At 38.6% G+C, this 144,179-nt stretch overlaps 1 protein-coding gene across 3 annotated transcripts; it reads left to right on the forward strand.

The window, feature by feature from the left end:
- Nucleotides 1–33,513: 33,513 nt before the first annotated feature.
- On the forward strand, nt 33,514–67,651 carry trim29 (tripartite motif containing 29). 3 transcript variants are annotated; one of them, XM_018096075.2, is made up of 9 exons: nt 33,514–33,576; nt 48,058–48,153; nt 52,252–52,485; nt 55,130–55,316; nt 57,595–57,684; nt 58,916–59,008; nt 60,444–60,536; nt 65,101–65,177; nt 65,982–67,651. In XM_018096075.2, exons 1-9 carry the CDS (start codon nt 33,529–33,531, stop codon nt 66,039–66,041), a joined length of 978 nt encoding a protein of 325 aa, XP_017951564.1. In that variant the 5' UTR covers nt 33,514–33,528; the 3' UTR covers nt 66,042–67,651. The 3 variants fall into 3 exon arrangements, with proteins under 3 accessions (XP_017951564.1, XP_031761539.1, XP_004916176.1); XM_031905679.1 differs by lacking the exon at nt 33,514–33,576 and adding an exon at nt 36,357–37,125 and having other exon boundaries at nt 58,919–59,008; XM_004916119.4 differs by lacking the exon at nt 33,514–33,576 and adding an exon at nt 36,358–37,125.
- The last annotated feature ends 76,528 nt before the right edge of the window (nt 67,652–144,179 follow it).

Here is a 144,179-nt window from a genome sequence, read left to right on the forward strand (position 1 = left end):
CCAAGATAAAACACCCTGAATTTGAACGCCAGGGGTCCAGTGAACAGTTTGATGCCCAATATGTTTAGGTTTACCTAAGTATGTGGCATGTAGGGGCCCCAATGTGAACATACCCCCATATGATCTATCATTTCTGTCATTTCAGCTTCTGCAAAATCAACACATTTACATAATTGTATGCAGGATAAAGCTAGTAAAAAGTACGCTCACCCCAGAAAGTCATACATTTTTGGAAAGTACTCATTTCCCGAAATCTGAAATGGGTACCCATATCTTTCTACTCCAAAGTACCAAGCCACAAAGGTTACCTAAGTTTGCCGATTTTTATGACATTTCCAAAAATCACCTCAAAACTTCCAATATGCAGCATCTTATTTTCTACAGGTCATTAGGTACCAAGATAAAACACCCTAAATATGAACCCCAGAGGTCTACTGAACAGTTTGATGCCCACTGTACATAGGTTTATCAAAGCACATGGCACTTGGAGACCCCAAAATATACCTTGTGCACACAAATTTCATGGCTTACCTTACCTTACCTAATTCATAACCACAGGGCAGTTTTATGTGGGATAGAAATTGCAGAAATGTAGGGTAACCCCTGAAAACCATATATTTCTGGAAAGTACACAATCTGACAAATCCAACATGGGTAAAGAGTCCTTTCTACACCACTAAATTTAGGAAAGCTTTGCAGATTGAGTTTCTATGACATTTCAGAAAATCGCCTAAAAATGTTGCAATTTGCCGCATTTATCTCACACAATTTCTTGCATACAAAGGCAAATCACCCCAAATAGTAACACCAGAGGTCCACTGAACAGTTTGATGCCCTATATGCATAGATTTAACAAACTATGTGGTGTACAGGGGCACCCAAATAAAAATAGTACATATGAATTTTTACATTTGACGCTCTGGCTTGTGCAATTTTTGCACCTGGTATGTGTATTATGTGCCATAAGACCCCCTAACAGTATGGAGACCCTAGAAAACCATACATTTTCCGAAAGTACACATTCTGACAGAACAAAAATGGGTAAATACATCTTTCTACTGCAAACTACCAAACTACAAAGCTATGCTAAACCGAACGGTTTTTATGACATTTCTGAATATGATCACAAAGCTTGCATTTTATCTCATTATGTACCCCCACAATTTGTAAGGTATCAACATAAAACACTCTAAATATGAATGCCAGGGGTCTTCTGAACAGTTTGATGCCCTATATGCATAGAGTTACCAAACTATGTGGCGTACAGGGGCACCCAAATAAAAATAGTGCATATGAATTTTCACAAATGACGCTCCGGCTCGTGCAGTTTTTGCACCCGGTATGTGTATTATGTGCCATAAGACCCCCTAACAGTATGGAGACCCTAGAAAACCATATATTTTCCAAAAATACACATTTTGACAAAACAAAAATGGGTAAATACATCTTTCTACTGCAAACTACCAAACTTCAAAGCTATGCTAAACAGAACGGTTTTTATAACATTTCTGAAAATCGTCACAAAGCTTGCATTTTGCCCCATTATGTAGCCCACATTTCATAACGTACCAACATAAAACACTCTAAATATGAACACCATGGGTCTACTGAACAGTTTGATGCCCTATACGCATAGATTTACCAAACTATGCGGTGTATAGAGGCACCCAAATTGAAATACAGCAGACAAAATGTCCATGTGCAAAAACAAGAAACAAAGAACAATGTAAAATGCAATAAAATTGCTAAAATCCCCCCCAAAAAACCCCTAAAATCAATAATGACATTAATACAGCAATGCTGAACTTGGAAACACAAGTCCTTGCATCCCAGAATGACCATAGCCAAAGGTACTGATGGCAGGGTGCAAGTAACATGGTTACTTGTGCCAATAAATGACCCCATTGATTCTTAACAGCAGGAAATCTTAAATATAAAAAGCACTTTACGTAATACAAAAAAATATGTACTAATACTTTGTGTATTGTTCAGTTATTCAGGTTATTGGCATAACAGTTTGGCAGATCAAAATCTGCTCTGAATGGCATGCATGGCTACTATGCCAATCTTCTTGCAATATCAAAAATAAATATTAGGAAGAAGTGTACTTGATCCTGTTGGAGCCATTAATAGATATTTATGTTATTATGTTATACTTCAAAACTTGACAGGTTGCAGTGAATATGTAAGAACAGTGCTCTATGCAACTAGAAAGCAAACCATTACTTAGCACTCCACCCTTTCTGCGTATTTCTGAATCATCTGTATTTCACCACATGGCAGTGAACAAGAACACCTGCTTCACCCCACTGATGAAAAATACGCAGTTAAACATTTTTGCTTTTATCTGGCACAGCAGTTATGAACAGGTTTGAACAGTATATGTAATCAATAGATGTCAGCTTCAATCTACATCATACATTGAACCTGTCATTTTAGGTAAAGGTTTAGCATGAAATGCAACAGAATTCTAATTTTCTACCTCATAGTACATTTGTATTTTGTAGATGGTCAGCAAAATGATGGGTGAACTATTTATCCATCAAATGCTCATCTGACCACTGTATTAGAGATCTCTATGGTAATATGTTAGCTTTGAATTCAGCTCTTATTATTGGCACAAAGGGGCAAAATAAATGTCTCAGTGAGGAACAGAATAAATGGTAGGTCATGCAACAATCGGTAAGGGCCAAAGGGAAGCCCTGCAAATGGTTTGTGTCACTGGGTTATTGTGTGATTACATTTTTGACACAATGTTGTGTCTTGATGATTTCAGCATTGTGAGATTGCCCTGGTAACAATGAGCTGATGGGTATTGACTATGTTGCTGGCTAAACTTTCTTACAATGACTACTTGCTATTCAAGAATGAAGTTCTAATTGAAAAATGAAAAAATTAAGTATTTTTTTCTGTTTTTGTTTAGTTTGGTTGTCTCTTTGATTTATGTACATTTTTGGTTTCTAAGCGTTTGTAATACGCATGGTGTCCCTGATGAAAGTTCCAAATAGGAACTGAAACGTTGGACTGAATAAACCTCAAATTTTATTTTCACTTGATCATTTTGTGTGCAAATTCCTGAGAGTGCTGTCATTACTTGTGAAAATGTCTACTATATTTTTGCACTGGCACTCAGGAATTTTCTTATGGTAATGGTGTGCTGCTTATTGGTTGTTTTTATATATATATATATATATATATATATATATATATATATATATATATATATATATTTATATATATTATATATATAAATATATCCCAAAAATACAGGTCATCCCATGAATCAATCAAAACTAATTGGGTGCACGTAGGTGAGTGGCTTGTATTATATACTATACACATTACCCCATCACTCTATTATATAGCTTCAAGAGAAAATTAAAAACCAATTTTGCACACACTGAAAGAAAAATGTCTGCATTTAAGTGAAAAGAGACACGTTTAGTTACACGGTTTGTACAAAGTATGCATAAGCTAAGAAGGTATTTATTCGCTTAATCACTGAATGGTTTCTTTGGAATAGGTCATGCCATATAAAGAGAAAAGCAGGTATGGTCTTTCTCCCCCCAAAGAAAATATATTCTCTTTTTTTGCTAGGTTAGGACTGATGCAAGGACACTGCCTCGACGGGGCGCGTCAGCTTATGCATACTTTGTACAAACCGTGTAACTAAACGTGTCTCTTTTCACTAAAATGCAGACATTTTTCCTTCAGTGTGTGCAAAATTGTTTTTTAATTTTCTCGTGAAGCTATATAATGGAGTGCTGGGGTAATGTGTATAGTATATATATATATATATATATATATATATATATATATTGTATGTGTGTGTGTGTAGGGACCCATAGGGTTAAGCTCCCCTATGGCTTTAAACCCTACCTCTTCACATATCTACAGTTACTAGGCAAAGCCCTTTGTATCAGTTTTCAGTTATGTCACTATACCCTATTGGTTTGGTCTGGTTGTTTACACCCCTTGCAGCCTCATGTAGTGTCTAGCAAGGAGGTGTGGCTTCCTCTTTGGCTACCTCTGCATTTCAGGTGAAGGTCCACTGAACCTGGGGGCAGAACTAGGCCCCAGTAAAGCCATTTGCCCCAGAGTGTTACCATCCTCGTTACTTATCCCCGTGAACGAGGATAAGTAAGCATAGCAGACTTGTAATAGCAATCTCTAGGAGTGTGAGATAGTAAGACTTAGCAAGCAAGGGCATATTAAAAGCCCCACCAAGGATAATAGTTCTGGAAGTACCTTTCCATCCGGCAATGTTGCCTCAGCATAGGGCCACGGAGTAGACATAGGAGACAGGTTAGAACAAACCCTGATCCCTAGTCACACGGAGGCAGTACTGCCGCTCCCTATACGCAGAGTACGCACTCTGCGTAGGGCACCAACTCCCAGGGGGGCACCCAGACAGTACCGCCGCTCCCTACGCAACAACATACCAAGTCTTCGCCAGCGCCTCCTTCTCTCTTATGCCGCGGCAACAGGCCCTTTTATAAGGTTGCGCCCGTGCGTATGACATCACACGTCAGCGACGAGGCGCAACCTTATAGTAGTGCCTGTTGCCGCGGCATAAGAGAGAAGGAGGCGCCGACGATCACTGGTCTGTTGGGGGTACTTTCTGTGGGGGCAATTGGGGGCACTGTGCGGGCTGGCTACTGTCTATGGGGGGTACAGTGTATGAGGCAATTGGGGGTACTGTTTTTGGGGGCACTGTTTATGGGGGCAATTGGGGGTACTTTGTATGGGGGCACTGTGTGTGGGGGCTACTGTCTATGGGGGGTACTGTGTATGAGGCAATTGGGGGCACAATGTGCTGTCATTACTTGTGAAAATGTCTACTATATTTTTGCACTGGCACTCAGGAATTTTCTTATGGTAATGGTGTGCTGCTTATTGGTTGTTTTTATATATATATATATATATATTGAAGAAAAGACCAGCAACACCGGATCTATTGTAAACAATCAATAATATATTGAAAAATTATATATATATATATATATATAAATATATCCCAAAAATACAGGTCATCCCATGAATCAATCAAAACTAATTGGGTGCACGTAGGTGAGTGGCTTGTATTATATACTATACACATTACCCCATCACTCTATTATATAGCTTCAAGAGAAAATTAAAAACCAATTTTGCACACACTGAAGGAAAAATGTCTGCATTTAAGTGAAAAGAGACACGTTTAGTTACACGGTTTGTACAAAGTATGCATAAGCTAAGAAGGTATTTATTCGCTTAATCACTGAATGGTTTCTTTGGAATAGGTCATGCCATATAAAGAGAAAAGCAGGTATGGTCTTTCTCCCCCCAAAGAAAATATATTCTCTTTTTTTGCTAGGTTAGGACTGACGCAAGGACACTGCCTCGACGGGGCGCGTCAGCTTATGCATACTTTGTACAAACCGTGTAACTAAACGTGTCTCTTTTCACTAAAATGCAGACATTTTTCCTTCAGTGTGTGCAAAATTGTTTTTTAATTTTCTCGTGAAGCTATATAATGGAGTGCTGGGGTAATGTGTATAGTATATATATATATATATATATATATATATATACTGTATGTGTGTGTGTGTAGGGACCCATAGGGTTAAGCTCCCCTATGGCTTTAAACCCTACCTCTTCACATATCTACAGTTACTAGGCAAAGCCCTTTGTATCAGTTTTCAGTTATGTCACTATACCCTATTGGTTTGGTCTGGTTGTTTACACCCCTTGCAGCCTCATGTAGTGTCTAGCAAGGAGGTGTGGCTTCCTCTTTGGCTACCTCTGCATTTCAGGTGAAGGTCCACTGAACCTGGGGGCAGAACTAGGCCCCAGTAAAGCCATTTGCCCCAGAGTGTTACCATCCTCGTTACTTATCCCCGTGAACGAGGATAAGTAAGCATAGCAGACTTGTAATAGCAATCTCTAGGAGTGTGAGATAGTAAGACTTAGCAAGCAAGGGCATATTAAAAGCCCCACCAAGGATAATAGTTCTGGAAGTACCTTTCCATCCGGCAATGTTGCCTCAGCATAGGGCCACGGAGTAGACATAGGAGACAGGTTAGAACAAACCCTGATCCCTAGTCACACGGAGGCAGTACTGCCGCTCCCTATACGCAGAGTACGCACTCTGCGTAGGGCACCAACTCCCAGGGGGGCACCCAGACAGTACCGCCGCTCCCTACGCAACAACATACCAAGTCTTCGCCAGTGCCTCCTTCTCTCTTATGCCGCGGCAACAGGCCCTTTTATAAGGTTGCGCCCGTGCGTATGACATCACACGTCAGCGACGAGGCGCAACCTTATAGTAGTGCCTGTTGCCGCGGCATAAGAGAGAAGGAGGCGCCGACGATCACTGGTCTGTTGGGGGTACTTTCTGTGGGGGCAATTGGGGGCACTGTGCGGGCTGGCTACTGTCTATGGGGGGTACAGTGTATGAGGCAATTGGGGGTACTGTTTTTGGGGGCACTGTTTATGGGGGCAATTGGGGGTACTTTGTATGGGGGCACTGTGTGTGGGGGCTACTGTCTATGGGGGGTACTGTGTATGAGGCAATTGGGGGCACTTTGTGTGGGGGCTACTGTCTATGGGGGGTACTGTTTATGGGGGCAATTGGGGGCACTGTTTATGGGGGCAATTGGGGGTACTTTCTATGGGGGCAATTGGGGGCACTGTGTATGGGGGCTACTGTCTATGGGGGGTACTGTGTATGAGGCAATTGGGGACACTGTGTGTGGGGGCTACTGCCTATGGGGGGGTACTGTGTATGAGGCAATTGGGGGCACTGTGTGTGGGGGCTACTGTCTATGGAGGGTACTGTTTATGGGGCCATTGGGGGCACTTTTTATGGGGGCAATTGGGGGTACTTTCTATGGGGGCACTGTGTGTGGGGTCTACTGTCTAAGGGGGGTACTGTGTATGAGGCAATTGGGGGCACTTTGTGTGGGGGCTACTGTCTATGGCAATTGGTTCTATTTTTTTTATTATTTTATTTTTACCTCGGTAATATTTGGGGGAGGGGGCACCAAAGTAAATTTCTGCTTAGGGCACCCATTTGGCCAGCAGCGGCCCTGCACGGAGGACTCTTCAGCTAGGGGTTATCAACCTGAGGACTGACGTATCTATCTAGACTGTTCCAAAAGGGGTACCAAGCATTTACCCTACCCAGACTCCAAAAGAGGTGGGATAAACCAGTGTGCATTCTCCCTTGTTTGTCCTCAGTGAGCACAATCATTTAACATCTACTTCTACTTGAATTGTGAGTATAACCCTGCATTTCAATTGTCTTGAACAATAAACTTGTACTATAGTTCAACTGCAAGAACCTTCTGGTGTCCATCTTTACTAAATCTGCACTACACAGCTACAGTAAGTTGTTGTTCCACTACACTCTTGCTCTGTCTGGTCTCTTCCACTTAGCGAAGGCCCATCCTGTTTAAGAGAGTTGAATGTAACCCATGCTCTAACCTTAACACTAGCCTGGGTTTTGTCTAAATATAGCCAAACAAGCGTTACATTTTGGCGCCCAACGTGTTTGGAACCATTTTACAAAGGAATGGAGCCATTACCTTGAGGACGCTGAGCTGTTGTGCATATATCTTTAAATTTTACTGACAGGCTGCTACCTCCTAAGTCTGCATTTGTTTCTTCTATTCAGCACCACAGCCTTTTACCTGTGGCTGCGGAAGAGGACAAGTGGGCTGACCTGTGGCTGCGGCCTGGCCTATAGTGTGCATAAGGAACCTTGACTGTGAGTACCCACGGCTGTGGGAAAGTTACTCCGCTACTCAGTCTGCCCTGCCGGAAGGCTACCACTAACCGGATAAACTGGCAACTGAGCTCCTACCCCCAAACTCTGTTACCAGGATTAGCGGGTGGGAGAAATAATTGCGGGTGAGATGCTGCTGTTACATCTACTATTCACATCATCAAGTGGATCGCAATACTACAGATATCCTCCTTGGTGTTGAGATCCTGCATTAAAATGACCGACCACGCCAAACCCCGCCAGCTTACTCTGGAGGCCCCGGAAAGCATGGTCCCTCACAATGATACATGTGGTTGGGTATGTTTGGGGAGAGGTACCTGGAGGAAGGAACCAAAGTGATTGAGGCCTATTGTGGTTGTTGTGGGCAGGAGATCTCCCAAGCCTGGCGAGACCTGGAGGCCAGATGCCCATACTGTAAGACCCGTTGTTGGACCGAGCCTATGGTCAGGGAGCAAGGGCCTTCATCTGTAAAGGGTACCAGTGCCCCTCCAGGAACACCGAGGCCTGCAACACCAGCACTTGTGTTGGCACCTCCACCGCATACTCAAATTTCCCCAGAGGAATCATCAGGGGACATTTTATTATCTTCCTCGCAATCCTCTGAGAGTGAGGAACTTTACACAGCACCGGAGTCTGTCAAAGAGGAAGAGGAGATAATTACTGCTACTGAGCAAACTTCCCAGAAAGGTATTTTGCTTGGAGCTGCAAATTCGGAACCTGAAATTTCAGAAGCTGAGGCCAAGTGCCAATTGCTTTGTCTGATTGTTGGCCGAGGTAGGGCCAGGTCATCAACCCCGGAGGGGGCCAGCACCGGACGCCGGTATCCCTAACCAAATTGGGGTGAGTTGGACTTTGGACCCTTGCCAAAAAGTTCTCTACCTGAAGGGGAGAGATTATTTGAACCTCCTAAGACTGAAGGAAGATTACAAAGTCTTCCCCCGGAGTGACCATGTACTCCCCCACCACCATACGCCTTCAGTAAGGACAATTCCTGTTGGGTGGCGCCTGGAAAAGCCGACCCAGAAAGGTACAGGGCTGTTTCGCAAGTGCAACGACTAATCAACACCCAGGTCTTTGAAAAGTGGGGGTTTTACATGCTGTATGCCCCCGAATGGGTGTATGATGAGGTAACCAACCATCTCGATGAGTGGCTCTACGGAGAATTGAACGGCCACGAGAAGTTGGGATTTGGAGGAGTCCTGCAACCAAACCCTACCAAACGGAAGCAAGACGTTGATTACCTCTACGGTCTTTTCAAAGAGTGGTGGTTTGGGCGGACCATCCTTAAGCACAGTGTCCGTAGTTGTGGGAAGTACCAAGAAGATAGGGAATTCTCACTCAGCTTAGATCTCCCCAATGGGGGCAGGATTGACAAACTGCATCCTGCCTACTATATTTCATATGCGGCTACAAAGGCAAAATTTGACAGCAATATGCACTGAGAAAACCCCATGCCAGCTTTACATCTTCTGTGATGAGGTTTTTCCCCCGGGTGGGAGGTGGGATTGTTGCTATACATAGGGTATTACACCTGCTCATTTGTCAAGTTACTCACAAGATGGGCTTGTTCTTTGAGTTAAAAGTTTGGACACTCTCTACTGTAAAGTTGTATTTAGCTGGGTTACAGAAAAGACTGCTGGGCCCCTCACTCCAACTTCTACCTCAACCTGCCTTTAGGCGGACCCATTGCCTTATCTTGACCCTACAGAGTGTGTGCAGGGTAGTCACAAACACTGGGTTAGGGTGGGAAAGAATAGACTTAATAAAGTTGATGGGTGGGGATGTTTCAACAGTTATATAAACCCACCAACTTTCTTTACAGCCAAGCATGTGCCTGGGAACCTGAGAGCAGCAGGAGTATTTCCCAAGTGTTTGCCACAAGACACTCAAGGTGTATATGAGTTTTGGTAACACTTAATATTTGTGCTTTAACTTTTCCTTTCAAAGAAAACCATTGTATCCGGTATTCTTCAGGAGAGGATACCTGAAACGGATGTATGGTACTGTGTTTATGTTTGCACTAATTCATGCACTATAATGATTGCTTAACGTGTGTATTTAGTTACCATTGCCAGGTCGGAATGGATTTTTCCCCCGGGTGAATGTATAGACAAACAAGCATTACATATATATACTGTATATTGTAAGTCTGTTCCTAAGCTCAAGTAAGTGACAGAAGCACAGAGCATGTGCAGTCAATCAGCAGAAAAGAAAATCGGGAGTCACTTGGACATCTTTGAAGGCACAGATCTTCCCTGCTAAAGTGATGCGGTTGCCTTGGGCTTGTACAAAACCCCAAAACATAATGTACAACATTTCAGCCCTACTTCTTTAATTAAGCCTTAGCATAATTGTTCATATCCAACTGATAAGTTTATTGTAATAAATGGGAGTATGTTTTGGGCCTAGAGTTTGCACACACATTAATAAATAACTAATGTTACCTTTCACCTTTGTAATTGTTCTGTAGCCACACACTAGTCAAACTAAATTATGGAGCATTCAGTAATTCAAAAATATTCAGAAAAAATCACACTGGCAATTAAAATCTGACACAATTTGCTCCTAAATGATTCTGATCAAGTAAGATTTACAATTCAGTACCATGTAGGCCCAGCCTCGGTATTGCCCTAAACATTGCTGGATGATTCTAAAACATTGCGCAGAAGGAGGGCTAGAGGAAACATGCCACTATTCTGGTATTAGGGTATCTTTAGGCTGTATCCAGATGGACAACGTAACTGGGTGAGAAAGATGCTGAATATATAGAGCAGGGTTCCCCGTGGCTATGGCTGGCCTGCAGGCACATGAGAGCCCATAAGCTCAGACTGGTCTACTGAACACTGCATGGCACCTAAATGTTACACCAATTTATATTTTTCTTATTTTAGATTTTAGCTTAGCGGCTGCACATGAAGCATTTTCAGATCAATTCATTTGTTTTCCTATTGTTTAAAATATTCTTAATACAGGTATGGGATCTGGAAACCTATTATCCACAACTAAAGCTCACCCTGCCAGCCTCTGAAGGATTTGTATACTAGGAAAAGACCTGAAGATACAGGAAGACCTGAAAAAGTGTTGCGAAACTTTAAGGTATTGCATAGATGATTATTCATACTTAAAAAAAATTTCCCCCTCAAGGTTTACAGATATTATGTATGCTGTAAAGAATATGATTAGCATTTATTGCATTAAACTCATGCGTCTAGAGAAATAAGCATTCGCTCTACTATACCTAAATGACTCATATCCCCAAACAAACGTTAGCAGGTTTCCAATAGTAACATGAACCTAAGATGTTTTCTATACACAAAATAGATTGTTCATATTTCAGATGAATATATGAATACATTTTCTTTCTCATGAATGCTAAAATGCTACATGTTGCACTCTGCTTATTCTCTGAGCACTTAGGGAACAGACAAATCAAACCTATATCGGGTGCAGCCTGTACACTAGGGTCATATGGAAAAGATTCTTATAGCTTTGAAATTATGCATCTGCTGCTTCTGTTGGAACATCAAACTGGTAATTGCTGTCAGTCATACACTGATGTAGCTTACATTTAAAAAGAACAAAAAGGCCTAAAGATAGATAAGGTGGGAGTGACTCTTCTTGCAGTGAGTGACAAGAGAATGTTATTTAGTCACCTCCACTTCTGCCTAAGGAATACGTCTTTGTTCTCAGAAAGCTTCAAAAGTAATTTTAGGGCTCTGGCACACGGGGAGATTAGTTGCTCGCAACAAATCTCCCTGTTCGCTGGCAACTAATCTCCCCGATATGCCATCCCACCGGCGAAAAAGTAAATTGCCAGTGGGATGGCATATGCGGCAAGATTTTAGTGAAATCGCAGAAGTTGCCATCCCAACGGTGATTGACATTTTCGTCGGTTGGATGGCATTTCGTGGAGATTAGTCGCCTGCGAACAGGGAGATTTAGTCCTTTAGACCAATACGGCAGCATATTAGCCCATGTATGGGCACCCCTGACAGGCCTACCCGACTGACCTCTGGTCTAAAATTGGGCAGATCTCAATTGGGCAGGTTTGATTTTCTGTCGGATTGGGGGCTGCATCAGATCATTCTTGGTCCGGCAGCACCTATGCCCACCAGTTTAATTTGATTAGCCGAATTAGCCTGATATCTCCTACCTTATCGGGAGAAGATCCTCTTGTTTGGCAACTACGCCAAATGAGTGGATCTTACAGTGTATGGCCACCTTAAAGAATGAAGTGCCGCAGATGCCATTTTGATGCAGGAGGTGACTACATCTAAACTTTGCAGCACAATTGCGTCTGATTTGCATCATGCGCAAGTATGATTATTTTAATGCATCAGCTGTATTAACATGTTGGGCCTACTTATGCTATCTGATTGCACCTAATAAATCTCCTGCTAAAGGCATTTGTCACACAGAGCATTGCTGCAATAGAAATACACAATTTGCAACCCTAGTGGCAGTACTGTACCAGGAAAGAAATGTGCTTGTGATTTCCCAATGGTGAGATTAGAGTTCACCACAGAAAATTTCACCCCACTTTCTAGTCATTCCTATGGCATTTATAGAAGTGTATTTATCATATGGTGAACTTTCACACATTGATTAATATGCTTTGAAAAATCCCATAGGGACAAATAGAAAGTGAGTACATTTTTCTGTGGTGAGCTCTACTCTCACATTTGGATAAATCTGCCTCATATATTTTGCAACAAGGGCTGTGATTTAGGTGAATGCTGACAAATTATGGCCTTGGGTGCAAAGAGAATAAAGTGCTCCAATCCACCCTATGGTCTGCCTATTTAGCATAATTAAAAAAAAACCCAGCATAATATTAGTTAAATTCAATATGCAATGCAGACTCATAAACTGTGTTAGTACTGCCTCATACCTTAGTAGTGTAGTGACCACCAAGGGAGCAACTATCATTAAAAGTCTGTTTACTAACATTCAGAAAAATCATTTTTTCAAGCCCCCGTGTTCTCTGTAATCATAAATGTGAGTGTAATTTTCTAAAGCCTAACTTTTTTTCCTAACTCAGTAAGAAGTGAACATGGATAATGGCTTATGCCACCTTATGGCAGATAAACACATGCAGTTAAAAAAAAGGGAAAATTAAAAAAAAATAAAACTCTTAGATTAAAAAATTCACAACAGAGGAAAATGTTTTACTCAGATTTGTTGAAAAAAGCTATCTGAATGTTTCTCCTCTTTGTATATATTATTTGGACTAGTGCTATGCTTTTGTTACAGAAGAGATCTGATTGTAATACAGTTGTGTTTTATAAGTGTGCTTTTTTTTTGGCTCTACTTGCTAAGGCTCTTGACACATGGGCATTTTGAACAGCTCAATCCTCAGGGAGAACTGTGGCAATCAAACCAGTATTCTCATCAGCAGCTGCCTCCCATTTATTTGAAAGGGAAAAGTGTTGCCTATGACAGAGGCTAGTGTTATCAGATAAGTATCACTCAAAATCACTCACTTTGGCCTTCCAGCCTGACAGTACCAACATCTGTCATAGGAACTGCACTTACCTTTTAAATGAAACTGAGAAGCACAAGGATGGTTTAATTAGTATTATTATTATTGCAGCACTTCAGAGATAAAGGCTAAAAAATACAAGAGATAACGTTTTCTAAATACTGATGAGTGTCTATGTTTTAATTGCTGTGGTTTTTCCTTATTGATCAAAGTGCCCCATGTGCCATGACCCTAACTTTTTTTTGGATCCCTTTGACTTTTTTATTGCCTTAAGATCTTTCCATTGCATATTGCAGCAAAGGGAAAATCTTAAGGCTTACCTTAGTTTAAAAAAAAAACAAAAAACTGTGATGGATCAATCAATTCCAGCCAGATGGGTCGATCCATCAAAAGTGGAATGACCTGCAGGATCTTTAGATCAAACTTGATAAATCTGCCATAGGAAACTATTGAATTCAGCTGCTTTAACCTGGCAAACACTTTGTGATAAAATAGCCAGTGTGGGAAGGGGGAATTGAATTAATAACTAAAATGATTCTGGAGTAAAGTCTCAAAACTCAAAAAGCTGCAGAAATGTTCCAGGGTGTTAGGAAAAGGTTTATATAAAAATCGTTTTGAGATTCACACTACTGGGAAAAATGCCAGGGAACAGTTAGGAATCCCAATTTGCCCTTTAATAAAACTCCCAATACTCTACTCATGATTACACATTATACAGCATCCAATGTATCTCATTTATAACCCTAACCAGCAACAAACAACATGTCCAGTCCAGTCCAATAGATTTTGTGTCCAGGGAGGACAGAATGCACATGTCAGCTGTATTTCCCATTAAAGGTATGGGACCTGTTATCCAGAATGCTCGGGACCTGGGGTTTTTTCGGATAAGGGATCTTTATGTAATCTGTAATTGGATCTCCATAACTTAAGTCTGCTAAAAATCATTTAAACATTAAATAAACCTAATAGAATTGTTTTTCCTCCAATGAGGATTAATTATATCTTAGCTGGGATCAAGTACAAGGTACGGTTTTATTATTACAGAGAGAAAATAAATAATTTTATAAAATTATTTCTGGATAACGGGTTTCTGGATAAGGAATCCCATACTGGTATAATTAAATAATGTCATTAATAACAAAAAACACAGTTTACATAGTTAAATGTTTTCCCACATTCAGTAAGGGCACTGAAACAATATGACAGTCTCAACTTACAGTTTAAGGAAATGCAATTTGCAGAGAATAGACAGAATAAATAACATGATACATGTATTTGTCTCAAAGAGCAATATCTACTGTAGGACATTATAGTGTTGGTAGCGCTACACGCTGCATAACATTACCAGTTTCTGCCCGCTTTGCACTCTGCCTCTATACAAACTGTTTGTTATTTTACAAATGCCAGTATGGCAATAGAAATGCCAATATGCCAGCAGGGCTGAATTTACCTACAGCACTACCCTAAGCAATCGATGCCAACACAATGACACTTGGCCTTCTATCATCTTCTAAAAGATAAACATACATTATTTAACGACATTCACCACAAGACTCCTGTCAGCCACCAGTTGTTATAGACAAAAGCCTTTCTATACATTTGCGATTGTATATGAAGTATGGAAACATGAATTACAGTTGGGTGCACATTACATAGAAAATTGCTGTATATGAAACTTAATTTCTCCCTCAAATAGATTTTCTGATATAAATAATACAATTATTACAATACCTGATTTATACAAGCGATGATATGTCTATCTGTCTATGTCTATCTATTTATAACTGTTTTCATTGCAGCTGTTGATGTAGGTAACTGAATCTGCATTCCTATTGTATTTTCCAGTATGTGCCCAGGATGACGATATCCGAGGTTAAGACTGTTCAATAGTGATGAGCGAATCTGTCCCATTGTAGGGATCCCCAGATTTGGGCCCCTTAGGTGGGTTCCCCTTAGACAGGCACTAGAGGGTGGCCTTTTTGAGTTGGACACCTAAAGGTGGTCCTAGATGTTTATGTGCTAAAAGGGAGTTTCCCTGCAAGTTAACAGCAACCACTAGATGGCGCTGTGCTAAAAGTATTAAAGGGCATGACTCCCATGTTCAGCAGGTCTTAGTCCTGGAACTGCCTCTTGTCAAGAGGTGATCAACAGGCTTGTGTTCTAGTTATGAGAGTCTGGTTATAGGTCGCTCTAGGAGTGACAGGCAGGATAATAAGAACGGGCAGAAGTAGGCCCACCAGGAGTCAGAGGAGTTAAGACTCCCCAGCATTCATGGCTGGAGTTCAGGACATGTAGTGTCTAGTCAGGGGGACCAAGTCACCACCAGGGACAATCAAGGGTACTTAGGCGTGAGTACCAGGGTGAGTCCTTTTGGAGGGTCAGCCTGGCGAGAGTACTGGGGAGAGCCCTAAGAGAGGGTATCCTGGGTGGAGGCACGCCATTCAGTAATATTGTACTTGTTCCCCCATAGTAAGCGGGGGCTCAGGGCTCCTGTAGTGCCAACAGCATCAGCAGTAGCAGCACTGTCACAAAAGTGGGCTACACCATTTTGCAAAAGTACTGAAAAATGTGTGAAACAGTGTAAAATTAGCAAAAAGTGCCATGCGACCATTTGTCGCTCACAACTTTTTTTTGATGCGGCTGCACCCATATTCACATGACCGTGTCCATTTTTACACAACTGCACCCATTTTACCGTGACTATTTTGACACGACTGTGACTTTTTTTGACGCTTGAAATTTTTTTGCAGCAAATTTTAGCTGAAGTTTAGCAAAACAATTTGTCAATGGCAAAATGCGGAAATTTGCTGCAAATCCATGCCTGGAAAAAAATTCGCTCAACACTACTAACTATTTGAAGATTACAGTTGGTTAGATGGAATTGCATTTGCAATTTTAGAAACAGATATAAGCAATGGAATGAAAATGGACTGGACCCAAGCAGATATTAGCAATTTAGTGCCTGGGCCTTAACAGACGAGAGTGAAGAAAAAATGCTCAAAAGAGGGAGGGTAAGAAGTTTGGAACAACATTAGCAGTTTCCATACAAAGATCAGATGAAGGATAAAAGAAGCACAGTGCAGAAGGTAAGGAGGAGTAACAAGGAAACAAATGGCTTAAAGACTTGTCTTCCCTAATGTTCCAATTAGTAGCAGAAAGATGAGTGGCCCACAAATACTCTGTGCTAGAAATTGGTTTGTGCTGTTTTACTTTATTAGAGATATTAATCCCAGAAATTTTTTTTCGTATTGCTGAAATACTATGTGTTCATGAATATGAATAAGCAAATGACTTGGGTTGACTAGGGCATGGCTGGGAATACCTAGGTGTGTTCTTTCTGAATCAGGGGCTTAGTCACAGTTTTCTATTTTGGGATGTTAGGAAATATGATAAAGTATGTGTTGTATGTGTGTTTGCATGCTCGGGAGTGCAACGTGTTCTTTCATTACCTTTTTAATATTAAATTATGGTTAAATCAGAAATATAAACTAAAAATGTCTTTCTATCTGGTCATCCCATAAAAATGCCCCTAATGAGGTCTTATTAAAAGGCATGTGAATAGAATCTCTTAGGGGTATATTTATCATGCTGCGTAAAAAGTGGAGTGAAGCAGTACCGGTGATGTTGCCCAGGGCAACCAATCAGCAATTAGATTTCAACAGAAAACCAAAGCAAAGCTTCTGATTTGCTGCTATAAGCAACATCACCGGTAATGTTTTACTCCTCTTTTTACACAGCATGATAAATATGCCTTTAGAGTCTTAGAATTCAAAGAAATGTCATTACTCAGACATAATACTCTCATCTTATTTTCTGACATTTTGGACCGTCATGTTTTTCAAGAACTAACATGTTAAATTCTTTAATACAATTTTCCCCATAAAAATGGAATTGCATTTGTGTTTGAAGTTCTGTTCTCTCTTTCCACCTTTCCCCCACCTGTGCTGCTGGTGTTAAGTGTCATTATACCTTTATTTTATATTTGTCTAAGGCAAACATTAATAGGTGACTGTATACTTTAATTGTCTAGTTTAAACATTTTCCATAACTTCTATGGTGTTAGTTCTTGTAGAAGCATCTAACTTATTATTTATCAGCTTTGCGGTGACAACATGCCATTAACAAGTCTGACACCAACTGGGACAGCTTAAAGTAGACATGTGGAAAACTAAGTAAGAATGGGAATAACTACCAGGGACCAAGTATGGCCACTACTGTATTAAAGGGGACATATTGTGTAAAAAAACAAGAATGTGCCAGTCCATTATACTCTTTTAAATGTGCTTAAAAAATGTGTGTTTTGTGCTGCTTCATTGAAAATTTCCCCCAAAACCCTACTAGTCCCACCTATTTGTTCCATTTTTCTGCTGGCTGCATTTCCAGGCGTTGCAGGGGAGCCTGAATTACTCAGGACTTTCTTCTGCAGTATAGGAACCAATCAGCAACTAGGCAGACCTGAGAGGGAACTGCAGCAAATCTTTTCCTGAGTGAATGCCAAGTTGTGATTGGCTATCTACCTCCTACTGTGTTTCTTGCAGGGACTGCTAGGACTTGCCTACCACTCAAACATGGACAGGGACCTGAGAGGGAGCTGAAATAAAGAGGTCAGGTGGCACATATTATTTATCATGGCTTACAAGATTAGGGGGATTTTCAGTTATGGTCTATGTCTATTTTAAAAAAACTATTGGGGTTATGTAATAGATGCACTGAATCCACTATTTTTAGATTCGTCTGAACCTCAAATCCTTCGTAAAAGATTCTGTTGAATAACGAACTGAACCCGAATCCTAATTTGCATACGCAAATCATGATACCGAAGGGCTATAGAGAGCTGCACATGATGGGGCTAAAAATGTTCAACTTCCGTGTTTATGTGACAAAAAGTCACATGATTTTAAGGATTCAGTCGACCAGGAGGGTGGATTGGGCAAATTCGAATCCTGCTGAAAAAGCCCGAATCTTGCCAAATTCCTGAATCGTGGTGCTTCCCCAGTAATAAAGACACTAAAGGGCAGCTTTATCAAAGCACGAAGACCAAGATTACTAAAAATTTGTATTTTTTCTAAACTTTAGAACTGTTCTTACTGTTAACAATATTATCGTTAAAAAAGTGAAACAACTTCATGGTACGTTCATTATTCCAGGAAAAAGTTGTACTTTTTGTACTTTGCGCAACGATAACGAAAATATCGGAATTCATTCAAGCTTGGGTATCGTGACTATCTTTTGGGCAGGTTGGAGCTACAGAGTGGCATTGAGTCCTATGGAAAAACTTCTAAAATCATGCATTGAAGTTTCAAAGTCAGAAAGGTTTTCATGCCATTTACGATCGTTCGGATAAAAATTTTTTGTAACTTTCGGATCGCTACCACGATTTTTTAACATTTTCAAACATCACGAATTATCGTTAATAATATGAATTTTTTGCGAGTCGTACTTAGAAACATCCAAAAAATCTGCCCCCAAGTTTGGGGTTATGTCATAGAAGACACTGGTTAGTGGAGTACCTCAGGGGTCAGTCCTTGGTACTTTGCTTTTTAACTTGTTTATTAATGACCTGGAGGTGGGCATAGACAGTACTGTTTCTATTTTTGCTGATGACACTAAATTGTGCAAAACTATAAGTTCCATGCAGGATGCTGCCGCTTTGCAGATTTGACAAAATTGGAAAACTGGGCAGCAAACTGGAAAATGAGATTCAATGTGGACAACTGCAAAGTTATGCACTTTGGTCGAAATAATATAAACGCGAACTATCTACTGAATGGTAGTGTGTTGGGGGTATCCTTAATGGAGAAGGATCTAGGGGTTTTTGTTGATAACAAGTTGTCTAATTCCAGGCAGTGTCATTCTGTGGCTACTAAAGCAAATAAAGTGCTGTCTTGTATAAAAAAAGGGCATTGACTCAAGGGGTGAGAACATAATTTTGCCCCTTTTATAGGTCCCTGGTAAGGCCTCACCTTGAGTATGCAGTGCAGTTTTGGGCTCCAGTCCTTAAGAGGGATATTAATGAGCTGGAGAGAGTGCAGAGACGTGCAACTAAACTGGTAAAGGGGATGGAAGATTTAAACTATGAGGTTACTGTCGAGGTTGTTTTCTCTGGAAAAGAGGCGCTTGTGAGGGGACATGATTACTCTGTACAAGTACATTAGAGGGGATTATAGGCAGATGGGGGATGTTCTTTTTTCCCATAAAAACGATCAACGCACCAGAGGCCACCCATTTAGATTAGACGAATAGAGCTTCAATTTAAAGCAGCGTAGGTGATTTTTCACGGTGAGGGCAGTGAGGTTGGGGAATGCCCTTCCTAGAGATGTGGTAATGGCAGATTCTGTTAATGCCTTTAAGAGGGGCCTGGATAAGTTCTTGAACAAGCAGAATATCCAAGGCTATTGTGATACTAATATCTACAGTTAGTATTGACTGTACAGAATGGGAGTTTGGGAGGACTTAAAGACATTACTGGAACATTACATTTCTGTGTAACAACAGTGTACAGTAAAAATATGGAAATACTTTAATGGGCTACGTCAGTAACAAGCATTTACTATTATGCTGTTTGCAAAAGTTGGGTTTTATATACCTGGGAAATATATTTTATTGGTGCTTAGAAGTGCATTTTAAATACCTTTGGCAGTGTTCACAATACTAAATCCAAGATCATAGAGATTTTAATCATTTCATTACAATGTAGTGTACAATAAACTGAAATGAACTGAAAATAGTTGGAATTTCACAGTGCTCAAATTACCAGGGGGTTATGTTATAATAGTGATAATCCCCTGCAATGTCCTGTTTTGATGTACTTGTTATACCTTGTTATGATTGACTGGATAATGGTACATGGAGTGTCTCACCCTGCTCTCCCCTCTATTAAAAGATGTAGACTGGAACCAGAACTAACTGGAAGATATAGCTGGAGTCTACCAATATCCTTTGTCAGCCAGGCATATTATTCAAGGAAATTTAAGACCTATCATAAATGTGTCCAAACATTTATTCCTTGTATTAGAACAGCACCTTGAGATACAGTGAGAAACAACTTCTTCCCTGTCCACAGTTCTATTTTAGTGACTTGCATTTGGCCACATATGTTGTAGATCCCACATCTCAGAGGAACTAGTAAAGGAAATGGACAGCATGAAGGGTCAGGGTGCAGCGAAGGATTTGGTGGAAAGCAGACTGACCCCTATTTTTATGTTATTAACTATTACTACCTATCTGGGAGATAATAAAGCTGCAGCCATGGGCTGATCCCATTTTGTAGTCATTAAGACACAAAAGGGCATATTTATTACGTGGTCTATAAAACAGTGACAAAATTCACCACGCTCCGCTGCATAAAAAAACAGCATCATTTTTTACATGTTTTTTCTGATAGGAACTTCCGCTGGAAATAACGCTGTCAGTTTTCCATTTTACAGCTTTTTACACCTTTGTTCAGCAAATTTTGTTTTACACAGCATAATTAATAGGCCCCATAATTGTGTTTTCATATGATAAAAAAGTGTGATCCTTGGTTACTGTTCTCTCTTGCTCTCTGTTTTCTGCAAAAACATTGAATGCTTGCCTATTTATTAAGATGGGAAACATTAAAAAAAAAATCTCGAATTGAACGCGCAAGCTTTTAGATGCCGAAGTTTTAAATTTGAGTTTTTGTTATTTTTCCATTTATATTCAGACATTATATTCAGAGTTTTAGAATGACATTAAAGTGAAAAAAATTCAAATGTTGATAAATCACCCCTTTAGTGTTATATTTTTAGATATTGGCCAGTTCTAATTTTACTGAATCTGTCATACCGGTATGCATTGACCTCATTTCTACCTTGTTAGGAAAGTGTTGTACAGTGTTAGTCATAGTAGTAAAAGAAACAAAGCCTTGGTAACATGGAAATTCCTGACGCAGATCTCTTTTTTTCTTGAAAGCTTGCATTTTTCCACATATTAGTTAGCCAATAAACAGTATCACATCACCTAAAAAAAAAAAATCTCAAGCTTATTCTAAAGAATGTGACTTGTCTATGAAAAATGTACATGTTGCTCACCAACCCCTTAGAATACCTGACTTGAAGGCAAGTTTTGGTTTAAAAAAAACCAAAAAACTGTGTAATGTTAAGCAGATCTTCTGTAGGCTGCCAGTCCACATAGGGCCAATCATTGCTCTTATTTGGCACCACCAGGAACTTTTTTTTACCTCTTGTGTTGCCCTCCAACACTTTTTCCATTTGAATGTGGCTGACAGGTATAAAAGATTGGGGCTTTAGGCAATGGTGCACATACTAATCCTGTTCTTGGTGATAGTAGCCTGCCCCACTAGGGTACCATTAGGATCGTAGGAATTAACATGCAAGTCAGTAAAGGGACCATATGCTGATCTGGAATTCACATGGGGGCAAAATTTGGGTAATTGTATTCTTTTTTATACCATGCAACCTTTTCTAATATAGTGCACTATGGTAATATCAGTGGTTGGTTCATGGGCAGTGCCACTGCAATCATGGAATTACCAAATGAATGGATCTTTCCCTGATATTTCCACTTGACTTGAGGGCTGAATGATGGGATCACATTGATGGGATGCAGGCTGTCGGGATGAGGACTGCATCAACATGCAGACATGCTCCTCCTTGCCCCAACAGCATTTTTAAACCTGCCTCATCTACATCTGACTGATTTCTGCCCAGATATTGGTCAGACAGGCCCGTCTCAGCGCCCCATACATGGGCCAATAAAATGCTGACACTGTCAGCTTTATCACCCCGTGTGTGACCACCTTTAGACCAGTGTTTCATGGGCAACTAAATCACAATGACTGATGCAACTATCTAATCTTCAGGTCTTTCTTACTGTTGTGTGGCTTCTGGGTATGGCAGGTGGAATTAGTGGCAGGTGGGCTAATAAGCTTACAAGTATCACAGTAACATCAGCAGCTTATCCGCTTGATGGCCATCTTTGGTCATGGGATCAGTACATCTGTGTCCCTCAACTTCTTGTAGATGCCATTTTGGGAAACCTGCCAGCAGTGTCTTGTAGTGTGTCCTGCCTGACACCCATTCATCTTGTCAAGTTTAATATTTAAGTTTTAATATTCTCTAGAGCCTAGTATGTTGTTTGCTGTGAGGGATTTGAGAGTTTTATTTACCTTTCAGCTTCTAACCATTTTGAAGATTTGGCTGTACCTCTGATGGATGGTTTATGACCCCTTGCCATAAAAGCTACAATTTACAGCCTTATTAAGTAGATAAAACTCATAGCAAACTGGATTTATTATTATTTTATTGCAATGTGATCCATTGTCCCAAATGAGTGAATCTGGATGAAGGTTTGGCTTGGATCTGCCTTAGAAGGGACATGAGCAAATAAAAGTTTCATACAATAATTGCAATCTCAAGCTTGGCCAATTTTGAAAAAAACTAGATTTATTCATAACAAAATTTGATTGCTTTGTAGGGATAATGCAGTGTCGTGCCATTTGGCACAATCACTTAGGGTTTTCAGTATGCAGGGACAAACTTCAGTGGCACTAAATCATACTGCAGTCTCTCGGGATGGTGGCCCAGTGATACCAAACAACAGAATGACCATCTGATCCCTGGCTATCTAGGAAAGACTTTATATGCAGTATTACAGCACATGCAATTAATAAGTGGGCATACTCTGTCACTGTCTCTAAAGAGATTGCACTTGGTGTCACCAGAAGCTGTTATGGGATGAGCATTACTTTTCATTCAGTCTGGGTACCATACACATTGGCACATAAGTTATCATATATATAGTGCTGCAGTGCACAGCTGTTTTGGTGAATACATACAGGATTTATTTCTTTCCTGTGTTAAAGTAGTGTGCTTTCAACTCAGAAACTAGACTGCTAAAAGGTTTCCTTTTCTCTGTATAAAAAAAAAAAAATCTCCCAAATCTATCACACAGGTGCCATTAAAATTCATTCACAGTTAATTAGTATATTTCACCAAAGACCGGTATGATCAAGTGAACCTCCATCTGTTACCCGTAAATGAAATTTTATAATATATGGTCCTGCGGTAAGGAGCCAGACATATTCAGTAGGGGATGCTCAAGGTTGAACAGAAGCAAGGGAACTCATAAATTCCTGCAGAAGCTGCTTAATGGCTGACATGTATTGCTGTGTGCGGGGGTAAAGTGCTTAGAAAGATTCTGAGTAAACTTTATTTTGAACCAGTTTTAACTGTATATTTTGACAAATGAAGGTTCAAATAATTCAAATTCAGAAAATGACTTCAAATTATTTGGGAACTTTTGCAGCTATATAGGTAACACTATAAGCTGATTGTCCATGTATGATACCCCTATAATCATACAAGGCACCCAAAGCTGGAGGGGACCCTGTATAAGGTAGTGTGTCCCCAGGCGGCACTGATTAGTCATTGTGTTGGAACATCTTTCTATTATGCATATAGAGGAGGGGTAGAACTTGAAGCTTTGTATACAGTATATGTCATTAAAGGGTTTTCAGCTGAGTTTGGCCAATTTTGACCACACCAAATGAGCAGGTATTTCAGCTTGGGGGTGAGTTTCAACAGACAACACTGCTGTATTGTTAGATTGAAGGTATTTGGCCCAAATTTTGATTTCATATGCCAATATACATTGTACCCAGTGGCGTAATTATTAAAAGTTGACATAGAGCTTGTCAGAGGTCACCAAAGGGAGTTTTACTGTTATCTATTCACTTGTATGGCATATCAATTGGTAAACTCTCACTTTGACCCTTTGATTAATATTTTCCTAAATCCCATACATGTTGAGAGGAAGCCTGTATACAAGCTTTATTTTAACCTTTGATAAATATGGCCCTATGCCAGTGGGTGCATGATGTATTGGTAAAAGAGGAAGATAAAGTATGTGCGGCTCTAATTCACTTCCTGCTATCATCAGAATGAAAGATGAATAGGAGAAGGCCTAACTAGCCAGATAAACAATAACAAGTAACACAAGAATAAAAAATGAAGCCTCATAGAGTACTAGGTTTTGTGCTTTGGGGTCAGTGGCCCCAACAACCAAATAGTATTTTACATCGCATTGTTGAAAAAGGCAGGCAAATAATTTAATAGCAACAAGGAAATTGCTAAGAACAGGTTAAATTCCCTTGTAATTATTTCTGTTTGGCACAATAAAGCTGTTTGCTGAAACAGTTTTGCTTTAAAATTTTCATCACTACTTTCATTATGGCTTCTGAGGCAAAGATAAATCTAGCTATTTTATGTTCCATTGTGTACAAGGTGTGATTATTTGCATGATTTTTATATTAAGGCTAATAAGAAATAATTGCTGCTCGAGATCTGTATCCATTTGCTTTGATTAGAAATTGCTTTATGCTTGTAAAGTTCCACCAGCAGGAATATTGTTTCTTTCTCTTGTATTATTCAAAGCACCCTCCTGCCAAGCCAAACAGGTATTTAAATAGGAAAATGAATGGAGGAGGCTGGGGGTTTGACATTTCTGTTCCAGGTTTATCCTGTTTTCACAGCACTGTGTGTGTATATGATTTGTACAATCATAGGATCCTGTGATTGCAATGAATACAAACAAAATATGTATTTACTAGAAACTCTATAATGTACTTGGCAAAGCCCCTCTGCAATTCAGTCTGGGTTAAAGTATTTTTATTTTAAGGGCAATGTTATAAGTAGCACGAGCCATGTGAATAGCTTTTGTTTCAGAAGGCTTTTACTGTATTGTGGAGGGCTTTACCAGCTCCTATTAGCCCCTCTCAAGCTAACCTAGATGTTTTTTCCTTTAGTTAGTACTTGGAAACAGGCAGTCAGAGAATGAGGCCTGCTGATTGGTTGCTATGGTCATTGCAACTGGCCCAATGTAGTACCTTTTATTACAAAACACCCTTACGTTTGCCCAGGAGTAGTAACCCATATCAGCCAATAAGTGGCCGGAGCATGCAATCTGCTAATTGGTTGCTATGGTTTCTGCATCTGGGAAAACTAACCCTCATAAATAATAAAAACATTAAGTTTGCCCAGAAGCATAAAATATAATATTTGTTTTAAAACAGGTGACCATTAAATGCTTCCTGCTGATTGGTTGCTAAGGGTTACTGCTCCTGGGTGTACTTTATAATATATGGGGGTTAGGTTTCACAGGTGCAATAACCATAGCAACCAGTCAATCAGCAGGTAGCATTTTCCGGCCACCTGTTTAAAAGCAAACTTCTTATTGACTGAGATAGTTAACTGCTACAGGGCAAACTTAAGGTGGTTTGTAATTGTATTGATTGCTATTGGTTACTGCTTTCAAACTTAGTGCCTTTTAATACATATGGGGGGGGGGTGTCTTTTACTTTTTTTTACATAATCCTACTTGTGACAACCAGGAGATGTGTATATTTTTCTGAACTCACTGGGCCCGATTCACTAAAGTGGGATAAAAATTATCACACGCTTTTTTGCGTTAAATAAGTCGCGACAATTAGCGCGCAATTCACTACAGCATTACCGCATGCGATAAGTCGCCATATCGCATGCGTAAATTTTCACGCGACCGCATGCGCTAGTTTAACGCTTGCGTTAATTTCCACGCTGAAAAGAATACGATCGCATGATTCACTATAACTTAGGCGCGCTAAATATCGCATTCGGCTATGTGAAAATTAACTCCTACTACAGGCAGGCGAAAAATTATAGAAAAGTACAGTAAATGAGTTTTTGCCAATAAAATATGGACTTACAGTGTTATTTATTCAAGTATGTGTCTTTTTACTCAATTTTACTAAAGTCTTGGCATGTATGGAATTTCGCTACTAATATTCAATACTATAGTGGTAAAAATTTAGTCACCAAAATATACAATACAATAGTGGTAAAAATTTAGTCGCGATATTATACAGTACTATATAGCGGTAAATATTTAGTCGCGATATTATACAGTACTATATAGCGGTAAATATTTAGTCGCACAAAATACATTACTAGGTATATATTGGTGATTTGTCGCGACTTTGTAATCTCGCGACTTGTGGCCATTTTGTGGCGATTTTTGCATCTCGTGACATGTGCGACTTGCGGCCATTTTGTGTCATTGAGCCTGCTGTCACCATACTGAGAGCACCATGCCTGGGGTTTCAGAGCTGCTAATGGAGGAGAGGTGCTATATTATAGAGTTCCTCCTGCTCTCAGGGTATGACAGGCTGCTGCTGGGGCCAATAGGGGTCCATGAGAGGAAGAGGGCTATCCTGGGCAACCTAATAACTGGGTTGCGCAGGGGCTTTCCCTCGAAATGGACCTCCGCCTGCTCCAGCTGATTTGGTCAGACCTGAAGCGCAGGAGCTTTCAGGAGATTGCTGAAATAGCTGAAGGTAATTATTCTACTTTAATATGGTTTTACACAATACGTTTCTTAAAAGATTTAGCAAGTAATTTGAGAGTAATCTCTCTCTCTCTATATATAAATGTGTGTATATATGCATGTTTTTTTATAAAATACACAATAAAGTTGACAATAAAGAGGGAATTTTAAATATGTTGTGGCATTTTGAAAAACAAATACATATACACACACACATATATATATATATATATATATATATATACTGTATATACAGCCAGAATGCTTGGGACCAAGGGTATTCCGGATAAGGGGTCTTTCCGTTATTTGGATCTCCATCCCTTAAGTCTAATAAAAAATCAATAAAACATGAATTAAACCCAATACGATGGTTTTGCCTCCAATAATGATGATTTACATCTTAGTTGGGATCAATTGCAAGGTGCTGTTTAATTACTACAGAGAAAAAGGAAATTAGTTTTTAAATTATGAATTACTTGATTTAAATGGTGTCTATGGGAGACGGGCTTTCCGTAGTTTGGGGTTTTATGGATAACGGGTTTCCGGATAAGGGATCCCATACCTGTGTATATATATATACACACACACATTTTCAAATACATATGCATAAATGAGTTTAAAGCAGGGGGGAAGCAGCAGGGAGCGGCCCATTTGGGGGAAGGGCCACAAATGTTTTAGGGGGCCCTGGCTAACAATGTCTGTGTTTCCTTTGGATTGATGTGAGGGTTCACAGGGGGAGGGGCCAGTGGGGGTGTGGGAGGAGTGGGGCCCAAAAAATGTTGTTGTGAGGGGCCCCGTTATTTAGGATGGTGGCCCTCTGTGTATGAATATATATATATATGTATAATAGGTTTAAATAACATCTTGCAATACTGTCTCACAGAACTCAACATCAACATTGCGCCTCTCCTCCCTCCGGCACAACCCCAGGCAGACCAGGCTCAACAGGCCCCAGGACCTGCCCAGGCCCCCGAGGCCCCAGGAGATGAACAGGCCCCAGGAGCTGACCAGGCCCCAGGACCAAGCCAGGCCCCAGGACCAAGCCAGGCCCCAGGACCCAGCAAGGCCCCAGGACCAAGCCAGGCCCCAGGACCCAGCAAGGCCCCTGAGGCCCCAGGACTGAGCCAGGCCCCCGAGGCCCCAGAGGCGGAGGAGGCGGAGGGGGCCATGGAGGCCGAGAAGACCATGGAGGCCATGGAGGCCGAGGAGGTCACCCCCCCTTTACTCCTCTCCCAGTTTGACCCCAGTTTCCCCGGCCCTTGGGTTCCCCCCAGCCCCCCGGATCCCAGCCACCAGGTTCTCCTGCCGACGAAGGCCCATCACATCGGTCCATGCAGGAGGACCTGGAGAAGATGAAGGCCGAGCTGGCCCAGCTCCGGGGGGAAGTGGCCCAACTAAGGAGGGACATGGAGGAACTCAAGGGCAGCAAGCCCTAAGTTTTTTTCCCCCCCTTTTTTCTTTATTTTATTATTATAGTAAAATTTGATATTTATCTACTTTTAAACTGAGTAATGTCTACTTATTTTGCCTTCCTTGATATGGTATTCTATACTTTCATGTAGTTTCCCCTACACTCTTACATTTATCAGTAACAGCATCAATATGCTATATGGGTTAAATGTTTGCAAATATTCTGCCAACAATTTTGTCTTTTTTTGCTGAATAGTAAAACTTGCGTTAATTAGTACGTAGCGTATTTTCTTGCGAGTATGATAACTGCCAATCAAATGTTTTGTTGCCAGAATAATTGCAATATTATATTTGTCCCCGTTTAATAAAGTGCCCATAACATATTTGCCATTTATTCTGTGTCTAAAATCTCCCACTTAATTTAAGTCACTTTAGCAAACAGACCCCTAAGTATTTGGCTAAATATTCTTAAATGCCCCCCCCCCCCCCATTTTATTATCTCTAGCACTCCCAGGGCAAAATGTCGCCAGTTTTATGCAGCCGATTGTCGCGTGCGTAATGTCGCGACAATTAGCGCATGCGATAAATAGCGTGCATGCGGAAAATACCGCGCACGCTATTTATCGCGACAAGAATATTGCACGAAATACTGTGCGTAAAATAGCACGAGTATGCTTATAGTGAATCGTGCGAAAAGTCGCGAAAATTAAGACGCGATAAAATTTTTAGCGCACGCTATAAATAGCGCACGTTAAATCGCACTTTCGTGAATCAGGCCCACTGTGTGATATAGGAACAGTGGCATCAGGAATGATAATTGTTTAGTTAGGCTTTAACTATAGTTTTCTTAAGTGGCAGGTATGTGACTGGCTATACCTTATAGCAGGCACCCAAGAAATATTACAAGGCCACTCCTTTGGCATGATGATAAGCATCACAGATATTTCCCATATGGGAATAATACTTCATTAAACTGTTACACATAATGAGAAAACTCAACACTCACGTATGCTGCAAATTTCCACATAAATGCCAGGATTATTGACAAGTACTACAGTATTATACATGCCAAAGGCATCTGTGCCATGCATGTTAATGTTTGCATTCTGTTCATAGTAAGAATTTTTTGTGAGACTTTTTGGCTCAGGGCAAAGAATTAGAAGAACTCTCTTCTGTTATTTACACAAATTTGCTTTAACTCAGAAACCTAAATATAATTCATAAAGGATGAAGCTTATCACTAAAACATGCTTGGCAATATAAAGCTGCTTAGTTTGCATTTTCAAAAGCCAGGTTTCCAACTCTTTAAAGAAGGAAAGGCTAATAAAGAGTTAATCTCAAGCTGCTGTCATACCTTCAGTTCTCTCAATAGTGCCCTTAAGTCTCCCCATATTTCTCCCGTTCAGATGATCAGAAGCCTCACAGGAAAGAAAAACACTGAGCTCTGTAAACAAAATTCCCATAATGCCACACTCCTGCACCAAGACCAAGACCAGTGTACATGCTCAGTTTGTAAGACTATGAGGGAGCTTCCTGCTGATTGGCTCAGATAACACATTCCTAAGGGGGTGGGAGGGAGTTCTTAGCATTCTTGAGGGAGGGGGGAGCAGGAGAGGGTAGAGAGGAGTGAACTGTGCAGACTCTGCCACAGGAATTACAGAGACAAGGAAGGAGACAAGAAAACCTGTTTCTTTTGATATAGGAGCGTTTCTGTGAGTGCTTATGACTGTATTTACATCTTAACCTTTCTGATAAAGCTTACTTAGCTTTTACCTTTCCTTCTCCTTTAAACTGTTCTGACTTGATACATCAGTTGCTTTTGTTGGCCATCGGCTTCAGCTTCAGTCACTGCTGTTGTATCACATTGTAACAGGTGCCCTTGCCCCCTAACAGTCTGAAGTAAAGTAAAGCAAAATGAATGAAATGTATTAAATTGTGAAAGAGATTTAGTGGACAGACTTTCTGAGCTGAATCATGAAAAAGCACACACATTTATTTCTAAAAGAAATCGTATAAAGAATTGAAAAATGTCATCATTGTGACTCAAGGAGAAGGGTACCTGCCTGTGTTGTTGGAGCTGCTAAACATTTTGACATCTCTTTATCCTCTAGTCTGTAGATGTTCCATCTCCAGAGTCTTGTTGTCAGTGAAGCTTGTACTTACAGCTGTCACTCACTGTTTATTGCAGAAGGTATATTTGTTCAGGTGTTCAAATCCTGTGCAGATCCCTGTTTCTGTTATGCTTTGGAAAGAAGTGCCTATAGTTGTGGTGCTATATAAATAAATACATAAATACATACATACATACAAACCTTGGGTGTCTCCTAACTGGAAGACCTGCAGCCATCCCCATGTAGGGTCCTTATTCTGTTTGTATCTGAATAATGTTCAGTGCTGCGGAAATCAGGCAGCTCAGAATACATGAGGAAAGCTGCAAGTCTTCCAGTTAAGAGACGACCAAGACTCCTGTACAAGATTTACAACACCTGTACTCAAATGACCTCTTCTGTATTAGAAAATAGGAAATACAACCCTAATTTTTTAAGGCCAGCTCTTATGTCCCCATGATGATGATAAGAAAGTAATTCTGGGATTTCTAAGGAGTAAGAGGTAAGTGTGGTAGTAAACAATATGACTATATTGTCATTAAAAAATATCAAAAACAATAGCAAATTTGATTTTTAACATTGCCTACTAGCTTTTTAAATTTGATTGTTAAAAGAGCAGTAACACCATAAATGAAAGTGTTTTAAAGTATTTAAGATATGATGTGCTGCTGCCCTGCACTGGTAAAAGCTGTGTGTTTGCTTTAAAAACACTACTATAGTTTATATAAACAAAGCTGCTGTGTAGCTACAGGGGTGGCTATTTAAATTGAAATATGGCTAAATGACACAGGTTACATAGTTACATAGTTACATAGGGTTGAAAAAAGACCAGTGTCCATCAAGTTCAACCCATCCAAGTAAACCCAGCACACCTAACCCACACCTACCAATCTATACACTCACATACATAAACTATAAATACAACCACTAATACCAACTGTAGATATTAGTATCACAATAGCCTTGGATATTCTGCTTGTTCAAGAACTCATCCAGGCCCCTCTTAAAGGCATTAACAGAATCTGCCATTACCACATCACTAGGAAGGGCATTCCACAGCCTCACTGCCCTCACTGTGAAAAACCACCTACGCTGCTTCAAATGGAAGCTCCTTTCCTCTAATCTAAAGTGGTGGCCTCTGGTGCGTTGATTGTTTTTATGGGAAAAAAGAACACCCCCCATCTGCCTATAATCCCCTCTAATGTACTTGTACAGAGTAATCATGTCCCCTCGCAAGCGCCTCTTTTCCAGAGAAAACAACCTCAACCTCGACAGTCTCACCTCATAGTTTAAACCTTCCATCCCCTTTACCAGTTGCTGATAACAGATAAGCTTTGTACAATGATGTCTTCTGTGATTTCAAATTGAATGGCTGCCCACATGGCTACACAGCATCTTTGTTTATATACATTATTGTGGTGTTTCTGAAGCAAACACACAACTTTTACCTGTATAGGGCAGCAGTACATAATATTTTCAATACTTTGATACAGTTTTATTTTTGGTGTTACTCTTACTTTAAGCTTTTGCTTCTTCTAATGTCTTTATGCATGTCTTTTATGCAACTTCATCTTGTGTCTCATCCTCCTTTTTATCCTCTCCTTTCTTTGTTTTTGAAGGTGCAATGAGCATGGCCTTCTTTCCTATCTGTATGTATATATATATATATATACCAGGTATATATATTTGATATATACAAATGTCCTACTGTACAGAACATGCTTTATACTCCTATATATATATATATATTTGAGCTTTTCATATGGGGAAGTTTACTTAAAGTTTGCACTCATTAGAATAGTATCCTGGGCTGGCTCATTTTTCAACAAAGAGAAGAGCCAGCCCAGGGTCCAAGTATAAACGTTCGGGGGATTGGGGTGCCTTGCAAATTGGGCACCCCTGTATTTTGAAGCACATATCCTGTTGCAAGGTGCTAGTAAGATTGGAAAAATCAAAACATAATAAATTGTGATGATAATAATACAATAGTATCACATCCAAGAAAGATGACAGGCTAGTTATTTGTTTAATTAATATACTTTCATTTATAACTTGTTAAATAGATTTGAATGAGGAACAGAGATAAGATTTCTTTGTATGTTTTCTCCTGTACTTGAGAAATCTAGCCATACAAGTTTTTGCCGACAGAGTAGAAGGAGGATGGGCAGGTGTGAAGCACAGGATTTACTTGTCCCCTGATCTTATCTTACAGTTTGGAATTCTTAAAATAATTGACTATATTTACATAGTTTCAGGCAAATTCTGCTCTAGTCAGTTTTTTCCCCAGAATTGTACTGAATTATGCCTTGTAGCCTGTTTGTCTACACTCTACGTCCAATCACAGAGAGATGGGGCAAACTACTGTCTCTGGATAAATAAGGTGTCACTCCTTAAAAAAAAGAAGTTATGTTATACTGAAGAATACACCAAGATACAGAAAATAATTAAAACCACCACATCCTTTCTTACTCTTTTTCAGACTCCCTTGCTCTAATGCAATGTCAAAACTGCTCAGCAAGTTTGCATTTATATATTTTACTCAGATCTTTGGTGACTGCACTATTTGTTGCAAACTGCAACTATAGATCTGTAGAACAGAATTCATCCTATTCAGGCACTTTCTTGTGCTGAATATAGCTGGATTTGTATTCTGCATTCTTGTTGGAAGATGTCTTTAATTGTCACTTAAACCTCACTGACACTCTCAGACATACCATTCATTACTCTGAATGGAGTTGCGCAAAGTTCTTACTGTACTTAACCCACAGTTCCTTTACCTTGTGGTGGAATGTGAGTGACATAAATAATTAAAAGTTATTAACAGACTTGGAGCAGAGTTGGTTATGGAATAAATATATATATAAATATCTCAGGGTGACATACCCTTGAACATACTTTTCTCTGCCACTGTGTAAAAAGGGGACCCCAACTGAGGAGCATAGAGGGCAGGAGCACTAAAAAGGCACAAACTAGGCAAGAAGGGCAACGTTTATTTGGGGGGGGGGCAGTCAGAAAAGGGTTAATGAAGACAGTGTGATTTATGGCAAGTAGGAGTTGGGATTCGTTAAGTCATGAGGATGGCTAGGTGGGGAGCTACAGTGGAATAAGAAGTGGGGCAGCAGGAAGGAGTGCCTCTTTCTATTTTGCTGGTTTTGCAATCATCCTGCCCACCAGCCCTTGTAATTTTTATTCAGGATGGGGGGGGGGGGGGTGGAAACAGTTAGGTATTGGTTATATTCTGGGAAATCAGTGTCATAGCTTGAGGGGGAACTTGCTAGGGGTGGGGGCCTATGCCTCATTTTTATGCAAAAGGGAGCTAATGGTGATTTGTGTTGTCCTGGGGCAATGGTCCTAAGAGGGAGATATCATGGTTGCCCACTCTCACTTGCCCAGCCATTGCTTTGGCAGAAGTGGCCGGCATGGTGGTTAGTCTGGTTGGCAGCCTTTGGTCTTGGCAAGGATTTCTGGTATGGATTTGATACAATTCAAATGAACTATTATATGTAATGTTGCACTAGTTATGTTAACTTTCTGTTATATCTTTATGTGTATCTTTATAAGCATATGCATATCACTTGTACTTGCTTTTAGGGAAACCACAACCTGGGGTACAAAAAACTTAATTTGTTAGAAGCAATGAATAATGGTTAATACATAATATCCCCATAATAACCCCACCATGACAAATGAGCAACCTAGTATTTTAGCATATGGTGATTTATCAATCAGTCCTGTCGCTTCACCAAAAATTTAGCAAATCAGCAGAAGTTCGCAAAACGTATTAAAGTCAATGGGCATTTTTTCGCAGCCATTGCAGCCATTAGGTTAACTTAGAGGTGAACTGCTCCTTTAAGTCATCCTTGCATCAATATTAAGTCCAAGATTTTTTACAGTCCTGCTTGGGCTGTCTAAGACATTTGTTATATGCTTATATTTTGCATTTTCAAGGCAAAATGAATTAATTGTAGTCCTTTCTGGCCAAAATCTGTGATTATCGGTCCATGTAAGGGCCCTCCTATCATTTGGCTGATCAAACTATGGTATGATTACACAGCAGGTTACTGACCGTAAGGGGAATGTGGGCAGAATGATGAATTAGCTCATTTAGAACTGCAAAAGTCACACTACAATCAGTGGGATTGGACTATGTTAGATTGTTATTGAAATTTAAATCATTTACTTCAGGTTGCCTCCTACGCCACAAAATATACATTTGAACTGTGAGGCTGAGACTTTCCACAGTCCTACCTACTGCTGTTGTATATTGCACTTATAAACAGGAAGGCTTACAAGGAGAAATGAAGACATTTGTCCAACACAGGTCAGTTAAGGTCATACATGCAAATAGGGAAAATAAAAATTAAAACACAACGGAAAAAGACCATGACAGTTTAATGACTAGCAATGAATCAGTAGCAGTGGTGTGTATATGCACCTCCTACAGTCTCATTATTGCTTTGTGTGTCAGTTAGCCTGCAGCAGTTTGAGGCATTGCTTAGCCACAGACAACTCATTATCTCAGTGCAGGTTGTTGTCTGATCAGCTGCTTCGTCAGTAAAAGAGTAAGGAGACACACCTTAATATAGGTCAGAAGCTTGATGATTGGTAATCCAGAGCAATTTTCACACAAAATGACATATTCTCACGATACCCTCACTTCTTGCTTTTAAAACATTTCCTTGAAGAAAATGCAAGTTTAATGGAAAACTATACCCCAAGAATGAATACTTAACCAACAGATAGTTTATATCAAATTAAGTGGCTCATTAAAGAATCTTACAAAACTGGAAAATATATTTCAGCTTTTATTGTCCTTTTACTTCTATTCCCTTGAGCCACCATTTTGTGATGGTTTGTGTGCTCCCTCAGCGATCACCTGACAGGAAATAAGGCTGTTAACTATTACAGGAAGAAGTTTGGGAGACAAAAGACAGAACTTTGTCCATTAATTGGCTCATGTGACCTAAGGCTGATGCCACATGTGGCGTAGGGCTGATTTTTTCGGCAAGCGGAAAAACGCTTGCCGAAAATTCAGCCATACTCCTGCTACTTGTGCCTGCACCCGAATGAATGGAATACGCTCGGGTGCAGGCACATGTAGCCGATATACGCATGAAAACACGAGACTTTGCATTCTCTTGCGTTTTCATGCGTATATCGGCTACATGTGCCTGCACCCGAGTGTATTCCATTCACCACTAAAGACTTTTATACAGTTAAAGTATTTACAAAAGACCAAGAATGCAATTCTGCACAGGAATCTGGAGCATGAACATCATCTGGAGCACTTTTAATGTTGTGTATTACAATTATTCAGTGCCGAGCAATGATTGTTTCTTCATTGCCTGATTCCGCTTGCCTGGGGAGAGTGTGATGTTGTGAGTCAGTGGGCAGGGCAATAGTGGCTGATACATCCTAAGAGTGCATCTGCCATTTTGATAACACTTAACAACAATAAATGATTGTAGCTATTACAGTGCGATAGAACATTTTCTAAAGCTTACATCAAGTGAAGGAGGCACATTGAGAGGAAATAATTTAGCAACTACGTAGGCCCATTGAGAGGAAATAATATAGCAACTAAGTAGAATTATGGATAGATGTCATGTGGAAAGAATGAAATACAGGCTTTCCTTGTCGTTTAAATTTGGCAAATATTCCCATTCTATTCAGAGATGAATACTGATATTGCAGTGACTAAGCAATAACTGCTGAGCTACAGAGAACTTTGTATGAAACGTTGATCGGATGGCAATGTTAAAATAAAGATTGCATTTTTATGAAAAGCCCATGGAGTGCGCTAACAACATTTTTTTTATTTTTTGAATATATACATGTATATATACACATATACAAAAACCATGAATATCCTGTAAATTTTATCCTTATAAACAGTTACATCAGTTGTAACCGGTGCACTTGGCTTTCAGCTGTATACATTTATCTGGTAATGAAAAATAAATCTATATATATATATACTGTATACATATATAAATATATACATATAAATACTGTATATATATATTAGCAAAATTGTTTTGTACTAAATATTCATTTGCAAAGTTTTAGATGAAAAACTTTAGTACTTTTACCCTTCAGGATATGTTGAAAAAAAATATAATTGTCCACAAGCACAAGCTGAAGAACAGGTTACAGCCACTATGATAAATAATTAAAAAAGAGGTCTCTTTCTGTTAAAGAGGGCAGGGCAAGAATGTTCCTAAGGCTTCCTGGGTGTGGATCAGATTGTGTAACCTTACCTGAAGCTGCAACATCTCTGTTTGTCACATCTACTTTGCTTAGCATTTCCAATAGGAATCGAGTGTCTTCTGCAGAAAGGTGTGAGTCAGACAAGTAGCTATTTAGCACATTTGCTTTCGTTCTCTATTCTTTCATTTAAAAGAATCTCAAGAGGGTTACACGCATCAGAGAATTAGAAGAGAAGATCTAAACTTCAAAGACCAGACAACGTAATAATGGAAGAACAAGACACTAAAAAATCCAATGGTTCATTTTCTGAAGATGCCAATGACACAAGTATTACTGATGAGAAGGACATTCAGAATGGACCTGGCTTTGATCAAGGAGGCACAAAAACAATCCTGAAAACCAACATTAGCTCTGGAGGGGTAAAGGGTGGCAGAGTGAGTTTTGGCTCTGAGAGCCCTGAAATCCGGCGCTCTGGCCGTACAAGTACTAGCTCTAACATAGAACCTGATGATGTTCTGTGTGATTCATGCATTGATGACAAGAAAAAGGCTGTTAGGTCTTGTCTGGTCTGTCAGACATCCTTCTGTGAAACCCATCTTAAGCCCCATCTGGAGGGGGCTGCTTTTCGTGACCATAAGCTATTGGAGCCCATTAGAGACTTTGAGGCCAGAAAATGTCAGCTCCACAGCAAAACAATGGAGCTGTTCTGTCAAACTGACCAAAGTTGCATATGCTACCTTTGTATGTTCCAGGAGCATAAGAATCATAACACAGTGACTGTAGAGGCTGAGAAGTACGTTAAGGAGGTGAGTATTGTTTGTACTGCATATGTACTGCATATGTGCAATCCATGTTATGGAAAAGTAGTCATGTAAAGTAAACTATTACAGGTTAGGAAGCATCTACCATGAAAACTGTTAATTACTAATACTGTAAAGAAATGGCCACCTTTTATCTTTTGTGTGTGGATGCAAGATGTTTGGGCTAAGAATTATAAGAAGAGTTTACTAGGCAATGTCCTATATAGCCCCTTGACATCAAACTGGTAAGCAGGATAGGGGTCCTAAAGTTATCAGATGACATAAGTATAAAGGTACTTGTGCTAGAGAAAAGACTGGATATAAATAATACCATTAGATATTACATTTTCTTCAGTCAAATAGATGATGGTATAACAAAATGCTACAAAATGTTGGTTTGTTTCTGAATGCAAAGCAGGTTTTTAAGGAGAAATAAGAGAAGTAGAAAAGAGACTCTCCTTATTATTTCTTTTTATATAATAATTACAAAATAAAGGTATAAGCATGTTTAAGCATGCTGGGACTTGTAGTCCAACATAAGGTCAACTAAATACATTAAAAAAAAGCTAAAACTAAGTAAATATGGATAAGCACCATGCATAGATTTATGGTTCACAAAGAAAATATTCCTTTCACTCTTTGTTGTCTTCTGCACAGAAATATTGTTACCCGCAGCTTGCTGAAAACATTCATGCTCTTTTATGCATGACCAGTGTTATTTTTAAGAAGGATAAACATGTACTAGGTATATTTATTATGTCCAAGTTCCCTTAAGTTATAATAAAGTGTCCCGTTATCAATAAATAACAATGATAATGATTACTTAGGGGATTTATATGAGGATTGAAAAACTTTGAAATTGAATACAAATAGTCCTGTGGATAGAATCTGCAGATTAGTAATTAGGTTCCTGATAATCTCCATATTTAATGCTAACTTGAATGCTAAAATAACTTGATGAAAACTGTCAGGCTACATCAAACTGAAAAAATATTTTCAGTCAGTTATTCACTGGAACTTTTATAAGGTATGGAATCTATTTTCTGGAAGTCCCTTATCCAGAAAGCTCTAAAAAAGGGGATGCCATTTGCTTATTTCGACTGATTTCTTTTTGTTCTGTATCAATAAAACTTGATGTTTCACTTGACGGGGCCTAAGATGCACTAATTTTAATGTCTACATTTTTAGGAGCTGTAAATGCTGGTGCACAAAATTATATTAGGATCCCGTATCCAGATAATGGATCCCATACCAGTATGAATGTGCGAAATATCAGAATACAAACTGCCTGTACTTAAAAATGTTTTCCCTTTAAGTGGAAGTATCAAATAACCAAACAGTTACTGAGCAAGCTGAGCAGGAAAATCCTCTTACAATTCATTTGCTGATGTTTAGTGCTCTAAAAGGGTTAAAGTGAAAGGCTGAAATTCTGGAGAAGTCTTGTCTGAACACGACAACTATGGGCGTCTTCTTAATTACAACATTTCTTGCATGCCTCTATAATGTCTTTAAATCTATGGCTGGTTTGCTGTCCCGCCTTGGGTGTGCCTAAGCATCTTTTAGACAGGGGAATTGCCTGCAGCTAATACTGCATATTGGATAGACTGACGTCACCTCAGCCACGCCTGGGCAGGTTTGGGAACAGTGTGCAACAAGCATGAAAAGGAAGTCATTGACAGTGTGTTAATGAGTCTCTTCTCAGGTCTTTTAGGTTTCTGCTAGATTTCTGGAATGTAATATCTGACAAAAATTAAAACATTTACCTTAAATGTAAACTTTTGTCCTGTCCTGGTTCGGTAGTTAAAACTTGCTTATGCTAGGACCTGTCAACAAAAACACCCTGTCTATTGATAGTAGTCATTTTAAGTATTAAACCTTTGGGTGACTATTCATCTATTCTCATATAAAACAGGCACGAGGCACTGTTGGTAGGCACTTATTAGTGCTTGGAAAGAATTTACATAAAAGAATGATTGTTAAGGCTAAATTGAAACTTAAAGCCTCTGCAAAGGTCTTCAGTACAGTGAAAGTGTTCAAAAAGTTGTGTTTTTTCAACTGCTCTTTCAGACTAACACGTTTGCAGGCTTATTTGAAGTAGTTGGATCTACCTGCTTCAGATCCCTCTTGCACCTATTGTTAGGTTAGTACAATAAGGCCATACTCTACCAGGTATAATAAGTATTCCACCAGGTAGGTATGAGAGCAATCCAAGTCAGGCAAATGCAATAAAAGTATGGAATGTTCCAAATTAGCGGGAGGTCATCCAATTTAATCAAATAATTCACATTTTTTTTAAATGATTTTCTTTTTTCTGTTATTATAAAACAGTACCTTGTACTTGATGCCAGCTAAGCTAAAATGAATCCTTATTGGATGCAGAACAATCCTATTGAGTTTATTTTATTTCTTATTAGACTTAAGGTTTCTAGATCCAAATTCGATACCTGTAAAACCCCGGGTTCTGAGCATTCTGGATAACAGAAAACCTGTATTGATCCATCCAAATCAAATTCACATAGAAATACTTAAAGAACCGTTATATCTGAGAAAAAATGCCAGTGTAGGGGCCCGTCCTGTTTTTTCCAGTATTTTTTTTTGTCCTCTTTTTTAACTCTATCCCCTATATATAAGAAAAGGCACTTGGTTTGCACAGAAGCAGAAACCCATAGCAACCAATAAGATGTTTGCTTTTAAACAGGTGACCAATAAATGCTTCCTGCTGATTGGTTGCTACGGGTTACTGATCCTGGGCAAACTTTGTGTTTTTTACCATACTCTATGGTTTCCCAACACTTTGCTGTTGGGACATTAATTTTCCAGCTTTACTGGAAGTGTCCTGTTAAAAATCCAAACATTACATATGTAATTGGTGACAATGGATGTGGACTTTTAAGAATGTATACAGCTGTAGAGATGTGCCTTGAAGGATATTTGTGTTACTGTTTTAGCACGATTACTAAACCATAGCTCAAATTTGGTGGACTATATTACCAAGAGGATCATTCTCTGGCTAAGTTGGGTCAGTTTATGCTGGAGAAGAGGTGCTGAATGGGGGATATGATCACTATGTATAACTATACAAGGGGATCATATAATAATCTCCCTAATGCTTTATTTACCAGTAGATTCTTCCAGCAGACTCCAGGGCATCCGTTCTGATTAGAAGAAAGGAGGTCATCTAAATATTCGCAAAGGGTTTTTTTTGTACAGTGAGAGCTGTGAAGTTGTTGAATTCTCTCCCTGTATTGCACTGGCCGATACATTAAATAGCCTTCCTCTGGATCAACTAGCAGTTAGGCAGGCTTTTATTTAGACATATAAAGTTGGTTGAACTTGATGGCTTTTTAAAAGCTTAGTTGTTATGTTACATTCTCCAAATTCCTTCAGTGGAATGAATGCTACCTTCATTTCCTACATTCGAACAATGAGTTAGGGGGGCAAAATTCCATATATGAGAGGCAGGGACTTTTACAGTAATGAATAAAAGGGACTTTCACTTGATAGGCAATGTAGAATTTTATACAAATACTTTATATAACCTATAAAATTGAATACCGCAGATTGCTATTCAGTTCTGATTTTGCTTGTTGTAAGGCTATAACTCCATAGCCAGGGAAGTAATTGGGCCTAATAGCAGATGGCATTAAATCAACCTTTACCAGGAAAAGGAAAATAATACTCAAGTATTAAATATTTTAAAAATAGTATTTATATGATAAAATGCAAATTTTGCAGCACTTTTACACAAATCTGTTTTGGCTGTACTTTGTATAAGGGGAGCTCTGAATTACTGTAAACTGTGTGGGTCTTGTTTCCATGGGAGACAAATATTCCTTGCATGGAAACTTTGGGCTACTTTGGAAAGCTGAGGCACTGCATGTGTTTTCCCACCGTCTTTTTACATTTTAGCTGGTGAGAAATTGAGGATTTATTGTGAGCAACAAAATGTCCAATGTGCCATTACCCTTACAGATATAAAGTGTATACAGAACACCTGAGGTTTTATGGATAAGGGGTCTTTCTGTTACAAGGAGCATAATGCCTTACAGCTAATACATTTAAAAAGTATGAAACATATAAAAAGTAAAGAACCAAATGGGGTAGTTTTGGATTTATGCTAGTCTAGTTAACAGCAAGTACTTTCATGCAGGGTACAGCAAGGCAACATCTAGTCAGATTATCGTTTATTAAAGCAGCAACATATTCTACAAAGGGAATTGATACACAGTGGATTACAAATGGGAAGGTAGAGTGAGTTGCTTGTCATTCTGTTTTATAGAATTTCTAGAGATGGTTTTCTGGGGAGCAATCCTACAGTGACATAGCACATCTATTCTAAACTAAATGGAACAGGAGTGTGACACTGAATATTCTTCAGCCAAATAGCTATTGCCATTTATACTGCACAAACCTGACTGCTGAGTTCCATGTGCCTGAATTTGTTCGTACTAAGGTCCATTATTTCAGCTAATTTAAAGGGGTAGTTCACATTAACTTATAGTATGGCATAGATATTGATAGTATCAGACAACTTGCAATTGGTTCTCATTTATTATTTTTTGTAATTTTTTTGTAATCCATATACCTGGCTGAACCAAATCTGAATTCTTTATGGATTGTATTTCCTATTGGGTACTAGTGCAAGTCCAGTTGAATGTAATTTTGTGCTGCAGCATTTTAGCCAGTAGTGATAAGTGAATCTGATACTCATCACTAGCCAGTACCCATACTAAAAAAGCTTTTATTCATGTGATTCATTTTAACCCCTAGTGACTCCAAACTTGACTGCCCTGACATAACTGATTGTACTGCTTTTCCACTGATATCAAGAGTTTCACAATATAATGGCATTTTTAGGTAAAAGGGAAAGCAGAAAGGTCTGCAGGGTGTGGATACTGGATAGACAAGTAGAACTGGGAAGATTTAAACAAAACATCACATGATTTTCCTGTCTTCAAGGTTTTCTTTATATTCATGAGAATAGTAAGCAGTTATGCATATACATAGTACATACTTTATAGTGAGGGGTGAGTGGCATACATAAAGAATTTCTTTCCTTTCATTAATTTGGATTGACGGCTTCTTACTTCTGTGAAACATATATTATAAGAGTATAGAGTGAAGCATATAGTGGACCACAGTGAAGGAAGAGAGGCCCTAAATTAGGAATTCCCCACAGTGCAATCCCCAAGGTTTGATAGAAATATAATGGAAAATATGTTATTTGAAGTTTCACCATTGATTTTTTCATGCCTAGTGAGTCAATGTTATGGTGGGTGTTCCAGGATAAATTTTTGCCCATAAGAAATAAAAAGATAACCCTGTAGATGTAGAAGGTCTAAATACTCACCAGTAGGGATGTTTGGGTGCAAAGCCCCAAAACTACAGCCATGGGGAGCAGATTACACCATAAATACAAAGATGAGCAATAATTCCATATATTTATAATTTGACAGTTCAGTTAAAATAATAAATCTATTTTTATTAAAGTTACATGTGCATAAAAAAGCCTTACATGTTTTGTGCCTCAAGGCTCTTCATCATAAGCCCTAAAAGTGTACCTATGTATGTAATGGATGGACCTATAAATGTGTGCCAATACAGATTTATTTATGTTAATTGCAAACCTATTCATTACACAGCTACTGGTTACATATTGTACATGCACTCACTATTTGTCCAAAAACATTGCCAGGGACAAGTAACTACTTGACATTCGAAACACTGTACCAACAGAAATCTTTGCCAAGCAGAATTATATATTTGATTGTTCAGTAGAAAATGAATGAATACATTGGTTTATTATACAGAAATCCATAAGTTATCTGTATATCTCCAATGAAATGAAAATGCATAATGCTGCATTTGACTTAAAGAAAGTGTTTCCATATACTGATACACAGTAGCTACACTATTGTTGCTTAACAACTTTATAAGGAATCCAATATTCTTCTACACTTCTCCCCTTCTGTATAGTTGCACTATGGTAAGAAAGAGCACAGCAAACAGAATGGTAAGAAACAGCACAGAGTGTACAGCTTTCCCCTGTTGCTGTAAAAATATAGGAAATTTTTCTAATCATATATGTTAAAGGGCACATAAAGTCTCAGCCTTCACTTTTCTTTATCCTCTATTAGGTGGATAAAGCTTAGAGTTCTGCCTACCAGAGCTGATACGTAACATGGAGCTTATTCTTGATGGTAGTAGAGTCACAGACATCCAATCACAATGGTTCCATTGAACTTGTTCAGTTAGGTGTTACCATCAAGAGTTTAAATACCGGGGAATTCCCTACCAGTCATTTGAACTGAAGAAGCCACTCGGATGAGTGGTGAAACGTTTTCAAGAAAAACTCAGAAAAGTCCAGTTGTTTTAGACTTAATTCTACTAGATACTGTATATCATGACCTGGATGAATGAGAATCTTCATAGACATGGAGCTTATTGTACAATTCTGACTTTTCAATTTTCCATCACCATCAAACATAACATTCATTAATGGGAAATAGTGCTGGTGCAGCGTCGTGTCTGCAACCCTCACCCCTCCCCCTTTTCTCCCCCACACCCTTAACCCATTTACCCAAACAACACACTTAACATGTTAACTTAACATCAGTTAACATTTGTAACATTATTAACTTGTACAAAACCATTTGTATAACAAACATTTACCGTAACCAACATTTACAATAACTGACAATCCTTACTCGCCTCCCAGGGACTGGCCCTGCGCCCAAATGTAACGCCTGGATCCTGCCTCCTTTTTCCCCAACCTAAACCGAGGCAAACTGCCTTCTGATCAGGACCACAGGCCAACATACACTCTCCTTGACAAGTACTCCCTTTAAACTTCCCCCTGGGGGCACGGAGTAAGGTACCCTCCGCCAACTGCGACAACAACAATGACCTCCTTTTTTTAAGGGAGGGAGGGTGGGACGCTGCGAGCTGCTGATCCGTCTGCTGCCTGGAACCTACTGGAAGGTAGGCTGTCCTGAGCGCCCCTCCCCTTGATAAGCCCGGGAAAATCCAGTGCTCTCAGTGGCCAGCCACCCGGAACCCATACAGAGAGAGGGGAGCGGGTTGCTCTCCTTAACCCCGTCATGCCCTGCTTCCCTACACTGCGCTCTGGGTCATTGGGCCCCATGATGGATTGCATAAAAACGTATGTACTTTTTTGCTTTGTAAATGAGCCCTTGTGTATTTTTATATCTTATATTGTTCTTTTTAAGCCATTTCACCAACTTGTATAGCGTGAGACCTTTTCCATTTAAAAGAAGTGTGCCAGTTTATCATCCATGCATAATAAACCCAGGCTTCTTCCTTTTACTACTGTGGCAGGATAGTATTAGAAGTTAGAATATTACAATTTGGGCATCACTGACTCCCATAAATCAGTTCCCTCCTGTTTTGTCACTCAATTACAAATGACATTACACGCTATGCAGACCGGGTATATTAACACTGTGCTGAATAACTAAGTTAATAACAAGCATTTGTGAGCATTAAACTGTGTTTTCCATCCCAGAGTGACAAGCAAGAGCTATCTGCATCGGCCTGAACTGAGCACTTAAAAGATTGTTTGAAAAAAACTCCCCCTTGCAAATTAGAGACAAAAAACTTTCTTAAAGGGATACTATATATCTATTTTTCAAAATGTCATTTGCATAAGTTTAATGGAAATGCTATGGGATAAAGATGAATTTTCCTATCTTCTATAAAGGCCTTACTGAATCTACTTAGTGACTCTACTCAGGTGTTTGTATATCTGGACATACAGCAGCATCAGATATTATCTGATATTATAGTGGATTTGACCAGCTGAGAGCCCGTAGGACTCATATACTAATACCATGAAAACTGTCTACATGTCGTAAGGCCATAAGAAGCAAGTAGTTTTTATCAATCTGTTCAAGGTAGAATAATAAAAGCAAATCTGTGATTGGAAGTTGTGAGTTATTGCATTTTTGCATTCATGTGCACAAGCATATTTGCAGCAGAAATGACTCCCTAGATTGTATATATGCCATTAAGGTCCTTTGACAATTTGCTGTTTCTATAACCTGCTATATTATTGGGGTCTGCTGGTTGAACATCCTTTTCATGTATAGTAAAAAAAACTAACATTTACTACACAAATGATTACAGTAAATGTAAACTCTTGGTAATTTTCTACCTAAGGTGTGCCCTCTGAATCACTAGCCTAGATCAATGGTGCCGTGCTAAACCGCCAGTTGCAATTAAGAGGCAACTGGCATCGCCTCACCTACATTCGCCAGTTAAGCACAGTGCTGTTGGTACAGTCAATATAGTTATGAATGGGGTCCATTAACGTGTACATTCCTATCTGGTGGAATGCATAAAAAAGCCACTGCATGGGAATGCATGAACAAACGCATTACCAGAGTAACAGCCACCTTGTGAACCATGTTATAAGAGCATCAGTGGCATACATATTTTAAAGGCTAACAATAAGAACTTTTTCGTTTTTGCCTGAAGTGATCAACCGCTGTTTCATTGTTCCCAGTGTAATTTCTCTGTAAAGCTGGCCGTATTCTGACAAGTAGGAGATTTGCTTGTGCATGCAGAGATGTGTCAGGGACTGACATATTTACACTCAAGGGTGGAGTCTTAAACAGATACCAATGCAAACTTTAAAGAGACAAAATGATATTGGTATAAATTATCCCAAACATTAAGGTTTCTACAGAGCTCAGTTAGGCTTACATTGCAGTAAGGCTTGGGTCTCACTCTAAAGCTGGCCATACACGTGGCAATCTGACAATGTTTCGTGCGACCATCGGTCGCACGAAACATCGTCAGATCCGCCACACACAGTCAGGGCTGAAACAGCAGATAAGGAGGTAGAAACAATAGGATTTCTACCTCTTTCTGCCGATTCAGCCATGACAGCAGATTTTGGTCAGGCGCCTTCTATGGCGCCCAATCAAAATTTTCTAACCTGGCCAATTGGCGAGTCGTCCGATATCAGCAGCTTCCTGCGATATCGGTCGACTCGCCGACATGCCATACACGCACCGAATATCGTACGAAACGAGGTTTCGTACGATAGTATCGGTGCGTGTATGGCCAGCTTAAGGGGACAAAAGTTGTAATTCTCTAGCTGTTGTTAGACTGCAAAAATGCCCAGCAGGCTTGTTTAAATCTAAAAAGTATCATTATTTTCTACCAAGGTACCGTGTGATGTAGGGAGCCTAGGGTAAAATTTAATATGTTTACTCCATAATATTGAACCCAAATGCTGCTCAACTGCATATTCAGCATGTTATTAAGGGGAAACTCATGCCTAAATTCTTAAAGTAACTTTACCCAGTAAAAATGTTTTTCTGCTCAGCAGGGCCAGTGGCTGAGTTAATACAAGAGGATCCTCCACTTGGAATCCTTCTACTCTCAACTTCCTTTTTTTGTTTCCTAGATAATAAATGGGAAGATTATTCTAGCTTTGAAAACCTTAAGCAGCTTGTAATATTAACATGCACCTGAGAGTAACCTGCCACGAGCCTTGTGCCAAAGCACAGAGCCCCCATCTACTGCAGCGGGGTAGATGAAAGTCCTAACTAATGTACCCCATCATGTGGGTGCTCCCAGTAGGACATCACAGAGTACTGGGCTTATTAGAAGATGCTAATTAAACAAACAGAGCCTTTGAAATCATCTACATTTATATTGATTTGTATATAGAATGATGTTGAATATTTTAGGTGGTATTTTATGATTTGTTTAGGGCACATACAGCGTATAAAAATGACATGATATTTTTCTCTAAGGTTCTAATGTTTTAGGACAGGCTTTAAATTAGAGTTGTTCAGTCCTGAGACAAGTGATTCAGCTGTCAAAATCCGCGGTCAATTTGTGGAATAAAATAGCGACGATGATAAAGGGTAGCACATTACTGCCGCTTGGAATGGATATAAAATAAGACTGTTCACTGAATATAAATGCAAGCGGATAATCAAATGTTCAGCCAGCAGAGGGTAACCAGCACATTGGAAACAAGGGAACTGCTACATATACAAACTGTGGGATTTCTTTAACATTAATCTGTGTACTAGAACAAGGATAGGCACCCTTGATTGCAGAACTTTAATCTCCAGCATTGATCCTGTTGATAGAGATATGTAGTTCACAAAGGTGCCTATTTCTCTTTAGATATGTAGAACACATGCAAATCCATCTGCTTTGGCTTTTAAGCAATGATTGGAGTTTAACAACAACTGGATTAATAACAAAGTATTTTTGGATTTTTGAAGTTGTGTTACATTATCTAAGGGCTGCATGTTTGTGAACTTTATTTTAAATGCTTAAAGGGGAACTTGGCTATTAAAAAAAAAAACAATAATCTGTAGTAGATGCTTAATAATTCTTTTAACAAGGTTTTTTTTTTTTATCGTAGTTTATTAGTGTATTTCCTCAACCTAACATCTTTTTCCTACTGCAAAAAACTCAGTCCTGCTGAGTGATGAATAATTCATGCTGGAATTAGCCAACTGGAGGACAGAACTGTCACTGCCTTAAATGTGTGCAGGTTACAATGGCAAAAAAATAATATTTGGTTGACTATTCACTTATATAGTGTTTGTGAAAAACATTTTTTTTAACATCTGCCACAGTTTAGTAGAGTGTGAATAATAGTTCTACTTCCCCTTTAATTCTTTCAATCTGTGGCTGCCCAAGTGTTTGTATTGCTCTACGATTCCCTGCATCCTGAGCCAGTAAGATAAAGGTACCGCAGGTCAAACTATCTTGATTTAAAGCAGATTGATTTTCTGTGTACTTGGTATATCTACTGGGAAGAATAATATACCGAATCTTGCTTGCATGGAAGGAAAAAAATCTCATTCAAATACCTTTGTCTGTAACCTGACTTCATTAGCTGATAAAAAGACATGACTGGTTTTCCCTTTGCTTTCTACTTTACAGACAGAACTGTCGGAAATACAAGAACAGCTTCACCTTCAGATCCTTGATGTGGATGATGAAGTAGAGAGATGGCAGAAAGAGAAGGATCGCATCAGAGTAAGAACCAAATTCAAACCACATGAAACATGCTATTTTATCAAAGAATTGCCATTTTTAATTGAATTTCTATTTACCCTCATTTATAAAAAAAAAAAAAATCCATCTGAAATAGCTTTGTAGCCGAATCGGCACACATAAAACCTCATTTTAGGGCTCTGGCACACGGGGGAGATTAGTCGCCCGCGACAAAACTCCCTGTTCGCGGGCGACTAATCTCCCCGAGTTGCCTACCCCTGCCATCCCACCGGCGAACATGTAAGTCGCCGGCGGGACAGCACACGCGGCGGCGCGATTTCCCGAAATCGCCGAAAAAGACTCGCAAATCTCCCCCGTGTGCCAGAGCCCTAAAGAGGATGTTCACCTTCATACAATAGTCTAATTGAACAGCCCCTGTGAGAAAAAAAACATTTTTGTAAATTGCCTTTAATATTTTAAATAAGCGTTATCGCACTTTAGTGAATCAACCCTATTCTCTGAAAGGGGCTTTTCAGATTCAGACTATTGTCTGAAGGTGAATATCCCATTTAAAATGATAATGGAAACATTATTGCTACTTTATTGACACTTTTTAAACTTGTATGGAGGAACCAAAGTCTTCAGCATTCATGTAACTAGAGGGCTTGATTACCATTGCCCAAGGACAAGTGCAAGAACAGTAAGGAATGCAAAACAGCAGCACTCGGGGCTAAATGCACTTGCACCTGGAGCAGTGGTCAGTACAGGCTGTGGTTTGCACATTGTGCCAGGCTAAGGGGCACATTTACTAACCCACGAATCCGAATTGGAAAAATTCCGATTGGTAAACGAACATTTTGCGACTTTTTTGTATTTTTTGCGATTTTTTTCGTCGCCTTTACGACTTTTCGGAAATTGTCGCGACTTTTTCGTTACCAATACGATTTGTGCGAAAAAACGAGAGTTTTTCGTAGCCATTACGATTCGTTCGTATCTTGTCACGACTTTTTCGTATTGAGCGCTCGTAAGCGGCGGGCGAAACTTTCAGACTTAGCATGATTTTGGAAGCCTCCCATAGGACTCAATGGCACCCTGCAGCTCCAACCTGGCCCAAGAAAAGTCACCATACTGAAGCTTGAATGAATCCGAATCTTTCGTACTCGGCAGAAAAGCTGTGAAAAAGTCGCGACTTTTCGCGCAAGTAGTAACGCTACGAAAAAATCGCAACATTTTGCGCAACATTCGGAATGGCTACGAAAAAGTCGCGTCAATTTTCCGAAAAATCACCAAATCCCGAACATTACGAAAAAAACGCAATCGGACGCATTCGTCCCGTTCGTGAGTAAGTAAATGTGCCCCTAAGAGTCCAGAGCAAGATGGTAGGCAGTAAGTACAGGGCTCTCAGCATCAGCTTCTATAACATGTAAACTTTTTTTTACTTGATGATTTGCAACGACCCCTAAGCTTAGCTTCTAAACAGTTTCCAAGAGCACACTGAGAGTCACTGACTTTTCTAACAAAATCCAGGATGATGACCCCCAGAATTATTACTGTTATAGAGAGTTTGAAACTTTAGTCTGGTGTAGTAAGTTCTGTATATAAAACACAGCATTCTAGCCATATTTATTTTTAGGGTTTAGTTCTTATTTAAGACTGCTAAAATATTTAAACATGTAACAAACCTAACCATCAAAGAAAATTAAGCTGCAGGCAAATTCCTGCTGGTGCAAATTATACTTTAGTTAGAATTTGTTTGCATTGTACCTTTTATTGCTTATATTTCTATAGCAGTCTTCCCCTATTCATCTCTTTCCATTTGCCAGACAGCCTCTGGTTGCCTAGTTACTTAAAGTGGCCATACACCAGCCCATTAAAGCTGGTGACTTGGCCCCTTCAGCAGGCCTGGATTTATGGCAAGGCCACAAACGCCTGGGCCTACGCTGCCCAAGCCGCACTGAATCTTTGCTCACATAAAGAGCAATGGGGACAGGACAGGCAAAAACTTCAGTGTGTCCTGTCCCCAGTGCTCTGTATATGAGCTAAATGCGTGGGGGCGGTGAATGGGGGTGGCCACTGGGCGCCATGATTACGAATCTGATCAGCTATCTCTTATTCATATTTAGTGCAAATAATACATTTTCTCTAAGCTTCTTTCTGTTCTGTGTGTTATTATATAAACATTTCTTTAGTGCTCCTTTAACTATATTTTATTATGTTAGGGAACAGGTGTTAATTGGTACATACAGCTGTGCAACTCTAAAACAAGAAAATTTTTTTTATACATTTTGTACAATTTCAATTTTAGGCAAAATGATAATTTGCAGGAAGACAAATCTATTGCCAAAATGTGTCCTGGCAAAATTATTAAATCCCAACAATGAAAAAATGACACTGTATTCTTGAGGGTGGGATGGGGGGGTCACATATGCATCCCCCTTAATGCCCCGTACTTTTTCCATAACTTTTAAGGCATTCTAGCACACATGTTAGTGAACCCCATTGGGCACAGGCTACAACAGATCTTTCTAATTTTTGCCTTTACGGCACTCTGCACCTTGCACTTGATTTCCAGTCTGGCACTAGTTGTAGAGCGCAGCCAGACCTCATGTACATTTTTTTTGCAATAAAAGGTATGTTTTTGCTCTTGCTCTAGCATCCAGGGTCTCTGTAAATGAACCCTCTACTGAAAATTGCACAAGGTAGACAGGAGGAAATATTCTGAGCACTTTGCAGGAGTTCCTTGTGTTCATTTTAACCACAGTGTTGGTTTTTATGACAGTCCAAATGGGCAGTCACAAATTTAAATGAGAATGTGAAACAAAACTCCATTTGCCCAGTCAATTGAGCTTTAGATTTCACTTTCATTTTACTTGCTGCAGCTGAAATTTACTTCTAATGCCATTTAAACCTTAAATACCACTCGTTTCGCTATCTTCACAGATATAAACTTCAATGTTCCTATACACTAACAAAATCAAATGTATTAAATGTATGTATGCTTATTATACAGCAGAGTGCATTTTATTGTTATCAGGTACTTTAGGCTCTGGGTGATTTTCTCAAGAGTCATTCAACAGACTTAAAGATATGAATTTTTAAAAGAACCATGCATTCTGTGTTGCAGAGGTGATCCAAAGGCCAAACCACCCAAATTATGTGATATTTCTCTACACATGGGGGTGGTCAAATTGCACCACTGCTGTCATTTATTTCTCAGCTTGAATTAGTTGAGATATACTGCCCCTTTCATTCTCATTCATTATCTCCAATGCTTGGATGGATTTTATCAGTGTAAGGACAAAGGTTAAAGCTGGGTGCATGTGGCTGATCGTATTGCACACCTTTTAAAACTATTCACAACAAAATCAATGTACTTAAAGTTAACGTTAAGGCCCATACCAGAAAAACCACACTAGGAGTTCAGGGCAAGTGAAAGCAAGGTCATTTCGCTCTGGAATTCTACGCCTGGGACCAATGCAGGGATATATCAACATAAATTCAATGAATTGGGAAAGTGGGGACACCAGGCCTCTCCCCACTCTGGCAAGACTACCACTGGAATGTGACAAGCACCCAACTCAATTCCTAAAAAAAAAGAAAACCGTCAACTAAACCCCCTGCACCTCTCAACAGGGAGGGAGGACAGGAAGCTTCTGACTGCTACCACAAAAGCAGAAATGGTGTTCAGCTGGAACTACCTCCCTTTTAAACCTCTTAACCCAGCATTTCAAAAACCCTTGGCCCTTTTAGCATGGTTAATTCTCCGCTACCAAAATAGTTTTATCCGGATTATGCCATTCTAATAGTTCCCATAAACCCATACACTGATACTGTCTAACATTTGATCAATATAAGCTATAATACATAACCGAAGTGCAGACAATAGTGAAATGTTTACAATGAATTGAAGCCCTTGGGTATAATAGGGCCATATGATGTCCTGAAAAAAACCTCATCCATTATATTGGGCCTCTGTTTGGTTATCATTGCTTTACATAATGTATATCTTTGTGAATGTTACCAGTAAATGTTAAATATAAACTGTGTTGTCATTTTAAATTATAGCTTATAACCAACAGAGAGACAGGTCTGATTTAAAAGAACATCATACTTATGGTTTAAATCGTGCTTTTATTTCAGAATTTCACAACCAACCAAAAGTCAGCTGTGGATCACTGCTTCAAAGATTTGATAAAAGAGCTTCAAAGACAGCAGGAGGAGGTGAAGGCTCAGCTGGAGCAGAAAGAAAGGGCTGCAGTAGACCTTATTGAGCAGATAGTGGGCGACCTACAAGTGAAACGCGATCAGCTGCAAGATAAGCAACATGATGGGGATAAACTTCTTCATACTACTGATGCTGTATTGTTTTTGCAGGTGGGTTAACATGGAACAAATAGGTGCAAAACACCACAGAAATATAAAAAAAGGAAAATTTCCAGTTCAGCTGTTAGCAATTTTAATTTGTCTTACACTTGTACAATCCAGTAATTAGCTTTTACATAAAATGGTTACTATGATCATTATCCAAGTGTTTATCTGAATTATCCTGACACACAAGTAGCATTTACTGGTCTACTGATTTTTATCAGTGTAATGTAATAAAAGGTGAAAAGAATGCATCGGATAGTAACCCATAGCAACCATTTTGCAGGCAATATTTACGTTTCAGGTCTATGAAAGCAAATATCCAACTGGTTTCTGTGGGTTACTATACCTCCATCAAACTTTGCACCTATTATTTCATGGCTCTCTGAATATTACATGACCTAAAGCCAGCCTTGTGCCTATTATTGGACTACCACTGTGTTCCTTTAAATAAGTTGTCTAAATGTCTTGATCTACTGTTTATGCCCATTCATAATTTATATTTCTCTTATATATTGCTTAAACCACACATGCGATTAAGTCTTCCCTTGGTGATTAGCATGCACAGTACAGCAAAACTGCCTGCTATTATGTGCAGATTTCTATTTGTTAAAGGCACTTACTTGCAAAGTCACCCATTGTACCTCCTTATAGTGGAGATCAGTGCTGATGCCCTTTTCCCACCACCTCTTGTATGTGCAAATACGCCTATTAACATACAGTAACTGAACCCTGGAACTACCATGATCTATAGGGTGGCCTGCTCCAATAGATGCAACATACGTGCTCCCAAAGAATCATGCACAGATGTCAAGAATGATCCCAAATATGTTATAATAAATATCTTATTGCTCCTTTCTGTCAAAACCAAAAACGAGTTTATCCCTTGCTAGTACACATTATCTTTAAGTTCAACAGGACCTTTGCGTGGGACTCAGCTAGTAAAAACTTTCATTTCTAAAAGAACTTGCTTCCTTTAGAGGGAATCACCCTTTTAATTTTTCACTCTGCCAAAATTACACTTTGCCCTCAAAGTAATCACTCTTTCAAATGTTACAGTTCTGGAAAATAGCCAACCATCTAGTTTCTCTTGTAAATAGATGCCCAATGTTTATTAATATTCCTCCCTTAAGGTTATTATCCAGTGCTTTTCCTAAATCATTTCATCTCATGGCATTTCAAAGCTGATACTCCAAAAGGTTAAAACAGATTGTATAAATATGTCGGTCTGCACTAGAAATGTGCAGCAAAGTCTCCCAGCTTGGTGCCTGAACACCTTGCTAAATCACAAAAATGCTATTACCTTTCAAATCATTTCTCAGGTGAAGAGATCAGCTGTGCTTTGTGGCTAAAAAGCCCCACAAAGGCCTGTACATAGTAACTGTATCTTCAGCAAAAATGAGCAAATCTCTTCTCTAGGAGTGAGATAAAGATCCAGTGAACCTAAACATCTGCTCCTTTGTAAAATGTAGAACAATTTGTTAAAAGCTATTCTTTTAGAGGAATACAAATGCACAATATGCACAGTTGGTGGCTTGCTTTATAATAGCTGCTAAGATTGAAAAATAACTTGTCTGAATCTCATTCTGCTTTAATTATATTTTTGGGGCACCACAGAAGGTACCAAGTTAATTTTAATTCAAATCCTTAGAAGTTTAAGAATAAGATGCATAACTGCCAGTGCTGTCCAACTTCTGTGGTACGGAGGGCCAGAATTTTTCTGGCCTAAATGGTGGAGGGCCAATAATGGAAGTCAATTTTGACCGCTCCCCGTTTTTAAATTGCACCCACTTCAAACCACACCCATAATATCACAAGAGCTTTTAAGACTATACCCACATTACTGGTGGTAGCACAGCAAGAACTCAAATGGTTGGTGCTTACTGTAGAGATATCAGCCTTCATTCATATGTGAAAGGATTATATTATGTCATATTAAAACATACATTTAAACCCTTATGCCTCCTCTTCCCCTGTGGATAGCATAGCAACCCCCAGCACATAATTATACACCTTAGGGACCATATAATGACTATTTCCAAATGTTAACAAACTCCCAAACAAAACCTGACCAAGTTCACCTCCCACAGGCAGCACAGGGCAGGCAGAGTATGGAACACACAGGCAGCATAGGGCAGGGAGAGTATGGCACACACATGCAGCATTGGGCAGGCAAAGTATGGCACACACAGACAGCATAGGGCAGGCATAGTATGCCACACACAGGCAGCATAGGGCAGGCAGAATACTCTGCCTTTGTGTGCCATACTATGTTTGCCCTACCCTGCCTGTGTGTGCCATACTATGCCTTAGGTGTGAACAATGCAGTGCTTGAACAATGCAGGGACTAAAATGTGTGAACAGTACAGGGGATTACATGTTTAAACAATTCAGGGGTTTACAGCCTGAATCTGAGGTGTGAAAAATGCAGGGGGCCAGTTAATCTCAGTACTGATTCTAATTAAACCTTACACAAAGGTAAGTAGGCACAGCAGCCACATCAAACACATCAAACACATAAAACAGCTGTTAGATTAGACAGGAGCTGATGTTGCAGGGTCTCGACAGGGCTTTATGATGGTCATTTTCTTCTTTCTCCCCAGTTTATAAAATTAGTGATGCTAATATTTTAAACATTTTTTTCTTTCTAAAGGAGTTTCAGATAGTGATCAGAAATGCACCCCCAATCCCTCCATTGCCTACCTATACAGTTACATTGGATGGAGAAAAGCTGACTCATGCCATGGGAAGTTTGAAAGAGGAACTAGCGGCAAACTGCAGGAAACATGTAGATAAATACAGCAAGAATGAGGCATCAAAGAATTTGGTTGAAAAGAATGGTAAGAACCCACGAGCACAAACCAGTAAATAAAGTCAAACGAGAGAAAACAGCAGATCCAAGCAAATACCCAGTAACTGGTATTATGCTGAGGGAAAACACCAGAGAAAGGACACGGTGCATTTTATATTTACTTTATGGATATGTTTAAAATATATTCCTTAGCATAAATATTAAATGCCCCGATCACCCTTGAACTCAATATTTCTTTAGTGCTTCCATTAATGTAGCTGTAAGGGTGTATATGTCAATACAATATTTTCTGGTAATGGGTTGCTGTTCCCTACTCATTAGGTACTACACTCTTTTAACTTCTCTGTTGCTCTCCAGTTGCAGCATATTTATGCTTATAAATATATAAACCCTCCTAATAAATACCAGTGGGAGAGTAAAGCGTACAGGCTTTGTGCCCTTGAACCACATAGACCTTTGTAGTTCATATTTAATGAATCCAGCTTTGTACAGTTCATGCTCATCAATTTGTGCGTGGAGCAGTGAAAATCTATTTTTTTGCCAGTAATAAACAGCTATTTAAATCTGCTGTTCTCAATTTCTCAGGATGTTGCACAGAACATAGGTGGCATGTGGGGGACTTAATTGCTTTTTCTGAAATTTATGTCAACGCTAGCAGTTATTTCCTTGGCATGCTGTTTCTTTATTAACCAAGTCACCTCCCTTTTTGGAAGACACCAGAAATGAAACAGATTTTTCATAGACTTTTGCAATATTGTTCTTGGAAATTGAACTGTGACCTGATTTGACCGTAGTGATTTTGCATAAATTTGCATCTATATACATTTGTTTATAGATATTATTTGTGTCATGAAATTCCATAAAAAAATTCCAATACAGCATTTAAAATAAAAACTGGCTAATTATAAGCTGAACTTACTTATAAAGTGTGGGCATTTCCAAAGCAATTTACAGAATATAATGTTTCATAAAAACAAATGACACTGAAAGTTGGAATAAAGTGAAACAAATAGACAAAAGGCACTAGAGGGGGCCAACTGACTAGAACAAAGTATACATGAAAATAAGAATGCTTGGTTTTGAGAAATTACACAGGGATATACAGCTCACACCCAAACAACTAGGCAGCTAGATTAATGTTTATGAATGAATAATGTTTACAGTGTTAAAATTATACTGTAAATTATATTCTTAGAAAATGTAACTTACTTAAATGGTGCCTATTTATGAAGTGTAGCAGCGGGATTCTCCGGTGGTTTCCACGCATATTTAAATCATCTCACTTTTGAGCTTTAAAAACTTTCCATGGGATGTTAAAGTACAGAGGTGCTAAAGTACAGGTATGGGATCAATTATCTATAAACCCATTAACCATCTATAGTCAGGCTACTATTTTTTTTGTAGCCTTACAGCATTTGGTTCCAAATTTTGGGGGGAAAAAATCAGCAGAAAACAGTAGAAACAGCAGCTCCCAAGCATTCAAGATAATACTACTGTACTACTTTTTGTGATAAAATATAGCTATGTAATAAAATGCAAACAAACTCCTATAATTTTAATAGCATTTAATCAACTTTAATCAAATGATCAAAAGTTAGTCAAATATCAAATATTTCTCTCATTTTGTCTAAAAGAAGACCTTTTTCCTGTAGAAAATAATTCAGATGTGTGAGGTCTGAGCTTTTAAATTATACAAAATAATGTCAGTGGCGTACATGAACAGTTGTTGCTGAAGTTCTGAAAAACAAATAGGGTCATTGATGTGACATTAAAACTCTTATAAACCACAACTTAATGTTGAAGTCATTAATTATAAACAATAGGTCAATCCCAACTCCAAATGAAAGAAAGTTGGAATCCACACAGGTGCAACTGTGCACCCCACACTGCCTGAACTTTTCCTCCCAATGCTGCTATCCCCTCACCCGCTTACGCTTACCTTTCAGGGTTGGGGGCGGCGACATCCCTAGTAGAATTGCACTCTCTGTACTGGAAGTCCAGATTTTAAAAACTGAAATTTTGGCTCTTAAAATTACCAGTGGCAGATTTTTACCTGCTGCACACTGCGACCTGAGGCAAGGTTCTTATCTTGGCTCATAAAAAGAGCAGCTCTTAATATTTTATAAAGACACTCCAAACACAAAATGCTCTGTATAATATTTTATTAGTAATATTCTGAGTAATTAAAACAAATTCACTACATACAATATGGCCGATCAATACAAACATATCCCTCATATATTCTCTGAATTTAGTTTCCCTTTTAAATGGATAGATGTCCTAATCTCCTTGTGATTTCTTTGCAGTTGAGAATAGGTACATGATGAAAGACCTTACAACAGACTGGGCCCCATCTGCTGACTATGGAAGGTTTGGAGCACTTTTTAATATAAAAGGTAATTTCCTCTTTCTAAAGATATATCATTGCCGACACTATGGTGCAACACCAGAATTATATTGTCTAGTCTACCCGAGACTGTGTGCTGTTCTGCACTAGAAAACACTGGGCACAACTAAACTTCACAGTATAATAATTGTCTAATGGTAAATTGAAAATGTGAGGGTTTTTTTTATTTGTTATTTTGCTCATTTTTAGTTTGCTTTTGACAGGGGACTGATTCCAGAATACAAAGAGTAATAATTGATTGCTGTTAAACCCATAAAATTATACATTTTAACAGTAAATGACAAATGTGTCATTTATGTGAAAATAAAGATATCCCAACCATGTTTTGGGCAGGAGTACTAAAAGCTAAGTTATAACTCAATCATTGGCTGCAGGTTCTTTTATTCAATTTTAGTTTTTTTGCTGTGTAAACTTTGACCTTTATTGCAGTTACAGTTACAGTTAGCAAGTGAATATTTTTTCACAAACAGGGGTTTTTAGTTACAAAGTTATGATCACAAAATTGACAAGCCACCGTACCACATCAAGGTAAACCCCAATAAGGTTTACCTTGACATGGAATGTTGGCTTGTCAATTTTATGATCATAACTTTGTAACTAAAAACCTCTGTTTTTAAAAGCATGCATACTAATTTTTTTTTTAAAAGTAAGATACTAATTTTTTAGTGAAATAGGAGACCAGACCTGGGAATGTGCGTTGATTAAACCCCACTATTTTGTTTGTAGCTAACTTGGCCAGACAAGTCATGCTTCCATCATACATATGTACTCCCACAACCCCCTTTTCTGGAATATCAAATGATCAGGGAAGAAGAGGGCAGAGAACACAGAAAGGAAGATAGAAATTGTGTTATTAATTCCTCTCTGATAATTATGCTCTTTGATATAAGTTTGATGTATGTTTTACATTGGGAGTGAGCTTAATTATCCTCCCCTGTTATATATACTTGGTATAGGATATGTTCGATATAACCTTATAAAAAAAAGTAAAAAAATCCTGTTCATAGAATTACTGACTTTATTTCTGGAGCTTGGCCTCAAGACCATTTTCATTAGCTTGGTATTATTTGTAACTAGTGTACCAGAGAATACCAACATATGAACTAATAACAGCTGCTGGTAATAAAACAAATATTTGCATCAATATGAGATGAGTGAAAACAATTCGAATGACATTAATGTACTGATTATCCGCTCTGTGTTTTGTCACTTGTTTGTAGCAGGTGGCCGGCCATCATTCCAATCCCCCACTCCTGGACGTAACCTAACTGACAGTGCTGCTACATCCCTGAATAGCATGTTTACACAAAAAGGTAGACTTTTCTTATTCAATGTGGAAGTATTTCATGAATTAAATGCGAGTTGTTCATAAACTTTCACAGGATAAAAACCTGTCAAATTCCTTTGACAGATTACACATGCCCAGAATAGATGCTACAAATTTTAACTATTTACCCATTTGAAAAAAGAGTGTCAATCAGGCTGTGAAGTTTTAAGCACAATGTAATAATGAGGAGAATTTTCAGTATTTTTTTTTATTTGATCTTTGCAAAATCAGGCAAATTTTTGCAGACTGTTTTTTTTGTTTAAATTGGATCTCTTTTCTGTTTTCTTGGTGTTTAATACTAGACCTATTTCTTCTACTCAAAACAGAAGATTGTATAGATTACAATTTTTGTTTTTTATTTAGAATGATCCTTTTTCTTGCAACGTGCCCTCTTGGCCTTACTGGATATGGATACAAATTCAGAAAATAGGTTCTATCATTTATATAATTTGAAACTGCATATAAATTCCCAAAAGGGACATTCTGTACAAGCTTGCAGCAATGCACATACTATTAATAATATTAAGAAGCTGGGAATCGCTTAACCTTATTTATGTGCCTTTGTACACCTATAATCTGTATTATTATTATTATTATTATTATTGTGTTAAATAAAGAAAGTTATTAAACAAAGAAGAGATTAGTCAAATATTAAATAAAACTGTATAAAGGACAGAAGAAGGGCATCATAAGTTAGGACATATTCCTTGCAACACCATTTTATTCACAGACAGCTGAACAAGGAGATATCTTACTCAGGATGAAATAAATTATGGGATTTTTTCCATTAGCAATCAGCATACAGGGAAAAAAAAAAAAAAAAGGTTTACCATGGACAAGCCACCAAAATTCATTATCCTGTTCACTTGTCTGTAACACTAAATAGGACATTTATTTTTGGAAGAGACTTTTCTATTGCAAGTTTTAGAAAATTCTAGCCTCGTTTAAAAGGGTTTAGAAAAAAAAAACCCTATTTACATTCCAATTTGTGGGAAAAGCAGCGATTGCACAGTGAGAAGCAGCCAACGCAGTTTGGGAAATTAGAGAGGAAATGTAGTAGCTAGTTAAAAACATTTCCCTTTCACCTTTACTAATTTTGCTTGAAGTTCTTGAGAATGTGCGTGTTTCAGTAGAATATCAGTGTGCTATGTGGCTTATTTGTTGGGATAAAGGTTGCACAGCACGCAGCCGTGCCTGCAGGCACATTACCTACACAGTGAGTCATCACAGGCCGCACAGGCTCTAGCTTGCAATTACTTCCAGTTATTTCCAGCACAGGCCCGCTCCCAGGGCTTCCCCTCCCTTTGTTCACTTAAGGTAAAACAAAATCAAGATTAGTTAATGAACCGCACGTACTTACGGTTATTTTCGTTGGTCTATCTGCATTTCAAGTAAATATAAAATCTATTTTTGTGTTGCAGGCAGCCCCCAGGTCTCAGCATACCAGTTCTCCTCTACTGTGACATCCACAGACTCCAACACTGCACCAGACAGCAACCCTTATAACATGAATGGTAAGGGTAAATACGGAACATCAGTAATGAATTTTACTGCAATTTTGTCTTCAGGTCTTTTCTCCGCCTTTTTCAAGTTCTTGCACTGGTTGGAATTTATGAGTAGAACAAACTGCTCCACTGATTCTAGTGCAGGGATACAAATCTTTACTGGCATGCTGGGTAATGTAACCACCATACCTGGATGCTGAGCTCCCGGCACTGAAAACAACTCCTGTAACTTAGCAAAGACAAATCTACTAATCTATTCACAGATGCAGGGAACAAAAAAGGAAACATGAATCTATACTAATTCTAATCCTTTTTTTATTAGACAAATGCAAAATACATAAAGTGGCTCTTTAATAAATGACACCTATTCCTTTTTCTTCTCTCTGTGCCCCCACTCATAAAATCCCTCTCTTTTTATCTTGGTTCTTATACTACTCTATTATCCTTTTTCTTCCACACCCTTATCTGTCTGTTTACTCTGTTACCTTCATTAAAATGCATGCCTTTGTTGTTTAACAACACAACATACAAGTCTAAAAATAAATCTTTACTTTGTAATTCTGCCAACTTTCCCTTTGTATATTGTCTTCATGAATTCACTGTAAATGACCTCCATTAAAAAGAGCCTTTGTATCTAGTGCTAGTTTTCTCTTTAGCTACAGATACTTGCAATGCACAGAATATCTATTAATATATTTGATTGTAATAATAACCTAGACACAGACTTTTTGGGGTTCACATGGGGATTTTATAGTTAAATATTTGATAGTAATATTAAAGCGGTTATTTACAGAGTGCAGGGTGCAAAGTGCAAAAAAACGGGCACAAACCGCCATGTTGTTTGCACACTTGTGCCCTAGCCCTTCACTTTTCTAAATTACTGCAGCTCTCTGTGCTTCAAAATGCTGCACAGAGACCTGTGTGCCACATGAATACAGACCTGCCTACATCCAGCAGTAATGCAGTTGTAGGTGTAGGGTGATGCCAGACCCTTAATTTCAGTGCTTTTTGAATGAGCACTAAGTGGTGCACTTGTACTCTAGCCAATAACGTAACTAGTCAACCCTGGGTCCGGGTGCAGGGCATGCAGCTGGGCCTCCCACCCACTCGCTGAAGACCTCTTTTGTGCCAAATTCAAACTGGTGCGAGCGTCCAGTGGGCCCTGAGGGGGTGCTGGCCCGGTTGTGATCGCACCCTCCGCACCCACCCCGGTATTTCCGCCACTGACTCTAGCTCTTGCATCTGAGGAGCAGTTTGTTGCTGTTTTCCATAAGCAGACATATATTGCTGGTAGACTCAGTTACTGATTCCAGCAGCCTTTGCTGAATGTCTGCTCTGTGTGGATAGCTTTTTGCTGCTTGTAATGTTTACCAATAACATTCCTGGAACCAATCAGTAATGCAATTATGAGGAATAAAAGAGAACATTTTTATCGAGCAATAGGGCAGAATTGGTGGATACAAAGTGAGCAGTTCAATAAGAATGATTAAATTACGCAACATAGCACTAGTAGCTATATTACTTCAGAAGAACACAGTAACTGAGTTATAGTAGGTCACATGGGCTTCCATATGATCAACAGCAAATTCCAGAGAGAAATATGTACAAATGAGTCTGGCACAAAACTGCTTAAGTTTATAGAGGCAAAATAACCCTGTCCCTCCTGAAAGAATACTGGATGATAAAGGCGCGCCAAGGACTCATGGGATTCTGAGAGACAGACTATAAATTCCTGTAGTAGGTATAGTTAATGCCAAACATCATTCAATGAAATACTGGCATGGGAAGACATGTTTTCTTCAAAATGCATCAGTTAATAGAAAGGGCCTGATTCACTAAAGTGCGATAAAAATTATCGCACGCTTTTTTGCGTTAAAAAACGCAAAATAATTTGCGCGCGATTCACCATAGTATTATCGCGTGCGAAAAATTGCCATTTTCGCATGGGTTATTTCTCGCACTAGTTTTACCGCATGCGTTAATTTCCGCGCTGAAAAGAATACGATCGCATTATTCACTATAACTTTTGCGAGCTAAATATCGCATTTGGCTATGCGAAAATTAACACCTACTACAGGCAGGCGAAAAATTATACAAAAGTACAGTAAATGATTTTTTGCAATAAAATATGGACTTACAGTGTTATTTATTCAAGTATGTGTTTCCCCTAGAGTGACGCAGGCGCCAGTTTGCAGCGAAATGTTCATTTTTAATACAGTAATTTTCTGCAAGTATGGCTAACATGGCGTGCGTTCATTTGCGCGACTATTTATATTTGGCTACAAGTGATGAAATGTTTCGCCAGGCATGGATTCGCAGCAAATTTTTGGACGTGCGTTGAATTTTTTTGCGGCGGATTTTTTCATGCGTTTCGCAAAACAATCCGCCAATGGCAAAACGCATGAAAAAATTTGCCACGCAAAAATTCACCGCACATACAAAAATGTATACAAGCCTCAAAAAATAATAGTCTCAGCAACAATTTTTTTGCCCGCACAACATTTTTGCCGTTTCGTGGATCTTTTGAAAGATTTGCTAATTTTTCACTAAAGATAACCAGAACACATTTGCTCATCACTAGTGGCTACTATTTATAAGCATCTACTATTTATATGATACTATTTACTGTATATGCTACCATTCATATGCGGTCACTATTCGCGGGCGTAATTTAGCACATGTACCAGCAAATACCGCATTGAAATAGTCTTTGCGAGTTAAATAACGCATGCAATATCGCGACTAAAAAAGCGCGAGTATGCTTATAGTGAATCGTGCGAAAAATCGACAAAATTAAGCCGCGGTAAAAATTTTAGCGCACAATAAAAATAGCACACGTTTTATCGCCCTTTAGTGAATCAGGCCCAAAGTCTCTAGCAGAATCCTGCATTGAAATCAGTTCTTCAAAAATACAAATAGATTTTTCTATATTTAATTTTGAAATTTCACATGGGGCTAGCCATATTCTTTATTTCCCAAGGTGCCACAGTTATGTGACCTGTGCTCTGATAAACTTCAGTCACACTTTACTGCTGAGCTGCAAGTTGGAGTGCAGCCGATCAGCAGGACAATGGGGAAGGTAGCAGCTCCCAGTAGATATCAAAATAGCACTCAATAGTAAGAAATCCAAGTCCGGCTTGGGACTCCTCCAGTTACATGGGAGTAGGAGAAACAAAAGGTTGTCTGAAAGCAGTTCTAATGTGTAGCGCTGGCTCTTTCTGAAAGCTCAGATACAATGCACTGAGATGGCTGCCTACACAGCAATATTACAACTAAAAAAATACATTTATTGGTTCAATAACATTAAATGTTAGAGTGAATTATTTACTATGTAAACAGTGTAATTTAGGAATAAAAAGGACACTCTAAAAATCATTCAGATTCCTCTTAAGCATAACATTTAATAACCAATTCATTTTCTACTATCAAAGGTCATGGAATTCATCTCTAAAATAAAAGAGGGTGTTCTATTCACTTTTGTAACATATGGATCTATTAAATAGAGATTCTGATTTTTGTCTGAAATTATCTCATTGTGAAATTTTCTGAAAGAGCCTCACTATAATGGAGAATATAATATATCTATATTTTTGTAGAATATATTTATATATTTGCACTTAAAGTAATTTAGCCTAATATTTTGATCACTAAAAGTGATGTTCAGGGAGAATCAAACAGAGAGAGAGAATAAATAATTGATACTTTTTTTGCTATTTTTTGTCAAATTTGCAGGAATCCAGTAATAGAATGTGAGTTTTTTTTTTTAAAAAAAGGGGAATTAACCTTTTGTAAATTTCCCTTCCTTTGCATTATGTGCTCTGGTTTAAAAAGGGGTGTTTTACGCTGAGCTATAATAGCAAAAATCATACATAGAAAGCATTATAATATTTTACTGACTCATACTAATTCATGGAAACTGGATATTACATTTTCAGTCCTAAGGCAAAGCCATGATTAAGCTTACCAGCCACATTTATTATACCATTTACATTGTGGCATTATGTATACTGTATATTAATATGAGCAAATTACAGAAGCACTAAAGCTCTGCTAGTGTCCTTTAAATATCATGCACATTTCAAATATGTTTTGGTCAGTCATGAGAGAAAATATTTTTTGAGAATTTAACATGCTAGTATGTCACACAGAGAGAACCTGCTCATGAGCTATGGTTTTGCTTTGCCCAAGAATGGACACAAATCTCCATATTTTTTACCTGCCATAGAGCATATTTTTTTCAGAAATTCAGCATAATTCCAGTAATTCCACAATATTTACTAAAGCAGATGCAAATCAGCATCCACTTTGTTCAATAGCATGTAAATGTACATTACTTAATACTTTGCACTTTTACTTGCGTTCATAAATGAGCATCAAGTCTCACATTACTTTAGGCAATGTATTAAAACAAGCAGAATTCTGAACATCTAATTACACTAATGTACATTTTCTAACACTGCTTTGCTATATTGCATCCCATCACTGGGTAAAACCTCCTGTTATCTGATGATCAACACCCACTGATCCCCCACTAGCATCATTAAGTCTCTCTCTTGTTGTTCCCCATTTCTAGTGTATCCAATGATGACACGGCACCAAACAAATAAATCCTTGCCCCAAACATGGAAATCAGCTAAGCCGACCCTTTTGGTAAGTGCCAAAGATTACTTCTAGAGAAGCTGTATGTTACTAGTAGCATGCCAAGTGTGCGGCAAATTACTGTCCTGCATAGGCAATAGACTGGAGCTGTACCGTGACTCCTATTTATAGGTCCATTTCATTAATAATGTGTACTAGTGATGAGTGAAATATGTATGGATTCATGGCATAATTCCACATTTTACCTTGGTTAATATTTTTGCAAAACTGCCCCAAAATTGCTGCAGAAAAAAAGTTTGCTGTGAAAAAATACCCTTAGGGGTATAATTATTATGCTGTGTTAAAAGTGGAGTAAAATATCACCAGTGATGTTGCTCATAGCAGCCAATCAGATGCTTTACTTTCATTTTCTAACTGTTGAAATCTAATTGCTGATTGGTTGCCCTGGGCAACATCACCGGTAATGCTTCACTCCATTTTTACACAGTACGATAAATATACCCCTTAGACTCCAATATATTTTGTGTGAAAAAAAATCACCTCAAACAAACACACTGAATTCAATGTGTTTTCGTATTTATGCTCACCACTAGTATTTACTCTGAAATCGCTTACTTTTTTCATTTCAGTTCTTAAAAAAGACATAAACATATGTTTACAATGATGGCAAGGGTAAATTACTGCCATCATCACCTTCCATCTTTAAAACAAATGAGACTACTGATTGTCTCCATGCTAAACATCTGGGGGGGGGGGGTCCTGCTTCTTAAATGAACCTATAATGGGAAAAATTCTCTTCATATGAAATGTTTTTGTAACAAGAGGAAATTAACAAAGCTTTAATTTCTTTTACAGACCCAACAACGTCCTTTTTATGTTAACAAGGGTAATGCAGCAAGTACTGACACACCATAAATGGCCCCACCCATGGCGGACCACGGTGGCTGGGCAAGGATGGATATTTTAAAATAAAAGGTTGAATTTCTGGTCTTGGGGATGGGGGGGGATTCAATTAGCTTTATCACTGGCATATCAGCAAATGTGTCAAGAGGACACACAAAATGAAATTCCAGGGTAGGCAAACATTATTTTCATCCAACATTAAAAAATAAAAAAGATTTTAAAAAAAAAAGTTTTTTAGACTGGTGTCTTCTGAGTTTAAGCTTCTTGGAACAGAATGTCCAATATCTCATGCATACTTTCTTTAAATGCATTGCATATTATTCATGGTAGCAACAGTGTGTGACAAACTAGAAAGAATGTCACTAGTTCTCAATACACTGTGACAGTATCTTCATGTTAATCTGTGTGTTAGTGCAGAAATACAAGCTGTAGTTTTAGAACATTTTCCATTCTTGTAAAATGGAATCACTTCCGTATGCCGAGTACCATCTGGTACCATGCTTGCATAGCAGTAGGGCTGGTATTTGTCAGAGAAAGCATGTAACGCAAGTTGACTCATACATTGTCATATACTTGGTTATACATGGTTTATTTTCCTGGTAACAGGATATTTCCCTCCGAGCAAGATTTTCTAAGAAGTGATTTTCCGATTAAGCAGATGTTCTTTGCAAGTATCTTTTAAGATAGTGAGAAGGCAAGCCAGCGAGGGGAATTGAACTGCTGAAACATTTCTCTACATGTCAAGTCCAAGACTGCAAGGCTATAGCTCAGAGATAGGAGACACTGTCACTCAAGCTGTGCAGCCCTAGTGCGATAAGCTTAAATGCGCATTCTCGTAGTTTTGGTCCAAAAACATCTGCAGTGCTGAAGAAACAGCGTTTATGCTTTGAACAATCCTATCTGTATCTGTATTCTGTATCCTATGAATCCAAAATGGCCCGATTTCATTAAAAAAAAATTCTTGCAATATGTCTATATCCGTTTTATAGAAGGATGTAATAAAAAGCATTGTTTTCCCAGATCTAATAACTCATAGCAACCAATGAGATATTTGTTTTTGAATCAGTACATGCTACCTGCTGATTGGTTGATATAGGTGACTAAGCTTGTAGCAAACTTCAGCACCTTTTATTATTTTAAACCCACATATATAATGTGTTTTATTTGAACTCGTGTCACTATCCTAGCCACACAGATGTATTTTTCATGCAGGAAGCTCATATTAGGCTAGATCTTGTTCAATGAAAAAATGTTATTCCATTGTTTATCAATTGCAAACTGCTCTGTATACTACAGGGGGAATGATTTTCTCATTGAACCTAATCATTTCTTTCTATTGGTCCCTAAATGGGTTACTACTGGACCAGAAATAAAGGGGAAAACAGCTTCACATTTTACTAAGCACCTTAGTACTATATTTGTCTGATGATATTTGCTTTTGTGGAAATGTGTACAACATGAGAAAGCAAATGAAACAATGCTTTCTGATGCTTTACTTATATAAACATTTTATATTCATTTTTATTCTGACAAAATCATGTTAAAATAATATTTTGAATGCTAATAGACTTTTGTGTTTTATTGATACCTCTTTAAAATAATAAACCATACTTCCACTTTAAGTCTAGTATATTCTTTCTCTTCAGACATGCAGCAATGCACACATACACCTTTAAAACATTGATGTTAACACAACACTTACAACTTCAACCCTCTGAAATATCACATTCATTAAATATAGAGTAGAAAAGGGAAAGAGGTACTTTATTTATATTTTATATATTTGGGCTAAAATCTATACAGCATTTTCCATTTTATGTTTTGTTTTAATGGGCCCTTTTGTGTTTTATATATGAAGGTGTTCTGTACAATCTAACACAAGTTCCTTTAATGGGAAATAGAAACACAATATTTATTTGTTTTTCTAAAACCCATGCAGCAATTGTATTACACAGTATTTTTCAGGCCCAGTGGGATTCACTTCTGAAGACAGTAATGACAGTAAAGCTATTAAAATTGTGTCAACTGCCCTCTTTTTGGAGTCATATTGCCATGTTTTTAGCAGATTAGCCTCTGGATTAATATGGGAAAAGAGCTTAGTGAGGCACACTCACAGTAGAGCTAGAAGAAAAAATTCAAGGCAGCGTAATGCTGTGTGTGGGCCTGTAGTTCACTAGCAGCTAAGGGCTGAAAGTTGGGTTGCCTGTGTCTGAAGCATTCTTATTTGAATTTGTCTTAATTATAGACCCTTTACTTTTTCTCTCCATGCAACTTCTCATCTTCGTTTTTGAGGGGTTGCCCCCTTTCTCTGCTCACCTGTAATGTGCAGGTGGATCAGTATGGAATGCAGCATAGTGGTGAGTACGCAATGGTGAAATGGATGTATACCTCACAACACTGGGCCCAGAAGCTTTGTACAGGTCCCGTTACCCAGGATGCCAAAGCACTCAGAGCATGATGTCATTAATCCCACCCTCATGCAGTATGTGTCACTCATGATAGAATAATTAGTGAGGACCTCCCAGAGTAGTGTAGTACAATCAAAAACATGATATACAGTATTAGCCTTCTATGCACCACACAAAGGGGCCCATTTACTTACTCACGAACCGGCCGAATGCGTCCGATTGCGTTTTTTTCGTAATGATCAGTATTTGGCGATTTTTTCGGAAAATTATCGCGACTTTTTCGTTTCCATTCCGAATGTTGCGCAAAATCTGGCAATTTTTTCGTAGCGTTAAAACTTGCGCGAAAAGTCGCGCCTTTTTTGTAGCCATTCCGAAAGTTGCGCAAAATGTTTCGATTTTTTCGTAGCGTTCGGATTCATTCAAGCTTCAGTATGGTGACTTTTCTTGGGCCAGGTTGGAGCTGCAGGGTGCCATTGAGTCCTATGGGAGGCTTCCAAAATCATGCTAAGTCTGAAAGTTTCGCCCGCCGCTTACGAGCGCTCAATACGAAAAAGTCGCGACAAGATACGAGCAAATCGTAATGGCTACGAAAAACTCACGTTTTTTTGCGAAAATCGTATTGGTAACGAAAAAGTCGCGACAATTTCCGAAAAGTCGTAAAGGCGCCGAAAAAATAGCAAAAAATACGAAAAAGTCGCAAAATGTTCGTATTCCAATCGGAATTTTTCCAATTCGGATTCGAATTCGTGTCTTAGTAAATCAGCCCCAAAGTGTTGTGTTTCAATGTGAGAGCAGAAAATCTATCCTGAAGCACAAGGCAGAATGCTGAAGTGTTAATATTGTTTAGACATACAGTAAATATTGTAACATTGCCTCAAATCAAATGTATTCATACAGTAAAACAAGGCTGCCTCAATGGAATGACACGTGATTGAGCTTACAAATAGAAACTTAGGCCATGGTGAGACCTTTTAGATTATGCCAGGAAACTGGGCAAAAAATAGAGAGCAGAGGCATTTTCTTGGTGGACCAGTAATATAGGTTGGCCACCTCTGGCTTCTGCCCTTAATATGGAAGGAGCAATGGTTATCTCTGACAAGATAAACTAAGCCCTAGTAAAGAGTTCCTTCAAATCAATTCCTTGAATGTACCAAGCAACAACAGAAAACATTTCTCAGACATGGGAGTCAACTTGTTTAACTTAGAAAAGAAAGTCATACAAATTATGTCATATTTCTGAACTGCTCCTTGGTTATTATAGGCTATTCTGGTGCCTTGAGGTTTGCTTTAAAAATATTCTCTTTTGGGGTAATAATAATAAAAGGTGCGAAGTGTGCTGTTCTAATAACCTATAGCAAATGGGTAGCATTTGCTGGTTAGATGCCTGGAAAAAAACATCTGATTGGTTGCAGTGGGTAAGTAAACCCTGCCAAACTTTGCTGCTTTTAGTACATTAGCCTGTTATGTAATCAAAGGTATTACGTTTGCCCAGGAGCAGTGTAACCCATAGATAGCAACCAATCAACAAGTAGAATTTACTAGTCACCTGTTTAAAAGCAAAGATCCTGTTGGTTGCTGTCAGTTACTGCTAATGGGCAAACTTAGTGCCTTTTATTATACTGTATATGGGGGATTATGTCATAAGAGAAACACAAATATGAACAAATATGAATGAGACTCAGAGCAGGATTTTGACAAGTTTTTGATAAATATACAGTGAGGCAGCTGAGAAACAAACAAAGTAAATATAGTAAATGGGCCAATAATATCTTAATTTGCCATGAAAAAGGGATTAGTTTTAATTGTAGATAACAAACTCAAGTGACAAATGTTGTCATCTTTATTGAACTAGAAGATGCTTAGAGACTGGCAGGTAAATTAAAAATGGGAATAAAAATTTTTTTGTTATGAAGACAGTCTGTCAAAGTATAGTTTGCTGTCAAAGGAAAAGATGTAGTTATGAGGGGATATAATAACTACGAACAAACACACGCGGCAGCAGTAGAAAGCGCTCTCTGGGGAACCTTTAGCTCAACGTCATGGTTATAGACTGAGAACAAAAAGTCATTGCTGAGATGAGAGTAAGGGAAATTTTATCTTGAGAAATAGACAGGATGCTTCCCAGATGGCCCTAAAAGAATGCAAATTGGTGCCAGGGGAGCTAGGTTTGATACATACACATATACCATCAAAGGACTTGGCGTACCATTAAATGGAGAGTTATCTTTTAGTCAAATGCTAATTAAGCATAGGGGAAATGATTATCCAAAAGTGTGGCTAGTGCAACAGCACCAGGGCCAGTCAGATCCAAGGCACCTAGCATTGCTTTCATTCCTTGAAAGTTCTGCAACTAAATTGACTTGAATGGAGCATGCTGCATCTAGTGATCTGGCTGCGTTTGATACTAAGCTACTGTAGGTGCTGCCAAATGACAAAAGACATTAATGGGTTGGTTGTTTTTTACCAAATCAGTCAACCATTTCTTCATATGCAGATCCAGAACAATCTTATAAACAGATTAAAAGCTAATCTGATGGGATTGTTGAGAACAGACAGCCAGTGTTACTCTCTACATGTGCTAAAAGCAGCTGTATAGTCTGGTATGAGGGCTCTTATACATGTGTGTTGTTATGCTGTCACGTATGGACTCCCAAGACCCAGAACAAGTGCAGAGATTCTAGTCTAAACTCAGACTTCTGCCTGTAACCTGCCACCTTTTGCTTTGGGAGGATATTACTGAGGTGTTTTTGTGAGTTTCCTGATGAAGGCTCCAGTTTGAGCCAAAATGTTGAATAAAGATTTATATTTTATTTTTGACAAAAGACTTGTGTGTGCTGGACTATATTGGACATGCCAGAACCTCGTGGGCATCCCCGCTGCCCCACTAAACCACCAGGTACAATAATATACATAAGAAATGTGTGTAAAAGCCTTAAAGGTACCTATATGTAGACAACTAGCAGCAAACTTGATGATTGGGTTAATGTACATAGTAAGTCTGGATGTGTGCATCTGGGCCCACATAGTGAAAGGCCTGAGACTGTGCAGAAGTGTGTGTTGAGAAGTGTGGCATTTATGGGCTCCTTCTTTCAGTAAATGTTAAATCTAATGTGCCCTAAATAAAGCAATAATGCTAGTGAAAGCATGACATACAGTTGGCTAGAAGGAAATGCATATAATACTGCTGTACTGGGGCACAAATGAAATATGTCTGTAATACACAACATAAGATGGCTTTTTTGGAAAGGAAGGAAAGGTAAAAATGAAGTAAGCTTTATCAGAAACTTCTATGTAAATACAGACATAAGCACTCACAGAAATGCTGCACTGACTTCTCTTTCAAAAGAAACACAGGATTTCTTGTCTCTTTGTTTTCCTGTGCCAGAGACACACAGCTCTCTCCTTTCTCCCCTCTCTTGCTCCCCCCTCCCTCAACAATGCTAAGAACTCACTCCCCCCCACTGAGGAATGTGTGATCTGAGCCAATCAGCAGGAAGCTTCCTCATAGTCTTACACACTGAGCATGTACACCGGTCTTGGTCTTGCTGCAGGAGCGAGGCATTATGGGAACTTTCTTTACAGAGCTCAGCGTTTTTTTTTCCTATGAGGCTTCTGATCATCTGAACAGAAGAAATATGGGGAGACTTAAGGGCACTATTGAGAGAATTGAAGGTATGCCTGCAGCTTGAGATTAACTCTTTATTAGCCTTTCCTTCTCCTTTAAAGTTTGGATATTCACTCTACTGCGCATGTGCAAGCGGGGCAAAGACAAAAGAAGAAAAGGAGACACTCTCGCAGCTACCCTGAGCTGGTGCGGTTTTCTTCTAACAGGAGCACCAGCCTAGGGTAAAAGGTAAACATTTTGGCACGCCCCAGTGACATTGCCTTGCACTCCCTTAAACGTATGTTCCATATCCGAACATTGTCGGAAGAAGACTAAAATCTGAACTTGTATGGCCAGCTTAAGTCCAGTATCTTATATCATCCAATCTGGCATTTCAAGCTGCAGAAGGCTGGCACATAATAACTGCTCATTGGCAGCTATGGGTCGCTAGACCTGCAGCACACTTCAAAGAAGTTAGCATTTACTGATGTACTACACTCAGAATTCTGAACATGGGGTGAAGGACAGGGGCAAACTACTTCTCCCTAATTGACAGGTAAAATAAGGAGAACATAAGGAGGACATTTTTACCTTGACTCACAGAAGGATCATGCCATACACTAAAACAGGTATTTTATTTCAGCTCATTCCTGCTCCAAGTATTTTCCACCTGCTATATCTCTGGTAACCTGGCCAGCCCAGCACACCATATTCTGTTAATGGTTTGAGCGCAGCAGGCAGAGAGAGCTCCATTTTTCAATGCTTCCTCCCAGTGTAATCTTCACAGTTTGAAATCTCCTTCCCCCCAGATACCTCACTAAAATTATAAAATCAATTCTACTAATGCAAGATTTATTTGTCTCCTGCATCCTCGGATAGACTAAGCTTCGATATTTTGTTTCACTGCATGTTCTTGAACAGAAATAGATATTATTTTTGTTTCTCAGGCTAATTTACTGCTTCAAAACAGTTTTATTGTATCTGTCCAGGGTAAGTCAATGGTAAATCAATGTCTGTCAGTGGCATATAGCAATTTTCTGCTGTAACATAAATGATAATTGAAAATGAGAAGAATATTGTTTGTGTTTATATTTATAAGGTAATGATATATTATGCATATTCTTATCAAAGACTAATCCATCTTTGTGGTGATTGGATTGCCACTGAGCTGTTCTTTATAGGGGGTGAGGGGATGGAAAATCTTTTTACAGAAATAAAGTTTTTAAAGGTATTAAAAGCAATCCAGTTAAATAAGCTTGGACAAATGTACCTTATGCATGTGTATACTTCTATCTACAATTACAAAAAGTTACCAAGAACGTTGTGCCAACTTGTTAATGCTGGGTCCTTTAATCAGCAGGTAAGTATAAGGTATAGTTTGCAATGCACTGCATCTTGTCATACTCTGCACCTAATATATAATATTTAGCCATGGGAAAGCAATCTACCCAAGCAAATCCTCAGCCCTTGTGCTGACTTGCTGTTAGCACCCATTATCTGGCATTATTTGCCAAGACCCCTGGCAAGTTTAAGAGCACTAAGGGAGCCTCCTGCCATCCACCATGAATACAGTGCTGCCACACACAAACAACACTGTATTCATGGGGGTGGATGCAGGCCTGTGTGTCAAAAGTAGCAACAAGATTGAATTGCACTTTGCACCCTTCCTTTCACTTGACAAATGAGCCTTAAGGGCAATGGCACATAGGAAGATTAATTGGCCACAGCTAAATCTTAACTACTGCCGGCGACCAATCTCTTTAAAATGCATTCCCACCAGCAATAAAGTGAATCGCCAGTAGGAAAGCGTATGTGGCACTTTGTTTCCTGCTATTGCCCTTGAGTATAGCATGTAGATATCAGTAATTTCTATCTATAAATATTTGTACAGGGTTGGAAATGACAGCACACACGGGTTTTTCACAAAGGAGTCTTGTAGTTTTAAAGATGTAAGGCTTTATTCAGTCCGACGTTTCAGCTCCTAGCTGGAGCTTTCATCAGGGACAGTCACACCATAGTGCACAGTACACGTTTAAAAGCCCAAAATGGCGCCAATGTTGTTGCTAGGCAACCCACAACAAACAGTAAATGTGACCAAAACAACAAAAACCAGCACAAAAAAAAAAAACCTAAGCAAAAGTTTACTTAGATCTGTATACCTCTTGTGATTTGCCATTGCATGCCTCACCCAGACCCCGCCCACCCCTCATGAATACAGCTCTACCAAACACAGAAAGCATTTTATTAATGGAGTTAGCCACAGGTAGACACCAGCTGAAATAGTTAACTGCACCCATTTTTTGCACTTTGCTTTATGCTTTTATGTTGATATGTAAGCCTTAATAACCACAAAGCTGATAGAATTAGAGACTGGTTGAGAATATCTGTATATGTATGCCAGGGCATTTTCAAAGAAAAAAAAAAACAAACCACTGCTGTCTGGTATTACTAGCATCATTAGTGTAATTTAGTAAATTATTTCCATAGTATGTATTGTTTCCAGCACTGTCTCAACTTCCAACTTTCAACTTTCAACTTCCACCCTGGATGCGTTATTTAAAAAAAAAAAAAAAAAAAAAAGGGTTTTATAGGCAGCTCAGTCTTTCTGAGGCACAAGACCCCCAGATACTCAGACAGCAAAAAAAGTGGCGAGCGCCTATAATATAGTTTATAAAAACCTTTAAAAAGTCTTTTATTCAATTAAACACTGTTCGCCAGCATAATTCTATAAAAACATATCAGACAAATAGCCTTTTCCCAGTGTGCAGGTCTGTCAATTAGATTACATAGCATGTGGACATAATTAGCATACTTATCAATGTTCATCTTGAGTTCTGCTATTGTAGCCAATATGTGAGCCCTTTTCCTCCACTGAGAATCAGTATTTTTGAACTTTTGCAGTCCTCCTGGTCTTTTTGGCTGAAGGAATTTCAGTTTTCTTTCGTATCCCCTGCAAACAGCGAAGGAAGGTAGGTTAGCTGCATGCTGCTCCTTGGGAAAAGGAGCAGCTCCCTACGCATTTCAGGTCATGTGACCTGTCATCAGGGGATCCTGATTTGCATAGTCCCACTGCACAGATATCGCAGCGCTGATATAGAATAATTAGCACTTCTACCTGAGATACCATCTGGGGCTATTGTTCAGATGCTAGAAACTGGTTTCAAGTTCAACACCTACATGGGTATCATTATAGCTGTGCAAAGATTCATACATGTGATAATCTCATAAATTTCATCAGTGATGTAAAAGTCATACAGAGCTCAATGCTCTTACAGAATGCAGATCTCTTTAGGTGGAGTCTGCTTACACCATCAGTAGAAGTATGAGCATTTCATTCACTCTTAATAGTGTATTAATGGTTTTTCACACTAGTGTTCAGGAGGATACAATGGTATAAAGTGGGGGGAGGGCATTCATAGATTTTAAAAAAAGTATTTTTAAAAACATTATAAACTTACAAACATCATCAGGAACTTCTCATAACAGTCCCTCAAAACCCCAAGGATAGAGAGTCTGTGTAAAGCAGCATCGCAGATTGCAGTGCAGTCCCACAACTTCCAGTTAACTTTACACTTGCATCATAAATGTACTGTTGAAATTTGGGCCTGAAGGACAGTTGATTATCCTAAAGTAAAGTCAGGAGAATGAGTCGACCTTTCCCATTCCCGGAGCAGCAGGGTGAGTAGCTCAGACATATACCCATAAACCAGAAATAAATGATCTTTTTAAAGCTTGTATATTCTTTACCTGACTTTCGATGTCCATCACCGACTCGTGGTGACATTTATGTGTTTTTAACAGTATCTATCTGAATGTCATTTTCACTGAGGGATCATTTCATATCAGAATTTCCATCTAGATACCGTATGTCCAGTTTAGTTTGTGTCAGTCATACTCAGTCCTAAAGAGTCAGAAATGCAAGCGACATCTCACCTCATATACTTCTGTTAATGTCTTGTCAGAGCCGCACGTCACCCTATTAAATAAAGGGTCATGACTTTCTATTTTAAAGTGTTTGTGATTTCACAGAGCAGAGCAAGGCAATTTATTGGAAGTACTAAAAACTAAACTAAAAAGGAGGCTGAATTTTCTACTAAACACTAATCCAGCGAGGCAAAAACCAGCAATTAAGGGGAAACAACACCATAATTTCAACCTCAATTATTCCTTCATTTTCCCTTTTCATTGTCTAATGGGAAACACGAAAGTTCCAAGGTTTTAGTTTATGGGCAAAGGCACACTAAGAGGGCCATTTAATAACCATCAGATTTATTTTTTTCTGATTTGGATTTTTTAGTCGCAGAAAAAAAGTCGCAACCTTTTCGAGATTTACTATGCATCAAAACAGCTTAAAATCTGAAAACTATTCGCCAGCTAAAACTTGCTGAGATCATGTAGAAGTCATTGGCAGATGTCCCATTTTCTTCCCTGGAGGATCCTTTCAGAATTTTGACGCTGGCTTTTTGTGTGACAATTCCAAAAAGTAGAGGTTTCAGGGCAACAATTTGAGTTTTGCACTTTCCCGACTTTTCTGCAATTTTTTCTTGCATGTACTGTTCAGTTCAGACTGTTTAGAAAATGTTAGGCATTCGTGAAAATGAGTTTATTCAAATTTTAAAAAAGAAAAAAATTAGAAATGTTAGAGTTTTAGTAAATCTGCCTCTCAGAAAAGGGTCTGCTTTGCAACGGGAGAGAAACCAATCCCCTCCTATATGCTCCTGTGCAGGGGTGCTGCTGCCATGAGGCTTTTGTTGTTTGTAACTTCAAGAACCAAAATTGTGATTTTTAAATCAGACTTTCTGCTTTTCTAGTGCAGAAAGCAGTAATTTGCCACCCCTCTACCCCCTCTGATGCAGAAAACCGCATGGACAAACCAGGGTGGATGACATCCCCTAGTCTGCCAAAGGGCAGCACTAGGAGCCAAAATGCCCAAGACCCTGTGTCTAGCTACAAAGACAGGCACAACTTCATCCTGAGTGCAGCTACAGGAAGCAGAGATTGTCCAGAAAAACATGAAAGTGGGCATTTTCAGGCCGATTTTCATCTCATGCTGTGCCTGTCAGTGCAGCTAGACACAGGAGCGTATAGCAGCGGATCCACTTCTCTCCGCCTACCTACAAAATGCAGGCAAAGTAAAGTGAACCCTAGGCCTAAGGGGCATATTTATTATGCTGTGTAAAAAACGGCGAGAAAATTCGCCACACATCGCCAGGCTTCGCCGTGTAAAAATGGCGTAAAAACGGCGTAAAATCGGCTTAATTGTTTTACGCGTTTTTTCTTCCACCGGAACTTATGGGAAATAATGGCGTAATATCCGGCGTTCAGATGGCGATCTTTTCCATTTATTTTACACAGCTTTTTACTCCATTTTTCCGGCTAATTAGTTTTACACAGCATAATAAATACGCCCCATAGTGTATCCTTGCCCTTAATGTTGCCTAATTACAAGAATCTAGCAAGTAGGAACAGTGAGCAAGAAAAATCTGCATATATACATAAGAACACAGGGAGAAAATGCCTCTACTAAGAACTGATTGTGATAATATTGCCTAACAATAAGTATCTGTCCTTACTGTGTCTCACAAAGGTGTCGGTGAATAGGTTTGGATACTAAGCGGCTCCATCATTTTGGTTTGTTTGCACTGGTAAAGGGTGTGTCTTAGAACCAATCTTCCTGCTTTGATGTACCTACATTTTCCTTGTTGTCACTGTAATTAAACAGTGGGTTCTATTTTTTTGGTTGTTGTTTTTTTACAGTTTTATAGCAAGAGTGTGTGTGAATGCAGCTGGTGTTAAAGGGAAATTATATACAATATATAACTATAGTTTTGTTTATTTTCATAAACAATTAAGTTTGAAAGCTTATAAAACAAGGCATGTCACTCTCCTTTTTCCTTTTCCATTTATAAGGGAGGTTGTGCTCCCCCTATAGTTACACCACTGGGTGCATTTATAAAGCTTCAGGTCAGTGGTGTAACTATAGAGGAAGCAGACCCTATGACTGCAGGAATGGGGGGGGGGCACTAGGGCCTGCTTCCTCTATACAGGTGACCCTCAATTTCGTGGGTGAGGTGGGGTCCAGAAACATATTTCAGCAGGAGACGCAGGCCCACAAAGGTACGTTGCTGCTTACAGGTAAAACTAATCATTTATAAGAGAATGCTGTATGCATAAATACTATTAAATCTATCCAGTCCTTTTTATTTAAATTGTATGAGATGTATGGGTTGGGGGGATGTATTGCCAATGCTGAGGCCTCCCAACTATATTATCTCAACTTCTTTTTAACCAACTGAATATTATATGGATAAGAGGACCACAGTTCAAGTAAACAATATGGCAATTCTGATTTTTCTGAATATAAAAAAAGCAATATTATGTGTTTACAATAAAATATGCACTTTTAAATCTATTTTTCTCTGTGTAAATAAAATTAATGGAAGAGTCTTAAATGTCATGTATATACATGAATACAGTGCATTTGGCAGCACAGTAGAAAACTCTCATTCAGAAGCTAAAGTTAGGGAGCACCTTCATTCACAATTTGCAAAGGAGCCCTGTCCTTACAGTTTGCCTTGTGTACACTATCTCTACACTTTGCTCTGGGGCATTAATTCTGGGGCACTGGTAAACAACTCCCGAAAAATGAGCAATGAAAAAAAGGCAAAATTTGATGTAATCTTCACTGGGGCATGATGGCTAATCTCTGTAACTTGCTGTGGTATATGATGGTGCCATATGAATAAAGGATAATAATAATAATAATAATGATAAAATCCCATACTGGCTAACTGATTTAGTCATTTGGGTTTTAGAGCATAACTAACAGCATGATCTGAAAATAATGCAACTAAAAGGCACATACACCAACCAACCTATGTTCCATCTCATTATAATAACATTATAATAACACATATTGACATGTATAAGGAGGCAAAGGTGAAACATTAATAAAGCACCTGGTATATGATTTAATCATGTAGAGGGCACATTCTCTGCCAAATCCTTAATCTCCCATAATTGTATTTGTATGACCCAAGAGTCTTGTTACTTTCATTTTTGAAGCAGATGTTAGCTTGCCCTTCTGCCTATCTATTATAACTTGTACTATAACTATATAAAACCTTTAAATAATAACCCACCAATACCTTTACAAACAGGGTCCCCCGTAGCTCACAACAAGATATATGAAAAGACTGATCTATCAGCCATTTAGGTATTGTTCTAAGTATATTTAACACTGTAATAAGTCTGCATTCAAAATGTAAATTAAATTAACTAAGCTTTTATGACTTTCAAAGAGAAAATTTCTGTAGGTGATCTCCCAAAACTTCACCTTAGCTACCCTTCAGACTGGGCCCACCCACTCTGGAAAACTCTTTATTAAGGTCTATTAATAAATAGCTCCCAGCTGTTTAATATATAATGCCACTCTCCAGTTTTCTTTCAGATATGCCCTTTTATATTTCTAGATTCTGTGACACTGACCTATATTTTATTTTGCTTTAGCCCTTCACTCACCTATAAGAATGATCATTTCAGGGCTGTTTTTATTGGGTGGTATATCATACAGAACTAGGTTAAATTATACACTTTTTATTTATTCCTCATAAAGAAATCATCTATAGCTCCAAATCTAGGGCCCTTTCACAACTCCATACTTACTTGTTTTGTCGGGGTAGCTTGGGAAGTGCATAGAACCAGGAAATTTGGCCCTCCGCTCTGCACTCAGCCCAGTCTATTGTCTGAATACACAGCATTGGATTTTGACATGCTTGAGTAGAATGGTTACCACACTGTATCACACAGTCATTTTGGTGCCAGTGGTTCTTAACACAAAATGATAAATTCCCTTGAATAGTATACTTTTTCAAGCTGTAGTATTCATGCCTGACCACTTAAGTCCGTATATTGGGGGTGAAAACACAACCCTTACTGGTCTCCTTGTTGGAGCCTCTGGCTAATCTACTAACTACCCTGATCCTGCATCTCACTCCTAATGCAAGCTGTTACAAAACTTCCTAGCACTAACTTTTCTCACTGAGGCCTGGCTCCGCTTTAGGCCTTCAGGCCCTTCAGAACGCCACCACCTCCAGCAAGTAGGGGCCAAAAGAGTCAAAACATATGGGGCCTTCCCCATATGGAGCCTTCATGAGAGGAAGGCAAAATCCCTCCTGCCCATCCGCTAACTTGCAGATCATTTAGATGCACAAAGTGCATGTAAGAGATGAACGCAGGTGGAATGTAGCATTTTGCACATACGGAGATATGGAATGTAGTGGAACACAGGAGAATGCACTGCATGGAAATGCAGAAAGGAACATTTGTGAGTATGAGCCCTGGATCTATAATGTACACCTGTTATACTTTACAATACTGTACCCAACATGGGTATACTCACTGACCAACTTAGATAGTTTCATCATAAATTTTAGGGCAAACCTCCTAGTATACCAGAAAGGAAGACAGAAGAGCCAACTTACGCTTTTACCTAGCCTTGTATGAGTTAACAATTCTTATATTCCATAACTCCCAGAGATACCAGGAGAGTTGCATTATGTTTGCCTACAGAATCAGAACAATAACCGCTGTGTTGTTACATTAATGCAGCAGTATCCTGTCCCTATCACATTGCGTTCTTACCAATTCCACTGACTGCATCCATTACAGTTATTACTGCGATTAAAAAACAATCAAACATAATCTTTTCTAGAATTCAAGTATCTGAAGATCCTGAAAGGCAGGCTCTGTAAGACTGCTCCGGAATAATAAAGAAAAAGAGTAGATGCTGAATCCTGACTTGCTAAGCCATCCAGGGATGAACAGGCAACAGAGGGATAGAATGGTATTTAAATCACAGGCAAGCAGCCCACTCCTATGCCCACCTCCGTTATGCCAGCACTTGCACAAAAAAGCCCAGATAATACGTCTGCTATAAATGAGCGTTGCATATGCAGTGTTTTGCTGTTTACTTTGCTAATACATTAGAGGAACACTACTCAGCTTTAAACACCTGCAGAATGTTTCAATTGAATAAATCCACTCAATTACTGCTCAGGGTACTCTATCAACAAACCTGCAGGTAAAGCAATTTACAGACTCAGTTTCTATGGAGCATTTTACAGCTCTGCTCAGAAAGCACAGCTCAATCCAAACATAATTTCTCCTCTTTTATTTTGCTTGATTTCCATTCTCCTCACTTTTACACATGGTTCTTCCCTTGATTATCTTCTTTTTAGCCTTTGATTTCCCAGTTTTCTCTAGGATATTGCTTACTTTCATTTTCTTTGCTTGAATATCATAACCATCCCTTTTCTTTCTTACTTTCTTCTTTTGCTTCTATTACTTTTTTCTTCCCTAGTTCTTTTTTCCTTCATCAATGTTTAATATTTGTATTAATTTCCCTGGGCTGTGCAAAATAAATCAGTTGTGTCCATTCGTAAATTCTCACATTCATATTTAAGCATTTTGAGTATTAATGCTGGAATTTTGTCACTCTGGCAGCGCCAGGGTAAACAAAACCTTAAGGCACAATTGCCAAACCCATGGCTTGTTACCCACCCTCCTGCTTCTCCTCACTAGCCCCAACAATACAATTCCCTTTCTTTGCCCCACTACCTGTGCTACATAACGAGCAGGATGTTGGGGGCCAGAGCCGGAACAGGAACTACAGAATGGCTGGAACTTGGGATTGGTGGTAAGAAAAGATACGTGCCTTTTGCGCACCTAGACACGTACCTCTTCTGCCTATCCCTAATTCCTGCCCTGTGCCCAGGTAAATAAAATCTTGATAGAAAGAGTGACAAAATGTTCCCAATTACCCCACCATTACTTTCTAGAGGGCGCTGAAATGCCTAAAGAAAGCGCTGAGGGACTGGGGAGCCAATCAGTCTTGATTCCCTCCAGCAAGCAAGGAGTTAATGAGTCTAGCCTTTGGGTGGGAAGAAAAGCAGAGTACTCACCCCCTCCCCTTTCTGCCTGTCACCTCTTCTCTGCAGCGTCGCAGACTGCAGGCACGGAGCAGCATCTCCCTCCCCCCCTCCCTGCTTAAGAGCAAGTAGCTGGTAACCATAGGTCGGTAAGTTCTCCCAATTGCATGTCTTATATTTTCTTTGCAGGCTCTCTTTATGCAAAAAAAGAAAAAAGTTTTAAAAAGACTTATATATATACACGTTACATTTCGGTTTGTCACAGCAAATGGCAGGGGTTGGCCTTGGCCATTTAATCTCTGGTGGTGTTTGATGGTTTTCACATGCCCACCATTTGCAGTGGCCGGCATTCTTTATAAACAGTTATAAAAAATGTTGTTGCGATATTTGGTAAAGTTTGTAATACATGGCAAGGACTATTTTCTCTGATGTTGGATTTCTGTAATAAAGCTGTGGCTGAACTCCACCCCCAAAAGCTATGGTGTCATTGTGTGTTTCTTGGCTAGGCGTTACATTGAGGGGACAAGTTTGGTGGGGAGGGAATAAGTCTCCACAGTCTAAAGCAGTCATATGAACCTGTGGGAGCACCTGCAGGTCAGCCAATCAAAAACTCCAGTGCACTCACTTGCATTCTTGTGTCTATAGACCCATGATTACCATAGAAATGAATGGAGGGCAATTCAGTGTTTTGTTACCTGTCTGCTGAGCTCAAAATAGCTGATAAAACAACCTGAATAAATCCTCCTCCCTGCCATTCCCCTTAGACTGTAAGCTTCACTCAGGCAAGGACAAATATGACTAATGATTAATCTCTAAACAGTGTGTGTGATATGTTAGTGTTGTATAAATAAAAGATAAAAATAATAAATGTCTGCAGTCCAAAATGCTGTAATCTAGTGCCTTAGGAAAGAATAGCAGCACTCACATATTGTATAAGAGCATTGTTTCCCTCCCCCACCCCCTTTTTCCTTTCTGTACCCCTTCCCATAATCGTAAAATCTAAAATAAAGAATTGAAAAAAAAAAGAATAGCAGCACTCCTCTGTACCTCTTCCCATAAACTGAGCCTGCAAACACTTTAGTGATATCAGACACAGACAATGGGTTTCCAGAGCTGCACTAATACAATAATATGAGAATGGAGCAGTTGGAGTAACTTATAGGCAGCATTGCACTGGGCCGAACCCCCAAGGGCGCTCCCATGATCCGCTGGTCTCCCTCCCCCAATGCGCTTCAGGTGAGTTTTATTTAGGCACGCTTGGGGGAGGGGGTCGGAGGGTGTTGGGGGCTCCTGCGCGAGGGGGGGGGTGAAGGTGGCGGCCTTTGGGGGGTGCAGGGGCCCCTGAGGCATAAGCCCCGGTGGGCCCTGCACCCCCCAGTCTGACCCTGCTAATAGGTGTGGTTACTTCCATAACCTACCAGTGTAAAATATTCTGTAAACCTTATTTAGAATCAATATTGCAGTTTCTGATGTCTGCACCAAACCCACTAACATATAGGGATTCTCTCATCCATTCCTAAACCCCCATCCCTATAAGGTATGAGAACCATGCTGTTAATGTTAAATGCATTATACATGAAGTGCTGGTTTGGGCTGCTTTGCATTGCATGCTGGTCCTTTGACCGTCATCAAAGTACAAGGTCAAACAGTGTCAAAAATATGAAAAATCCATTTACATTTGTATGAGGTTGTTTTAGGAGGATCAAATTATGTGGCAATCAATTTCTATGCACCTTTTTAACAATCATGCTTTCACTCCAAAATATCGGTCTTTGGTCAGAAAAGCCTGGGTTTGTTATATGGGCAGTTCTCGGGAGGAACTGGCATACAGTCAAGGAGCCAATATGAAATAGAGCTTCAAATAACAAATGCTTTTTAAAAGCCTCCACACTAATCTGATATTTTTTTTTTTACAAAACCACAATGTTGTGCGCATATATATATTACAGGTGTTACATTAGATGTTACTCTATAGCATCTAAAGTAACACCCATAATTGGCTTCTAAAAAAATTAACCCTAGTGTTTGTGGGTATAACCCTGGTAGTGAAATTAGACTGTGAGCTTTTCTGGATCAGGGAGGGTAGGATATAAATTACTGAATGTGTTCTATATTATTTCTTCACTCACTGGATACATCATATTTGTGTTTCAGTTATTTATCCACCTCCTCAGCCAATTAAGTAGCTTTGAACAGCCATGGCCCAAAATAGCTGAAAAGACACAGTTTGGACCTTTCTGCTGTAATGTTTTATAGCTGGTGACTGAGATCCATATTACTGTCTCTAATACCAAAAAGAAATATGAAAAACAATTCATATCCAGCAGAGGGCACTACAATGCAATAATAGTAACTGTGACTGCAGTTCCACCAGGCAAAATTCAATGTCATCAACATTTTGCACAATAGGAACCTTGTACTGATCTTTTCTGAGACTCAGTAGCACCATGCTGTGCAGGCCACTTGCCTCTAATTGACCAGGTCACAGGCTGGCACCTACATATGAAACAACATGCAAGTTGTCAATATCCATCAGCATTTCTGAATGTTATGTTCTCCTCTCCAGATTCTAATTGCATTGGAGAGTCTTGGGACAGAAGTGTTATGTTAGAAAATGGGAAAGACGTAAATTAGCAATACGATAGCAGCCAGGTAGCACTACAAAACCAATTCCTATAACTATAAGTGAAGAGAAATACATTGTACAGAATTTCATACTGCATTCATTCTAACTTTCTGAGGTGATGCTGATCAGTTGATACCAAGAAAGGCATATTACAAACACAAACTGCTTCCTTGTCACATGAAAAGGGAAGAAACTCATCACAACAACGCTTATTTACCAATGCTGGGTAGAAATACATTTTTGTGCTAATTGCACCCTCTTATATTGTTTTTGGCCAGAAAAGGGTGCTAATCTGTGGAGTGAGACAGCTACCATTAGCTGGTAGTGCCAGGCCTTATATCTGTATTGCAGGTGAATCCAAAACCTCTAACAGCAATGGACATTGATTATGGGCAGAGATATATCCAGACTAGGAAGGCAGAAAAAAATTATGATGTTTTTCCCTGTAATAATAATTTTTTTCTTGTGCTTGATGGTGCCTAAGCTGTATAAACCCATGTTGGTGGCAAAGCAATCCTATTGGGTTAACTCAATGTTTTAAGGTATTGGTTATCCAAATTACTAAATAATCTCTTATCCATAAAAACCCTGGTCCCTGGCATTTCAGATAATAGATTCTATACCTGTATACCAGGAAAGATATGTAAGGACTGAAATTGAAAAAGAAAGAATATATAAAGTGCAAAAGAGAAGCCACCTACTATACCAACCTTTTGATTGCTTTAAAACAATGTTAACCTGACAGTGTGCTGTGATTACTATCAGTAACCAGGCTGAGCTGGGTGATTCCAGTACAGGACAGATACAGTTTAAGCACATTGATGCAATACCACCTTCAACAAACACACACACGCACTGCTGTATTGTACAAATATTAATTAGGCCAACTGTTATAGACTGCCCCAGGGCAGAAATAAATAGAACATGTACATGTATACATGCAACCCATGATATAGTGCGGCTGATTAGTTTTATCAGAGGGTGATTCTTGTAGTAAAAAAAAATCCAATGGACCCATATTTAATACGAATTACTGGAAAAAAATACATTTCCAATTGTAGAATGTTTTTGAACACATGATTGCATACAGCACTGGTAGTTCAGCCCCTAAATAATTCAATATATTTTGTGCTTTAAATGTTTTAAAGCTACAGTAGAAATGTGAAAAATTGAATTACTCTGGTGATTTTCTACTAATACATGTTACGTATAGCAGACATATCAGTGTATTTTTTTTTTTGTTCATCTGTATCAATTTTACCCTAACTGTTGGGATAAGTGGAGTCAGGACCTAGGGCAGATGGTAAGGGCAGGGCTGCCATGCTCCTGCAGGTTTTTAATCTGGTGAGAGGATGTGTGCCAAAAATTATCCATGCAGAAAACATCTTGGAATGAGCATTATCACAACTTCAGTTGCATACAAACATCTAGACATCTAAATACAGTAGGAAAGTAGTGTTAAATATAAGGTCACTAAGTCAAGTTTGTTTCTGCAAATAGGTTATGGACCCATTTTTAGCCCTTAGCCCCCTGGTTTTATGTTAGCTATGACCATCCTGATAATGAACCATTAAGGGAATTCAGTGCCCTCTGCACTAAAAGACCAACAATAGAATGAGTTTGGATATAGGGTTGGGAGTCCCAGAAGAAAAGAAATGGCCCTGTGCACTTTCACAGATCATCTGTTTTTTTATTAGTAGTTTTTCTTGCAGCGTAATATCTTTCTTTTATCTTCTTTCCCATGGATCATGTCTTTACATTGATTGCGTTGCAGAATGGCAACTGTTACAGTTAAAACTAAAGAGAACTTTTTGTAACCTCAGGTTATTTTCAAACAGAGAAAATATGTTTTTAGCAAAGAAACATCTTTTAACGAAAAGCTCCAAGAGTGAGAAAATAGATGTACTGAAGCATAAGAAAAAATGCTCCTAAGCCTGTATAATTCTATAAGGGTTCCTTTTATCAAGGTGTCTATAAAAATCATAATACAATTCCAACAAATAATGAATTGGAAGGGCTTTCTCTTCAGCTCTACGGTAGGGAGATACAAGATAAACAGAATACAATAAATTTTATAGCACTAGAAGAAAATAAAATAATACAGGAAAAACCTGAATGCATGAAATGTCTCATGGTCTTGTGGGGGAGAAGAAGCCAGATGGGAGTGGGGCTAAAGGTAATGTTACAACCGAGGGGTGTGTCATGAACCCCTCTTTTTTATTCCCAGTCAGGTGTAGTGTCACCCACCCATCCCCCTTTCTTGTTTCTTCTTCTGGTTATAATCTTTTCACATCAGGCAACCAAACAGTGCTGTATAGGTTTTCATTGTAGGATTTGGATTCTTGTGGTTATTTGTTTTATATATCTTTGTTGTGTTTTATTAACAATGATGCTGTCACAGCCAATGCAGTGAATTGTGTCCTTGTTGTCAGTTTAATGTTTGTGTATTTATGATCTTACATGCCCATCACCTGCTGATGGCTGGCATTAATTGGTTAATGATAAAAGCAATAATAGAATAATATTCTATGTAACATATGAACTAAGTAACTTGATAGGTAAGTTGGGAGTTGATTGCTCCATACATACGCAACTTTTCCTTTCTGACCTTAGTTGGAAGGGAGGAGTCAAAATGGGGCCATCCCATAGGCAGGGATGTACAAAGGACACACAGACATTGGTAGCCATGGCCCCCTAAAACAGTGGTAGCCCGGGCCCCCCTAAAACATTAGTAGCCAGCATCTCCCCAGCATCCTCCAGTTAACCCCCCTCCCTTGTCCTCCAGCTCCTCCCCCTCAGTATCCTCCACCTCCCCCCAGCATCCTTCCCACTATCCTCCAGCTCCCACCCCCTCCAAGCATCCTCCGGCTCCCCCCCTGCTCCCCACCAGCATCCAGCCCACCATCCTCCAGCTCCCCCCCAGTGACTTCCTGCGGTTCCCCCCTCTTGATATGTGCCCCAGCTCCCCCCAGCATCTGCACAGCTCCCCCAGCATCCTCCAGCTCCAGCCCCACCCACCAGCGACTTCCTCCAGCCCCCCCCAGTGATTTCCTGCAGCTCCCCCCCACCAGCGACTTCCTCCAGCTCCCTCCCCACCAGCGACTTCCTCCAGCCCCCCCCCCAGCAACTTTCTCCAGCTCCCCCCCAACAGCGGCTTCCTCCAGCTCCCCCCCCACCCAGTGACTCCCTCTGGCTCCCCTGTGGCTTCCTTCAGCTCCCCCCCAGCAACTTCCTCCAGCCCCCCCCAGCGGCTCCCTCCGGCTCCCCTGCAGCTTCCTCCGGCATCCTCCAGCTCCCCCACCAGCGACTTCCTCTGGCCGCGTCCTCTAGATCTGTGCCCGGCTCCCCACTGCATCTGAACCTTTTATATGGTTGCGCCCCGTGCATACGGACGCATGGGGCGCAACCAATCAAATTTTCCGCTGGCCACCAATGACAGGGCCCATAGTTCTTTAAAGGGGGCCCGAGCTAAAAAAAAAACTGTATCACGGCCGGGCCCTTTAAAGCGAAGATATTGGCCGGGCCCGGGACAACAATCCCCCCTGTGCCCCCCTGATGGCGGCCCTGTTCATAGGTGTCCCATAAGATTTTTCTATGTCCTATTGATTGGATGGTACTTGTGCTTTGAAAAAGCGTAAGGGTCTAAGATTGGATGTACATACATACATACCTTTACACTTCCCCAAGACATGCCAAACATATGTGATATATTTATTTCATATAACATTTTCACACATGTATTGTGCATAATATGTTAATTACTGGATCTGAAATTATGTTACTAGTGATGATCGAATCTGTCCCATTTCGGTTTGCCACAAATTTTGAGAAACTGAAAATTTTGTGAAATGTGGCTACCACTGGTTATGAGCAAATCTGTCCAGTTTCCCGTTGCCAAAAAATTCACAAAACTTCTTTTCGAAATGGTGAACACATTTTTTTGACGCACGCAACATTTTTTGATGCGACTGTAAATTTTCTGTGGCAAAATTTTGCGCAGAATTTTGCTGAGAATTCATGCCTGGTGAGAAAATGTGCTCATCACTAGCTACCACAAGACTGCAACTTTTTCCTCACTCGGCTGCGGCAAATTTTTGCGGCAGTTTGGTGAAAACATTGGCCAAAGGCGAAATGCAGAATTTCACAGTGAATCCATACCTGGCAAAAATTATGCTCATCACTATGTGTTACAATTATTATGCAATATTACAAGCAAAGCTTTTCAATGAGTCAATCCCTTGTAGGGCAGGTCACAAATGTACAGGTAGACTCAATCTACACAGGGTGATAATGTTGCTGATAACCCTAGCAGTTGGCAGCTGTTTCAAAGATCTCTTATGGATGCTTATCATTTCTGCCCCCTAAATAGATTAAAGTTTTGTTCCATCACCTTCCTCTCCTGCAAAAGAGCAGTTTCGCTTTGCTTAGGGTAGACCTTGTAAATGAGTTTTTGGGCAAAATGTGACATTTAGCAGCATATATAATAAACTGTTTCATAAATATGACTCTTTGTTTTCATGTGATAATCAAACATTTGCTTTAAAGTGATGTTTCAGAATAGTTTCTACAATATAAGGGTTTTGTTGAAAATTACAGAAATGATGTCCTTGTCATTTGTAGAATACATTTCCCAGGCATCAGCATTTCCATTAGCTATGCACTTTAACCCCCAGTAATGTTGTGGGCTGCTCTATTGCATTATTCTGCTGTGTGCAAGGTTATTTTACCCACATAATAGACTGATGTTCTTGATAATGATCACGATATAGAAGAGTAGTTTATGTTTCAGAGCTAGGAAGTAAGGCTAACAATAACACAGAGGTTGAACACAAATAAACATACAAATACACACACATGCATGAAAATAAACATAGAGTACACACACACAAAGATAAAACTAAGCACAAGCTAAAAAGAACAGGCAACTGTCACGCAAACATATAATGCATGTACAGTTGTACATATCACACATACACCAAACACAAAAACAGCCAGACCACTATTCCTCCAAAACTTTAGTTAGCATTTAGGCAGTGTAATTTGTCCTGGCATTTGCCAAACCTACACCTCTCTAACAGACTGCCAGATGTTGGAATGGGATTCATCTCCCATCTGTTCAATAGCAGTTACCTTCATACCACTGTATAAGGAAAAAATCAAATTACTGTATATATACAATAAATTTGCACAAATGCTGGCCCACAGAAAAATAAGAATAATTAAATAAACTTACTGCTGTTGAAAAAAGGACACATATGAAATATATATATGTCATTGCACAGTTACACAATGATGCACCGTGCTTTAAATATTGACATGCGCAGGTTAAATTGCCGGAGACTATTTGAGGTCATGTAGTTAGCATTGCTGCACAGATGCCTATTTAGAAATGATGTTAATCTTTCACTGAATAATTTCCCCCTGACTTGAAGCTCAGTGACTTGTCCACTATCAGTATCTTACCGTCCATTAGGCTGCTTATGGATTCCATCAGCACTAAGGCAAATCCTGATGGATTCAATATCCACTCTGTAATCTACTGGCACCAACCAGCCTTATCTAGCTAAACCTTAAATTGAAAATGCCAGTCTTGCTTTGCAAAGAATATGGGGAGAATGCTGCGTGGGGAAGAGGTGAGAAAGCTTGTACCCACCGTCTTTTTCTTTCTAATTAATTTTGGTCCATTGCAGCCCTCTGGAAAGTACTCTAGGTCATCACTGTCAAAGTAGAGCCATCAGTTAATGCTGCATCTCAGAGATATGGAGGCTGTTCAATACCCATAACCAGCTTTTTGGTCTTGTGTGTGACTGAGTGACAAAATAAATGGGTCAGGATGATAATATTCCAGTACTTATCGTCCCGGGCATGCTTCTGCCTTTTCAGGAACAACATAAATGAGTAAGGCAAAGACAAACATTTTCCAACATTCAGAATGAAAATTATTTTGTAGATTTTGTAGAAATGCATGGTTTGATTTTACCATTGGATTGAGTACTGCATCGGCTCATTGATGAGGTCCTTGCTCTGTCGGCTTGTAGTCCTGTGGTTGTAATTGGATCGCTTAGTCCTAAAGTCAAAGGTTCAGATTAGACTGATACCACACACCTTAGGTGGGCATATCGGGAGGAAGATCAGCTTGTTTAGCGATCTTGCCAAATAACTGAATCTTTTAATGTATGGCCACCTTTAGACCTTAGTGACTACAAACTTTGACTTCATTCCTGCAGGAACAGAGAATCAAGAGAGACAAATGCTGAGAGGGAGATAGTGAAGATTAACTTGGCTATTTCAGAAAAGGTACAGAATTTTTAATTGATTATACATTGAAGATTTCTTAATTCAACAAAATGAAGCTAATATTAAATTGTAGTTTAAGTGATAGTTTTAAAAAGTGATTTGCATATCTTTTCCCATATTTCCTTATGTGAGAGTTGAAACATTTCATTTTTGGCTTTAAGGCATTGCTATGTGCATACTATGAGGCATGCATCAGAAGGCATTACACTGAATGTTTTGCATTTGAGATAAACTCTTTGGCTCCTTTTGGCCCTTCTGATTGTAACCAGGGATAACCATTATTTTATTATTTTTTATTTATTTTACCTGGTGCAAAAGGACTTTTAGGTTTATTATTCACTAGATTCTTGCAAGGGTTGCTTTTTCCCAAGGTATATTTCTACAATTTAAAATAAAGAAACATTTTTGAAGAAAATTTGTAAGGTGAGGAAAAGCAATATTCAAAATAGAAAACTTTTCCGTTCTATCCTTCTGATGGACTCCATAAGCAACGAAGGACAAATTAAATAGGAGTTAAAGGTGTTTTAAAATGGAAAATCACATTGTTTCATTAATTTTCAGTGAAGCTGAAAATCTCGAATGATTTAATAAACTGGGAAACAGTTCCTATTGTCTAGCTTTTCTTGCCAAGTTTTTAATGCATTTTTTTCTTTGATAAATTGTGACTATTTGAAGTTTCAAAGAATGTTATTATATTATTTTGTATATCATATTGTATTATTTTGGCAAACAGTAACATTCACCTATTGATAAATACGCTTCTAAAAGTCCCATATGAATGAATACAACTTAGGCAAGCTTTTATGTATTAAGCTCACATTTTGATAAATCTGCCCCTAAATGTTCTTAGTGTATATACACATATCTGTTTGGTGCTGCTTTTACTATGTTGTTAATGTTTACCTGGCTCAACTGTAAAATAGCAGCGCATATATATGAACCCTTCGGGTTGTATGGCTCTTTACCATAGGAAGGCAAATGAATGCTGGGTAAGGAAACCTATAGTTATTTCTCGTGTTACCATGTATTTCAATTCTATAGGATGCAATGGAACTTATTTCATTACATACAATAAAGCACCAAATACCCACTTCCTGGACCCACAAAACTGTATGATGACAGATGGTATATCAGGACTATATGGTATCAGCAATGCCTGCCATAAACAGTCAGCCTAGAACATATAGGAACTGCACCTCTTTCTACTTCCCTGGTGGTGCAATTTGACCGTCTGCGTGTGCACAAATTTCAAGCAGCCTACATGGCACAGAATTTTAGTATTATTTTATCTGTTGGTATTAATAACATAAATCATGCTTTTAAATTACTGAGAAACACCATTTTGTTCTCAGTGCATTAACCTGTACTTAATGAAGGGAAATCATTTACTATTAGACTCTGCACCAAAACCAAAAGGGCATAGAAAAATAAAAGATCAGAATCTTGCACTTTTCTAGGAGTCGGTAGAAAACCCTAAGGACATTTGATATAGGACAAGCCGTTTACTGTTAAACATGACACTTGGGAGACAAGACTAGAGAAAAATGAACCTTTGCCTGTGCGAGTCAAGAAGGGCCTGGGGAGATTGTTTCCACTTGTAGATAATGATTAAAGAAGCACCACTGACAGTATACCATCAAAGGATCAACTTCGGTTCTCTGATGGGAATACAGGTAAAATATCAAATGTCAAAGAGTTAAAGAATGCATCCCTGTGATAATGTGATGGTTTTATTCTTCTTCCTTTTTGATATTATGTTAAATAAAATCACATCTTTATTGCAAGGTCAGAGAGCTTCTACTTTTCCTTTCTGCTCGCACCCAGAATATCCCAGGAGTATATATACAGGTATATGTATTATCTATATAGATTTTATTTTCATAAAGGAACAATGTTCGGGACAGTTCTGCGAGCATTATATTTTGTAAATGAATTACAGGTCTGCTTTAATATGGAGTATAGAGAATGCACATATAATGTGCATCCTTGCACAAGATACAAGTTTTATCCCATTAGACAGATGGTACATGTAGCAGTCAGTAGTGTTTTGCTCTTCCTAGCTCAACGTACAGTATTATAAAGCCACAAATCATTTCATGTTGAAGTCAATTTGAATTGCATAGAAACACCAGCACATATACTCCATATGCTCAGCAGACAACTTTTGTAAAAATGAGGCATGCCGAGATGGGGCTGATTTTCTAATATGAGTGCTATACTGCATTAGTGCAGCTGCCTAAGGCAATTCTGGACATAGATACAGCCCTGATTACATGACAGCTAAGATACCAATTCCTTCTTACATAGTTAAGTTGGATTGCAAAAAGACCAAAGTCCAGTAATTTAAACCATGAAAAACCACCTACACTACTTCAAATACAGGGCCAGATTTAGTTGTTGTGAGCTCCTAGGCCACCACTATCCCCACCCCCCTGCTCACTTGCACTTTCCTCTGGCCCCAGCCCACTCACTTCCTCTGTGCTCCCACCTGCCGCGTGCCCCCTTCCTTTGTGCATGCATCCCCTTAGCCCTCCCTTACTGATTGGCTGCATTAGGGACTGGACAGGCAGGAAATTCAAAAAGCTGTAAAAACCACCAGTTTAGTCCCTAGAGCAGATGCAGGCAGCAGGCGGCATGTGGCACCTATATCCTTGCTTCCTTAAGCCCTGGGTATTTGTGGCCTGCCCACTCTGGTGCACTGATTATTTTTATGGGAAAGAAGAACACCCCCTATCTGCTTATAATCCCCTCTAATGTACTTGTACATAAATTAAAAGAATGTCAGACAATATAACCCAAAAAGGGGCTAATCAGAGGAGAAGTGGGTTCCATATGAGCTGTTTCAGTTTTTATGAACAGGGGTCTCTGAAACAATTTCTATTACACTGATTGCAATGTCTTATTAATCTTTTTATTTTCCAATTTATGCTTTGCTGTGAACCACATGTAATATATTACCTGCTTTTTAATTCACGCTCACAGTATCTTTATTAGCATGATTATCAAGATGCTATTTTAGGAGGATATATATTATCATACTGATTACAAAAGCTTAGAGCTCTGTGTGTAGATTGGGTTGCCTTTTATTTGATTTCCAAATCAGTTTTCCTATGTAAATTCTGCAAAACTTTCTTCAGTGCCCCTACAGATCAATGCACTTTTCTACCTCTATGTATATAGCAAGAAAGGTGCCATGGTCTACAGAAACGTAACACAATTTTTATTTTAATGGGTCAAAATGTATTCGAGTAAATTAATGAGTTATTTTTTTGTCTAGTCAAGCTGTACCTTGATACTATGCATCTACCAGGAAAGGCAGCCCCACAAGTACTGAGTTTAGAAGGATTATATGAACAAGGTCTAATATTCAGAGATGGTAGCCTATATAGTCTGGCAGAATTAACAGCATTTGCTGACTGGAATAGAAAATGCAACAAATTAAACTAATCAAAGTTATTTGTAGTTGTACTTTGAAAAAATAAAACTGGATGGAAAGACATAGGAAGTAGCTTATAGTTGTATAAAGGGTAAATATGAGTCACAAGAACATAGGCAACCAACTAGGATCTGTTGAAGTTTATGATGATTAGATAATTGTCTGAGATCACCACATAGCATGCCCACCAAGATTGCCAAAACACCTGTATACCTATTGACTATTAAAACTCTTGGTATGGAGTGAAAGGAGCAACAGATGGGCAGCACAGAAGGACTGTATGTCTCCTACAAAAGTATATTCATTTATTTCTAAAATACTGACATATTGTTCGACATGTTACAGAATTTGTTCAGCATTTACATCTTTCCCTCCAATTTAGCTTTTAACCTACCACACATACAGCCCAACTATTTGGGCACCACTGCCCTAGGGTTCCTTTCATTAGTGGCTAAATAATTCTTCATGTTTTAGACTGTAGAGGGAAATTAAAATACCCAAAATGGGGAGCATACTGTGCCATGTTAGGAGTCACTCCACAAAACCTACAGCTGCAAGGCAGAAATATGAGCTACTGTGCAGGTATGATGCCCATGGTGCACATAAAATATATATGAGTATCCTGTCCAATATCTTTCCATATCTCTGCCTCCATCTGTGGACCTCTGTCCTCCTTTCATTTATTAATGTAGAGAAAACTCAGAGCATTCTCAAAAGAACAGATTTCATTATAGATACTAAAAACTGTTTAAGATGCCAGACAGCTCAAGCTACACCAGTGCTCTGAATAAATTAGGCTTGTGCTTCTCTCCAAGGCCCCACTTCAGTCTAGAGACAGAATGAAAAATCAAAACTAACCTGTTACATTTAGATGGCGCACCTGGCATGTTCCAAAAAGGAAATGCACAAAAACCTTGTTATTACCAGTTAGTTCTTCCTTTAACCTACTAAATACATTTAAAAAATCCTGTCTGGGTAAAAAGATGAGTACTTCCGTGGAGATTCATTTTGCATTCTTCTATCCCTGAAATCTAGACTATTTAAGAATCAGGAAGCAAATGAGGATTCTTTGTTCCTTCCTTGCTAGGAATTCTGAGTGGTTTTCATCAGAAAATCTGTTGATCAGCAAAACTATGACGTGAATTTTACGATTTATGTACCGGGAATTGTGTTATTTTTTTTTTTTTCCTTGAAAAAAATCAGAACAAAAGCCCATTGAATTCAATGCATTTGGAGCAAGAAAGAACTCAGAGAAAAAAATGTCAATTGACATTCATGCATTTGGCATGAGAAAAAAAATGTATATTAACTAGAATGCATTTGAGGCAGGAAAAAAAAATGTAAAAAAATGGCCAGTGACTACAATGCATTTGGCTACATTTCAGAATTTCATGAATTTTTCTATGGTTTTGTAAAGTTTTTGGTGAAGCAAAACAGATCAGTTTTCATGCATCACTGTACCTCTGAAGTTCAGCAACACAGCATTTAATATTTGTTGTTAGACTATACAGTCCATCTTACATCTTTGATATACATGACCCTTTTTTCATAAGGAAGAGATCCAATGCTGCCTTTTCAGTGGTGGCAGCAGATCTCTGCATTTCAAAGCTATTGGTTTATATGGTTCTAGTATGAAATAAGGCCATCACAGCTAATTCGATTTTTGGATTTAGGCATTCTGTTACAGGTTCAGAAGACATAACCTGGGGTCAAGCAAAACATTGGAGCCTAGTGTCTTATTAAAGTAGCCAAGTACCTCCTTCTAGGACTATTGCAGTTTCATGCAAGTCCATAGTATGTAAATCAATATGCCTGCCAGCGGTCACACAAAGCAAAAATATTTAAGTACATTATATGCAGCCTTAGCCAAACATAGCCGTGAGAATCATGTAAAGCTGAATCATGTTTTGCTTATAAGAATGTAATATAACAAATGGGGATTGCAGCTATTGTTTGATCAGCTGTAATAGGGCCAAGCAACTTTGTATTTTATGGTAATGTTCACATATAGTGAGTTAACAGTTTTATAATTTTAGAGAGCACACCTCTTCTGCGTATGCCAGACACAATCCAGTTTTGGGCAGGCTGACTCACTAGCAACCAAAAAATGGTCACAGAGGATTTTCAAGGCCATATAAAAGCACAAGTATCATTATTGACTATTGTTTTAATGCACACTAATTTACTGCTCAGACCCGAGGTATGAAAGTACTCCGTTTTTCATCTACTCAAAAGTATGTTGTGTATATGCCAGGGTCACGTTAAGGTACCAGTGGGCCCAGGGCAAAGATCTCATTAGTTGGCTAACACTACTGCTCCAATACATTTTTTATAGGACTACCCTCAAGCAGGGGAACTTGAGTGCAGGAAGGCAGAAAATACAGAAAAAAGTCTGTATCAGTCTGTACCAACAATGGTGGGAAAAGATAAACTGTAATCATAAATAATAGCTTTTATTTAAATATTTTTATTTAAATACATTCTAATAGAACAAAATTTGACTTGGTAACCTAAAGATATTCACTTAATTAATGCCAAGAAACTAGGGTTCCACGGTACACAAGCCTATTCCATACCTCATACCTCATTATTGTTACATATGCAGGAAATACATAGTAGAGTGTATTACCATGGCTGGGCAAGGTGCAAAGCACAATACTTATGGCAGACCTTATCAATGGTTGAATTTGTTTTTTTTCCCTACAATTCCAGTTTTTTACTGCTAAAATTTGCAAAGTTTGAATTATGGTTCAACAACTAGATGCCTGATATTTATTAAGGGAATAAAATCCAAAAACTTGGATGTAAATGTAAAACTTTGGCATCTAAACGTTTGCAAGTTCATGTAGAAGTCAATGGGGGTTGTCCTATGTAAAGTCAAGCCATATTTTCAATTCGAGATATTCATGTTTTTCGAGTTTTATTCAAATATGTAAACTCACAAATTCAAGATATTCAAGTTTTTTTATTCAAAGATACGTGGAAAAACACTCTCGAATTCACAACTCAAAAACTGATAAATAAACCCATAATTAATCATCATTATTTTATGTAGTGCCAGCAAATTACGCAATAAATGTAAAATACATTTAAACAAATAGAGATCTTTAACAAATAGGGTATACAGAGTAACAATAGGATCAGAGGGCCCTGCTTGCAAGAGCTTACAATCTACAGGTAATTGCTGGACTCTCTTTTCCTGATCTTTGCACCTCTGTCAGATTAAAAATCCAACACAAGGCCAAACGCAGATACATATACTAGAGCATATACACACGTAACACACACACATGTAAATGCATACAAATACAGCAAACATGCACAACAAATAAGTATGCAGACAAACATTCATGCAATAGGTACAAACCTTTTAAAATGCAGCACAAATTTTGTACAGGCAGCTGGAAAAATTACAATAAAAAATAGTCACCAATGATGCAAGAATTGTGTCATATTAGTATACTGTATATAGATTTCTATATGCAATTATTACATGTCAAAGCACTATGGAAGTGTAACCTATTTGTTCACATGGTAGACGGATTTTGGCTCATAATGGATGGAATAGCAATAGACAATAAAGTACTAGACACACAAGGTTAAAAAAAAATTATCATTAACCCCCTAGCACACTTCCTCTCATAGGAAATTGGGTCCTTTTTTAACTTAAATATGTTGTCTTTCTATCCATTAAGTCTCCTGTTTAAACAAGCTTTGTGATCAGTAGCAAGGAAAAGCTCCATTACAGTCCAGAATGATTTATTCTCCTTTCAGATGTGCTGGATGGGGAATTCAGAGTTCTGTTCTTAATCTCAGCAAAAAGAAAAACTCTCAGCCAAATTATCCCTGACAACACTGCACTTCTTGTAGTAAAGGGTAGGGAGGAGAGCAATGTTATTTAATGGCAGAGGTTGTGAACTCAGATTTATGGAGAACTAGAAAGGAAAAACATTTCAAGCAGGCTCATCACTGGGTATTCAAGACAATTGATTAAAGCTTGCTTGGCATGAAATCTGAAATCCACTGGATTTATTTTGCTATCTGTGTGCATAAATCATTACCTTGCAGCAGCTACTTCATAAAACCTCGTGTTATAATGCCATTAGGCCTTAATATGACATCCCAACCTACCAGCAATCTCTCCCAAATGTAATTTCTTCAACTTGAGTTTTGAAAGTACACCTCAACAATCTGAAATTTAGACTTTTATTTATTTTTTTATTTATGAACAAATATACATAATAAATCCTACACTTTGGAGCCTTAATCCAGCTATGGCACATTCAAAGTCTGTTATGCTAATAATAAAAAATGGACAGCAAATAGAATATACTAAGGAATTATGCCTTCTATTTCCACAGAAAGAACAATCCTGCCTGGTGCTGTGCTGTTCTTTACTGTGCATAAAGTGCTTACTTGGTTGAGAAAAATATTGATAAAAGACTTGTGTGAAGCAGCTATTGCGTTAAACTCATTATACCTAAAGGCTTGCAGACTGCCAAATATGTCTCAAACATTGCTTGTCTGTCAGAAAACCTGGAGGAAATATCATATGAATGTTCATTAGCCTACAGAACAGCATTCGGCATTTCTATTCAATTTATAGAAATGTTTCTCTCCCTGTTCACAAGGCTATCTCTAAATACCCTGTATTGAAGGTGAAGTATGGCCCCAATATCCCTGGGGTCAAATCACCCCTTTCTGTTCAGTGGGAACTATACCACTACCACTATGTGCCCTATTTTGAGAACAAGAATTCTTACATTTTCCTCAAAATATCATATATTGTATTAGACACATCAGCACTCCCTTGCGTATTAAAATGTGCTTTTATATTATTATTATTATTGCATCAGGATACATTATCTGTGTTCCAACATATTGGCCCTCCTGGGCAGATTTACCAGGGTAACCGATTAATGAGCAGATACTGTACTGTGATGCAATAATAAAAAAACACATTTTAACACACAAGGGAGTGATAATCTGTCTAATATAATATATGACATTTTGATTATTCACCCTGCATTGAGATCGGATATTAAACAAATAAGGAATGTTGTTATTAGCTTCCCAAACATAACAAATCAGCCTTCACCTATGCTAAGGGGTCTGTTCTTGGTCATTGGCTTTTTAACTGGAGGTGGGCATAGAAAGTACTGTTTCTATCTATGCTGATGATTCTATTTTTGTGCAAAACTATAAGTTCCATGCAGGATGCTGTCACTATGCAGGGCGATTTGACAAAATTGGAAAACTGGGCAGCAAAATGCAAAATGAGGATCAAATAAGAGTAAGGTTATGCACTTTTCTGTAAATGCAAGACAGATCAAGACAAGAATGAGAGGGGATGGGGCAGTGGACAAAGCAGACAGGCAAAAGAATGAAATTTCAAGACAAAAGGGAAAACAAAATAAAAAAAATAAAAATTTACCTGAATGAGCTGAGAAAAAAAGAAAAGGAAACATGAACGTATAAGGTATACCAAAGTGAATATGGGAGATTATGTCTGGGGAACAATAGAAAAGAGAGAATGGGGAAGGAAGGAGAGCAGAATAGAGTGTTTTGTGTGTTGGTGTAGTAGAAATATCCTGTTCTTTTTGGCCGAACATTTTCTTTATCTGAGTGTATACAACATATACTTTATATAAAACTGGCTAATTGTACCCAGTGTAGCCAGATTTGGTGCTAATGTTTGTAAATTTGTGGGATCCAAGACAGACACTTTTTTCACTTTAAAGCAGTTTATTTAACACAGCGGTGAACTATTCAAAAACATAAATCATAAAAATAAATCCTGCCCTCTGGGCAATACCTTTACACATTTGATGATTTCCCTAACTACCCTCGGCCCCTTGGGGATTAGCAATAAGGAAACACAAATGGTCGGGTCACCCCTGTACTCATGATACTTCTGCAGTGGCAGAAAGCACCCCCAGCCCCTCGTCGAGTTCTAAAAACAGACAAGCAGCCTTCCTGCTCTGTGCCCTGCTCTGAGAGACCTTCCACACATTTTACATGCAATTAAATACATTTCCACAGGACAGACTTTCTGTTGAAAGTGAACTCCAAGTAAGCTGGACAAGTGAAATGGATCCCCTGATCTGCCTGTTCCATCCAGAACACTTTAGGTTCCCAGCCATCTCTGTTTAGTAACCAGGGTCGGACTGGGGGGTGCAGGGCCCACCGGGGCTCCCGCCCCAGGGGCCCTGCAGGTGCCCCAGCCGCCTCCCCTAACCCCCCCCAGGGGCCCCCCTAACCCCCCCGCAGGGCCCCCGCCTGACGTCCTCCCCAAGCGCATATAAATTGAACGCGTCAGGGGAGGAACAGTCAGTAGGGGGAGCGCCGGCAAAGGTCGGACTGGGCCGCTGGGGCCCACCGAGATTTTTCCCGGTGTCCCGGCGGCCCAGTCCGACCCTGTTAGTAACATCTCCCTTGAAGCTTACATCTCCCACTATGAAGAACTTAAAGGGAAAACTTGTCACTTTTTGACACATTTCTTTGGACACTACCACATGCTTTAAAAATAATAATGATTTAATAAAAAAAAAGCCCTGCAAAATAGTTGCTCTGATGAGACTTTCTCCAGTTCTATGGAATGCCACAATATCAGTTTACTTGTGTTTTTTGCAACTTTTTTTCACAGAGAAGTCTAGCGAAAATATTCGCTGATGGTGAAATGCAGGATTTCACTGCAAATCTATGACTGTAGAAAAAAATTCTCTCATCAGTGGTGGTTACAAAGGGTATGGAGAATTACATTTTGTGTAAAAAAGTACTTTTCCCAGATTTTAAGATGATGCCTGAGAAAATTTATTGCATTTGGTCACAAAATGGTGAAAAATATACAGAAACTATAAGAAAGAGAGAGTCAGACTTAGGATTTAGGGTGAAGACATACAGAGCTACTAGTAGCAGCTACTTTTTCCACAGCTATTAGGGCTCTGGTACACGGGGAGATTAGTCGCCCGCGGCAAAAACTCCCTGCTCGCTGGCGACTAATCTCCCCGAGTTGCCTTCCCCCTGATATCCCACCGGCAGACGCGGCGGCGCGATTTCGCGCAAATCGCTGAAAAAGACTCGCAAGACTTTTTCGGCGATTTCCCGAAATCGCCCTGCTGCGTCTGCCATCCCGCCGGCGACTTACATGTTCGCCGGTGGGATGGCAGAGGGAAGGCAACTCGGGGAGATTAGTCGCCCGCAAGCAGGGAGTTTTGCCGCGGGCAACTAATCTCCCCGTGTACCAGAGCCCTTAAACTCCAGAAAATATCCTGCCATAGACAATACTGAGAATTGCCTCTGCTAAAACTGTTATCAATAAATGATCAGCATTGTCTATTTTAGTAGCCACGTCAAGTAGCTGCTACTAGTAACACCGTGTGTCTTCACCCTTAAAATAGGCCCTGGAATTTCAAGTACAAAAAGGCTCAAGCACCCCACTAGCTCCAGAAATAGGGTCCTGGAGAAAGGCCATTGTTCTAAACATGCAGTGTGAGTACAAAAGTGCACAATTATTGTAACAGTTTAGGCTGTTGGCATAGCAGGAGATTAGGTGCCCATGATAAATCTCCTCTACCATGGGCAACTATCTGACTCTGCTACTTGAAGGGTAGTGGGGAACACAAAAGGTGGGTGTGCAGGCACGCAGGGGGTGGGGCAGGTAGGGGAGAATATGCATGCCGGCCCTCTCCAAAGATTTTTTTGCCGAAGGGTCCGGCCACATATAGTTATATCACTGTATCTGTTCATTTATTTCAGAAAATGATCTGAAGTAACATATTTGTGTACTGCAGAGGTATATTTACCTTGTTTCTGTTTACTCCCACACACCTTTCAGTTTGTATTAATCCCCCTGTCTTTTCCCTCCTCTATATATTTATATTTTTTAACCCTTTCCTTGCTGCACAGCAATGCCATTCCAAGCGCAATGCACTTTTTCCTCTGAATTAAAACAAGGTTCTCTATTGTTGGCATTCTGTTAACCTCAATGTGGTGTTAAATGGCATCTCCTGTTACAGACACTGATAGTTTGGCAAGACACTACTTTATCTATTCACAGGGTAGAGTGGTGCTGGCAGCATAACTTGGTCGCGCCGGGCCCCACTGCACAAAACCTTCAAAGGGAACCCAGCGTGACCCAACTGACCTGTCTGGGTTTCTGCTCATTTTCTTTAATAGATCCTCAGTATAAACCTTGCACTCATCTTTTTTTTAGAAATGCAAGCAAACATTTCATAAATAGGAAAAGTAAGCACATGTTCATGACTTATTCCGAATTTTGTTTTACTTCTGAAAAAACCTTGTTCTACAGCTACTGTAGTGAGTAATCTCTCAGTTGTGAAGGAATGTAACACAAATTCACCAACATTATGGAAAAGGAACTGGGTCCTACCAACTGTCACACTTATAAATTTGGTTTAAATTGTGAAGGTAGTTTTGCTTTTGAGGAGTATGTATGGGCCATTTTTTTCACTTGGAAATTGATTTATCTGCTATTGACACTGCCGATCACCTTCTTTTCAAACCTGTTCATTCTATTAACCTTTGTGACATTTCCCACTTCAACTGCACATCCAATTTTATAAACTGCTTTTATAATGGCTATTCCTATTGCATCTCATGCTCTCAACTCTGGATTTCCCTCACAAGACCCGCGGGCTCCATTCTTGGCTCACTGCCCTTATGAAAAGGTACCAGTACAGTTTGGATAAGCTAATTAACTCACTTGGCTTTTATTTTCACCATTAATATTATGACACCAAAATGTTCTTCTCCTCAAATGACATTTCACCTCCATCCTTCATCCACCAGACTCAATTTTTTACTTCACCTTTCGTTCCACAGCCAACAATATATCAGTGATACTGGTGGCAGCTAGAGGTTTAGTAATTTAATTTTACTTCTGGCATCTACTATTTCTTTTTCCTTCTATGTCTATCTATAGGAATTTACACAACTTTTGATCTATTTTAGTAAATCAAATAACTAATGCATTTACTTATGATGTGTTCTTACAATTATTCTTTATAATAAAAATATTTCAATTTTAAAATTGCATCTATTACTTTATAGTTAACAGTGAGATTTTGTTCATTTAGCAATTGAAATATATCATATATACTGTATATTACCATAATGGGTAAATATAATAAAGGTTTTACATTGAAAAAAATATCTTTACAATCAGAAACCTTCTGAGGGTTTGCAAAGGTTACATTAAATACTGTCAAATGAAACATTGTTGGCACAACTGAAAAATGTTCTGCTCTAGGGGTACATGGAAGATGGTTATATTTTAAAAGACAAGGCAAACCCCATAAAAATAGGAGGGCTAATTTTTAGACGCAGTGGACAATTTGTGCTTTCCTGCCAAGTAAAAGTAATATGCTGTATGCCTATATTATACTAAATTATAGTAGACTTATCTATATTGTTTTGATATGTAAATTGTGTTGAAGTTCAGATATGGTTAAAGACTAAATTCGAGGAAATATCTCAGTATGTTCCAATCAAAGCAAATTATTTTAGTGTACAACATTAATAGATTTTTAACAGAGATAAAAAACTTAAGAATGAAAGTTGTTTGGGCTACTCCATGCAGGGAAACCAGATGCAGAATTCTTCTGATTCATTTTCTATATTTGTGTTATTACCTTTCCAGTGGAAGGACCATTCATGTTAATCAATCACTATTACATGGCGCAATAAATTTACTTCACCATTGCAGCTTTGCAGGATCCATCATGATGAAAAAATTCTGCTGTCTTTAAATGGAAAAAACAGAGCGTCACAATGAGTGATGTGCGGCTGTGAGTCTGCCTGCCTCGTACACTGTCTGGTAAGAGGAGAACTCAAAGCAAACATTTGTCTGGGGTGGCAGAGAGATATATTTTGTAACTGCATTGGTCCAGGTTTATTAAGCTTAAGCAGGAAGCATTCTGTAATGGATGGGAAGGAGAAATCTACTGAAAATGCATTTTAGTTTTTACTTTTGGCACTAAACATAGTTGTTTATGTGCAATTTACAGGTGGAAATACTTGTAGATGCAGCACATTAAGTAGGTGAAGCAACTTGTCGGCTATCCTGGCTAATATCTGCAACATGTTTGCCAGACTTTAATATTCTCAGGATTAGGGAAATTGGAACTACATCTCTCACACCTTTCTTACAAATTTTCTCCACACACACTGTGCAACTGGAGGGGGTATAAATTGCATTTATTTAGAAGAAAGACAACCCTTTTCTCCAGTTGCTATATCTTTAAATGCTAGATCAATTAACTCCAATTTACTGCCAATAACTATTTGTCTATAGTGTTCACACACCCAAATGATGAACTACAACTCACTGAAAAGTGTTAGTAGTGATTTAAAGTGACAAGGTGCTATTTAAAGTGTATATGTGCCAATGCAACTTTAAAAATGTGATCACAACATCCAATAAAATAATCAAAAAGAATATATTGCTGTGAATATCTTATTTCATTTACTCCTACTTGTGAGAAAATTAAAGTGACTGATGCTTATTTAGATTTGATCATAGCACACTTAAGTTTTTAAAATTCGGAGAATAATAAATACCTTGATATAGTGAAGTGGGACAAATGGAACACTTCAGTTAGTAGAGAAATTCCCTATTGGGCTTACTATCTTACCATTTGGGAATCCCACAAGTTAAGATGAGGCAGGAACACTGGAGCTGTGATCTCAGTTTTTACCTTCCCTATGCTATGTTGGGAGAACTACTTATCCTAACAAAACCACAAACTCACAGGTCCTTAGAAGGAAAACAGATAAAATATAAAATTCAAGGTAACTAATTTATATGTATAAAAACCATATATAGTATTCTTTTAAAACCAATACCAATTCCCTGTTGGGACAATTCAGGTAATGTTACCTGCTCCAAAATGTACCCTGACACACGTTTCACCGCTGCTTTCTCAAAGGGCAAACACTAAAAGACTATAATATTCTGCCTGCTTCTCAATTCTTTTATCACTAATCATTGGTTCGAAAGTAAAGCAGTTCAATGACTGAACTCTCCAAAAGCTAGGGGCCATTTGTCAGCCAAACTACCAAACTGTCCCAGGGTTATTTAAATGATTAAAATGGCTATGAGCTGATATAGGTTATCCAGTCTTAATTTATATTTCTATATACAGACTACACTCTTTACTTTTTATACAAATAAATAAAATTAAGGGCACCTAATAATGTTAACATATCATTTGCTTGGCTCCCTTTGCCTAAACAATCGATAAGCACTAACTGTCTTTGAGTTAGCTGTCAATCTAAATCTAACTGACTTCTGCCTAAAAGTGGCCATACACATTACAATTATAATTAAATATCGTTCGTACCCTCCACTACCTTTCAGGGCTTAATCATCATGGATGGTAGAAACAATAGAACATTAGGAAACAATAGGAATTCTACCCCTATCTGACGATTCACCCCTAAACGCTTGCCTTTGCATGGGCAATGGCAAGTTTTTGTCCCACCCAATCAACAATGAGACAACCGATTTCCAAGGCATTTGCAAATTCGGTTGGCTCGTCAATGCACCATACATGCACCAAATATTGTACGAATCCTTGTCTCGTATGATAATATCGTGCATGTATGGCCAGCATAAACAGAGATAGATCATTTATAAAAACTGTTTTTGTGATAGTTCCCCTTTAAGTATATTGCACTAGATAGGTTAGGTTTTTCTTATTTCCATGACATTCGGGAAATGATATTAAAAGGAAAAAGCACATATATATTTTCAAACCAATCCCAATATAAGGGACCAAGTTCTTGTGAAGAGAACAGTATCCCACCCACCAAACATCAAAAAAGTCAAATATGGCTGAATATGTAGGAAACACTGTTTGCTGCATTAACACATTTTTGTAGGTAAGTTGTAACAGGCCTTTTTGAGCCTTATGTATAATTATATATAGTAATTTTAATCCCTAATTAGCACAAGATGTCGGTGCCCTTTTAAGACATAAGGCCCATTGACCTAAGTGCCTTTTGTGCATGAAACGTGTAACGCCAGTGGAGATGTTTATTTTTTAATGTAAACTTTAAAACATTTCACTTAATGTGTCACTGCACGTAGAACTCCCCTTTGATTTTGCTGCTGTTGGTTTTTCACTTCCTGAGGTGAGGGTTTGGGGCTGGTGCACCTGGACCACTGATTCGACTTGGTGAGTGTTTTCACGCTGGTTACTTGTGCCACTCTTTTTTGGCTATTAGATATAGTATCTAGTAGAATTAAGTCTAAAACAACTGGACTCTTCTGTGTTTTCTTGAAAATTTTTCACCACTCACCCGAGTGGCTTCTTCAGTTCAAATGACTGGTAGGGAATTCCCCGGCATTTAAACTCTTAGGGGCTTATTTATTATGCTGTGTAAAATGCAATTTGCCTAAAAAAAAAGCTGTGTAAAAATAAATAAAGAAGTTCACCATCTGAACGCAAGAATTTAGGCCGTTATTTTATGTACATTCTGGCGGAAGAAAAAAATGCAAAAAAAAAAATTATGCTGAATTTACGCCGTTTTTTTCACAGCAAAGCCTGGTAATGGGTGGCGAATTATGTCACCATTTTTTACGCAGCATAATAAGTCTGCCCTTTAGGGTAGGGTAGGGTCACAGAACTCTTATGACAATGGCTCTATTGATGAGCGGTGAAACATTTTTAAGAAACCCCAGAAGAGTCCAGTTGTTTTACACTTAATTCTACTAGATACTGTAAATCATGACCAGGATGAGAATCTTCAAAGACATAAATCTGAATAGATTGCCTGTATATGATATAATTGCGTATATGACAGGATATGACTGTAGACTGCTCCCTGAATTTTCAATTTATCATTCTAACCACGAAAATATATATACCTTCAGATATGTGTATTTACTGTTCTTGTCTTTCTAAATCTTGAATTCTGAAGGCAAGGCTTCACAGAAGTCTGCAGTTTTGTCGATTTCTTAAAATAATTATTGCAACTTTGGTTTCAGTCAGATTTATCACCAAATCCTTGTCACAAGTACAAAAAGCAAAATTTGAGCATCACTTTGTTGTTTAGCTTCACCAGAGCTAAAGCTAAGGTTGGACATGCTCTTCAAAGCAGATTGATGAAAGTGTTGTGGTCCTAACAACCAAATATTTCCTTGTCACAAAGAAATGGTCCTTCTAAAGAAAATCCATTAGTGATGCATTTTACAGGCAATGGAAGGGTTAAAGTGATAATTGTGTGTATGGACAGGCGTAGATTATGTTTATTTGGATACATTTATCTCCTTCCTTTTATATTGCCTATGAAAGGAAAGCAAACAATTTAGCTGGAACAGATGGTGTATGGAATAGCACAATAGATCCTGCTCTTGTTCTCATCTGGCCATTCATTCTCAGACCCAGGTCTTCCACCAAATCCCCGAACAGGATCAATTACAGAGGAAAAACAGGTATAAAATCCAGTTTTTATAGAACACAAATTGGTTTATCAAATTAGCCGTGATGTATCATTCTTGTGCGTGTTGTAATATACAAATGAACAATTCTAACATCAATACTCTTTCTGCGACAAAGCCTGTAATTTTGTTATACTCGGGTGGTGTTTGTTTCAGCTAAAAACTCATGTTCGCACACATTTGAAAGTTATGCAGCAAAACACTAAAAGCGGCTTCCTTTTTGTGCTTTTTTTCCTTTCATTTAGAAACAAGGAACACAAAGCAAACAAAAGGCAATTATTACAAAAGCCAGCAGATTTTGCTGCTATGATTTTATTCTGTTTATTCTGTTATGTTGACTACATTTATTTTTGACACTTTCATAGAGAATACTGTATTTCATATGAAGGGACTAAATGCATCAGGGCCTACAATCTTCCGTTAAATACCCATTAAATACACAAATTGCTTATGACCATCTCTAGCAGGGTATTGACAGTATTTTCCTTCAAGATAAGGTACAATTAATGCCATTATGGGGTTTTAATAAGACTCCAACATGAGCAGTATGTGTACAATTGCAGCAGGTGCAACTCCCTATGTGGATACAATTCTTGGGAGAAATGCTGTATTTTGGGTAAAAAAGCTATATATATATATATATATAAATATATACAAAATTGCACTTTGCACATGCAGTCCTAAATAACCCCTTACATTTAGGTCACTTAATACAGTAAGGGGCACATTTACTAAGACACGAATCTGAACCTAATTGGAAAAATTCCGATTTGAAAACGAACATTTTGCGACTTTTTCGTATTTTTTGCGATTTTTACGGCGTCTTTACGACTTTTTCGTTACCAATACGAGTTGCGCAAAAAAACGCGAGTTTTTCGTAGCCATTCCGAAAGTTGTGCAAAATCTGCCGATTTTTTCGTAGCGTTAAAACTTGCGTGAAAAGTTGCACCTTTTTCGTAGCGTTAAAACTTAAAAGGTGCGACGTTTCGCGCAAGTTTTAACGCTACGAAAAAAGCACAACTTTTTGCGCAAGTTGTAACGCTACGAAAAATCGCCAGATTTTGCGCAACTTTGAGAATGGCTATGAAAAACTCGCGTTTTTTCGCACAAATCGTATTAGTAACGAAAAAGTTGCGTCATTTTTCCGAAAAAAACGCAAAATACCGATCATTACGAAAAAAACGCAATCGGACGCATTCGGCCCGTTCGTGGGTTAGTAAATGTGCCCCTAAATCTTGCCTTGCACACTATAATAAATACATTTACATTTCTATTAGTTCAGTGATCCCCAACCAGTAGCTCGTGAGCAACATGTTGCTCACCAACTGCTTTGATGTTGCTCCCAGTGGCCTCTAAGTAGGTGCCCATTTTTACATTTCTGACATGGGGGCAAGCACAAAGACACAGTGCAGAGCTTCCTGCAGGCCAGCAGTCCACATGGGGCTACAAAATTGCCAATCACAGTCCTTATTTGGCATCCCCAAAGAACATCGTCGGTGATGTTGGCTCACATACAATAATAATAAATATGCCCCTAATGTATGTTTGTGTGTGTTCATGTAATTGTTATGTGTGTATCCATGCAAAAGCTAATCACATAATATACCCTCACCTATAGGCACTCGTACAGTGTTAGGGCCCTATTTATCATACTGTGTATAACAGCTAACACCAGAAAATAAATGGTAAAATTATTAGGTTGTGTGTTTTAGTTAACACTGGACAAACATTTTTTACACAGTGATGCCTGTTGATGTGTGGTGTATTGTGTTGCTGATTTTCTTACACTGCATGATAAATAGACCCCCTCAGTGCATATATCAACATTGTTCCACAAGTCTACAATGAAATATCCCAAACAACGACACATTTTAATAAATGCTGTAAACTATACAATTTTATATGCTTAATGCTTATTTTTTTTTATCTGCCATGTGATAATAAATGTCTGTGTGGGCTCAAGTACACAAGTAAAATTACACAGAAAATTAAAGATCATATCTCCCAACACAAAACTTCAGTCAGACAGAAACATGTAGATATACTAGTCCCTAAGCACTTTCATAAATTGGGTCACAATGCGAGCCAATTAAGATTCCAGATCATTGAACACACTACATAAATTAAGAAGGGAAGAGATAGGATTTTACATTTAAAACTGAAAGAAACATTTTGTGTTCATAATGTGTAAAGGGTTATGGCTTGTACTTTATTCATATGAAGGTTTTATGGAGAACAGATAGCTTTTCTTCATTTGTTTAGACAGAAAATTTCCATTCACTATGTGACCTGCTAAATCCAGAGTAAGGACATACTATCTGATATCTAGACAGCTGGTGGAAAATGGCTGTTAGAAATGACCCCAAAATGTGGTTGTTGGGATTGCAAGGTGAGTTTTCTGGCTTGCTGGTCAGACATGAGTTAATGAGCACTGGCCTTGCAGCCTATCAGCATTGAATAGGCGTTTTAAATTCCTGGAGTGCACTTACCTTTGCCAGATTAATATGGTCTCCAGCTGAGTTAGCAATTCAAGTAACTCTGGTTAGCAATAAATAGTTGTTCAAATGCTAGTGAAGCTGACCGTTGATTAATCGTGAACGATTAAAAAAGTTGTGATGACTAACTCATGCAGCGAAAAAACACGCGCAGTTAGTCACAGTGACTGGCATAATAACCTATGGCGGGAAAGTCACCGCAACTGACTTTTTAAAAGTCACAGCAACTAATCGCCCCATATGTTTTTGCCTTTAAGGTGGCTATACATGGGCAGATTTCAGCTGCCGACTCAGTTCCTTCAGACTGCTTTGGCACCTTATCTGCCTGTGTATGGGCAGCTCCAATGGGCCTACCTGACCGATATCTGGCTTAAAATTGGCCAGACATATTGAGGTTTGATTTTTCTATTGGATCAGAAACCAAATCAGCTCATTGATGCGGTCCTCAGTCCAACAGGCCATATACCCATAGCTTTAATTCAATTGTTTGGCCCTAGGGCCAATATCACACCATGTATGGCCAAATTTCAGGTAGCAGAGGAATGCGTCACCGGAAGAATTCATAGAGGGAAGACCTCTCCTACACCTCCCACTGAGGAAAACAGTCGCTGGAAGTGGAACAGGACTGGACCAAGTAGAGGAGTGGCAGGAGTGCCAAACCAGGTGTCTATAGCAAAATCGTGAGGCAGAGGAATGGTCAGACAGGCAGGTGGTTGGTTCAGGCAGCAAGGTTCACAGTCGAGGGTCAGACCAGGTCAGAAAGTCAAGATACCAAATAGTAGATAATGCTTAGTGTCTTTACAAGAAAAATTATCACTTCGCAGTCGGCATGCACCGGCGTCAATTCATACGCACTTGCGCAAGACCACGGATGCACCATGTTGGGCTAGGGCAGGAATGCCAGGAGGAGTGCGCCCAAGTACCTTACACCACCTTTAGATTTGAATTGTGAAAGCTTCCTGCTTGCGCCGCTGCTCCTCCTGTTTCCGAACATTGTGGTAGTTGAGACCTGCATCACTTTCAAGAGGAGCTAGAACCCCAACTAGTAGCAGATCTTGAGTCGCGCCAGGAGATTGGAACCACTCTGCTGACAGTGTCCTGGAGCCTCCCTGCATACCTGCCACTGTTTAATCCTCTCCTCCCTTCTAACCCTGTTGGAGCGCATTAGATACATAAGGAGTAACTAGCTGCTGCAATTGTTACAGTAACAAGCCTTCAGTTAAGTAAGTGACAGATAGCTTGTTAGAGAATAGGCAAAGGGTGACATTTAGACTGGCATCTATAATATCCTATTCCCCTTGCTCCAGTCCTAAATGAACTCTTTGCCCATGAAAAAGTTAATTTTGCTTTTATATATTTGTTGTTGTTGTAGTTTTTTTGCACTTTTTTTCTTACTGTTGTCATTCTTTTGTTCATTTTTATTCAGTTACAGTGACTATGCAAATTCTATTCTAACCTGGAATGAAAAATTGTTGCTACTCAGTAAACAATATTTGGGGTGTGATGAAATATCCCCACAGTTTTGTTTATTTGGGGAACATAGGGCTTGTATGATGTTTACTATGCCATTTGTGAATCAAACATATTTTATAGCAAGGGGGTTAATATATTAAATTATGCATTTTCCCTGTGACAGACTTGGATGCCAGGTGCAAAGTACCTACCTGTGACTGGCAGCCACTTACTGTTCCCACCAGCAGGTGGAGGGCCTTTTCTGAAAGTAGGCATCTTCACACAATTGTAATGAGTAGCGATGAGCAAAAATTTTTCGGCAGGGCTTTGGATTTGCAGCGAATTTCCGCATTTCTTAGGATTTGCAGCGAATTTCCGCATTTCGCCATTGGAGAATTGTTTCGCGAAACAATTAAGAAAATTTGCAGCAGAAAATCTGTTGCGCGCCAAAAAAAGTTGCGGGTGCACCAAAAAAGGGTGCGGCTGCGTCAAAAAGGGCGCAGTCAAGTAAAAAATGGGCATGGTCGCATAAAAAAAGGGTGCAGCCTCGTAAAAATGGGCACAGGCGACGAAAAAATCACGCCCCTCTTTAAGCACACCTCGTCGGGACAACCGGCTATCCTTCCTAGCTAGTCCTCACTACCTTTCGCTCCTGGAGTGAACTTATTCACCACTGCTATTACTAGCTAGTCTACGTACCACCCTCACAGTAGGTCTGGCCACACGGCCTCAGCAAGGCACTCTCATATATATGCTTGCCAATGAACTTCGCAACACCTGCTTGCTAAATTGCTAACTCTGTACTTTAATAAAATAAAGCTTTTATTTGATTTTACACAGGGGCCATCCAGAAAACCTCAGACCATACACCCACTTTGACAACTATTTTCCTCCTCACTCAATCTTTTTAATCTTCTTGTTTCTTTTCTTTACATACTGTTATCTATTTTTACATCTATTTGGAAATAGGCCAAATGGTTAGGAGCAGGAGGGCCCACTAATACCTTGGCCCACTGGGCATTTTCCAGCTATCCCAGTGGGCCAGTCCCAAACTGCAGTTTCCCTAGATCTTCTTGTATAATGCAGTCTACCAAATTCTCACATTATCCCTGTCCCTTACATCTACACTTCCCATCATTACCCCCACTCTGTACTTGTGCCTGCTTATTTGTTACACACAAATAGGTACTGTAATAAATTATTTCAATTTGCTAATTGTCTAGCAGTCCATAGTAGCCAATTTGCAGGTAGACTTTACTGGGCAGCCATTTGGAAACAAACATCTGGTTACTAGGGGTTACTAGACCTTTTTATTACATAACCCTCAAAAGAAGGTGACTTGCGTGCATTAAGCTAATGCATGTGAGTCACAAGTTTTATTATGATAGAGGCAACATGTGCGTGTGTCACTATGAACTTCTTTTGTATAACCTTTTCAAGGTCATCAGTATTGGCTGTCCCCGGAGCTTACACAGGAGGAAAAATGTTATTTTCCAGACTGTAAATGAATTACAGTATCATGTAACAGGGGCCCCAGATATTGTCAGCCACAGCCCTAATAAGAAAATGGGTCAAGCTAATTATTTGCTCCAGGGTCAAGCAAATTATTTGCTCCAAGGCCTCCCTGATGCATGTTATATGGCTGTCCCTTTAATAATGATAGGCAAAATTGGTAAATAAGTACAATTGTATAGTCAACCAGCTTCACATACAGACAGACCATCAACCTGGTAATACCACAAAAAGAAAGAGTAACTGCATGAAAAATAGCTTTCTATATCTTATGCTCCCAGAATACACACCCTTCCAATCCCAAGTAATAAGTAGTTCAGAGGTGGCAGAACTACTTCTGCAAATTACATATGCTGTCTATGTGCAGACACTTCAGATCCCTTACACAGACTCATAACTTAACATATACCCATAAGTGGTGATAGCCTTTGATCATGCTATCCATAGAAAGCTGTCTCTCTGGTTACTTCCTATTATCAATCTGCCAATAGAGAGGAATAAATATATTTTACATATTGTAGTCATAATGTGGTCCAAGCACCTGCAGAACACACATTATCTCCAGTTGGATGTAACTACTTCAGAGAGCCATAAGCACAGAATTAGTGAAAGGAGTCACCTTTAAAAGTTTTCCCCAATAGACTGCATGTCAGCCAGTGGCTCAGCAATTTTCATTGTTCCAAGCAGTAATACTTATAACATCCTGGAGTCTGAACACTATGATTGGAAATTAAAAATGCTAAGCCAGGCTATCCTTTTATTATTTCCTCATCACACCACGTTTAATTTAGGTTTGGTATCTTCATTAACTTTATAGACTTCTCTGGTACTGTGCCTTTCCCTTAGTGACTCTGCGACCAGCAATTACTTTGAAACTAATCATAACCAAGGCCGCGGGAATTGGCAGCATGTGTCAGCCAGACTAAGTGTAAGCGCAGCATTCGTCCGGAATTTAATATTTTTTTCCCTTAGTGTTTTGGATCTTCCGCACACTATGAGGCTTCGTTGTAGAACCTGTAAAATGGCGACCTCTTTGCAAGTTAGTCCCAGTGGCCTAATTGGCTCTTGAGCAATCACAAATCACAGTTAGAGCTAAGATTCCCTGTAGAACATACAATTAAATGAAATGCAGTTTATAGTGTGTCACAAAAGCACCTTATGATTGGTTCACAGGACGTAACCTGCTTATCTTTTATTATATCTGGTATATTGCTATGGTACATGGGTAAATTAGATGGTACTCCCATCAACTGAAAACCAAGTTAACAGCATAAACAAAAACAAGCAGATGATAAGCTAAGTTTAATGATCCATCTTTACAGTATAGAAGTAACAACAATAATGTTATCCTGGTCCAGTTAGTAATCTCTTTTCTCGCTATAGGGCAGTGATATTTAAGGATAATATTACTGTATGTACAGAGAATAGTATTTGTGCACAAGTGTGCACTATCCTTCTTTGGCTTACTTTATAGATGTCTAAAAAATCTAAAGACTTAATGGCCAAATTTCAATGATATAAATAGGTGCAATTCATGTCACTATAAGTCAGTGGCTTGGGGGCAACATGTTGCTCACCAACCCCTTGGATGTTGCTCTCAGTGCCCCCAAACCAGGTAGTTATTTTTGAATTCCTGGCTTGGTGGCAAGTTTTGGTTGAATAAAAACAAAGATTTACTACCAAATAAAGCCTCCTGTATAGTGATGAGCGAATCTGTCCCGTTTTCTTCGCCATGAAGTGCGTGAAAACCGGAATAAAATTTTCGAAACGGCGCAAAATTTGTGAAACACATTTGTTGCGTGTTTTTTTTGTTGCCCGCGTCTTGTCATCGGTGTCTAATGTTTGTCGCCCGCGTCTATTTTTTTTGTTGCCCGTGCTTTTTTGGCGCTACCACACCCAATTTTGACACCACCGTGCTTTTTTTTTACACGGCCACGCCCAATTTGCCATGATCGTGCCTTTTTTTTACGTGCCCAATTTGACAAATTTTTCTGCGCCGAATTTTTCCGGAAGTTTCGCAAAATCATTCGCCACTGGCCAAATGCGGAAATTCACTGCTCATCATTACTCCTGTAAGTTGATAGTGTGCATAGAGGCTGCCTAATAGCCAATCTTAGCCCTTATTTGGCACCTCCATGAACTTTTATGTTTGTGTTGCTCCCCAAGTCTTTTCACATTTGACTGTGGCCCCTGCTATAAGTGGTCCTTTTTCTGTCACACTAACAATTTAAAGAAGAACTAAAGCGTAACAAAGAAGTGAAATGCTACACGTAATGTGTTTTGGGCTTCTGTAACCCAAGCCAAGCAACACCCTTTAGCATCTCCATATCATGGCTTTTGCTGATTCACAACACATCATCTGTAGTGATGAGGGAATCTGTCCTGTTTTTCGCTTCGCCGAAAAATTTGTGAATCTTTCAAAAGATTCGCGAAACGGCAAAATTGTCGTGTGTGAAAAAAATTGTTTCCCGCGGCTATTCTTTTGTCATGCGGCTGTCCTTGTGACGCCTGCGACTATTTTTTTTTGACGCGTGACTATTCTTTTGACGCGGGCGACAATTTTTGGACGCGCGTTTTTTCATCCGTTTCGTGAAATGATCCACCTATGGTGAAACGCGGAAATTTGGCGCAAATTCATGTCTGGCGAAACATTTCGCCCATCACTAATCATCTGTGCTGCTGTCAGCTACCTGAATTTAGGGGCCGATACTAAATATACTGTACACATGAAATAGTACATATAGTAATAAGAATAGTATAAGTATAATTAAAAAGAAGTTAATTAAGATTCAGGTGATAAACCAGTTCAGTTAGCATCAGAATTTATTAATCAACCCTGTAACATCAGCTTCTATGACAGACAAACATAATTTTCTGCTTGATGATTTGCAATGGCCCCTAAACCTAGCTTCTTAACAGCTGCCCAGAGCGCACTGAGCATGTGAGTGTCACTGACACTTCTAATGTAATCCAAGATGGGGAGCTCTTGCTGAATCATTACTACTATAGGGATGGTGCAGTAGGTTGTGTATATAAAATATAGGGCCTGATTCACTAAAGGGCGATAAAACGTGCGCTATTTTTATTGTGCGCTAAAATTTTTACCGCGTCTTAATTTTGGCGATTTTTCGCACGATTCACTATAAGCATACTCGTGCTTTTTTACGCGCGATATTGCATGCGTTATTTAACTTGCGAAAAGACTATTTCAATGCGGTATTTGCCGGTACATGCGCTAAATTACGCGAATAATCACTGCATATGAATGGTAGCATAGAAATAGTGTATAAAAATTGTTGCCGCATATAAATGATGTATATAAATATTAGCCACATATAAATGGTATCATATAAATAGTAGATGCTTATAAATAGTAGCCACTAGTGATGAGCAAATGTGTTCTGGTTATCTTTAGTGAAAAATTAGCAAATCTTTCGAAAGATCCACGAAACGGCAAAAATGTTGTGCGGGCAAAAAAATTGTTGCTGTGACTATTATTTTTTGACGCTTGTATAAATTTTTGGATGTGCGGTGAATTTTTGCGTGGCAAATTTTTTCATGCGTTTTGCCATTGGCGGAATGTTTTGAGAAACGCATGAAAAAATCCGCCGCGAAAAAAATTCAACGCACGTCCAAAAATTCGCTGCGAATCCATGCCTGGCGAAACATTTCATCACTCGTAGCCAAATATAAATAGTCGCGCAAATGAACGCACGCCATGTTAGCCATACACGCCAATACTTGCAGAAAATTACTGTATTAAAAATGAACATTTCGCTGCAAACTGGCGGCTGCGTCACTCTAGGGGAAACACATACTTGAATAAATAACACTGTAAGTCCATATTTTATTGCAAAAAATCATTTACTGTACTTTTCTATAATTTTTCGCCTGCCTGTAGTAGGTGTTAATTTTCGCATAGCCGAATGCGATATTTAGCGCGCAAAAGTTATAGTGAATCATGCGATCGTATTCTTTTCAGCGCGGAAATTAACGCAAAACGGTAAAACTAGTGCGAGAAATAACCCATGCGAAAATGGCGATTTTTCGCACGCGATAATACTATGGTGAATCGCGCGCAAATTATTTTGCGTTTTTTAACGCGAAAAAGCGTGCGATAATTTTTATCGCCCTTTAGTGAATCAGGCCCATAGTGTTTCTATCTATGTTTGTTTTTAGGGTATGGTCTCCTTTAAGGGGCTGTGTACCAGTGTTCTACATGAGGGACATAAATAGGGCTTATATCCAAAATATGTTTTTTTTTTCAATTAAAAAGTATGAATGATTGTTTTGTTATTACTATTATCAGTGTTCCTCTTTAATTAGGAAAAAAAATCACGAGATCTGTATAAATGAACTTTTTCCTTCCCTTAATTTACACAGTACAGAGGTAATTAAAAGCAGAACAAACAAAATATGATATTATTATTTAGTGGCACGTGATCTCTGCATTCTCGTTGCCTGATAATCAGACCTTACAGCAAGGGCTTGACACTATATTTCAGCTATTTAATCATATACAAAGTCATTACAGGTGTCACTGAGCATAGGGCTATGGTTCATATAACATTATATTGTGATAGTATTAATGTGCTGTCTGATTGCGATTAGTGTAAATGCATCAAAGTAATTCTGTTTATCACTCTAGGGTTTTTCTGCAGAGACATTAAAGTTCAAGTATATACTAATTCTTTCTGTTATTTTGCAAATTCTGTTTGTAGCATTTCACTTGCCCTGTACAATGGTGCACCATTCCATTATCTGGTAGATAAGGACAGTAGACAAAAAGTGTTGGCTGTAAAATTCTGATTTTTTTTTTCGTCTTTTATGTACATGGACACAAAAATTACAATGTAAAGAATTAGGTGTATCACATTTGGTATACTGTAGTTATTGATGGGTTTTACAAAGGATTTTTATTTTCATGTTTTCTAAGTGCTCTGTACAGTACAGTACACAGTAAATAAATGTATTTGTTATATATTCAGTTGGTTGAATAGTACATCCAAAGCCGTATCAATCAGACTATATCTGTGCCCTTACCCCAAACAGTCTTTGACCTCCTAAGTCAAATCCTCACCAGGGCCCTTAGTACTTTCTTCCTTTGCTGAAAGCCCCATAAAAGCCCCATAAAAGTCTGTAACAACAGCTACCTGGAACAACTGAACCTCAGAATTTAAAAAATGATATTGGGACTTCGCCAACTGCGATTAGTTAAGAAATAAAAGGAAATGGGACATCTAGGAGCACATCTACTAAGCAATTATGAGATAGTCGGATTGTTTCTTACTTCTAGATAACCTTGATATTTATAAGTGGGTTTTCACCAGAACTCGATTTTTTCATTATTATTCCCAGAAGAGTAGATAGAGAAAATAACTCCCATAATTTGTGATTTATTAATGTTTGGTTAACTTCTTTTTGTAAAATAAAAATTCGACAGGTTTGTTCTATCAAGTACCATCAAAGGGGAACTTAATTCCCTCATTGTTTTTAGTTTCACACCTTTCAAGGGGAAATTAATCCCATCATTGTTTTCAGTTTCCCCAGTTTCAACTGAAACTTAAACACATTATTGTTTTCCAAGAATGAGTGCCAATGCTTCTAAAATGGCTGCTGAAGCAATTTCTGTTTGGGAAAAATTAAAAGGATTAATGGAACCGAACGTCTGTTTAAACTTGAATTTTTAAAGTTGAAGTTTGGGATTTTTGGGATGTAAACTCAAAATTTTCGCACAACTGATTTAGGCATTATCGTGACATTTTATAAATACAGCAATTATTGAGTTTAATTTAAATTTTTACCATCAGTTAATATGACTATTAAGGCCCGAAAAAAACACATTTAAGTAAACGTGTCCCTTGGTGTCCCTTTTCAATTCTTTATTTTTCAAAGTATTTTTTAAGGGGGAGGGGGTACAGAAAGAAAAGGGTATGGGTAAGGGGAAGGGTAACATTGCATTTACATTGTTTTTTCATAGATAACATAGTAGTTTTTTAAAGGACAACATTCAACAAGTCATGTCTAGATTTCTGCTAGTGAGTAGGAACCATATAAACAATATTCTACCTCTGAGAATGCTAACCTGAATGGCTGGGGTTGGGTTTGGGGTTATAGCATTTTTATGTAGTTAAGCCAGGGGGTCCAGATGTTCCAATAGTACTTGCTTTTGTTGTGGATCATAAATGTGATTTCTTCTAGTTGCCTGATTTTGTTTGTGTTGTTTAGCCATTCTATGAATGTGGGGGTATCTGTGGTTTTCCATTTTCTAGGTATGAGGGATTTAGCTGATTGCAGTAAGTGGAGAGTGAGGGGATCTGATATAGTGACATTTTTCCCCGGATATATGTTTAGTAAAATTGGGGCGGGTTGTCCTGGCCCTTTTTAAAACACTAAATGATTAGCCTAAAAATGAGTTCCTTAGTCAGATCCCTGACAACTGAAAACAGATCTGTCACGCACTTCTCTATCATGGCCACTGATTTCCCCTGCTCCACCAACCAAACCACATACTATATTAATGCATCCTTCAAAGGATGCTCTATCCTTTTCAGATGCCAAGGGAACCCCACAACTCCCTGCTTCCTCCTGGTATGTCTCCAACAGTTGAAAACAAGTATTGGAGCTGACTTGCCCTACAAAGCATTCATTGAAACATTGAACCACTGTTTAGCTGCCCATCTTCTTCCTGACCACCCATTTAAAAAATGTATTTCAGCACCTTAAAAAAAGTGGGGGTATAGAGCACGACATGAGAAAACACAAATGTAGGTGCATTCTAAATAGGCACCTGAGGGCTGACCCCCAAAGCTGCCATCTTAGACATAGGACTTCAGGTACCTATGAAAAATATACAACCCTGCTGGCCAACCCATCTGCACTTTGAACATTCTTGCTTGAACTTGCAGGAGGTGCCCCACTTATAGAGGCAATCAATAGATTGCCAGCAATATCCAGGCTTATATGATGCCAAGATATTATTGTATTATGACCCATTCCAAACTTCCTTTGAAGGTGGCTTGACTCTGGTCCTTCATAAAACAGAGCCAGGGGGTGATGTCCATCTGATCCTGTCTCATACATCATCCAATGAAGCTTTTGAAAGAAAAACAGAAGTTGTAAGGTGTCGTTTATATAACACTTAAAGGCTAATACCCCTCGGAGATATTAGTCGGTCGCTATCGCGGAATCTCTCTGAAATGCCTTTTTGATGGCAACAAACTGCATCGCTGGTGTTAAGGCATACATGTTGCTTCATTTTTCCAAAGTTTACTCCTGTAGGCAACTTTGCACGGCTTCAGAAAACAAAGCAACAAGTGTGCCTTTCTACTTTGTTGCATTTCAGAAAGATTAGTTGCCGTGGTAGCAGAGATTTATTGCGGGCGACTAATCTCTCCATGGGGCATTAGCCTAAGGCTTAGGGCGTTAAATTAATGTGTAAATGTTTTTGCCTATTGCATTTATGCATTTAAGTAAGATATTTTGCACAGGTTATTAAAGTTTGAGTTAACACCAAATTATGCCACGTTTGACACCATATTCTATAGCCACTCAGAGTGTGTCATAACACCACAAATTGTATGTCATATCAGTTTTTACCATGGGGAGCAAATTTTATGAATCTATTGGGGAAGAATGATAGTTATAAATATATTATGAATTAATTTATTGGCAATTACTATATAATAAAATAAATTGCTGATATTAACTGTCCATAATGACGTTGTAAATTTAATGATATATTGATAAATCTCTAATTATACTTAATTGTATAAACTATTCATTAGCACTGAAATGCCAGAAGATCTTCTTAATTTATAGTACATAATACAGTTGACCTAAATGGGTACCAAAAAAACCTTGCAACTTGCTTTAAATAATTCCAAGGATAGTTACATAAATTATGCCAGCTATCCCAAAACAAATTTGGCACATCACACCTTTATAATGGGAGCTGTGTTCATTTTTGAACAGAAACATTTCAGAGTTAATGGGATATGAGTTACAGGCAATATTTATGAAAGCTACAGTGTTTTGTTTTTAGCTGTCAAAACACTGCTACTTCCCTCCTGTTGTTCACATTCACTCTAACAGCAAGTGCATCATTTGCACAAAGGATTTGAAAAAAAAGTCCATATCTAACTCACTCATAAAGCAGAGAAAGTCTGGGGTTTCGAAAATGTAACCAGCAGTGATTAGCAAATCTGTCCCGTTTTGCTTCACCGAAAAATTCGGGAATCTTTCAAAAGATTCGCGAAACAAGGTAAATTTTGTGCAACAATTCTTTTTGGCGCAAGACAATTCTCTTTGGCACGACAGATAATTCTCTTGATGAGAGAAACAATTCCTTTTGGTGCACGACAATTCTTTCGACAAGCAACAATACGTTTGACAAGCGACAGCTCTTTTGAAGAGCAAGACACTTTTTTTTGACACACAACAATTCTTGAAGTGGGCAACAACTTTTGGACGTGCAGCTAATTTTTCCACAGCAAATTTTGTCGCCCATTTCGCAAAAAAATCCACCAATGGCGAAATGCAGAAATTCGCCATAAATCCATGCCTGTCAAATTTTTTCACCCATCACTAGTAACCGGGTATTGGAAAGGGTAGGGTATTAAAAGTAAGTAGTGTTTGTATGTAAAAGGAGACTGCCATGGGCAGTTTTAAGCAAATCATATTTGTGTGTGAAGATTCTCTGTATATAAAAGATGTTGTTGGAACTGCTCAGAGGTGTTTTATTAATTATCTTAATTCCTTAGTAATCTACTATTGGATATTGCATGAAGTTGTGTATAAGAATTACAAAGCAAACATTATAAGGTGCAAAGGGCAGAATAAATATTTTGGTAATGTATGATCTGTTTGAATGCAATGTGGAAAGGAATCATGTTATGAAGAGAATAATATGTTGGTTGAATGAATACACGTTACTATGATATGATATGTATATATTGTTATATGAGATGTTTGCAGGAGAATCAGATGTTTGACAGACCAAGGGTAACAGACCAAGTACAGGATGCACAAGTAATAACCCATTCTTCAACAATTCTCAGCACACAGACCAGATGTTGCTGGAACTGCTCAGTGATTTTTTATCAGTGATCTTAATTGCCATGTAACACTTTCTGCCTATTAAGGTAGCCAACAAAACCAGAGAAAGGTATCAACTAATTACTTAAAGGTCTCCAGTAGAGACACTATCAGTCACCCACACTGAAGTGATTAATGGCTTCAAGGATCACAATAAATTACAGCATATCCATTTCAACTTCTATTAGGAAAGATTTTAACAAAAGAGTTTCAATAAAAATCCAGAGTCCCTTATACTGCTTTATACCACATCTATTTTTCATGCCGTATGAATAATGAAGAGTTGTCCCTTTTCCAAAACTCATTTCTGAAAACTCCTTGCCCTCAGCACAGCACATAAACTATAGATGTAATTGTTAGTGGGTGTTAAGACTGTGAATGTGTGAGGTTACTGGCAAGACATGAGTTAATACACGGCAGGAGTTAACAAGCACTGTGGGGGTAGCCTATCGGCAGTGAGCACAGGTTTTTATTTCTGGGAATGCACATATCATTGCCAGTATAATTTGGCTTTAGTGTGACCAAGCACAGAACTCTAAGGGGCACATTTACTAATCCACGAATTCGAATCCCGAATGGGAAAAAATCAGATTGGAAATGAACATTTTGCATCTTTTTTGTATTTTTTGCGTTTTTTTTTCGCCGCCGTCACGACTTTTCCGTGAATTGTCGTGACTTTTTCGTCGCCGTTAGGACTTTCCCGTGAATTGTCACAACTTTTTTGTCGCTGTTACTTTTTCGCGAATTGTTGCGACTTTTTCGTATTGAGCGCTCGTAAACGGCGGGCAAACCTTTCCGACTTTGCATGATTTTGGAAGCCTCCCATAGGACTCCCAATTGCACTTTGCAGCTCCAACCTGGCCCAGGGAAAGTCACGATACTGAAGCTTGAATGAATCTGAAACTTTCGTACTCGGCGAACAGTAAGTGTTCTTGAATGCTAGTTAGATTGAATCCCTGTGTGTTCTGCTGAGGGTTGGCCCTGAACTGCACTCATCCATGTTTAGGTTAAGTCTCCCACCCCATATATACCCACTGCTTGTTCCCCTTGAAACCACTCTAAACAGCAGTGTTCACCCCGCTCAGCTTGGGTCTCCTGGGGTTCTGCTACAAGTCAACTGGTAGGACTGAGTGATTCTCCATAAGAGTTGCCATAATATTTACTTACAGCCCCTAAGTTTGGCAACACAGTTCGTTTTCTACAACTGTCACCTTCAGCCACTGGGATCTGTAACTTAATATTAAGTTGCTGCATAAGTTTTAACAGTGGGCTAAGCCTTGTAGTACAGGTATGGGACCTGCTATAAAGAATGCTTGGGACCTGGGGTTTTCCAGATAAGGGATCTTTCTGTAATTTGGATCACCATAGCTTAAGATCAATAAAAAATAATTTAAACATTAGATAAACCCAATAGGATTGTTTTGCCTCCAATAAGGATTAATTATATCTTAGTGGGGATCAAGTACAAGGTACTGTTTTATTATTATAGAGAAAAAGAAAATCTTTTTTTTTAAATTTGAATTATTCGCTTAAAATGGAGTCTATGGGAGATGGCCTTTCCATAATTTAGAGCTTTCTGGATAACAGATCCCATACCTGTATCAGGAAAATTGGGGGTAATTCAGGATCTGGCTGCACTTTATACCTACCACTGAATTGGCATTCCTAACTTGCATGTCTGACTGATGCACAAGGGAACCCACCATTAATGAGTGCTGCTGAATGCTGGCAGTGTGGTTTTCATGGGACACATGCAGTTCTCTGTCCTCCATTTAGACCTTTTGCAAAAAAGAAAGGTGTAGGGCAGGGCACAAGTGTATAAATAACATGGTGGTTTAGGCATAACTGTATACAGCTTTCTCTCTTCCCTGCTTTTGTAAATAACCCATAACGTATTTAAATTTTTTACCTAATAGGGAAAAAAAATCTTATTTACAACTACATGTTATAGTTACTGTACCTTTAAAAGGTGCTTCCAGAATTCAGGGAATACAATTTGTTTTGAATTAAACACATGGAAATATGAGTTTTCATTGCTTGTTACAATGTATATAAATATATAATTTTTCTCTCATAAATTGATAAACAGAATACAGTATGAAGTTGTTTTTGGACAAAAATCCCCATGTTTGAAATATTTTTCCCCCTAATGCAGCACAAGTTAATTAGTGCAGCTTGATCCACCAGGACAGGTGAACATAAGCTTTCACTTTCCTAAACTGAACACAAGCTGCAGTGGATACAATGGGGAGGTCCTCTGATGAAGCATCCAATGATGCAAATGTGTTAGAAGGGAGGCACTCATGGACCTTGGAGCATTGATAACCTTTGGTATGGTTGATTGTTTTAATTTATGAATAACTTAAAGGAGAAAGAAAGGCTAGTAAAGAGTTAATCTCAAGCTGCAGGCATACCTTCAGTTATCTCAATAGTGCCCTTAAGTTTCCCCATATTTTGCCTGTTCAGATGATCAGAAGCCAAACAGGAAGAAAAAACGCTGAGCTGTGTAAAGAAGATTCCCAGAATGCATCGCTCCTGCACAGAGAGTAAGACCAGCTCCTCAGTAAGCTCATGCGCATTTAATATATACTGTGAGCGCGCATTGAAGTAGACAAACAGGAGCGCTTGCCCTCCCACTGCACCTCTGATCTGGGAATGATGCGCATATGCAGTATAGAGGGGTGAGGAAAAGGAAGTGGGCATCCCTTTTCCAAGATGGTGGCGCCGTTCACTAAACCGATAAGAAAGTATGCTGTAAGTAAAACTCTGTTATTCTTGCATTAGTCGAGCCAAAAATAAAGTGTTTTTACTTAACAATAGTAGAACTATTGAAAGGTGTGCTTTGTAGAATTTAACTTTCCTTCTCCTATAATGATTGCTTTGTGCACCAGATAAATATTTCAAGAGACAATGCCTACTACTTGTACTATATTGTTTATTCAAGGTCTAGGGCAGTATTCAAACATGTATCAGATAGCTTACTCCTAGGTACTTGTTATAACTGATTGTAAGTTGAGACAATACGTTACATTTTCTCCCCCATGATGGGTATGCACAGGTTTTGAGACTTACCATAAAGCACAACACCAAATGCTAGAGGCCATGTGAGTGGAACTTAAAACCAGAAGGTACCCAACAGAATACCAAACCTATTGATCGACTGCCTTTTCAAGCGTTGATAGCATTGCCAGGGACCCACCACCCCTGCGTTGTGACAGTAATACCCCCACTATCAACTCCTAATCTAATATGTGCACCACAAACCCAGCCACTGTGACAACACAATCCAGTTTACCCAATGAAACATCAAGGTGGGAGGGTGGGACTCATGTTGCTCTCCACATTTTCATGTTATTACTAGATTTACATACACAGACAAAACATTTTTTAAACTCTCCAATCCCTTTTAGAAAAAAATAGAGAAAAAACACCCATTGACTTCAATGCATTTGGAGTGAGAAACAAATGTCCATTGACTTCACATTTTGCAAATGTATCTGCAGTTTTCTGAATTACTTATCATTACATATGAAATGTTTAGTTTTGGGCACAATGGGAAAACATTCCTTTTGAAGTGCCCAGTCACATTCTATGATAATGATATTTTTAGTGCTTTTTACTTGGCTTTCATGCACAAAACATTTTGTACAATGGTTGCCTGCTGCCCAAGTCATTCTTAACATTTCTTGCACTGAAGTAAAAATAGTCTTTAAATATTTTAGAAAATAGTCTTTAGATTCATTTGTTTTCAGCTATAATATATGTAGTTATCGGATGCCACTGAAAAGAGACTAACCCTGAGCCATGAAACAATAATAAAATCATGAAATATTACAGTATATTTTGAATTTGAACAAATACAGTACTAGACCTAAAGCTTATTAGAAAACCCAAGGCAAATCATCTTTTATCCTAAAAACAGTCATTTTTCATGAGGTTGCAGCGAATTGTCTCCTAAAAATATTTAAATAATGCACTTTATTCCAGTTCCCAACATGACAACTTATTATAAGAAAAAGAGTGTGACACTGACCAACTGAACCCCGTGCCCCCCCAAGAAAAAATGGTTATTATACCTTTTCAAAAAACTAGTTTATTGCATGCACCCTGATGTCAGCTATAATAAAAATAATAAGCGTATAGGCATTTTATATATATATATATATATATATATATACAAGGAAGAGTGGAGCACACCCTATAAAAGTTCAAATGCCCTGGGTGCTGGCTAAAATGAGGCAATATATGAACAGAGAGCCGCACACACAAGGACTTAACGATAAAGTGAAAAAATTTTATTCAAAAAAATCCAACTTTTCGAGTACCAACTGTACTCTTCCTCAGGTTTGTCCCTGAGGAAGAGTACAGTTGGTACTCGAAACGTTGGATTTTTTTGAATAAAATGTTTTCACTTTATCGTTAAGTCCTTGTGTGTGCGGCTCTCTGTTCATATATATATATTATATATATATATATATATATATAAAAGGAACTACAGTATAATGTACTGTTGCCCTGCACTGGTGCAACTGGTGTATTTGCTTTAGAAACATTACTATAGTTTAGTAAATGAAGCTGCTGTGTAGCCATGGGGGCAGCCATTTAAAAGAGAAAAGGCACAGGTTACATAACCGATAACAGATAAGTTCTGTACAATACAATGGTGTTTATCTGTTATCTCCTATGTGCCTGTGCCTTTTCTCCTTTTTCCAGCTTGAATGGCTGCCCCCATGGCTACACAGTAGCTTATTTATATAAACTATAGAAGTGTTTCTAAAGCAAATGTGCAAATTTTACCAGTGCAGGGCAACAGTGCATTGTATTATGATTACTTAAAAATATTTTTATTTTTTGGTGTTACTGTTCCTTTAAGGACATCCCTCTCCACAGATTGTTTAATTTAATAGCAGGATTAGTCACCGGTGGTGTATACAGGCTTTTTAGCTTTAAGGCTGTGCCTGTGGTCAGAGTTCATAAACTGATGTTTTAAGTTGATATTACACAACTTAAAGAGCTCTAAAGCGAATAGCCGGTACAAAAGAAAGTCCTTTCTGAAGCACACTAATTTCACTAGTTGATAAAGTGTGTGTAGATAAATTAAAAGTAGGAATATCTACATCTTGCGTCCGCGACCCTTTTTGCCCCCTCCGCATTGGGTATATATAAAATACCTATGCGCTTATTACTGCCTAGGGCGGCAGTAGCTCCAGGGTCCCCCTGGGTCAATATGTACAGCAGCACTTAATTCTGGATCAGAACTCTTCAATATTAGACACTTGAGAGGAGAATGCCATCTGTAAAACAAGTCTGCAAATTATTTATAGCAGGTATGTTCATTTTATTTTGTTTATAAAAAAATAAGTTTTAATTTTCATTTAAAAAATACTTAAAAAAATAAAATAAAATCAAAATATACAAGAAGAAACCTTCAAGGGCACCAATCACCCTTTAATTGCTTCCCCCACCAGAGGTGCGGGCTAACAGAACTCACACTCCAGATGGGGGAAACAAAAGTCCCTTTTTATAGAAAAAAAACTCCTGCAATGCTATGCTGCCTGCAATGGGAGGGAGCTCCCAGTTATGTTATGGCACTCTCATGCACTTAAGGAGCAAGTGCAACAACTTGCTCATTATGCACATGGGTGAGACACACCCACTGTTCCTTCGTCACGTTCGCGAATAATGAGCGAGTGGGGAGTCTTGCACATTATGCACGTGCGTCCCAAATAACATGGCTGCCCACACCGAAAGCTTCATCCCGGTGCAGGGGGCCTACCACGGGCTAGGACATTTTTTTTTTAAAATTATTTCCCCCAAAGGTAGTGAGAGCTCTATTAGCCTGCACCTCTGGTGGGGCGAACAGTTTTGAGTGATAGGTGCCCTTTAATTTAAAACTATACTGCATAGAGACAAGATTTACTAGCAACAAAAGATTCATAGCTGTATGAACCTTATGTAATTAATAGCTATAAATATTACTTATTTAAAAAATGTTTGTTTTAAAGGAACACTTGCAACATCAATTAAAAAAAACAATGTTTGTAAAGGAATAAAAAATTCAATATATGAAATAAATTTTAAAAGTAACATATTAGACACTTAAAGAAAAATGAAAGCCAACTCTTATCACTTTACTCTTGAATTGTGCACCTATAGTAGTGCTCAATTGCTAGGTTTTCAGCTCACCTACTAGCTTTGTCAGGTAGCTATCTATGTCCCAAATTCCCATGCAGTCTGTGAAAACGCCACCGCCATCTTGCTAAACTCAGTGCTGCTTCTGTCTACTCATTAATCATTAATTCACATGCACGAAAATTCCCTTCCCCTGATTCCAGGCGCACTTCAGATTTCAAGCATGCGCAGATATATGAAAATGCCTCCAACACGACTCTAGGCTGCCAGTGGCAGTGGGCCGGAAGAATCAGAAATTTTAGTGACATCACTCGACTTTAGCTTGGTTTCTGATGAGGGCACGTTTTCTACTACAGGACACCAGGGACACTGGACTAACTCTGTCCATGAGTGTTAACATAAGACGCCTTTAGAATGGGAGAGATTCATTACTAACATTTCATTGTCCTTTAAGTCAAAAACAGTAATAGCTTCTGTTGGTGTAACTGTAACTCAGCATTTAACTCATTGTTGCCGAGTCTGGACAAGATGTCCCGCATTATCTTGTTTTGCTCCTTTTGCTCATTTCTCCTTCTCTGGGACTTCAGTCATTTTATTTGATTGGGTAGAAATTTCTTATTGTCACCATGAAGTTTGTACGTGATGTCTCTCATTTCGCCAACTCTGTGCATCCTCTTATTTTGTAATCCTTCTCTGGTGCTGTTGTTGATAGAAGAGCTTTATGTAACTCAGCCATGACCCCATTCTCAAAAGCATCATCGACCGATTGTCTTGATGGCTCTGGCCTAGGTGATGGCGGATGTGGAATGCTGGCATTTTATGTGGTCTCTTCGTCAAAGCTTAATAGCAAAGTAAATTGTTGGCTGTTTTCAATGTTTTCCACTGTGTAGTTGTCATGTTGATCTATTATTTATAAGGATATATTTAAATATGTTTAAAATGTAATTTTTACATTCTGAATTTTACTTCATATTGAAAGTAAATGAGGTAATCAAATTAATCTTGACTTGATGGGAAGATGCACTATTGTAGTTGAACAGTAAACTAAGAATTATTTACGTCACATAGCTATAAAGATGAATATCTTGTTTGAACAGGCCTTTTAGCAACATGATGAAAAACATATAGGGCTGACATCAATGTCAAACAGTGGCCTATGTGGTTTTCAAAAAGTAATCATTACAGAAAGGGATACTGTCATGATTTTTAAGGTATACTTTTTATTTTTAAATGACACTGTTTACAAAACAAATAATATGCTCTACCGTTTAATTTTTTGTATTGAACAAACCTTTTTTTAGTTGTAATATGAATCAATCTTTTTTTTTAGTTGTAATATTGGTGTGTAGGCAGCCATCTCAGTGCATTGTGCCTGATTCTGAGATTTCAGAAAGAGCCAGCGCTACACATTAGAACTGCTTTCAGGTAATCTATTGTTTCTCCTACTCTCATGTAACTGGAGGAGTCCCAAGCCGGACTTGGATTTCTTGTTATAAAGTGATATCTACTGGGGGCTGCTATCTTGCTACCAACCCATTGTTCTGCTGATCAGCTGCAGAGTTTATGTGGGACTCTGGGAAATGAAGACTATGGCTAACCCCATATGAATTTCAAAATTTTATATAAAATCTGTGTTTTTGAAAAACGAATTTTAGTGCAGAATTCTGCTAGAGAAGTGCTATTAACTATGAAGACTATGAATGAAGACTATGGCTAACCCCATAAGAATTTCAAAATTTTATATAAAAAAAACGCCACCGCCATCTTGCTAAACTCTGGTGATTTCTTTCTATGTTTTATTACAGTTGTAGTTGCACTTCACTCTTAATCACATGCAATAGCACTGTTTGGGATGTCAGTGACATGTCTGATTTTTGTTTTAAAAAAAGTGTGCTGCATCTATTGATGCAGGGCACCGAGGGAACCTTATAGGTGCCACCTGGTCCATATCAACAGGCACAACAGCACTGGATTTGGAACAGGCAGAAGGACAGCATTGCCTTCAAGTGCAATTATATGGAAGTGCAATGGAGCACATTTTGATGCAAGTACTTTAAATGAATGGGGTTTTACATGCAACTGAGTGCGCAGAAGAGAACACAACTGTGCTTGTGGTCGTAAATGACCCCTCTTATGTGTCCTTATAGTATGAAAGCAATAATAAAACATCATACAAACTGAGAACAACACTTTTTCTCCCCCCGGCAGCAGATAATGCTGGTGTCACCTTTTTCTCCATACAGCTAAGGGGACTTACAAAGGTTTTACCTGTTTCTGATCAACAACACTGGCTTACTCTGTTTGCATAATTAAAGAAATACTTTCATTTAAAGTTTTTTTTTTAATTATATTATTTTAGTGGGCAGAGTGAACTGGTCTTGCAAACGTATTGGACAGAGGCATACTCTTGATACTGTATCAGGCAAGATTTATCATCAGTAGAAAAATGTACATTTTTTTTCCAAACATCACAGTATCTTCGCAAACCACAAAACACATACAGTTATAAGAAAAGTTACAGCTTTTTCTAAAATTACATTTAATACTTACCTTATGTTTATTACTTTGTGAATATAAAGGTAATTTGAAAAAAATCTAATGCTTTGTTTTTCCATAGGGACTTACCTGCTGTGATCATACGGATGCATTTTTATGTTATTTCCATTATGTTTTAATACAGAATAATCTTTTTGGAGTGTTGTTGTGGGAAAAAAACAAACTTATCTTGCATTACAAAAACTCAGTATGGTACTTTAGTCTTGCTATTTAGAAAAAAACCTAATTAGTTTGAATGACTAAACTGAGTTTCTAATTCTTTTAAGAAAATGAACAGAAATACTACAAGGATATACTAAATTATCCAGCTAAGCAATTTTTGTACAAGAAAAGGACATTATACAGTGTTTATATACATTATAGGAGGGAGTAATATTGGAAGGGAAATACAATGAAAGGGGCAAAGAAATGGTGATGAAGAGGTCCTAGGACTGTGACCCATAAAAGCAATTAGCTTTTATTAATAAGCCCAGAGCAGTTACAAAAATGTCTAGTTACTACAGTGTTACTGCACTAGTGTAAATTTGCACGTATTTTGTACCAGTAATTATGCATATATTTCACCCCCTATTCTTATAACACATCCAAACAATACATAGGGGGAAAGTTATAGAAATCGTGAACAGAAAAAAAAAGTTCTTAAGGACTAAAAATTTGCATTTACATTCTTAATTAGACAGTTAATGCATTGCGACATTTTAATTGTGCACAGGACATTTTTAAGGCATGCTTGAAGGTGCCATATACTTTTGGAGCAAAAATAACTTAGAACTAAGGTAGACTGCATTTGAAAGAAAGTTTATTTTTAATCAGCAGTGTTAAGTGTTCGGCCTTTTTGCTTGTTGGAATTCAGATCTCTTTGATAGCAATAGGAACTGAAAAATATACATCAAGAACCACAGGTCTGATCTATCAGTTATGGAGCAGAGTAATAATATATAATTGTGGACAATTTTAAAGCAGAACAGCAAGCCAAATGCACTCTTTGGCTATACTTTAAATAATGATTAAAGAGTTAACTAAAGCATTGCTCAGAAAACAAAATTGCACATAATACAACTAAGTACCTGAGGGTATGTCTGTCTTCTTTTCTGACAAGGTACATTGGTTGTGCAGTTATTTAATGTGCTATTAACATAATAGAAAAAGTGTATCACATGGGACTGTCTGCCTTTTATTGAAAAAAACCTGTTCCAAAAATGCTTTAGAGGAAGTGTTAGTGCCAAGACTAGATTTCTCTTCCAGGCAACCTACAGGCCAGCATCCTCGGCTGCCCCCTGCCCCTCCCAAAGGACTGAGTGCATGCTCCTACATCTGGAGCAGAACGGACAGGGCACATGGAGATCTCTTGTGCACAAAGTCTCCAGTGCATGTAAAAACTTGAGATCTGGCTGAGCGGCATGCACCCTCTGAATTTATGTGGTCCTAGGCCCAGCCCTTTATGGCCTGGTTAGTGCTGGAAAATAGCCAATGCCAAAAGCAAAGTCTGATTGCTATAACACTGCCAGGAGACTCTGCCTTTCAAGACCCAAAAGACTACAGCCTAAAGCTATACTTTTCATACCTCTCCCCGTTGGGGATTACAACCTGTACCCAGTTACCAGTCTTGGATAAACTGAAGCAGCATTCATCTGGAACAATTGCTTCATGTAGAAAATGTCCTGTTTCTATGTTTATCTTGAAACCCAGCTCACACAAACTGTCCTCATTCTCTTCCACTCTAAGGCTGATGCCACACCAGGCGTAGGGCTGATTTTTTCGGCAAGCGGAAAAACGCTTGCCGAAAATTCAGCCCTACGCCCTTCTACTTGTGCCTGCACCCGAATGAATGGGATACGCTCGGGTGCAGGCACATGTAGCTGATATACGCACGAAAACGTGAGAGAATGCAAAGTCTTGCGTATTCATGCGTATATCGGCTACATGTGCCTGCACCCGAGCGTATCTCATTCATTCGGGTGCAGGCACAAGTAGCAGGCGTAGGGCTGAATTTTCGGCAAGCGTTTTTCTGCTTGCCGAAAAAATCAGCCCTACGCCTGGTGTGGCATCAGCCTAAAGGTAATAATTTAGGTCCTTATTGGCTGCAGCTGTACAAATCAAGGCCAATCATATGCTGCTAGAAATTCTGCATTATTAGGGTAATGGTTGTCATAAGACTTTAGGACTCTGATAAATTCATCTTCAGTTAAACAAACTTGCAGTGTGGGGTTTGCTGTAGTGAGAGCTAGAAAAGTTTGTAATATCAAGCTAAAGTTCTCCTACAAAATCCCTTGCCCGCATTAGTTGCTACTATGGGTTCTGAAAGGCATACTAGATAAATTACAACAAATTCCACCGCCCTTTCTTATTTTGGAGGGTAGTTTACTATAGACAACTCTAACAGGCAGTTTAACTAAGCTAGGCTACATAAGAACTACATAATAAATCCAATTGGAAATTACTTTTTAGAATATTTTTTTCAACTCAAAATAGAATTATCACTCATGAGAACTGTTAATATAGGAAAAAAGGGGTCTTTAAGAACTCCGTAGTATCAACTGTAGATATACTTGGTAGCTTAAGGGTAGTGTTGCAAGGGAACTGGCAGAGAACTGTCTATGCTGAAAAATTAAACTGTCTGCTTTATTTTAATAAAAGCGATTTCTTTATATCTCCTTTCAAACATGATTCCCTGACCAGACTGTAGCTGTACGAGGAAGGATTTGCACTACAAAATCCACCCAAAAGTCTAAGCCGAACAACATAGTTTTCCTTAGTTCTGTGCTCAGTGAATATTTTGCTCCTTAAGTAATTCCGCTTCGCTGAGTTACCTGCACCCAATTGTTCTGATAAAAATAAGTCCATAAGAGATCTGACATCTGTGTAGAGAGGAGCAGAGAATATCAGCTACAGTGATGAGTTAATAAAACCACAAGGGAGGAAGAATACATCATAAGAATTTAGAAAGAACTCATCTGTGATGGCGCTACACGGCAAAGAACCATTTCATCACTGTGAATGCAACCTGGGCAGGAAAAACTCAAATGTTAAAATCAGACAGAAGAAAATGCTATAAAAGCAAAAGAGCCTTTTACACTTTTTTTATGCATTTTACCCACATTTGAGATGGAATTTTGAGCTAAATGATTCTATTTTATTCTGCCTGGATTAATTTCTATGCATTTAGTGTGGGTTCAAGTATATTAAAATACAGATATGCACTTGAAGTCACAAAAACACTCCTAAAAGGAAGCAGTTCAAATGGCATACAACTGTTTTTCGTGTATTTAATATAGATTTCTAATCTGGACCACATTCAAATTCTTAAGGGCTCATGGGAGCTTGTTTGTTAAATGAATACCATGGACAGCCTATGGGCATGATTTACTAGTTTTGTTACTTAACAGATAAATGTAAATCTTTCACACGTCAAGTTTCAACTGCTCCAGCAACTCAACTGTACATTGTTGTATTGCAACATGTCACTGTGGGAAGAAGGTGTCTACTTCAGTTCTGTTAGTTCTGCAGTGTCTCCAGCCTCGCTCTTATGTGGCTCCCATAGTCAATAGGATTGGACACCAAGCCTTGAAAGGCACCGTTGATATGATTCATAATCATATACCAATTTCTACTCCGTGTTCCACAAACACTACATATATAACTTTCACATTATACTCTTCTCTGCTGACTGGCATTTAGCTAATACTCTCTGCTGGCCATCTAAAACCCTCAGGAGTAGCTGCAATAACAAGAGGAAATGATGACTGGCGATAGGAAGGTATTTAATCTCTTCTGGCACACTGAAAGGTCTATAAATAAATATCAATGAATTAAATGTGTTAAGCAGAAGATTGCAGAATTAGCACAATGAGCAGCAGTAAATTAAAGATAACTGGTTAATTTGGTTGTTTTTATCAGTAGTACAAGCAATGTGAATGCCTGGTTACTTAGAAGGGAAAATTTGAATTAGAGAAAGTTAAAATAAGTAAACTGTCATAGAGAGAATATGTTGACATATTGAGCAATCTTGTGTTCATGACAGCTCATTTATTTACATGGAAAAATTATGTGGCAAAAATTGGAAAAAACTGAAATAAAATATGACTTATTTCCCCGAATGTTTGATGTTTTCACGAAAATGGGGTAAAGCTTTGGTCACTGGTTGCTGTTTTCATTTGTAAATCACAATTGTGGTATAAATCCTCCACAAACGATTTGCCAAATAGCAGTCTGAACCCTTATTTGCATATTTAAAGTGGGTGAACAAAAAGTTTTCATGGTCTCACATGACTTTAAGGGTGTGGATTCAGAGATTCACCTGAATCTAAATCCTACAAAAGAGAGGGAGACTGATCAATGTACATTCCCTGGTCCCCTGTTTCACTAGTCATTTAGTTTCTATGCAATTATTTACAAAAAGTTATGATCATAAAATTGACAAGTCACCATAGCACATCAAGGCAAACCCCATATGGTTGTCCAGTCATACTTTTGCAGGTAGGAACCTCCCTGCCTGATAGCATTTCCTGGGATAAGTGTCTCCTGACCAGGCTATTGGTTTCAGTCACAGGGCTTAGTCCTCCCTCACCATTAGCTTTTATAGGAGAGAGACATCCACAGCCTTTGTGATATCGGTCGTCTCGTCGAGCCACATCTACTGCATCTCCACTGTCCAGCTTGCTACTAACCTCATCATAATTAAATTGGTCTGACATGACCTGTCCTTCATAAAGCCATGCTGATTACTGCTCATAATGCCATTCTCCGGAACATAATTTTGCCCACCACAGATGTCAAACTTACAGGCCTATAATTGCCAGGCTGAGACTGTAATCCCTTTTTAAATATAGGAATGACATCAGGTTTCCTCCATACCATACCTGATGAAAGTGAGTCAGAGAATATCAGAAACAGAGGCCATTGTAAAAATGAACCTAGCTCTCTCAGTACCCGAGAGTGTATGCCATCTGGCCCTGGTACCTTGCTCATATTAATTCTGAGTAAACCTTTATGCACCATATCTTGCGTCAACCACTGAATAGAATGAGCTTAGCTCAAACATTTGAGCTATTGGGTAGCTCTGACTCCTCTACTGTACAAACTAAAAGAACTGGTTTAGCACATTTGCCTTTTCTGTATCCATTATAACCATATTGTTACCATAATTCAATGCTGCATCTTTTTACTATTAATATACTTCAAAAACTTTTTGGGGTTAGTCTTGGCCTCTGCTGCAATACACTCCTCATTTTCTATCTTTGCCTTTCGGATTGCTATTTTACAACACTTGTTATAGTGTTCATATTCATTAAATGCCACTTTAGTCCCATCTGACTTTCTTAAATGCGTTCCTTTTTTTCGCTATTACCTTTTTACCCTATTACCTCTTTACCTCCGAGTTAAGCCAAATAGCTTCTACATTTACTTCTTAAATGAAGTAATTGTGAAATGTGATGATAGATAATTTCAAAGGTGGTTTAATAGTTCCAAAATATATTTTGTCTAATAATGAATGTTTTGTAAAGCAAATTTTAGACTAATGACACATGGGTCATTTTCTCCACTTGCAGATACACTTCCTTCTGTATTTCATTCATGTGCACTGACAAGCACAGGATCGGCTTGTTAGTGCACACACAAAGTAGTTTTCTTGCCCAAAAATGTATACTTTCACGCTAATTAGGGATGCACCGAATCCAGGAATCGGTACAGTATTCAGCCTTTTTTGGCCAGGTTTGGTTTCAGTTGAATCCACAGTCCTGGAAGAACTGAAACCAAATTAGCATAAAATAGCATATGCTAATTAGCATTCAGAAGGGTTAAATGTTAGGACTCAAAATTAGCATATGCTAATTAGGATTCAGTTTGGTATTCGGCCCGAATCCATCAGGGTGGATTCGGTGGTTCGGCCAAAGCCAAAAAACTGGGTACGGTGAATCCCTAATGCTAATGCAATAAAATCTGCTCTGTGTGTGCACTAAAATCTTTCATTTCCTACTTTGGGACTGCACTATTAAAAACTGTCTTTAGAATGAGAAGACCAACTTCTTAAATATGGTATTGTAACAGCTTTGCCCTTCTCTCTATTTAATCAGTTGCTGGGCTTTCTTTTGCTCTTTATTTATTGTTTTAATTCACCTTACCTGATTCTGCTATGTCAGGAAAGTATGGCAGTAACTGCAAGCATTGTTTTTCTTGCTATTTGTCCAACACTGAGGTTCTGATAATTATACGTGCATGTATTTACTGCGGCTATTCACCGTGCAGTGAGCTAACGTGTTTGCATAAATAAGCCATTACTACACTATTTAAAAAGCAATAAAGAGGCCTGTTTTAATATCCAGGGGTATTTCATTTAATTTTTTTCTTTACAAAATACTATAGTTTTGGCGCTGACATATAATTGCTTGCAAGGCACCACACGATCACAATATTTTTTTAATGCAAATAAGAATCTAATTCCTGTCTGTGAATGGTGGCTACTAATTTGGTACAGTCTAAGAACCCATCTGGTTCCTGCTTTAGTTACTATTTCAATGGAACTCATTAGTTTAAATAAAATTTGCTAAAAGATATTAGAGTACAATATTGTTTATGTTTGTAATTTGTCTCTTGGCTTGCGTGTTGCTTTTTACCTTCCAGCCCTTTATATTTTTTATTGTGCAGTATAATCTTCCTAGCTGCCATTTTAACCAAGGGTAAGCTCACTGCACATAAATATGCACTCTTATAACTAAATCCAGAATTCTGCATTTGTGAGTAATCCAAATGCAAAACTCAATTATAGTGAAACCTCAATTTTACATGCCCTGATCTTAAGTTTTGCCCCATTTTACATCATTTTTCTGATCCCATCGATACAGAATGTATTGTGAATTTCACTGATTTTACGTTTTCCAGTTTTTACTTTTTTTTTCTGGTCCCTTGAAAATGTTAAATTGGGGGTTCTACTACATTTGTAAATTTCTTTGAGGGTTTACTCCTCATTTGTATTGTACTCTCCAGTGCGTGCTCAAACTATTTCTGCCAGCCCACAGTTAAGTGGGAACAGTTTTGGCAATAAATACTATCCCGCTGGTTATCAAATACATGTTCTAGGGTTGAATTTGACACAACACAAATGAAACAACAGCATTTGATTACAAAGGCTAAATACAAACTGTTAAGTAAACTGTCTCGTTTTTTGTCTGCCTTGTATGCTAACTCACTCCAAACAGACTAGGAGGTAATAATAAGTAATTTAAGATTATTCTGTACAGATATGGGATCCCTTATCTGAAAACCCCTTATCCAGAAAGTTCAGAATTACAGAAAGGCCCTCTCCCATAGACTCCATTATAAGCAAATAATTCTAATTTTTAAAAATGATTTCCTTTTTCTCTGTAATAATAAAACAGTACCTTGTACTTGATCCCAACTACGATAGCATTAATCCTTATATAAGGAAAAACAAGCCTATTGGGTTTCATCAACCTTTAAATGATTTTTAGCAGACTTAAGTTATAGAGATCCAAATTATGGAAAGATCTCTTATCCGGAAAAGCCCAGGTCCCAAGCATTCTGTATAACAGGTCCCATACCTGTATTTAAATCATATATATTTTTAATGGGCAACAATAGGTTTCTTTCTCCTTTCTGAGGTCTACATTGTCAACTTGTTTAAAGGGACAGTATACACACATCTTTTCAACATGAGCTGAATAATTTGGGCTGAGCTCAACATACATTCTGCATATTGTTTTATCTAAGAAATATGTGTTTTTTTATTATTTCTAGCCCTAAAGCATAAATTGGAGCCATATTCACTTCATCACTTCCTGTGATGGGTTCTGATAAACAGAGAAAAAGCTGATAATACTAATTACCAATCCACTGAGAAGCCCTCTGATAATGAGCTGCTCAAAGGCTGCATCTTAGAGAAGGGTGGGGGTTTTGTCTGATTAAAGGTAGATGAGGAGCTCTAAACTAACTGCACAACTATCAATGGGAGAAGGAGAAGGACATGCTTTATTACTGCAAAAAATAGGAAAATATGGATTGTTTTTAAATTAAAAAAACATTTTAGACACAAGTTCAGTGTATGCCCTTTAAATATTTACTAACAAAAAAAATTTATCAGCAAAATACAAGTTATTAAAGAGGCAATAAAGGGATGCTTTTCTAATTCAATATAATTATTTGTTTAAGTTTTTATGCTATGAATGCTATAATGTTTTAGGCTTCCTTATACCTCTGACTTGTAATTCTGCCTTTTTGCTCTATTAAGAGAAAGTCAATAATATTTCTATTGGAGCTTGGACAGTTCAGTATGGATGAGGAAACATACATATCTTCTATTGGACATCTCCCGATAGGTGCTAAAGGGTTTCAGGCCCTGCTAAGTACTGGCTTGAAAAAAATGTTTTATGGGATCTGAAAAGTTTCTACTTGCACATTTAGAAGCTCCATAAAAATAATTTGTCAATATTGCTAAAGCAAGTGATGCTTATTGCCCCATCTCTGTTTGAAGGTGCTGCAATAATAATTATGGTTGTTGGATTTATGTCAATTAAATCACCCTTTTCTTTAGGAAATAAAGGGTTGCTTACATGAGTAAGTGGTTCACATCCCCTACTATTTGATGTTCCATGTCTGATGTTTGTACTGTGTGACTGTTCGGTCTGCTTAGTACTTGATATCTGTGCCAGCAGAAACCATTAGCAAGCCAACCAAAAGCAGTGTGTTAATTGTTGCATGTAAGGACTGTGTGATTGATTTTTATTCTCTTCTCTCATGTGGTCTGCTCCTTGTGATAACCACCAGAAACTATGCCCTTCCCTGATTATAACCTAACAATGACTGCCAGCAACACATTAATTAATGTACTCTTTTTTTTACTTGGCTAATAAGGCTAGTATTTAAAGGAGACATCCAACCAAAAACAGGTTTTTGCATAATGAATTGTACTTTCTAGTATACTGCACATTCATTTAAAGGTTGCGTTGATAAAGTTATTTGTAAATGTAATTGCAATTGAAAGTAGTATTCTCCACTCACTTTAAACAATGTAGACAAATTGAATTGTCTATGAATAAGTCTATATAAATATACATAAATTGTAAAAGAATACACAAATATTAGTAATACATCCATTAATATTTATGTATTTTTAACTCCACACTTATCCCTACCGTCTGTAATATTACTATTTTGTAAGAAATATTCAAAGTTTTGCAAATCCTATTTGCTATAAAAATAATAGCATACATATGGTACATGCATACTCAATTTTATCAGCTAGTGTTTTTGATTCACAATTTATTATGTGTCTTTAGTAAAATTACCTGTGAAAAAAACAAACCCTAGTCTCAGTTACAAAACAAATATTTTCTGTGTTTAGTATTCTAGCATGTATAGTATGCATGGATAATAGTAATTCAAATGTCGAACAACTCTGTTGCCATAGGAAAGAAATAGAATGGCACCATGGCTTCCATTTGGCTCAAACAAAAACATCGATGTTACAAGGAACATGTAACAAGGTTATCTGGGGATGTACTCTTATGTACACTTGGAAAGCGATGGTTGGATTTCATAGTGCTAAAGTAATACACAATGAGATCTGATTTCAGTACTGCCAGTTTGTCCAAATGAAACCAACCATTTTACCCATGGTGCATGAGGCTTCAATATACTCTGGCTGCAATATTTACAATATGCATGCAGAGCATTCTCCCAGCATGAATTACTGTTCGGTGAATTTCTTGTCTACTAAAACATTATACACAACATAAAAGCCTTATTATGCCACCTTCCTGCAGCAATTTACAGTACAGTCTGCCTTTGACCTGTTCTCACAATTGATTACACAATACATTGGAAAATGCAGATTAGGATTTACATCACAGCCACATTATTTTAGCATCTCATACAACATATTTAGCATCTGCATGGCCTATGTGACAGCTTGAATTTCCTGCCTTCTCAATCATGTCTTCTGCTTGGAACTAAGACATGTTTAACAATTCCATTTGATTTCTTCCTACACACATTAATCAGTTTGTATTTCCATACAGCTAGCCAAGCCAGCAAGTCTCAGGATTCTATGCTTCAATAAACCAGACTGTGAGGGTAACTGTAAAGCAGCAAAACCATGTTATTTTACATTTATCCAGGCAATGGAGAGAAGAGACTAGCAGTTACACTCCCTGCAATCTGCTGTGTACAGTGTTACTTACAGAACATTTGCCTGATTGCTACATAGCAAAGCTTCTGTTTAACAAAGATTACATTAGACAATAGCGACTATAAAACAAGCAAACAAAAAGTCTGAATTTCTTGGGATACAAACCAAACCAATAATAGCATCAGGCAGTAAACAGTGATCTGAAACTCTATATAGAAAATATTTACCAGGCTATTGACTGATACAATTCTAAATGTTGAGTTTCATTTCCTCATTGAATACTTGTTAGTGTCTCATCTTGAGCACAAAAAGGACTAATTACATTTATTTTCTTTGGGTTATTAAATAACATGAAAGTAGCACATTAGACTGGGATTATTCTGAGAGTTTTCATTTATAAATTTTTTGCATCTTTTACTATTTATACATAAACCATAAAGTACGATCTTAGACTCTCCTTTGAAGTAAACATAGCTGGAAAATCTCTTATAGAAAGAGTAAGTGGTAAGTAAGTACTCTCAAGAATTATATTGCTCTGTGATTGCTTGCATGTTGCCTTTATTTATTGTTTCCATGAATGATCTTTCCCAATCTCTCTTTTGATTGTTTGGACTACCCTTCTTTTGCAAACTGCTCTAGTTTTAGAAGGTTTATGGGTTAAAGTGTTTAATGGGATTTAGATCCTGGCACACGGCTTGGACAGTCCAGTTAACTTATTTAAACATTCCTAGGTCATTTGAAAACATGCTTCAGGTTGATCTGCTCATTAGGACATTAGGACATCATTGGGCTGAAACTGTGGCATCCAATGCAGAGGCTAAAGAGAAGGAATAAAAACATCTAAAAGGAGCTCTGGGTACCCAGACTGGGCCTTTATCAAAACCTAGCAGAAAGACCAGACCAACAAACAGAAAGGAGGAACACACCAGGCAAAGCAACATAGTCATCCCATATGTTGCTGGAACATCAGAAAAACTTTTTTTTAACAAACATGACATTCCTGTGTTTTCCAAACCCAGCAACACTCTGAGGCAAAAGCTGGTGCACCCTAAAGACCCTACACCAAAGCACATGAAAACTAATGTGGTTTATGCCATCAAGTGTAGCGAAGCGTGCTTTGACTTATACATTGGGGAGACAAAACAACCTCTCTGTAAGAGAATGGCCCAACATAGGAGGGCAAACTCCTCAGGACAAGACTCAGCAGTCTGTCTACACCTCAAAGAAAAAGGACACTCCTTTGAGGACAGTAACATTCATATTTTGGCCTGAGAGGACAGATGGTTTGAAAGAGGTGTGAAAAAGGCCATTTATGCCAGCCTGGAAAAACCATCCCTAAACAGAGGAGGGGGCCTGCGACACTGCTTGTCATCAACATACAATGCCGCTTTGACATCCTTACCCCGGCAGTTTCACAACAGTTCACACTTCCAGTCATGTACTTTGAAGGATTAACACCTGCATCATGAGAATCATGGTACCATTGTGACTGGATCATACCTTCTTACACCTGTCAGTTTCAGCTAACACCTAACTGAATAAGTTCAATGGAACCATTGTGATTGGATGTCTGTGACTATAATACCCTCAAGGGTTTAAATGCCGGGGAATTCCCTACCAGTCATTTGAACTGAAGAAGCCGCTCAGATGAGTGGTGAAACGTTTTCAATAAAAACTCAGGAAAGTCCAGTTGTTTTAGACTTAATTCTACTAGATAATGTTTTAAGCTTTAACAACAAAGCAAATAAACATCTACATTAGCTCCCCTAATGTCCTGAAAGCCGGCAGCGTTTGGGGCCCTTAAACAACAATTTACATCCAGGGTCCTTAAATTTTGTATTATAGCTTCAAATGTATACTGTCACTTTAAATATAGTTATGTTTGATTCTAATTAGTACTTCCACTGTAATCCACTTTGTGTTGGTTAGTAATAATGATCCCACAATTCCTTGGTGCAGTGTGTGTGTCTCCTGTAACAAGTGACACAGAGTTTTGCTTGTGTAGATTCTGTCTGAGGGAACTACGTGTATATTGTACAGTCTATCCCAGTGTTGCTGCTGCTGCACAAGTTAGATATATGTTGGTTACCCATATCTCAATACTGTGGCACACTTACTACTGAAATGTGAGACAGGCAAGTCTGATACTATGCAACTTGTTTGGGACAGCAGGTCTCCCCTCCAAGTTCTCAGTACTGAACTGGTGTCTCCCACGCACCATTCACATACTCTGGCCTGTAGCAGAGATCAATAAATTACTCCAAAGTGCCCTCTTCTGCTTTAGACTTAGCGATGAGGTCTTATAAGGAAAAGAAGAAAAAAAAGAAAAGAAAAAAAAAAAATATAGTGTAATACTGTTATTACTTCACAATGTGCACTCTCATGTGCTTTTTAACAGCAGTGATGACTTTTACTTATATCACCCTTTTGTGCCCAGTTGTGATATCCCTTTCCAATTGCTGATCTACTTACAGACCCCCTTGGGTTTATATGGCATCCAATTGGTTCGCTTGTAGCTCACGACTCTCTGCTTTCCCACCTCTTAATTTCAGGCAGTGTTAGGAACCACTTCACATAGGCAAATCTCCAAATTTAGCAACTTTAGGTTAATTCCACGACCTTTCCGCTTCCCTTCCCCTTCTGTGCACTTACTGTGGGATAAATGCATACGCCATATGTGTAAAAACTTAAATACTTTAATATAAATAAAACTTCCCAATACATTCACAAACAGAGTATAGGATGCGCGTGTCAGGAGTCACTGGTATGGATCAGGTGGCTGCTCCTTTTTCTTTCCCTGTTCACGACCTGCAGTGTTGTTCCTGGGTTCAGCAGTCCTGCCCTGTATAGTGTATAGAGAGGACGCGGAGAGGAAGCACTATACAGGGCAGGACTACGGAGACCAATCGAATGCAGAATCTGCATCAGGAGTGGTCAACCGTATCAAACGCAGCCGATAGATCTAGGAAGATTAGTATAGAAAAGTGACCTTTGGCAA

The sequence above is a fragment of the Xenopus tropicalis genome, chromosome 7, assembly GCF_000004195.4.
Source record: "Xenopus tropicalis strain Nigerian chromosome 7, UCB_Xtro_10.0, whole genome shotgun sequence".
Lineage (NCBI taxonomy): Eukaryota > Metazoa > Chordata > Amphibia > Anura > Pipidae > Xenopus > Xenopus tropicalis.

Bases quoted from the DNA above. Each gene is read 5' to 3' on its own strand.
- trim29 (XM_004916119.4), top strand. From the start codon at position 36,586: ATGGAAGAACAAGACACTAAAAAATCCAATGGTTCATTTTCTGAAGAT. The intron at 37,126-48,057 runs GTGAGTATTGTT...TCTACTTTACAG, and splicing joins CTGAGAAGTACGTTAAGGAG to ACAGAACTGTCGGAAATACA. The intron at 60,537-65,100 runs GTAAGGGTAAAT...CCCCATTTCTAG, and splicing joins CAACCCTTATAACATGAATG to TGTATCCAATGATGACACGG.